Here is a 132,209-nt window from a genome sequence, read left to right on the forward strand (position 1 = left end):
AGCTACATATGGACAGTAACCAAAATAAATGATCTAATGACTCTGCCTCCTAGCAGCAGAATATGCAAAACTGGGAAGGTTGTATCCCCCACATATAATAACATCCTATTGGTTGCAATAATTTTAATTTAAAAGTGTACAGTTTTGAACCTGTTGTCATTTTGCGTGTCAATTCATAAAACCACACGCCATGGAATCAGTACATATCAAATCTGATCCTTTTTCTAGACTTAGTTCCCCAGTGATTTTTACCCGCAGTCTGCTACCGTTTTATTTTCTTCATGTGATCGCATAACCTTTCAACATTATTCACATGAGATTTCTTGCCCTGCATTTTTTTGTATTATGTACATATCTGACACACATGATTACATTGTGCATTTATACAGTCATTATTATTCAACGTGTACTCACCTGGGATTTGATCTCACAACATCTTGAATCACAGCACCCAGACCTCTATGTCTGTTCCAATGACTGATTGCACCTGTATTCCTACACTTTGGGATTCACAGTAAATCTCAGCTCTGTTTAAAATACACTCAAGAAAAACAATTATATTTTTTAGCATATTGATTAACATTAAGCCAGATTAATATGTCCCACCGATATTAGACAACTATGAACTAATGAATTTGTGGGGGAATTTCTTTGTGGCAAAGCAGAAAGATCAAATCCAGAAGTTGCTAATTCCAACCCCAGGTTGTCAGGTGCGTGAATGAGGACCCAAAAGCGAATTAACAAAACAGAGTTTCTTTAATGACGAAACACACGTAGGCTCAGATGGACAGGCAGATTCCGACAGGACAGGACAAGGTTAGGTGAACAGGCAGATTCCGACAGGACAGGACAAGGTTGCAGCAAACACGACGATAGTCTGGTTCAGGCATGAGTAACACAAACGAGAATCCGACAAAGACAGAAGCAGAAACAGGGAGAGATATAGAGACCTAATCAGAGGGAAAAAGGGAACAGGTGGGAAAAGGGGTGAACGAGGTAGTTAGAGAAGACAAGGAACAGCTGGGGGAAAGAGGGGAAGAAAAGGTAACCTAATACGACCAGCAGAGGGAGACAGGGTGAAGAGAAAGAACAGGAACAGGACACAACATGACAATACATGACAGTACCCCCCCACTCACCGAGCGCCTCCTGGCGCACTCGAGGAGGAAACCTGGCGGCAACGGAGGAAATCATCGATCAGCGAACGGTCCAGCAAGTCCCGAGAGGGAACCCAACTCCTTTCCTCAGGACCGTACCCCTCCCAATCCACTAGGTACTGGTGACCACGGCCCCGAGGACGCATGTCCAAAATCTTACGGACCCTGTAGATAGGTGCGCCCTCGACAAGGATGGGGGGGGGGGGGGGGGAAGACGAGCGGGGGCGCGAAGAACGGGCTTAACACAGGAGACATGGAAGACCGGGTGGACGCGACGAAGATATCGCGGAAGAAGAAGTCGCACTGCGACAGGATTAATGATCTGAGAAATACGGAAGGGACCAATGAACCGCGGGGTCAACTTGCGAGAAGCTGTCTTAAGGGGAAGGTTCTGAGTGGAGAGCCAAACTCTCTGACCGCGACAATATCTAGGACTCTTAGTTCTACGCTTATTAGCAGCTCTCACAGTCTGCGCCCTATAACGGCAAAGTGCAGACCTGACCCTCTTCCAGGTGCGCTCGCAACGTTGGACAAAAGCCTGAGCGGAGGGGACGCTGGACTCGGCGAACTGAGATGAGAACAGCGGAGGCTGGTACCCGAGGCTACTCTGAAAAGGAGATAGCCCGGTCGCAGACGAAGGAAGCGAGTTGTGGGCGTATTCTGCCCAGGGGAGCTGTTCTGACCAAGACGCAGGGTTGCGAAAAGAAAGACTGCGTAAGATGCGACCAATAGTCTGATTGGCCCGTTCTGCTTGACCGTTAGACTGGGGGTGAAAGCCGGAAGAGAGACTGACGGAAGCCCCAATCAAACGGCAAAACTCCCTCCAAAATTGAGACGTGAATTGCGGACCTCTGTCCGAAACGACGTCTGACGGAAGGCCATGAATTCTGAAAACATTCTCGATGATGATTTGTGCCGTCTCTTTAGCAGAAGGAAGCTTAGCAAGGGGAATAAAATGAGCCGCCTTAGAGAACCTATCGACAACCGTAAGAATAACAGTCTTCCCCGCTGACGAAGGCAGTCCGGTGACAAAATCTAAGGCGATGTGAGACCACGGTCGAGAGGGAATGGGAAGCGGCCTGAGACGGCCGGCAGGAGGGGAGTTACCGGACTTAGTCTGCGCGCAGACCGAACGGAAGAACCCGGTATTCAAAGTGCCCTAACGGAGTGTTAAACGCCGTCTTCCACTCGTCCCCCTCCCTGATGCGCACGAGATGGTAAGCGTTACGAAGGTCCAACTTAGTGAAAAACCTGGCTCCCTGCAGGATCTCGAAGGCTGAAGACATAAGAGGAAGCGGATAACGATTCTTCACTGTTATGTCATTCAGCCCTCGATAATCTATGCAGGGGCGCAGGGACCCGTCCTTCTTCTAAAACAAAAAAAAACCCCGCTCCGGCGGGAGAGGAGGAGGGGACTATGGTACCGGCGGCAAGAGCTACAGACAAATAATCTTCGAGAGCCTTACGTTCGGGAGCCGACAGAGAGTATAGTCTACCCCGGGGGGGAGTGGTTCCCGGAAGGAGATCAATACTACAATCATACGACCGGTGTGGAGGAAGAGAGGTGGCCCTGGAGCGACTGAACACCGTGCGCAGATCGTGATACTCCTCCGGCACCCCTGTCAAATCACCAGGCTCCTCCTGTGAAGAAGAGACAGAGGAAACAGGAGGGATAGCAGACATTAAACATTTCACATGACAAGAGACGTTCCAGGAGAGGATAGAATTACTAGACCAATTAATAGAAGGATTATGACAAACTAGCCAGGGATGGCCCAAAACAACAGGTGTAAAAGGTGAACGAAAAATTAAAAAAGAAATGGTTTCGCTATGATTACCATAGACAGTGAGGGTTAAAGGTAGCGTCTCACGCTGAATCCTGGGGAGAGGACTAGCATCCAAGGCGAACAAGGCCGTGGGCTCCCTTAACTGTCTGAGAGGAATGTCATGTTCCCGAGCCCAGGTCTCGTCCATAAAACAGCCCTCCGCCCCAGAGTCTATCAAGGCACTGCAGGAAGCTGACGAACTGGTCCAGCGTAGATGGACCGACAAGGTAGTGCAGGATCTTGAAGGAGAGACAGGAGTAGTAGCGCTCACCAGTAGCCCTCCGCTTACTGATGAGCTCTGGCTTTTACTGGACATGAAGAGACAAAATGACCAGCGGAACCGCAACAGAGACAGAGGCGGTTGGTGATTCTCCGTTCCCTCTCTTTAGTCGAGATGCGGATACCTCCCAGCTGCATAGGCTCAGCACCCGAGCCGGCAGAGGAAGATGGTAGTGATGCGGAGAGGGGGGCAACGGAGAACGCGAGCTCCTTTCCACGAGCTCGGTGACGAAGTTCAACCCGTCGCTCAATGCGAATAGCGAGTTCAATCAAGGAATCCACGCTGGAAGGAACCTCCCGGGAGAGAATCTCATCCTTTACCTCTGCGCGGAGACCCTCCAGAAAACGAGCGAGCAAAGCCGGCTCGTTCCAGTCACTGGAGGCAGCAAGCGTGCGAAACTCAATAGAGTAGTCTGTTATGGATCGATTACCTTGACATAGGGAAGACAGGACCCTGGAAGCCTCCTCCCCAAAAACAGATCGATCAAAAACCCGTATCATCTCCTCCTTAAAGTCCTGATACTGGTTAGTACACTCAGCCCTTGCCTCCCAGATTGCCGTGCCCCACTCACGAGCCCGTCCAGTAAGGAGAGATATGACGTAGGCGATACGAGCAGTGCTCCTGGAGTAAGTGTTGGGCTGGAGAGAAAACACAATATCACACTGGGTGAGGAACGAGCGGCATTCAGTGGGCTCCCCAGAGTAACACGGCGGGTTATTGATTCTGGGCTCCGGAGATTCGAAAGCCCTGGAAGTGGCCGGTGGATCGAGGCGGAGATGGTGAACCTGTTCTGTGAGGTTGGAGACTTGGGTGGCCAGGGTCTCAACGGCGTGTCGAGCAGCAGACAATTCCTGCTCGTGTCTGCCTAGCATCGCTCCCTGGATCTCGACGGCTGAGTGGAGAGGATCCGAAGTCGCTGGGTCCATTCTTGGTCGGATTCTTCTGTCAGGTGCGTGAATGAGGACCCAAAAGCGAATTAACAAAACAGAGTTTCTTTAATGACGAAACACACGTAGGCTCAGATGGACAGGCAGATTCCGACAGGACAGGACAAGGTTAGGTGAACAGGCAGATTCCGACAGGACAGGACAAGGTTGCAGCAAACACGACGATAGTCTGGTTCAGGCATGAGTAACACAAACGAGAATCCGACAAAGACAGAAGCAGAAACAGGGAGAGATATAGAGACCTAATCAGAGGGAAAAAGGGAACAGGTGGGAAAAGGGGTGAACGAGGTAGTTAGAGAAGACAAGGAACAGCTGGGGGAAAGAGGGGAAGAAAAGGTAACCTAATACGACCAGCAGAGGGAGACAGGGTGAAGAGAAAGAACAGGAACAGGACACAACATGACAATACATGACACAGGTGGGGTCAAGTCAAAGTGATCATCTCCAGGGTAATCATATTATCATTAATTATAGATTTTAAACTATTTTAGCTAAACAGCGTACCACTTATGTTAATAGCCCCATACCATTTAACTAATTTACTAATTAAAATTGCATTACCACATGTGAAATAGCGTTTTTCACATTTTGAGCTGTAATGTTCCCATGTGAAAACAAAAGAGACACACGAGAGGCGTTCCGCTGTATTACTTTAGAGTTCACATGTTAACGTCACCTGTTCACGTGAGGTGTTCCGCTGTATTACTTTAGAGTTCACATGTTAACGTCACCTGTTCACGTGAGGTGTTCTGCTGTATTACTTTAGAGTTCACATGTTAACGTCACCTGTTCACGTGAGGTGTTCCGCTGTATTACTTTAGAGTTCACATGTTAACGTCACCTGTTCACGTGAGGTGTTCTGCTGTATTACTTTAGAGTTCACATGTTAACGTCACCTGTTCACGTGAGGTGTTCTGCTGTATTACTTTAGAGTTCACATGTTAACGTCACCTGTTCACGTGAGGTGTTCTGCTGTATTACTTTAGAGTTCACATGTTAACGTCACCTGTTCACGTGAGGTGTTCTGCTGTATTACTTTAGAGTTCACATGTTAACGTCACCTGTTCACGTGAGGTGTTCTGCTGTATTACTTTAGAGTTCACATGTTAACGTCACCTGTTCACGTGAGGTGTTCTGCTGTATTACTTTAGAGTTCACATGTTAACGTCACCTGTTCACGTGAGGTGTTCTGCTGTATTACTTTAGAGTTCACATGTTAACGTCACCTGTTCACGTGAGGTGTTCTGCTGTATTACTTTAGAGTTCACATGTTAACGTCACCTGTTCACGTGAGGTGTTCTGCTGAATTACTTTAGAGTTCACATGTTAACGTCACCTGTTCACGTGAGGTGTTCTGCTGAATTACTTTAGAGTTCACATGTTAACGTCACCTGTTCACGTGAGGTGTTCTGCTGTATTACTTTAGAGTTCACATGTTAACGTCACCTGTTCACGTGAGGTGTTCTGCTGTATTACTTTAGAGTTCACATGTTAACGTCACCTGTTCACGTGAGGTGTTCTGCTGTATTACTTTAGAGTTCACATGTTAACGTCACCTGTTCACGTGAGGTGTTCTGCTGTATTACTTTAGAGTTCACATGTTAACGTCACCTGTTCACGTGAGGTGTTCCGCTGTATTACTTTAGAGTTCACATGTTAACGTCACCTGTTCACGTGAGGTGTTCTGCTGTATTACTTTAGAGTTCACATGTTAACGTCACCTGTTCACGAGAGGTGTTCTGCTGAATTACTTTAGAGTTCACATGTTAACGTCACCTGTTCACGTGAGGTGTTCTGCTGTATTACTTTAGAGTTCACATGTTAACGTCACCTGTTCACGTGAGGTGTTCTGCTGTATTACTTTAGAGTTCACATGTTAACGTCACCTGTTCACGTGAGGTGTTCTGCTGTATTACTTTAGAGTTCACATGTTAACGTCACCTGTTCACGTGAGGTGTTCTGCTGTATTACTTTAGAGTTCACATGTTAACGTCACCTGTTCACGTGAGGTGTTCTGCTGTATTACTTTAGAGTTCACATGTTAACGTCACCTGTTCACGTGAGGTGTTCTGCTGTATTACTTTAGAGTTCACATGTTAACGTCACCTGTTCACGTGAGGTGTTCTGCTGTATTACTTTAGAGTTCACATGTTAACGTCACCTGTTCACGTGAGGTGTTCTGCTGTATTACTTTAGAGTTCACATGTTAACGTCACCTGTTCACGTGAGGTGTTCTGCTGTATTACTTTAGAGTTCACATGTTAACGTCACCTGTTCACGTGAGGTGTTCTGCTGTATTACTTTAGAGTTCACATGTTAACGTCACCTGTTCACGTGAGGTGTTCCGCTGTATTACTTTAGAGTTCACATGTTAACGTCACCTGTTCACGTGAGGTGTTCTGCTGTATTACTTTAGAGTTCACATGTTAACGTCACCTGTTCACGTGAGGTGTTCTGCTGTATTACTTTAGAGTTCACATGTTAACGTCACCTGTTCACGTGAGGTGTTCTGCTGTATTACTTTAGAGTTCACATGTTAACGTCACCTGTTCACGTGAGGTGTTCTGCTGTATTACTTTAGAGTTCACATGTTAACGTCACCTGTTCACGTGAGGTGTTCCGCTGTATTACTTTAGAGTTCACATGTTAACGTCACCTGTTCACGTGAGGTGTTCTGCTGTATTACTTTAGAGTTCACATGTTAACGTCACCTGTTCACGTGAGGTGTTCTGCTGTATTACTTTAGAGTTCACATGTTAACGTCACCTGTTCACGTGAGGTGTTCTGCTGTATTACTTTAGAGTTCACATGTTAACGTCACCTGTTCACGTGAGGTGTTCTGCTGTATTACTTTAGAGTTCACATGTTAACGTCACCTGTTCACGTGAGGTGTTCTGCTGTATTACTTTAGAGTTCACATGTTAACGTCACCTGTTCACGTGAGGTGTTCTGCTGTATTACTTTAGAGTTCACATGTTAACGTCACCTGTTCACGTGAGGTGTTCTGCTGTATTACTTTAGAGTTCACATGTTAACGTCACCTGTTCACGTGAGGTGTTCTGCTGTATTACTTTAGAGTTCACATGTTAACGTCACCTGTTCACGTGAGGAGAATAACATGTTTTCAGGTGAATTGCAGAAAACGTGAAAATCAAATATGCACTTTCACTTGTGCAAAACATTGTGATGACTTTAAGAGACACACACACACACACGCGCGCGCACACACACATGCACGCACGCACGCACGCACGCACGCACGCACACACACACACACACACACACACACACACACACACACACACACACACACACACACACACACACACACACACACACACACACACACACACACACACACACACACACACACACACACACACACACCAGCCAGGGATTTTAAGATTGAGGTCGTAATGTGATGTGTCGTAATTTATCCAAGTCCTGAGGGCGTCTGGAAATCCATGGAGGGTATAATCCCACGACTCTGGATTGGAAGGTTGCGTGTTCCATCCCAGTCGTGGACACAGTTTTTACATTTTGGGGGGATTTAACCATATCCCAAACCTTAAACCTTGAAATTGGGGTGCCTAAATTTAACCCCTAAAAATTGACGTTTGGAGCAACTTCAAAACAACGTGGAGGAACGTCTAACTGTGCAGTGAGACTGTGAGAGCTTGTTGTGCACACACACACACTCATACAAACACACACTCACACACACAGTCCCACACCTGCTGGAGGTGTATCCAAGCCCGGACACAGCATGGTCCTCTGCATTGCATTAACAGGCACACGTCAGCACCACGTGGCTCTCTACTGTCACGCCATAGAGAGGCTTTTATTCTCTATTTTGGTTAGGCCAGGGTGTGATTAGGGTGGGCATTCTATGTTCATTTTCTATGTTTTTGTATTTCTTTGTTGTTTGGCCGGGTGTGGTTCTCAATCAGAGGCAGCTGTCTATCGTTGTCTCTGATTGAGAACCATACTTAGGTAGCTTTTTCCCCACATGAGTTTTGTGGGTAGTTGATTTCTGTTTAGTGTTTTTCACCTTTCAGGACTTTTTCGGTTATTTCCCTTTGTTATTTTTGTATTTAGTGTTCATGTAGTGTCAATAAATTAACATAAACACGTACCATGCTGCACCTTGGTTCCCACCTTCTTCCACCAACAGCCGTTACATCTACTGACTGTTACAAACACAGCCAGTAATAACACACACTCTGGGAGTCACGACTTACCACCTGTCTCTATCTCTCTACCTGGAAATAAACGCCTCCCTCCCTCCCTCCCACCTCGTTTCTAACCCTTCTGGCCCCAGTGTCCATGGCCACCAGGAGTAGAAGCACACTATTAACACACACACACACACATATAAACACAGACACACACACACACACGACAACAAACACACATACACACTGACACATACACGTACACACATCTCTAAACCCTGGATCACAGGCTCTCTGTTGTCTCTATCTTTTTTTCTCCTTCCACTCACTGCCGTTTAGAGAACAAGAGACATGCTCGTGTTAAGCCAGGCAGCAAGCAGGTGGCAGGCAGGAGGCGGCAGGCAGGAGGCAGCAGGCAGGAGGCAGCAAGCAAGAGGCAGCAAGCAGGAGGCAGCAGGCGGCAGCAGGCAGGAGGCAGCAGGTGGCAGGCAGGAGGCAGCAGGCAGGAGGCAATAGGCAGGAGGCAGCAGGCAATAGGCAGGAGGCAGCAGGCAATAGGCAGGAGGCAATAGGCAGGAGGCAGCAGGCAGGAGGCAGCAGGCGGCAGGAGGCAGGAGGCAACAGGCAGGAGGCAGCAGGCATGTGGCAGGAGGCAGGAGGCGACAGGCAGCAGGCAGGAGGCAGCAGGCAGGCAGGAGGCAGCAAGCAGAAAGCAGCCAGGAGGCAGCAGTCAGGTTGTTACCCAAGGAGAGGTATCAAGGGCTTAGGACCCTGCTAATGGAGGAGAGGAGAGGAGAGGAGAGGAGAGGAGTAGGAAGGAAGGAAGGAAGGAAGGAAGGAAGGAAGGAAGGAAGGAAGGAAGGAAGGAAGGAAGGAAGGAAGGAAGGAAAAGGAGTGTCTGGTGTTATGAAATTGACTTGCTAGTTTTGACAGCACACCACAGCTCACTACCACTCCCACACTCCAATCCCCCATGGGGCAGCAACAACCTTGTCCAGATGCTGAGCCTGGTTGATAAAGACACAGGGGGGATCCTGGTTGATAAGGAGATAGGTACTGAGCCTGGTTGATAAGGACACAGGTGGTGATCCTGGTTGATAAGGAGACAGGTGGTGATCCTGGTTGATAAGGAGCCGGGTGGTGTTCCTGGTTGATAAGGAGAGAGGGGGGGTCTGGTTGATAAGGAGACAGGGGGTTATCCTGGTTGATAAGGAGACAGGTGGTGATCCTGGTTGGTAAGGAGACAGGTGGCGATCCTGGTTGATAAGGAGACAGAGGGGGATCATGGTTGATAAGGAGAAAGAGGGGGATCCTGGTTGATAAGGAGTCAGGGGATGCCAGTTAGGCTGATGGTCAGTCAGTGTCCCAGCTGGCAGAACCGTTAGGCTGATGGTTGGTTTGGTGGACATGACATCTTTAGTTTGTTTTTAAGCCTTTAGTTTGGGCCTTTGGTAGTTTTCCTTTTTGTACATATTTATTTTTCATCACCATCTGAGCAAATAATAATCTACTTGGACAGACCAACCAAGAGGTCAAGATAGACAGAGCTACACCTGGATCAAGGTAAAGTTGCTGTCTCCCGGGTCAGATATACATTCACCTCGGCTTGTTAACCTCTCTGGTACAAGTGGGTTGATAGCGTCCCACCTCGACAACAGCCAGTGAAATTGAAAATCGCCAAATTCAAAACAACAGAAATCCCATAATTAAAATACCTCAAACATATAAGTATTTGACACCATTTTAAAGATAAACTTGATGTTAATCCCACCACAGTGACCAATTTCAAAAAGGCTTTACGACGAAAGCACATCAAACGATTATGTTAGGTCAGTACCTAGCCACAGAAAAACAGCCAAAGAGAGCAGTCGCAAAAAGCAGAAATAGTGATAAAAATAATCACTAACCTTTGATGATGTTCATCAAATGACACTCATAGAACTTCATGTTACAGAAATACTCATCATAAACATTGATAAACAATACAAGTGTTAATTAAACATACGAAAACAGATAAACTTCTCCTTAATGCAACTGCTGTGTCAGACTTCAAAAAGGCTTTATGGAGAAAGCACACTTTGCGATTATGTTAGGTCTGCACCTAGCCACAGAAACCCATACAGCCATTTTCCAACCAAGGAGAGGTGTCACAAAAGTCAGAAACAGCATTAAAATGAATCACTTACTTTTGATGATCTTCTTCTGGTGGCACTCCCAGGTCTCCATGTTAGACAATAAATGTTTGTTTTGTTCGATAATGTCCCTCTTTATGACCAAATACCTCCTTTTTGTTTTCACGTTCTGTCCAGTAATCCGAATGCTTAAAACTTCTTTGGGATAGGGATGCAGCATTTTCACTTTTGGATGAATAGCATGCCCAGAGTGAACTGCCTCCTACTCAGTCCTAGATGCTAATATATGCATATTATTATTAGTATTGGATAGAAAACACTTTGAAGTTTCTAAAACTGTTTGAATGATGTCTGTGAGAATAACAGAACTCATATGGCAGGTGAAACCCTGAGAAAAATCCATCAGAAAGTGGGAAATCTGAGGTTTGTAGTTTTTGAACTCACTCCTATCGAATACACAGTGGGATATAGGTTATGTTGCACTAGATGTCAACAGTCTTTAGAAACTTGTTTCAGGCTTCTCATGTAAAGGGGGGCCAGATGGGGGCTGTTTGACTAAGGGGTCTGCCTGCAGCCTCATTCTCAGTCACAGTCTTTCACATGAGAGGTATCTCTCGTTCCATTGCTTTTCTACAGACAATGGAATTCTACGGTTGGAACATTATTGAACATTCATGATAAAAACATCCTAAAGATTGATTCTATACTTAGTTTGACAAGTTTCTTCGACCTGTAATATAACTTTTTGAACTTTTCGTCCGACTGGACCTGAACGCGATTTTGGATTTGTTTACCAAACGCCCTAACAAAAGAAGCTATTGGACATAAATGGAAATAAATTATGGATATTATCGAACAAAACAAGTATTTATTGTGGAACTGCGATTCCTGGGAGTGCATTCTGATGAAGATCATCAAAGGTAAGTGAATATTTATAATGCTATTTCTGACTTCTGTTGACTACCCAACATGGTGGATATTTCTCTGGCTGGTTTGGGCTCTGAGCGCCGTTCTCAGATTGTGCTTTTCCGTAAAGCTTATTTGAAATCTGACACAGCGGTTGCATTAAGGAGAAGTTTATCTAAAGTTCCATGCATAACACTTGAATTTTCATCAACATTTATAATGAGCATTTTTGTGAATTCATGTTTTGGAACTACTGAATGTAACACACCAATGTAAAATATGATTTTTGGATATAAATATGAACTTTACCGAACAAAACATACATGTATTGTGTAACATGAAGTCCTATGAGTGTCATCTGATGAAGATCATCAAAGGTTAGCGATTAATTTATCTATATTTCTGCTTTTTGTGACTTCTGTCTTTGACTGGGAAAATGGCTGGGTTTTTCTGTGAGTTGGGGGTGACCTAACATAATCGTTTGTGGAGCTTTCGCAGTAAAGCATTTTTGAAATCAGACACTGTGGCTGGATAAATGCAACCACTGTGTCAGTTTTCAAAAGAGCTTTACGGAAAAAGCACATCATGCAAAATTCTGAGTACAGCGCTCAGGACCCAAAACAAGCCGTAAGGATACCCGCCATGTTGTGGAGTCAACAGAAGTCAGAAATAGCATTATAAATATTAACTTACCTTTGATGATCTTCATTGGAATGCACTCCCATGAATCCCAGTTCCACAATAAATGTTTGTTTTGTTTGATAAGGTCCATAATTTATGTCGTAGAAACAGTTCGTAGAAACATTTCAAACGATATATACAATCAATCTTCAGGATGTTTTTAACCTGTTTACGATATTGGTTCCCAATTGGGAATCAACCCTCCCACGTGCAGCTGAAACGGTGGCGCATGGAACGCAAAAATATTCTTAAAAATATTTAACCCCCACACATTAACAAGTCCAATAGCTCAAATGAAAGATAAACATCTTGTTCATCTAGCCAGCAAGTCAGATTTCTAAAATGTTTTACCACCACCAGACACAGCTCATTTCAACAGCCAAAACATGCAATCAACAAACGCAGGATTAAAAAATAAATCGCTCACTAACCTTTTGAAAATCTTCATCAGATGACAGTAATATGACATATTACACAGTACATATTTTTTTTTTTCAATAATATGCCATTTATATCCATAAATGTCCATTTACAGTGAGTTCACCTTCAGAAATTACTCAAAAATGCCCGCAGGAAATCTATGTAGCGCGGCAAGATAACGTAAATAGACATCATAAACTTTGACTAAATATACATGTTCTACATATAGTTAGAAAGATACACTGCTTCTTTATGCAACCGCTGTGTTAGATTTATTTTTAACGTTACAGAAATCGCACACTATTCCATATTGTGAGACAGCGCTCAGTTCCAGGCTACATTTCCACGTAATGTTGGAGTCAACAGAAACACAGATTTAAGCATAAATATTCCCTTACCTTCGATGGTCTTCGTTCAGAATGTTCTGGAAGGCTTCATACTTACCCAATACATCGTTTGGTTTCAAGTCTTGCGTCTTTGTATTAGCTACTGCTAATAACATCAGCTGAAATGCACCCAAAACGTCCTCTGGTCCGGATAAGTTGCGCATCAAAACTTCAAAATTACACATTATATGTCGACTAAACAGGTCAAACTAAGTGCAGAAGCAAGCTTTATGATGTTTTAGACGTGCAAAACAAACTTCAATTCAATCGGCCATCGTCTGCCCTTCTCTTGAGTGCTGGAAACAAAGGAATGGCTGTGACCAATTCGCGCCCATACGCACAGCCTATTCTCTCGTGGCACGCACTAATTTCACTCCCATAGGGTCAATTCTCGCGCGATTTGAACGGTTTGAAGCTCTAATGAAAGAGGACATCTAGCGGAAGAGATAGAAAGTGTCCCCAGAATCATAGCTGGTTGGGAAGGGTGGGGGCCATGACGTCAAAGTTGCTCCAACTTTCATGGCCACAAAAACTAGTTTGGAAGAATGCCTGCCCTGTGAGTTCTGCTATACTTACAGACATAATTCCAACGGTTTTAGAATCTTTAGAGTGTTTTCTATCCAATAATAATTTTTATTTGCATATATTAACAATTTTTGACAGATTTTTTTTCCAGTTTACTAGGGGTACCCAATCTCTCCAAAGGGGGCGTATGTCTGCCATATCCTTATTAAGATAAATCTACAATAATATTCCAACCGGACAATTCCTTTGTCTTTAGAAATTAAAAGAATGCAGCTAGCTCTTATGGCCGCGCTCATGACTTAGCTCATAGCATTCAACCAGACCCCTGGTTCAAACAGCTCTTATTTGCTCCTCCTTCACAGTAGAAGCCTGAAACAAGGTTCTAAAAACTGTTGACATCTAGTGGAAGCCTTAGGAAGTGCAATCGGACCAAATTATACACTGTATATTGGATAGGCAAAGACTTGAAAACCTACAAACCTCAGATTTCCCACTTCCTGGTGGATTTTTTCTCAGATTTTTACCAGCCATATGAGTTCTGTTATACTCACAGACATCATTCAAACTGTTTTAGAAACTTCAGAGTCTTGTCTATCCAAATCGACTAATATGCATATCTTGTCTTCTGGGCCTGAGTAGCAGGCAGTTTACTCTGGGTACCTTATTCATCCAAGCGACTCAATACTGCCCCCCAGCCATAAGAAGTTTAACCAAGACTCCTGGACATAATTATTAATCTAGCTAGGTCTAAGACCCCTAGTCATAATGATTCATCTAGCTAGGTCTAAGACGCCTAGACATAATGATTCATCTAGCTAGGCCTAAAACTCAGAGACTTAATGATTAATCTAGCTAGGCCTAAAACTCAGAGACTTAATGATTAATCTAGCTAAGCCTAAAACGCCACAGGTGCAGTCAGATCAGTAGGCTAGTTTTTTAAATATTTTTTTTATTTTTTATTAATTATTAATAAAAGTTGATATAATAATACCTTTATTTAACCAGGTAGGCCAGTTGAGAACACCTTTATTTAACCAGGTAGGCTAGTTGAGAACAAGTTCTCATTTACAAATGCGACCTGGCCAAGATAAATTAAAGCAGTTCGACACATACAACAACACAGAGTTATACATGGAGTTATTGTCACGCCCTGACCATAGTTTACTTTGTATTTTCTATGTTTTGATTGGTCAGGGTGTGATCTGAGTGGGCATTCTATGTTTCATGTCTTGTTCGTCTATTTCTATGTTCAGCCTGATATGGTTCTCAGTCAGAGGCAGGTGTTCATCATTGTCTCTGATTGGGAACCATATTTAGGTAGCCTGGGGTTCACTGTGTGTTTGTGGGTGATTGTTCCTGTCTATGTGTTTTCACCAGATAGGCTGTTTAGGTTTTCGTTACGTTTATTGTTTTTGTACTGATTCGTGTTTTACGTTTTTTCATTAAACATGAATCGCAATCGACACGCTGCATTTTGGTCCGACTCTCCTTCTCACGAAGAAAACCGTTACAGAATCACCCACCACCAACGGACCAAGCAGCGTGTCAACAGGCAGGAGCAGCGCGAGGAGACGCGCAATAAGGACTTCTGGACATGGGAGGAAATCCTCGACGGGAGAGGACCCTGGGCTAAACCAGGGGAGTGTAGCCGCCCAAAGGTGCAGCAGGAGAAGCAGGAGCAGCTGCAGTGGGAGAGGCTGCACCACCTGGAGAAATGGACATGGGAGGAAGAACTGGACGGTAAAGGACCCTGGGCTCAGCCTGGAGAATATCGCCGCCCCAAGGAGGAACTGGAGGCGGCGAAAGCTGAGAGGCGCAGATATGAGGAGGCAGCACGACGTAGCGGATGGAAGCCTGAGAGGCAGCCCCAAAAATTTCTTGGGGGGGGGCTAACAGGGAGTATGGCTACGCCAGGTAGGAGACCTGGGCAGACTCCCTGTGCTTACCGGGGGGCTAGAGAGACCGGACAGGCACCGTGTTATGCAGTGGTGCGCACGGTGTCTCCAGTGCGGGTGCATAGCCCGGTGCGGTATATTCCAGCTCCGCGTGTCTGCCGGGCTAGATTGAGCGTCGAGCCTAATGCCATGAAGCCGGCTCTACGCAGCTGGTCCCCAGTGCGTCTCCTTGGGCCGGTTTACATGGCACCAGCCTTGCGCTCGGTTTCTCCGGTTCGCCTGCATAGTCCAGTGCGGGCTATTCCACCTCGCCGCACTGGCAGGGCGACCGTGAGCATTCAACCAGGTAAGGTTGGGCAGGCTCGGTGCTCAAGAGCTCCAGTGCGCCTGCACGGTCCGGTTTTTCCAGTACCACCTCCACACCCCAGCCCTCCGGTAGCAGCTCCCCGCACCAGGCTTCCTGTGCGTGTCCTCGGCCCAGTACCACCAGTGCCAGCACCACGCATCAGGCCTACAGTGCGCCTCGCCTGTCCAGCGCTGCCAGAGCCTCCTTTCTCTTCAGCGCTGTCGGAGTCTCCCGCCTGTTTAGCGCTGTTAGAGCCTGCCTTCTCTACAGCGCTGCCGGAGTCTCCCGCCTGTTCAGAACTGCCAGTTAGCATAGAGCTGCCAGTTAGCATAGAGCTGCCAGTTAGCATAGAGCTGCCAGTTAGCATAGAGCTGCCAGTTAGCATAGAGCTGCCAGTTAGCTTAGAGCTGCCAGTTAGCAAGGAGCTGCCAGTCTGCAAGGAGCTGCCAGTCTGCATAGAGCTGCCAGTCTGCATGGAGCTGCCAGTCTGCAAGGAGCCGCCAGAGCTGCCAGTCTGCAGGATGCCGCCAAAGCTGCCAGTCTGCAAGGAGCCGCCAGAGCTGCCAGTCTGCAAGGAGCCGCCAGAGCTGCCAGTTAGCATGGAGCAGCCAGGGCCGCCAGTCAGCATGGAGCAGCCAGGGCCGCCAGTCAGCATGGAGCAGCCAGGGCCGCCAGTCAGCATGGAGCAGCCAGGGCCGCCAGTCAGCATGGAGCAGCCAGTCAGCATGGAGCAGCCAGTCAGCATGGAGCAGCCAGTCAGCATGGAGCAGCCAGAGCAGCCAGTCAGCATGGAGCAGCCAGAGCTGCCAGTCAGCATGGAGCAGTCAGTCAGCATGGAGCAGCCAGTCAGCATGGAGCAGCCAGAGTTGCCAGTCAGCATGGAGCAGCCAGTCAGCATGGAGCAGCCAGAGCTACCAGTCATCATGGAGCAGCCAGAGCAGTCTGCCAGCATGGAGCAGCCAGAGCTGTCAGTCAGCATGGAGCAGCCAGAGCAGCCAGTCTGTGTCGACCAGTCTCTTCCAGATCTGCCAGTCGTCCAGACTCTTCCAGATCTGCCAGTCGACCAGACTCTTCCAGATCTGCCAGTCGACCAGACTCTTCCAGATCTGCCAGTCGACCAGACTCTTCCAGATCTGCCCGTCGTCCAGACTCTTCCAGATCTGCCCGTCGTCCAGACTCTTCCAGATCTGCCAGTCGTCCAGACTCTTCCAGATCTGCCAGTCGTCCAGACTCTTCCAGATCTGCCAGTCGTCCAGACTCTTCCAGATCTGCCAGTCGTCCAGACTCTTCCAGATCTGCCAGTCGTCCAGACTCTTCCAGATCTGCCAGTCGTCCAGACTCTTCCAGATCTGCCAGTCGTCCAGACTCTTCCAGATCTGCCAGTCGACCAGACTCTTCCAGATCTGCCAGTCGGCCAGATTCTCCCAGATCTGCCAGTCGTCCAGATTCTCCCGGATCCGCCAGTCAGCCAGGATCTTCCAGAACCGCCAGCCAGCCAGGATCTGCCGGATCCAACCACCTGCCTGAGCTTCTTCTCAGTGCTGAGCTTCTTCTCAGTGCTGAGCTTCCTCTCAGGGCTGAGCTACCCATCTGTCCCGAGTTACCTCTGTCCCGAGCTGTCCCTCTGTCCCATGTTATCATTGTGGTGGGTAACCTATTTAGGGACGTTTAGGAGGGGGATTAAAACTGTCATGGAGTGGGGTCCACGTCCAGCGCCAGAGCCGCCACCGCTGACAGATGCCCACCCAGACCCTCCCCTATAGGTTCAGGTTTTGCGGCCGGAGTCCGCACCTTGGGGGGGGGGTACTGTCACGCCCTGACCATAGTTTACTTTGTATTTTCTATGTTTTGATTGGTCAGGGTGTGATCTGAGTGGGCATTCTATGTTTCATGTCTTGTTCGTCTATTTCTATGTTCAGCCTGATATGGTTCTCAGTCAGAGGCAGGTGTTCATCATTGTCTCTGATTGGGAACCATATTTAGGTAGCCTGGGGTTCACTGTGTGTTTGTGGGTGATTGTTCCTGTCTATGTGTTTTCACCAGATAGGCTGTTTAGGTTTTCGTTACGTTTATTGTTTTTGTACTGATTCGTGTTTTACGTTTTTTCATTAAACATGAATCGCAATCGACACGCTGCATTTTGGTCCGACTCTCCTTCTCACGAAGAAAACCGTTACAGTTATACATGGAATAAACAAACATACAGAATAATACAGTAGAAAAAAATAAATATATATATTTACAGTGTGTGCAAATGAGGTAAGATAAGGGAGGTAAAGGCAATAAAATAGGCCATAGTGCCGAGGTAATTACGATATAGCAATTAAACACTGGAGTGATAGATGTGCAGAAGATGAATGTGCAAGTAGATATACTGGGGTGCAAAGGAGCAAAATAAATAAAGAATACAGTATGGGGATGAGGTAGATGGATGGGTTATTTACAGATGGGCTATGTACAGGTGCAATGATCTGTGAGCTGCACTGACAACTGGTGCTTGAAGTTAGTGAGGGAGATAATCGATTTTTGCAGTTCGTTCCAGTTATTGGCAGCAGAGAACTGGAATGAAAGGCGGCCAAAGGAGGAATTGGCTTTGGAGGTTACCAGTGAAATATACCTGCTGGAGCGCGTGCTGTGGTTGGGTGCTGCTATGGTGACCAGTGAACTGAGATAAGGCGGAGCTTTACCTAGCAAAGACTTGTAGATGACCTGGAGCCAGTGGGTTTGGCGACGAGTATGAAGTGAGGGCCAGCCAACAAGAGCGTACAGGTCGCAGTGGTGGGAAGTACATGGGGCTTTGGTGACATAACGGATGGCACTGTGATAGACTGCATCCAATTTGTTGAGTAGAGTTTTGGAGGCTATTTTCTAAAATATATCGCCGAAGTCGATGATTGGTAGGATAGTCAGTTTTACAAGGGTATGTTTGGCAGCATGAGTGAGAGATGCTTTGTTGCGAAATAGGAAGCCCATTCTAGATTTAATTTAGGATTGGAGATGCTTAATGTGGGTCTGGAAGGAGAGTTACAGTCTAACCAGACACCTAGGTATTTGTAGTTGTCCACATATTCTAGGTCATATTCTAGGTCAGAACAGGCAGGTGCGGGAATCGATCGGTTGAAGAGCATGCATTTAGTTTTACTTGCATTTAAGAGCAGTTGGAGGCCACGGAAGGAGAGTTGTATGGCATTGAAACTCGTCTGGAGGTTAGTTAGCACAGTGTACGAAGAAGGGCAGAGTATACAGAATGGTGTCATCTGCGTAGAGGTGGATCAGAGAATCACCAGCAGCAAGAGCGACAACATTGATGTATACAGAAAAGAGAGTCGACCCGATAATTGAACCCTGTGTTACCCCCATAGAGACTACCAAAGGTCTGGACAACAGGCCAGCTGATTTGGTCTGTCTGTCTGTCTGTCCCCGTTTGCCTGTCTGCCTCTGTCTGTCTGTCTGTCTGTCTGTTTGTCTGTCCGCCTGTCTGTCTGTCCGCCTGTCTGTCTCTCTGTCTGCCTCTCTGTCTCCGTTTGCCGGTCTGTCTGTCTGCCGGTCTGTCTGTCTGCCTCAGTCTGTCTGCCTCAGTCTGTCTGTCTGTCTGTCTGTCTCAACGGGTGACTCTATGTTTCTCTGTATGTAGTGTTAGTCATGTTTGTCATGCTGAATCCCATTTACTGGTCAGCGTTTTGTTGCTGGGGCCGTAGAAATATAATAATTCTATTGCTATGTGTAGTGTGTATGTTTGTTTGTGAGTGTGTGTGTGTGTGTGTGTAGTGTGTATGTTTGTTTGTTTGTGTGTGTGTGTGTGTCACAGTTCCAATTACCCAAAGTGTTATGTGCACAATGACCTGTTTATCTTTGACAACACAACATTAACACACTAATTACCTTGGTATGATTCACCACTAAGAAAACACACACACACACTTAATCTAGTCGTACGGTGGCTCTGCTTTTTCTCTGTTAGCTGAATCATCCCAGGATTGGAGAGGGCCAAGTGTCTTGGTATACACACAGCAATTATAAATGCAGACAGCGGGGCTGCGGACAAGGTGTGTGTGTGTGTGTGTATGTATGTGTGTGTGTGTGTGTGTGTGTGTGTGTGTGTGTGTGTGTGTGTGTGTGTGTGTGTGTGTGTGTGTGTGTGTGTGTGTGTGTGTTAAGGGGTTTGGGACGAGGTTTTTCAACCTTTCTCTCCTTCTATATCTGGGGTTGAGACGTCCTGCTACCATGGGAACATACAAATGGACTGTGCTGTTATTTGCAGTCAGTCCCCTCTCTTTCTTTCTCCATGTCCTTGTCCTCCTCTCTCTCTCTCTCTCTCTCTCTCTCTCTCTCTCTCTCTCTCTCTCTCTCTCTGTCTCTGTCTATCTCTCTCTCTCTCTCTGTCTCTCTCTCTCTCGCTGTCTCTCTCTCTCTCTCTCTCTCTCTCTCTCTCTCTCTCTCTGTCTCTCTCTCTCTCTCTCTCTCTCTCTCTCTCTGTCTCTCTCTCTCTCTCTCTCTCTGTCTCTCTCTCTGTCTCTCTCTGTCTCTCTCTCTCTCTCTCTCTTCCTCTCTCTCTTCCTCTCTCTCTCTCTACCTCTCTCTCTTCCTCTCTCTCTCTGTCTCTCTCTCTCTCTCTCTCTCTCTCAATTAAATTCAGTTCAAGGGGCTTTATTAGCATGGGAAACAAATGTTAACATTGCCAAAGCAATCTCTCTCTCCCCATGTCCTTGTCCTCCTCTCTCTCTCTGCTTCTTTTATATTGATCCTGTACTGTTGAGGAAAGAGCTTGCAAGGAAGCATTTCACTATATCGTTTACACCCACAGTGTCCTGTGGAGGTCAGACCTGGGTAGAACATATTAGTGTTTTGTAGTTCATTTCAGCTTTTCAAATGCTCAAGGTAGTTGAATATATATTTTTATTTTTTAGGATCCCCAATGGATGTCAATGGTCTGACACATAACGAAAAATACTTGGCAATTTACATACATTTAAAACATTAACATGTAATGTGTTTGTGCATCTATCAGTTACACATACATGTCAGTACAGACACACAACAAGTAAGTCACATGTCAGTACAGACACACACCAAGCAGGTCATATGTCAGTACAGACACACAACAAGTAGGTCACATGTCAGTACAGACACACAACAAGTAGGTCACATGTCAGTACAGACACACAACCAGTAGGTCACATGTCAGTACAGACACACAACAAGTAGGTCACATGTCAGTACAGACACACAACAAGTAAGTCACATGTCAGTACAGACACACAACCAGTAGGTCACATGTCAGTACAGACACACAACCAGTAGGTCACATGTCAGTACTGACACACAACCAGTAAGTCACATGTCAGTACAGACACACAACCAGTAGGTCACATCTGTCCAACGCTGGTCCGACCAAGCTGACTCCACACTCCAAGACTGCTTCCATCACGTGGACTGGGACATGTTTCGTATTGCGTCAGACAACAACATTGACGAATACGCTGATTCGGTGTGCGAGTTCATTAGAACGTGCGTTGAATATGTCGTTCCCATAGCAACGATTAAAACATTCCCTAACCAGAAACCGTGGATTGATGGCAGCATTCACGTGAAACTGAAAGCGCAAACCACTGCTTTTAATCAGGGCAAGGTGTCTGGTAACATGACCGAATACAAACAGTGCAGCTATTCCCTCCGCAAGGCTATCAAACAAGCTAAGCGTCAGTACAGAGACAAAGTAGAATCTCAATTCAACGGCTCAGACACAAGAGGCATGTGGCAGGGTCTACAGTCAATCACGGACTACAGGAAGAAATCCAGCCCAGTCACGGACCAGGATGTCCTGCTCCCAGGCAGACTAAATAACTTTTTTGCCCGCTTTGAGGACAATACAGTGCCACTGTCACGGGCTGCAACGAAAACATGCGGTCTCTCCTTCACTGCAGCCGAGGTGAGTAAGACATTTAAACGTGTTAACCCTCGCAAGGCTGCAGGCCCAGACGGCATCCCCAGCCGCGCCCTCAGAGCATGCGCAGACCAGCTGGCCGGTGTGTTTACGGACATATTCAATCAATCCCTATACCAGTCTGCTGTTCCCACATGCTTCAAGAGGGCCACCATTGTTCCTGTTCCCAAGAAAGCTAAGGTAACTGAGCTAAACGACTACCGCCCCGTAGCACTCACTTCCGTCATCATGAAGTGCTTTGAGAGACTAGTCAAGGACCATATCACCTCCACCCTACCTGACACCCTAGACCCACTCCAATTTGCTTACCGCCCAAATAGGTCCACAGACGATGCAATCTCAACCACACTGCACACTGCCCTAACCCATCTGGACAAGAGGAATACCTATGTGAGAATGCTGTTAATTGACTACACCATAGTACCCTCCAAGCTCGTCATCAAGCTCGAGACCCTGGGTCTCAACCCGCCCTGTGCAACTGAGTACTGGACTTCCTGACGGGCCGCCCCCAGGTGGTGAGGGTAGGCAACAACATCTCCTCCCCGCTGATCCTCAACACTGGGGCCCCACAAGGGTGCGTTCTGAGCCCTCTCCTGTACTCCCTGTTCACCCACGACTGCGTGGCCACGCACACCTCCAACTCAATCATCAAGTTTGCGGACGACACAACAGTGGTAGGCTTGATTACCAACAACGACGAGACGGCCTACAGGGAGGAGGTGAGGGCCCTCGGAGTGTGGTGTCAGGAAAATAACCTCACACTCAACGTCAACAAAACTAAGGAGATGATTGTGGACTTCAGGAAACAGCAGAGGGAACACCCCCCTATCCACATCGATGGAACAGTAGTGGAGAGGGTAGCAAGTTTTAAGTTCCTCGGCATACACATCACAGACAAACTGAATTGGTCCACTCACACAGACAGCATTGTGAAGAAGGCGCAGCAGCGCCTCTTCAACCTCAGGAGGCTGAAGAAATTCGGCTTGTCACCAAAAGCACTCACAAACTTCTACAGATGCACAATCGAGAGCATCCTGGCGGGCTGTATCACCGCCTGGTACGGCAACTGCTCCGCCCTCAACCGTAAGGCTCTCCAGAGGGTAGTGAGGTCTGCACAACGCATCACCGGGGGCAAACTACCTGCCCTCCAGGACACCTACACCACACGATGTCACAGGAAGGCCATAAAGATCATCAAGGACATCAACCACCCGAGCCACTGCCTGTTCACCCCGCTATCATCCAGAAGGCGAGGTCAGTACAGGTGCATCAAAGCTGGGACCGAGAGACTGAAAAACAGCTTCTATCTCAAGGCCATCAGACTGTTAAACAGCCACCACTAACATTGAGTGGCTGCTGCCAACACACTGACACTGACTCAACTCCAGCCACTTTAATAATGGGAAATTATGTAAATATATCACTAGCCACTTTAACTTACATTATTCATCTCATATGCATACGTATATACTGTACTCTATATCATCGACTGTATCCTTATGTAATACATGTATCACTAGCCACTTTAACTATGCCACTTTGTTTACATACTCATCTCATATGTATATACTGTACTCGATACCATCTACTGTATCTTGCCTATGCTGCTCTGTACCATCACTCATTCATATATCCTTATGTACATATTCTTTATCCCCTCACACTGTGTACAAGACAGTAGTTTTGGAATTGTTAGTTAGATTACTTGTTGGTTATTACTGCATTGTCGGAACTAGAAGCACAAGCATTTCGCTACACTCGCATTAACATCTGCTAACCATGTGTATGTGACAAATAAAATTTGATTTGATTTGATTTGATTTGACATGTCAGTACTGACACACAACCAGTAGGTCACATGTCAGTACAGACACACAACCAGTAGGTCACATGGGGGAGAGGGGTTGTGCCGTGAGGTGTTGCTTTGTTTTGTTTTTTAAACCTGAGTTGCTGTTCTCTTGCGCTATAAGGAAGGGAGTTCCATCCAATCACGGCTCTATATAGTACTGTGCGTTTAATTTGCTCTGGATTTGGGGACTGTGAAAAGACCCCTGGTGGCATGTCTGGTGGGGTAAGTGTGTGTATGTTGACTATGCAAACAATGAGGAATTAAAACAAGAAATGCAGTCAACCTTTCCTCAACTCTTAACCAAGAGAGGCTGGCTTGCGTAGTATTGATATTACCCCTCTGATTACAGTGAAGAGGGAAATGTGCCGCTCTGTTCCAGGCCAGCTGCAGCTTAACTAGGTCTTTCTTAGCAGGACTTGACCATATGACTGGATCCAGATAAGATAAAACTAGAGTCTCCAGGACTTGCTTTGTGGAGTGTGATGTCAAAAAAAAGCAGAGCATCTCTTTATTACGGCCAGACCTCTCCCCATCTTTACAACCATTGAATTAATATGTTTTGATCATGACAGTTTGCAAGCTAAGGTAACGAGAAGTCATTTAGTCTCCTCAACTTGCTCAACAGCCACACCATTCATTACTGAATAAACATGCTGAAAGTCTGTTGTTAATTTGTTGACAGAGAAATCGTATTGTATTTGGTCTAACATAATTTCTTCATACAGTTTGCTAACACCTGGCAGCAAACTGATTGGTCGGCTGTTAAAACCAGTAAAGGCCACTTTACCATTCTTGGGTAGCAGAATGACTTTGGCTTCCCTCCAGGCCTGTGGACAAAGACTTCCCTCTAGGCTCAGATTAAAAATATGACAGATAGGAGTGACTAGAGTCAGCTACCATCCTCAGTAGCTTTCCATCTAAGTTGTCAATGCCAGGTGGTTTGTAATTATTGATTGATAATCATTTTATCACCTTTCCCACACCAAGTTTACAAAATTCAAACAAGCTTTTCTTCCATTATGTTTGTTTATTCATTAATACAATGGCTCATTATTCATTGTTGGCTTTCTTGCCTAAGGTAATCATTTAAATAAATGCCAACAAAATTGTGTTGAATAAACCTTCCGATTTGATGAGGTTGAGTTGAATTCGTCTTTCTGCCCATTATAAAAATAAAGTTAACTCATAGTTTCTTCTTTTTGAGTTTAGTCACAATTTCTCAATTTGCAGTAAGTCAGCGAGTCAGATTTATTAGCCACTCACCCCCCCCATCTCTTTCTTCAATTCCTCAATCCATGGCGCCTTAAGTTCTAACAGTCAGTTTAAGGTGATGACTAATATTTCATTAATCCACTGTTTATGCATATAAGATTGCATCCATTGTTATATGTCTGGCCAGACCAACATTGTAGATGAGGCAAAATGTGTCAAGTAGTTATGTTTCTGAATAACGCCGTCGCTTACCTAGCACAGGTTAGTGACAAGCAATGGTAACAGGAAGTCAAACACACAAAAGGGACAGGTAAAAAAGAACATGAGCTCTGAAAAGTTAGAGAACTTCAGCAGTTGAACTAACCAGAAAAGGTAAATATATATATTTTTTTACACAGTTGTGAACCACATTCCCTTTTACTCAAGACCCACAGTCTGTTCCCAAACAGCAAGCACATGGTAGGCAGAAGAGAACCTAGTTGAAGGACGAGGTATATTGAAAGTCAAATTGTTTATTGAACAAATCATGCAAGAGTAGCAGGAACACCAGGCCAAATCAGAAGTCAATTTTAGTCGTATGGTTATAAAAACAATTCATAACATTGTAGTGTTCACCCCTGTAAACAATTTGCATGACGATGCGCAAGTGAAGGAGATCCTCATTTCAAACAAGCGCATTAGTTGGCATATTTCCCCACCTCAGTTACCTTTTCTTCAAAAGGAGGCAAAGTAACAGGGGAAAGACGATTAAGGAGTTGGGCAAACCAAATTATGATCTCCCTATCTAGCTTGAGGGGTCGGGCCGTCTGTTCAAGGCTTGTCGCTTCTGCTGAGGCGCGGGGGCCGGTGGCTTCTGCTGAGGCGCGGGGGCCGGTGGCTTCTGCTGAGGCGCGGGGGCCTGTCGCTTCTGCTGAGGCGCGGGGGCCTGTCGCTTCTGCTGAGGCGCGGGGGCCTGTCGCTTCTGCTGAGGCGCGGGGGCCTGTTGCTTCTGCCGAGGCATATCGACCCAACGTCACATTTGCCGATCTTCTGCAGGGGCCAGCGGCCGCTTCTGCAGAGGTATGGTTGGCAGTTGCTTTAGCTGTGGCATTTGGACCCTGCGTCACACTTGCCAGGGTATTGTGGCCAGTAGCTTTAGCATTTGGAACAGACACCACACTCGCTTGAGCATGGGCTCCAGTGGAGGCAGGATGCCCATAAGTATTAACTAGTGAACAAAGAGAAAGAAAAAAAACAGTTGTAAAAATCAGCCTTAAGCTATTGGAACTAGACGGATTTGAACAGAAGTAGTGTAAACCAACACACCTTGAAGGGTAAAACACGTTATCCCACCAATTAGCAGGCAACAAATCCAAGAAACACTACAAAACATTCAGACAGTTAAACATCAATAACCAGTGAACACCTTTAGACAAGGTAAACCAACCAGATGAATACATTGAAAAACTAACCTCAAAGAGAGTCCAAAAGTCACAGACATTTTAGTGATCAAAACCACAACAGAATTCAGAAATACAGCTGTTTTGGTTGCACCTCATAAAGTGATCCCATGATCCTTCTAACCTGGCTGGCTAATCTGTCAGTCAATGAACTTCATTTCCATTGGTTCCATTTCCCAATTGCAATTAGGTGCTCCGGATTTCATTCAGCTGGTGTGAACTAGTGTGCTGGAGGAGAGAGTTTGCACATCATGGACCAATCCAACGGTTTTAAAGAGTGAACTCTACCCACCCATTCCAGATTGAGCCAATCGTTTTTCAACAGGAGTCATCGGTTGACGTATGGTGAACAACAGAGATGAATGTTCGACAAAAGAAAAACACCAAATTCAGCAACGTTTTACAGAATAACAGACAATTGATGAATGCATATTCATGTTCATGCATCTGTAGCTGCCAAATTCTGATATTTTTCCCACTAATTGGTCTTTCCACAAATCAGATCATCTATTTTGCCCATAACGTGGGGCAAAGGATCAGAAGTGGGCTGCCTGTGTAAACACAGCCTGTGTGGCTGGGACCAAACAGACTATGATGGAGTTTATCGCTGCTTCCAAACAGACTTCGGCCACTTTCCAAAGCTTAGACGTTGCTGAAGTCTGCCAGATCTTACATCACCTTGATAGGTATTTTAAGTATCAACTAACCACATCATATGTCAGTGGCTGACACAGTTGATGGCGTGGTACGCAACCGTTGGTTGTTGCGTCGCCTCACATTAGCTGTAGAAAGTGGCCTATGGCTGTGTTACACAGGCAGCTCAATTCTGATCTTTAGTATTTGCCTTTTGTCCAATCACATCAGATGTTTTCACGCCAGATCTTTTCACATCAGATCTTTTTCAGAGCTGAATGGTCAAAAGATGAATCAGTGAAAATAATATCAGAATTGGGATGCCTTCGTAAATGCAGCCTTTGAGGGAGTTTTATTAACCTGAGCCACGTTACACCGGTTGGTGAACGGGCAAAAGCAGTGAGGGAGGAGCGCCCTTCTCAAATCGTACAGTCAGTGGTGTAATGGAGGCTTTACGCAGGTGTACCACTTTGTTTTCAATGGACATTTCATATATAATCCCCACTGATGTGTATCAAAGAAGGAAAGTGGAGGTTAACACTGTATCAATTCATAAGATGGAAAGAATGATGGAACGAATCAGAATGTTCACCTTTTAAATGTTGAAAAACTATTATTTCTTCATATTTTAAGTGCATGAATGTGCACATGGTGGTAGGCCTATTCAGAATGGTCCAAAATGCCACACCAGAGGAGGCTGGTGGGAGGAGCTAGAGGAGGACAGGTTGATTGTAATGGCTGGAATGGAATCCATGGAACGGAGTCAAACACATCAAACATATGGAAACTCTGTTCCATCAACTCCATTCAAGGCCATGAAAATAAGCCCATCCTCCTGTAGCTCCTCTGCTGCACCTCACATTTGAACAGTTTTATGGACAGATATTTGGACAGAGATGGTAATATCCATTATAGATCAGACACACCGGTAGGATTGTCTAATGTTTGCCTGCCAATTAGTATTTAGCACCTCCAAACAATGTCAATCTCAGTCAATCTCTCAAAAACATTCAATCTCTTGATTTCCAACCCTCAGAAAACAGATCTTCTAAAGGTGGGGGAGTGGCCATCTTTTCCAAGGATCACCTTCAGTACTCAGTTGTCTCCACCAAATCTGTCCCCAAACAATTTGATTTGCCCAACAGTGTCGGCTGTCAATCTATTTATTAATGTTCACACAGAAAAGATTGTGAAGACGTCAACCATTCATTAAAATGTTCCAATCCAGAAGGTAGCGTTTGTTGGCATTGAATGTCCATGTATGTTGCTTTGTGATCTAGGCAATGTTAGCTAGCCTTTGCTGGTGTTGTAGAAAGCCCTTGTTGATACTAGTCAGATGGCCACAGCTAGATAACTAGCTAGCAAGATGACAAAGAAACAATTTAATCCACTCTCTATAATGGCATACAGCCCAAACAGACATTTTTTTAGCTACCTGGCTAAAGTTAGCTAATTGCTTACCATGATTCGCTAGCTAGCTAGCTGTTGTGCTAGTATCATGCACTCACCACACCATTAGTTTCATATGAAATGTGTGTGACTGCCTTGCTCAGCAAGCAAACGTTAGCTTTCTAGATAGCTAACTAATAAACTAGTGTATATTATCAAACCTAACATAAAATCCTTCTTCAAACACAAAACTCTTAGCTAGACGTAAAATATATTAAGACTTGATATAGAAAAAAAGTTGTATATCGCAGAGTTATTGTTCAAGGTGGAACATTTCTGATGAAAAGCTATTTTTCATTTTTCTATTCGCTGCCCCATGTGGAGGTTCGTGCACTCTGATTGGCTCAAAGTCAAGTTGTCAGCCAAAGTCAGGTTAATTGGTTCTAGCAAGATAAGGAACGGCCTCCTGCCGTGATAAGTACCAAGCCGCACTCTGTCGGCAGTCAGACAATGAATGCTAGACATGGAAGGAACGTTGATTTGAACAACAAAAGAGCACATATGAGTTTAAAAAATATTTCCCTCAACATTTCTATGGTAGTATTTTGGCTTGTCTACTTTGAAGCAAGGGAAGACATGCCTCATAATATGAAGAAAAATAGTTGAGGTTTCAAACAATTAAGGAACAGGAAAAATATAGAGAATATAATGATAGACCTAACTGTCTTCTGGTAGATGGAAAAGCTTTCCCAAAAACCTTCTCTATTAAATGTTAACCAGCTAAAAAGTAGCCTATCAGATTGACCTGTCAGAATGTGGCAGAAGACTACTTGCATCAATCCAGTGGCCCTTTGTTTAGCCACACTCATGTGTGCTACAGAAACACTGCTAACCCAACAACAGTACTAGGTGCCTGTACTACAGAAACACTGCTAACCCAACAACAGTACTAGGTGCCTGTACTACAGAAACAATGCTAACCCAACAACAGTACTAGGTGCCTGTACTACAGAAACACTGCTAACCCAACAACAGTACTAGGTGCCTGTACTACAGAAACACTGCTAACCCAACAACAGTACTAGGTGCCTGTACTACAGAAATACTGCTAACCCAACAACATTGCTCGGTGCCTGCTCACTTGAATTAAAGGGTAATTACACTCAAATCAAATTTTCTCACATATTTGTTTTTTTAAATGTGCACATTGTGGTAGTTGTCTTCAAAGTTGTTTCCGCGGGTCTCAAAATGAACATGACAAGACCTGAATTAAATGTAAAAGCCAATGAAAATCAGAGCTTGTGGTACGCTCAGTGCATCAATGATATCTCACAGAGATACGCTTGTTTTTGTGAGAATTCTTTAAAAAAGAACAGTAATTTCGCATTAATATGAACAGCATATATTAAAATATTTACGTGTCGTTAAATAGTTAACTATCTTACCCCTATACTGTTTTATGTCCTCTGAATTCTAGAAGAAAGATGACCAGTTCAACGGTGAGCCTGTCAGGTAGTCTTCATTCTGACACGGCATCCAGTTTAGCTGACACGATGACATAGGCAAGAGTTTCAGTAGTAGAGGTAATATTTCATTGTGGATATAAACATAGATGTAATACAAAAAAAGAGCCCTACTAACTTCTAATAGACCCTCCCCCATCCCCCAAATCCCTTCCTAACCCAGTCCAACTTCAATGACCCTACACCTCAATATTTCCCTATCTTCAACATACTTACAACAATATAACACATGCTCCACAATTTCAAAGACCCTACACTCCAGACACAAATCATTCACATGCTGCCAACCAGATGGAATGGCTTCCTAATCTGTCACTTTGAATCTTGGCCCAGCGACCTTTCTTTTGGAGTTTATATAAATGCCGGCCCTTGTGCTCAGAGTCCCATCTCTTCTGCCACTCATCTATCAAAATGGCTCTGATCTTACATTTAGCCTCACCTCTACCCAGTGGAACATTAACATCAGTTGTATGTCGTTTCAGAACTCTTTTGGCCTACAATTTCAATCCCTTCCACACCTGTATGTGCTGGGACCCAGCAGAATCTCACTACACCCATTCTCTCAATTCTCCACAATATTATGAATACCTCCAATAGTAGTTCACTCCTATTACATTTACCAGATGATAAACTATTCAATACAGACAGAGAATCTGAGCATACTATAATTCTAACAGGTTGCACGTCCTCCACCAACTGGAGGGCAACTATTATCGGCAACAGTTAAAATGAGTATACTGACAGTTCATCTGTTAGTATTCTACATATCTGCACATCAAATTCAGAAACGTAAACACCTGCTCCTGTGCGACCAATATCTGGGTACTTGGAGCAATCTGTTAAAAGCTGTATAAAAGCATAAAAAAAGTATACCAATTTAATTGTCAACCAGTTTCACTGACTTCTGACCAATATTTCCTTTTCTCTCCCAAGGTTAGAGCAACCACAGGATCTGGGAGAAACCATGGACGAACATCCCCTATTACCAAAGAAGGGCCAACCTCCAACTCCCTCAAACAACTCATCAGCAAGTTTCCCAACTGTCCAACCAAAAGCACTACCTTGACTACTAGTATATACCCAACATTCATCTAGAACCGTAGCATTGGGATGCTCAACCTTTATGGAACAAAAGGAACATTTAATGTGTAACTGGGAGTCTCGTGAGTGTAAACATCCGAAGATCATCAAAGGTAAGCAAATCCTTTTATTGTTTTTCTGACTTGCGTGACCAATCTACTTGGCTGCTAGCTGTTTGTAATGTTTTGTCTGTTGAGAGAGATGTCCTAACATAAACGCTTGGTATGCTTTCGCCGAAAAGCGAAAGCTTTTTAGATTTTTAGATTTTGAAATCTAAAACACCAGGTGGATTACCAACAAGCTAAGCTGTGTTTTGCTATATTGCACTTGTGATTTCATGAAAATTTAAAACTTTTAGTAATTTAATTTGAATTTGGCGCTCTGCAATTCAGCGGATGTTGACGAAAATTATCCCGCTAATGGGATGGGTGCATCAAGAAGTTAACCTCTTGAATCTAGGGGGCACTATTTTCATTTTTGGAAAAATAACATCCCCAAAGTTAACGGCTATTTTGTCAGGACAAGATGCTAGAATATGCATATAATTGACAGCTTAGGATAGAAAACACTCTAAAGTTTCCAAAACTGTAAAAATATTGTCTGTGAGTATAACAGAACTGATATTGCAGGCGAAAGCCTGAGAAAAATCAAATTAGGAAGGTAGTCTTATTTAGAAAGCTCTGCGTCCCTATTGAGCAGTGGATGAGATATCAACCAGATTCCTTTTTCTATTGATTCCCCAATGTGTCTAGTGTCACAATACATATTTTTAGGCTTTTATTTTGAAAAATGAGCCTGAACGTCAACATTGCGTCAGTGGTCAGCTAAAGTCTCTCAGAGTGTTTTGTACATAAAGGACAAATGCGGCCATTGTTTCTCTCTATCCTACTAAGAAGCCACCAGTCCCGATTGATATATTATCGAATAGATATTTGAAAAACACCTTGAGGATTGATTATAAACAACGTTGCCATTCTGACGATATTATGCAGCTAATTTGGAATATTTTTCGGCGTTGTAGTGACCGCAATTTCTGGTCGATTTCTCAGCCAAACGTGAAGAACAAACGGAGCTATTTCGCCTACAAAAATAATATTTTTGGAAAAAAGGAACATTTGCTATCTAACTGGGAGTCTCGAAAGTGAAAATATCCGAAGCTCATCAAAGGTAAACTATTTAATTTGATTGCTTTTCTGATTTCCGTGACCAGGTTGCCTGCTGCTAGCTAGGCATAATGCTATGCTAGGCTATCTATAAACTTACACAAATGCTTGTCTTGCTTTAGCTGTAAAGCATATTTTCAAAATCTGAGATGACATGGTGATTAACAAAAGGCTAAGCTGTTTTTCAATATATTTCACTTGTGATTTCATGAATAGGAATATTTTAGAGTAATATTTATGTCCGTTGCGTTATGCTAATTCGTGTCAGTTGATGATTACGCTGAAGTTCCTGCTTGGCCTTATTCAGAAACACAAACAACTTGACACATTTAGCCTGTTTTACAATGTTGGTATGGCCAGACACATGAACATGGATACAATCGTCTATGCATTCATCACGTTCAGTTGTAACCAGTACTCAACTTGGAGTCGTTCAGATATTCCTTATGTCATCTCTCAATGTGGTCTTCTCCACAATCAATTCTTCCTGACTTGCAGAAGCCCCTGGCAGTAACTTTGATTTAAAAGGTGCACTTTATTAAGCTCTCACGTTGTACTAATTTGTCTAGATACGTTGTGAACATGAACTTTAACTAATTTAATCTGGAGCCATTGGTAAATATGTTCTTAATCCTAAAAGCCTGCCTGGTGACTCACTTCTGCTTTTTTTTGGTATCAAGGCGTGAAATCATTTCCAAAAACCCTTAGCATTGTAGGAATTTTTCAAGGAACTAGTTACTGAGTTCATGGAATGAACGATCAGTGGTGAGCAGAAAGTGGATCCATAGTAAAAGGTTTGATTAAAATATAATGTTCTCTTCTGCCTACCATGTGCTTGCTGTTTGGGAACAGACTGTGGGCCTGGAGTAAAAGGGAATGTGGTTTACAACACTTGTATAAACAGATGTGTTTCTGGTAGTTCAAATTCTAAAGTCCTCTAACTTGTCAGAGCTCCCTCATATGTTCATACTTTACCTGTCCCTTAGTGTAGGCTGTTTGATTTACAGTAATCTGCCTTTTACCACCAATGCCTAAAGAATGTGAATGCAGTTTAACTCATCGTCCCATTACCTGTCACTAACCTGTCCCAGGGACGCTGAAGTTTCTCCTTGGCCTTATTCAGAAACATTAAAACAACTTGACACATTCTGCCTGTTCTACAATGTTGGTCTGGCCAGGCACATGGATGCAATCGTATATGCTTTCAGCTGTGAAAAGTACTCCACTTGGAGTCGTTCAGACATTCCTTATGTCAACTCTCAATGTGGTCTTCTGCACAATCCATTTCTACACTACCATAATGAGGTTGCACTTGCAGAAGCCCCTGGCAGGAACTTCAATAGATTTTAAAAGGTGCACTTAAGCTCTCACTTTGTACAAAATTATCTAGAGATGTAAATATGAATTGGTTCTTAAGCCTGGCTGGTGACTGACAACTTTTGCTTTTTTGGTATCAAGGTGTCCAACAATTTCAAGAAACACTTAGCGTTCTGACATTTTAGGACTGTCAAGCAACTTAGCTCAGGGGGAAAAAACATCCTCTCACTGTCAGCTGTGTAATTTTCAGCAAACTTGATGTTCAAAAATGTGTATGAACATACAGTGCCTTGCGAAAGTATTCGGCCCCCTTGAACTTTGCGACCTTTTGCCACATTTCAGGCTTCAAACATAAAGATTTAAACCTTATTTTTTTGTGAAGAATCAACAACAAGTGGGACACAATCATGAAGTGGAACGACATTGATTGGATATTTCAAACTGAACAAGTTCCACAAACATGTGACTAACAAATGGAATAATGTGTCCCGGAACAAAGGGGGGGGTCAAAAGTAACAGTATCTGTTGTGGACACCAGATGTATTAAGAACTGCAGTGCATCTCATGGACTGCACCAGATTTGCCAGTTCTTGCTGTGAGATATTACCCCACTCGTCCACCAAGGCACCTGCAAGTTCCCGGACATTTCTGGAGGGAATGGCCATCACCCTCCGATCCAACAGGTCCTAGATGTGCTCAATGGGATTGAGTTCCGAGCTCTTTGCTGGCAATGGCAGAACACTGGACATTCCTGTCTTGCAGGAAATCACGCACAGAAAGAACAGTATGGCTGGTGGCATTGTCATGCTGGAGGGTCATGTCAGGTCGAGTCTGCAGGAAGGGTACCACATGAGGGAGGAGGATGTCTTCCCTGTAACGCACAGCATTGAGATTGCATGCATGACAACAAGCTCCGTCCGATGATGATATGACACACCGCCCCAAACCATGACGGACCCTCTACCTCCAAATCGATCCCGCTCCAGAGTACAGGCCTCGGTGTAACGCTCAAACGCGAATCCGACCATCACCCCCGGTGAGACAAAACCGTGACTCGTCAGTGAAGAGCACTTTTTGCCAGTCTTGTCTAGACCAGCGACGGTGGGTTTGTGCCCATAGGCGACGTTGTTGCCTGTGATGTCTGGTGAGGACCTGCCTTACAACAGGCCTACAATCCCTCAGTCCAGCCTCTCTCAGCCCATTGCAGACAGTCTGAGCACTGATGGAGGGATTGTGCGTTCCTGGTGCAACTCGGGCAGTTGTTGCCTTCCTGTACCTGTCCTGCAGGTGTGATGTTCGCATGTACCGATCCTGTGCAGGTGTTGCCACTCCGAGGACGATCAGCCGTCCGTCTTGTCTCAATGTAGCGCTGTCATAGGCGTCTCACAGTACGGACATTGCAATTTATTGCCCTGGCCACATCAGCAGTCCCCTTGCCTCCTTGCAGCATACCTAAGGCACGTTCACGCAGATGAGCAGGGACCCTGGGCATCTTTATTTTGGTGTTTTTTCAGAGTCAGTAGAAAGGCCTCTTTTGTGTCCTAAGTTTTCATAACTTTTACCTTAATTGATTACCGTCTGTAAGCTCTTAGTGTCTTAACGACCGTTCGACAGGTGCACGTTCATTAAATGTTTATGGTTCATTGAACAAGCATGGGAAACAATGTTTAAGCCCTTTACAATGAAGAACTGCTCCGCCCATACCGTAAGGCTCTCCAGAGGGTAGTGAGGACTGCACAACGCATCACCGGGGTAAACTACCTGCCCTCCAAGACACCTACACCACCCGATGTCACAAGAAGGCTAAAAAGATCATCAAGGACAACAACCACCCGAGCCACTGCCTGTTCACCCCGCTATAAACCAGAAGGCGAGGTCAGTACAGGTGCATCAAAGCGGGGACCGAGAGACTGAAAAACAGCTTCTATCTCAAGGCCATCAGACTGTTAAACAGCCATCACTAACATTGAGTGGCTGCTGCCAACATACTGATTCAAATCTTTAGCCACTTTAGTAATGGAAAAATGTATGTAATAAATGTATCACTAGCTACTTTAAACAATGCCACATTATATAATGTTTACATACCCTACATTACTCATCTCATATGTATATACTGTACTCTATACCATCTACTGCATCTTGCCTATGCCGTTCGGCAATCTCTCATTCATATATTTTTATTTACATATTCATTACTGATTCATTCCTTTACACTTGTGTGTATAAGGTAGTTGTTGTGAAATTTTTAGGTTAGATTAGTTGTTAGATATTACTGCATGGTCGGAACTAGAAGAACAATCATTTCGCTACACTCGCATTAACATCTGCTAACCATGTGTATGTGAACAATTCAAATTTTTTATTTGATTTGGGCACAGCCGTTGGTGGGCCTGGCACACTTGAGAGCCAGGCCCTGCCAATCAGAATGAGTTTTCCCCACAAAAGGGCTTTATTACAGACAGAAATACCCCTTAGTGTCATCAGCTGTCCGGATGGCTGGTCCCAGACGATCCCACAGGTAAAGAAGCCTGTTGTGGATGTCATTGGTTGGCGTGGTTACACGTGGTCTGTGGTTGGGAGCCCGGTTGGACGTGTTGCCAAGTTGGAGGCGGCTTATCGTAAAAAAACTGAACATTAAATCCTCTGGCAACAGATCTTTTATTTCAGCTCATGAAACATGAGATCAACTCTTTACAAGTTGTGTTTATTTTTGTTCACTACAGTTTACTCATGTTTCCCTATGAAAGTGTAGAAGTAGTACCTCAACCTGTCCAGTAAATGGCAAGGTGGCAAGGCCTGTTCAAAGCACTCAAACTGGATTCTGTGACATGTGGATCAGATTAATGTCATCAGATTATTTTCAGAACAAAATGTTTATAAACTCAGATCGATCTGATCATGGGTAAATGATCACAGAATCCAAATCATTCAGACCCCCCCCTCTCCCCCCAAACCAAAAAAAAAGTTTCAAAGCAGCGCCAGAGGACATCTCCCTCTGTGACAAATTTAGTGCTTTAATCAAAGATTTTACTAGAGTCCACACTTGCAGCTTTAGATTTAATTCCTCCATGAACAAATTGTCAGAAACAAAAGTCCCGTTTTCAGGAACCTGTCATTCAAAGATAAATTGTAAAAATCCAAATAACTTCACAGATCTTCATTGTATGGGCTTTAACATTGTTTCCCATTTCATGAACATGCACCTGTCGAACAATCGTTAAGACACTAACAGCTTACAGAACGCTAAGTGTTTCTTGAAATTGTTGGACACCTTGATACCAAAAAAAGCAAGTCACCAGCCAGGCTTAAGAACCAATTCATATTTTTGTCTCTAGATAATTTTGTACAAAGTGAGAGCTTAAGTGCACCTTTCAAAATGTATTGAAGTTCCTTCAACATGCAACTGTCGAACGATCGTTAAGACACTAACAGCTTACAGACGGTAAGCAATTAAGGTCACAGTTATGAAAACTTAAAACACAAAAGAGGCCTTTCTACTGACTCTGAAAAAACACCAAAAGAGAGATGCCCAGGGTCCCTGCTCATCTGCGTGAACGTGCCTTAGGTATGCTGCAAGGAGGCATGAGGACTGCTGATGTGGTCAGTGCAATAAATTGCAATGTCCGTACTGTGAGACGCCTATGACAGCGCTACTTTGAGACAAGACGGACAGCTGATCAGGAACTCCAGGAACGCACAATCCCTCCATCAGTGCTCAGACTGTCCGCAATAGGCTGAGAGAGAATGGACTGAGGGCTTGTAGGCCTGTTGTAAGGCAGGTCCTCACCAGACATCACCAGACATCACAGGCAACAACGTCGCCTATGGGCACAAACCCACAGTCGCTGGTCTAGACAGGACTGGCAAAAAGTGTTCTACATTGACGAGGTACGGTTTTGTCTCACCGGGGGTGATGGTCGGATTCACGTTTGAGCGTTACACCGAGGCCTGAACTCTGGAGCGGGATCGATTTGGAGGTGGATGGTCCGTCATGGTCTGGGGCGGTGTGTCACAGCATCATCGGACGGACCTTGTTGTCTTGCAGGCAATCTCAAAGCTGTGCGTTACAGGGAAGACATCCTCCTCCCTCATGTGGTTCCCTTCCTGCAGACATCCTGACATGACCCTCCAGCATGACAATGCCACCAGCCATACAGCTCGTTCTGTGCGTGATTTCCTGCAAGACAGGAATGTCCAGTGTTCTGCCATTGCCAGCAAAGAGCTTGGAACTCAATCCCATTGAGCACGTCTAGGACCTGTTGGATCGGAGGGTGAGGGCCATTCCCCCCAGAAATGTCTGGAAACTTGCAGGTGCCTTGGTGGACGAGTGGGGCAATATCTCACAGCAAGAACTGGCAAATCTGGTGCAGTCCATGAGATGCACTGCAGTTCTTAATACATCTGGTGTCCACAACAGATACTGTTACTTTTGACCCCCCCTTTGTTCCAGAACACATTCCATTTGTTAGTCACATGTTTGTAGAACTTGTTCAGTTTGTTGTTGAATCTTTTATATTCATACACATTTTTGTACATCAAGTTTGCCGCAAATTACACAGCTGACAGTGAGACAATGTTTTTTTTCCCCTGAGTTTAGTTGCTTGACAGTCCTAAAATGTCAGAATGCTAAGTGTTTCTTGAAATTGTTGGACACCTTGATACCAAAAAAAAGAAAGTCACCAGCCAGGCTTAAGAACCAATTCATATTTATGTCTCTAGATAATTTTGTACAAAGTGAGAGCTTAAGTGCATCTTTTAAAATCTATTGAAGTTCATACCAGGGGCTTCTGCAAGTGCAACCTCATTGTGGTCAGGTAGAATTGGATTGTGCAGAAGACCACATTGAGAGTTGACATAAGGAATGTCTGAACGACTCCAAGTGGAGTACTTTTCACAACTGAAAGCAATGAACGCATATATGATTGCAGCCATGTGTCTGGCCAGACCAACATTGGAGAACAGGCAGAATGTATCAAGTTGTTTTAATGTTTCTGAATAAGGCCAAGGAGAAACTTCAGCGTCCCTGGGACAGGTTAGTGACAGGCAATGGGACGATGAGTTTAACCGCATTCACATTCTGTAGGCATTGGTGGTAAAAGGCAGATTACTGTAAAGCAAACAGCCTACACTAAGGGACAGGTAAAGTAAGAACATATGAGGGATCTCTGACAAGTTAGAGAACTTTAGAATTTGAACTACCAGAAACAAATCTGTTTATACAAGTGTTGTGAACCACATTCCCTTTTACTCCAGGCCCACAGTCTGTTCCCAAACAGCAAGCACATGGTAGGCAGAAGAGAACATTATATTTTAAGGACAAGGTTTTTTGAAAGTCAAATGGTTTATTGAGCAAATCATGCAAGAGTAGCAGGAACACCAGGCTAAATCAAAAGCATAACCGTAGAACCTAAAAGTGTGTCAGGAATATCACTACATCAGAAGTCAATTTAGTCGCATGGTTATAAAAACAATTCATAACATTGTATCGTCCAAACCTGTAAACAATTTGCATGACGATCTACAAGTGAAGGAGATCCTCATTTCAAACAAGCACATTAGTTGGCACATTTCTTCACCTCAGTTACCTTAACCCTTTTCTTCAAGAGGCACAGTAACAGGGATAAGACGATTAAGGAGTTGGCCAAACCAAATAATGATCTCCCTAGTTGAGTGGTCAGGCCGTCTGTTCAAGGCTTGTCGCTTCTGCTGAGGCGCCGGGGCCTGACGCTTCTGCTGAGGCGCCGGGGCCTGACGCTTCTGCTGAGGCGCCGGGGCCTGACGCTTCTGCTGAGGCGCCGGGGCCTGACGCTTCTGCTGAGGCGCCGGGGCCTGAAGCTTCTGCTGAGGCGCCGGGGCCGGACGCTTCTGCTGAGGCGCCGGGGCCTGAAGCTTCTGCTGAGGCGCCGGACGCTTCTGCTGAGGCGCCGGACGCTTCTGCTGAGGCGCCGGGGCCTGAAGCTTCTGCTGAGGAGCCGGGGCCTGAAGCTTCTGCTGAGGAGCCGGGGCCTGAAGCTTCTGCTGAGGAGCCGGGGCCTGAAGCTTCTGCTGAGGAGCCGGGGCCTGAAGCTTCTGCTGAGGAGCCGGGGCCTGAAGCTTCTGCTGAGGCGCCGGGGCCTGAAGCTTCTGCTGAGGCGCCGGGGCCTGAAGCTTCTGCTGAGGCGCCGGGGCCTGAAGCTTCTGCTGAGGCGCCGGGGCCTGAAGCTTCTGCTGAGGCGCCGGGGCCTGAAGCTTCTGCTGAGGCGCCGGGGCCTGACGCTTCTGCTGAGGCGCCGGGGCCTGACGCTTCTTCTGACGTGACATTTTGGCCAGTAGCTTCCGTTGACGTGGCATTGTGGCCAGTAACGTCCGCTGAAGTGGCATTGTGGCCAGTAGCTTTAGCATTTGGACCAGACAGCACACTTGCTTGGGCATAGGTTCCAGTTGGTTCAGGTCCAGTGTAGGCAGGATGCCCATGAGCGTTACCTAGGAAACAAAGACAACATTGTGGTAAAATGCCAGCCTTAATTTGGATCGGAACTAGTCCTGTGATTTGACCTTAGTGAAAAGCAAAACGCACCTTTAAGTGTAAAACAACTTATCCCTCCAATTAGCAGGCAACAAATCCAAGAAACACTACAAAACAGTCAGACAGTTAAACATATATAACCAGTGAAGACTTTAAGACAAGGTAAAGAAACAGATGACCGCATCGAAAAACTAACCTCAAAGAGAGTCCAAAAGCCATATTAGTGATCAAAACCACAACAGTATTCAAGAACTAATTCTCGACAGCCTGCCAGAATATCCCTGTTGCTGTGTCAAACAGCTGTTTTGGTTGCACCTCATAAAGGAATCCCAGACCCTTCTCACCTGGCTGGCTAATTATGTACAGCTGTCAGCCAATGACCTTCATTTCCATTGGTTCAATTTCCCAAATGCGATTAGGTGCAGTCATCCGTTGACGTATGGTGAACAACAGAGAGAGAATTGGACGACAAAAGAAAGACCAAATTCAGTTCAGCAATTTACAAAAAAACAGACAATTGATGAACGCATATTCAATTTCATACATGTTCATGCGTCTGTAGCTGCCAAATTCTGATCTTTTTCCCACTAATTGGTATTTTCACCAATCAGGTCAGCCGTTTTGCCAGCAACGCGGGGCAAAGGGTCAGAATTGGGCTGCCTGTGTAAACAAACAGACTATGAGGTAGTTTGTGATTGAGTCCAAACAGACTTCAGCCCTTTCCAAAGCTTAGACGTTGCTGAAGTCTGCCAGATCTTACAGCGCCTTGATAGGTATTTTAAGTATCAACTAACCACATCATATGTCAGTGGATGACACAGTTGATGATGTGGCACGCAACCATTGGTTGTTGCGTCGCCTCACTTTAGCTGTAGAAACTGACCTATTGCTGTGTTACACAGGGAGCCCAATTCTAATCATTTTTCCAAGTATTAGTGTTTTGAGCAATCATATCAGATCTTTTCACATCAGATCTTTTTCAGAGCTGATTGGTCAAAAGACTAATTAGTGAAAAAAAATATCAGAATTTGGATGCCTTTGTAATGCAGCCTATGAGGGAGTTCTACTAACCTGAACTGCAGTGCACCGGTCTACAGAAGGTGATGTGAAAAGGCAAAAGCAGTGAGGGAGGAGCGCCCTTCTCAAATCGTACAGTTAGTGGTGTAATGGAGGATATACGCAGGTGTACCACTTTGTTTTCAATGGACATTTTGTGTACTCAATTCTTAATCCCCACTGATGTGTATCAAAGTAGTATAGTGGAGGTATACGCTGTATCAATTCATAAGGCTGATGGAACAGATCAGAATGTTAGAATCCAAATGTTGAAAAACTATTATTTCTTCACATTTTAAGTGCATGAATGTGCACACGGTGGTAGACCTATTCAGAATGTTCCAAAATGCCACACCAGAGGATGCTGGTGGGAGGAGCTAGAGGAGGACAGGCTGATTGTAATGGCTGGAATGGAATCCATGGAACGGAGTCAAACACATCAAACATATTGGAAACTCTGTTCCATCAATTCCATTCAAGGCCATGAAAATAAGCCCATCCTCCTGTAGCTCCTCTGCTGCACCTCACATTTGAGCAGTGTTATGTACAGATATTTGGACAGATATGGTAATATCCATTATAGCTCAGACACACCGGTAGGATTGTCTAATGTTTGCCTGCCAATTAGTATTTAGCACCTCCGAACAGTGTCAATCTCAGTCAATCTCTCAAAAACAGTCAATCTCTTGATTTCCAACCCTCAGAAAACAGATCTTCTAAAGGTGGGGGAGTGGCCATCTTTTCCAAGGATCACCTTCAGTGCTCAGTTGTCTCCACCACATCTGTCCCCAAACAATTTGATTTGCTTGTTTTAAGCATGAAACTTTCAAATATCTCTTTGTTGACTTTTGCTTGGTGCTATCGTCCTCCATCAACACGGGCCAGTAATCTACCTGCCCTAAACTCTCTCATGGCCCCTTACACTAAGTCGGAATTTGTCCTGCTAGGTGACCTAAACTGGGACATGCTTAAACCACCTGACCAAGTCCTAAATCAATGGGACTCACTACATCTTTCTCAGATTATCAGCAATACCACAAGGTATGACTCCAAACACCCAGAAAAGGCTACTCTCCTTGATGTCACCCTCACAAATAATCCTGATAGGTATCAGTCTGGTGTTTTCTGTAATGACCTTAGTGATCACCGTTTTCGTAATGGCTGCTCTGTGAAACGACCTGTCCAGATTTGTCATAGACGCTTGCTAAAAAACTTTAATGAGCAAGCCTTCCTTCATGAACTGGCCTCTGTAAAATGGTATAGAATCACCCTGTTGAAGACGCTTTTTTGATATTTTCAGTGTTATTGTTAACATAACAAGTGCCGTCAGATCAGTAGGCTAGTTTTTGTTTTTTGTTTTTAATTAAACCTTTATTTAACCAGGTAGGCTAGTTGAGAACAAGATCTCATTTAAAACTGCGACCTGGCCAAGATAAAGCAAAGCAGTTCGACACATACAACACAGAGTTACACATGGAATAAACAAACATACAGAATAATACAGTAGAAAAAAATAAATATATATATACAGTGTGTGCAAATGAGGTAAGATAAGGGAGGTAAGGCAATAAAATAGGCCATAGTGGCGAGGTAATTACGATATAGCAATTAAACACTGGAGTGATAGAGGTGCAGAAGATGAATGTGCAAGTAGAAATACTTGTGTGCAAAGGAGCAAAATAAATAAATGAATACAGTATGGGGATGAGGTAGATGGATGGGTTATTTACAGATGGGCTATGTACAGGTGCAATGATCTGTGAGCTGCTCTGACAGCTGGTGCTTGAAGTTAGTGAGGGAGATTTGAGTCTCCAGCTTCAGTGATTTTTGCAGTTCGTTCCAGCCATTGGCAGCAGAGAACTGGAATGAAAGGCGGCCAAAGGAGGAATTGGCTTTGGGGGTTACCAGTGAAATATACCTGCTGGAGCGCGTGCTGCGATAGTGACCAGTGAACTGAGATAAGGCGGGGCTTTACCTAGCAATGACTTGATGACCTGGAGCCAGTGGGTTTGGCAATGAGTATGAAGCGAGGGCCATCCAACGAGAGAGTACAGTTCGCAGTGGTGCGAAGTATATGGGGCTTTGTTGACAAAACGGATGGCACTGTGATAGACCGCATCCAATTTGTTGAGTTTGAGAGGCTATTTTGTAAATGATATCGCCGAAGTCAACGATTGATGGATAGTCAGTTTTACAAGGGCATGTTTGGCAACATGAGTGAGGGATGCTTTGTTGCAAAATAGGAAGCCCATTCTAGATTTAATTGGAGAAGCTTGCTACCATGGGAACATACAAATGGACTGTGCTATGATTTGCAGTCACTCCCCTCTCTCTATGTCCTTGTCCTCTCTCTGCTTTTACAGTGCCTTGCGAACGTATTCGGCCCCCTTGAACTTTGCGACCTTTTGCCACATTTCAGGCTTCAAACATAAAGATATAAAACTGTATATTTTTGTGAAGAATCAACAACAAGTGGGACACAATCATGAAGTGGAACGACATTTATTGGATATTTCAAACTTTTTTAACAAATCAAAAACTTAAAAATTGGGCGTGCAAAATATTCAGCCCCCTTAAGTTAATACTTTGTAGCGCCACCTTTTGCTGCGATTACAGCTGTAAGTCGCTTGGGGTATGTCTCTATCAGTTTTGCACATGGAGAGAGTGACATTTTTCACAAAACAGCTCGAGCTCAGTGAGGTTGGATGGAGAGCATTTGTGAACAGCAGTTTTCAGTTCTTTCCACAGATTCTCGATTGGATTCAGGTCTGGACTTTGACTTGGCCATTCTAACACCTGGATATGTTTATTTTTGAACCATTCCATTGTAGATTTTGCTTTATGTTTTGGATCATTGTCTTGTTGGAAGACAAATCTCCGTCCCAGTCTTAGGTCTTTTGCAGACTCCATCAGGTTTTCTTCCAGAATGGTCCTGTATTTGGCTCCATCCATCTTCCCATCAATTTTAACCATCTTCCCTGTCCCTGCTGAAGAAAAGCAGGCCCAAACCATGATGCTGCCACCATCATGTTTGACAGTGGGGATGGTGTGTTCAGCTGTGTTGCTTTTACGCCAAACATAACGTTTTGCATTGTTGCCAAAAAGTTCAATTTTGGTTTCATCTGACCAGAGCACCTGACCAGATACTCCTTCCATTTCAATATTATCGCTTGCACAGTGCTCCTTGGGATGTTTAAAGCTTGGGAAATCTTTTTGTATCCAAATCCGGCTTTAAACTTCTTCACAACAGTATCTCGGACCTGCCTGGTGTGTTCCTTGTTCTTCATGATGCTCTCTGCGCTTTTAACGGACCTCTGAGACCATCACAGTGCAGGTGCATTTATACGGAGACTTGATTACACACAGGTAGATTGTATTTATCATTAGTCATTTAGGTCAACATTGGATCATTCAGAGATCCTCACTGAACTTCTGGAGAGAGTTTGCTGCACTGAAAGTAAAGGGGCTGAATAATTTTGCACGCCCAATTTGTCAGTTTTTGATTTGTTAAAAAAGTTTGAAATATCCAATAAATGTCGTTCCACTTCATGATTGTGTCCCACTTGTTGATTCTTCACAAAAAAAAAAACAGTTTTATATCTTTGTTTGAAGCCTGAAATGTGGCAAAAGGTCGCAAAGTTCAAGGGGGTCGAATACTTTCACAAGGCACTGTATATTGATTCTGTACTGTTGAGGAAAGAGCTTGCAAGGAAGCATTTCACACCCAGTGTCCTGTGGAGGTCAGACCTGGGTAGAAAAGTGTTTTGTAGTTTATTTCAGCTTTTCAAATGCTTAAGGTAGTTGAATATATATTTTAGGATCCCCATTAGTGACAGCTAGTCTTACTGGGGTCTGACAAAAAAAAAAACTTGGCAATTTTCATATGTTAATGGGTTAAGTGTATTTGTGCATCTGTTACACAGACACAACCAGTAGGTCACATGGGAGACGCGTTGAGCCGTTTTGTTTTTTTAAACCCGGTTTGCTGTTCTCTTACACAATATGGAAGGGAGATCCAGCCAATCATGGCTCTAGAACACTGCGTTTAATTTGGAGACTGAAAAGACCCCTGGTGGCATGTCTGGTGGGGTAAGTGTTTGTATGTTGACCATGCAAACAATGAGGAATTAAAACAAGAAATGCAGTCAACCTTTTCCTCAACTACCAGAAACAAAGGTAAACAAATCTGTTTCCACAAGTGGTGTGATCCACAATCCCTTTTTCTCCAGACCCAGTCTGTCCCTAATCAGCAAACACATGGTAGGCAGAAGAGAAACCCACATTTAAAAGACACAGCATTTTGGAAGTCAAATGGTTTATTGAACAAATCAGTCAAGAGTAGCAGGAACACCAGGACAAATCAAAATCATAACCGTACAACCTAAGTGTCAGCAATAGTGGCCAAATCAGATTTAAAATTTAGTCGTATGGTTTTGAAAACAATTCATACCATTGTAGTGTTCACCCCTGTAAACAATTTGCATAACGATGCGCAATTGAAGGAGATCCTCATTTCAAACAAGCGCATTAGTTTGGACAATTTCTCACCTCAGTTACCTTTGCCCTTTTCTTCAAATGGAGGCACAGTAACAGGGGAAAGACGATTAAGGAGTTGGGCAAACCAAATTATGATCTCCCTATCTAGCTTGTTGAGGGGTCGGGCCGTCTGTTCAAGGCCGCCTGCCGCTCCTGCAGAGGCGCGGGGACCGGCGGACGCTTCTGCAGAGGTATGGTTGGCAGTTGCTTCAGCTGAGGCGCGGGCTGCTTCTGCAGAGGTATGGTTGGCAGTTGCTTCAGCTGAGGCGCGGGGGCCAGCCGCTTCTGCAGAGACATGGTTGGCAGTTGCTTCAGCTGAGGCGTGGGCCGCTTCTGCAGAGGTATGGTTGGCAGTTGCTTCAGCTGAGGTGCGGGGGCCAGCCGCTTCTGCAGAGACATGGTTGGCAGTTGCTTCAGCTGAGGCACGGGGGCCAGCCGCTTCTGCAGAGGTATTGTTGGCAGTTGCTTCAGCTGAGGCGCGGGCTTCTTCTGCAGAGGTATGGTTGACAGTTGCTTCAGCTGAGGCACGGGGGCCAGCCGCTTCTGCAGGGGTATGGTTGGCAGTTGCTTCAGCTGAGGCGCGGGGGCCAGCCGCTTCTGCAGAGACATGGTTGGCAGTTGCTTCAGCTGAGGCGCAGGCTGCTTCTGCAGAGTTATGGTTGGCAGTTGCTTCAGCTGAGGCACGGTGGCCAGCTGCTTCTGCAGAGACATGGTTGGCAGTTGCTTCAGCATTTGGACCCTGCGTCACACTTGCCAGGGTATTGTAGCCAGTAGCTTTAGCATTTGGACCAGACGCCACACTTGCTTTGGATCCAGTTGGTTCAGGTCCAGTGCAGGAAGGATGCCCATAAGCATCACCTAGGAAACAAAGAAAACATTGTGGTAAAATGCCAGCCTTAAGCCATTGGAACTAGACTGTGATTTGAATTAGTTTGAACCAAAACGCACCTTGAAGGGTAAAACACGTTATCCCTCCAATTAGCAGGCAACAAATCCAAGAAACACTACAAAACAGACAGTTAAACATCAATAACCAGTGAACACTAAGACATGGTAAACCAATCAGATGAATACATTGAAAAACTAACCTCAAAAAGAGTCCAAAAGTCACAGCCATTTTAGTGATCAAAACCACAACCGTATTCAGAACTAATGCTAGACAGACACCCTGCCAGAATATCCCTGTTGCAATGTCTAACAGCTGTTTTGGTTGCACCTCATAAAGGAATCCCAGACCCTTCTTACCTGAATGGCTAATTATGTACAGGTGTCAACCAATGAACCTAATTTCAATTGGTTCAATTTCCCAATTGCGGTTAGGTGCTCTTGATTTCATGCAGCTGGTGTGCACTGGTGTGCTAGAGGGTGGAGTTTACACATCATGGACCAATCCGACAGTTTTAAAGAGTGAACTCTACCCACCCATTCCAGATTGAGCCAATTGCAAAGATTTGTTTTGTACCCTATGGGGGAAGCCAACATACACTGCAAGGGGAAATAGATGTCAGAAATGCAGTGCTTTATCACTGTAAGCTATCTGTCCAGAACCAGATTTGCTTGCAATGCACATGATTGTATTATCAAATCATACAAGTGGACTTCTGGTAAGTATGCTTTAGTGAGCAAGTGTTGGGATCAAGTGCAACTATGTTTAACCTCACCCAAAATGAATGCTGTATTGATGAGTCATTTCCCTCCACGCACTACTTCTCACCTGAATGCATTTTTTTTATTTTAGGGGGTTGGGCAAAAGCTGAAATTGGGGTTGAGAGTTACCCTTTTATATACTGAACAAAACATGCAATAATTTCAAACATTTTACTGGGTTACAGTTCGTTTAAGGAAATCAGTAAATTGAAATCAATTCATTAGGACCTAATCTGTAGATTTCAAATGACTGGGAATTCAAATATCTGTTGATCACATAACTTTTCTTTAAAGGTAGGGGCGTGGATCAGAAAACCAGTCAATATCTGGAGTGAACAACATTTGCTTCATGCAGCACAACACATGTCCTTTGCATAGAGTTAATCAGGCTGTTATTTGTGGCCTGTGGAATGTTGTCCCACTCTTTTTCAATGGCTGGTTAACATTCACATGAGTCCTCTTACATTTGGGATCTTTACAGTCCCATTGATCAAACAACCATGAAACGATAGGCTCTCTCTCCCTCAGTTATGAACATCAACAAGATCAATAACTAATGCTAGCCAGAGCAAATAAGCTAAAAATCGAACGAAGGAACATTAGATTAACCCTCTCAAACGTTTTCAGCTGGCTGTCAGAATTGCACTGATAATCAATGGAGATTTGCAGCCTACTTGTCCTTCTGCACCTTGCCTGACAACCCATGCTTGTCCCAACCAAGCACCCAAGCTAACTGGCTAAAGTTTGCTAGCTTGTTAGCTAGCTTATTCCAGACAGAATCGAGAGAACACCTCACTGACCATTTTACTCAGTGTAGCAGAGCTGGTTAGGCTGTTAACATGTTATCTATAGCGTTCTTGACTAACGATTACTTCTGTTGTTTACTGACACCGGTCATATTCAGCAGGTGTTGCACATTTGTAGATTCATCAGTTGTTCTGCGTTCTGTCACACAGATGAGAGTGCTCTGAAATCGAAGTAGATAGCCAGAGTGAATTTACCAATTCAATCAAATCAAATTTCATTTGTCACATACACATGGTTAGCAGATGTTAATGCGAGTGTAGTGAAATGCTTGTGCTTCTAGTTCAGACAATGCAGTAATAACCAACGAGTAATCTAACCTAACAATTCCCAAACTACTACCATATACAAACAATTGTAAAGGGATAAAGAATATGTACATAAAGATATATGAATGAGTGATGGTACAGAACGGCAGAGGCAAGATGCAGTAGATGGTATCGAGTACAGTATATACATATAAGATGAGTAATGTAGGGTATGTAAACATTATATTAAGTAGCATTGTTTAAAGTGGCTAGTGATATATTTTTACATCAATTTCCATTATTAAAGTGGCTGGAGTTGAGTCAGTATGTTGGCAGCAGCCACTCAATGTTAGTGGTGGCTGTTTAACAGTCTGATGGCCTTGATTGAAAAACAGCTTCTGTCTCTCAGTCCCTGCCTTGATGCACCTGTACTGACCTCGCCTTCTGGATGATAGCGGGGTGAACAGGCAGTGGCTCGGGTGGATGTTGTCCTTGATGATCTTTATGGCCTTCCTGTGACATCGGGTGGTGTAGGTGTCCTGGAGGGCAGGTAGTTTGCCCCCGGTGATGCGTTGTGCAGACCTCACTACCCTCTGGAGAGCCTTACGGTTGTGGGCGGAGCAGTTACCGTACCAGGCGGTGATACAGCCCGACAGCATGCTCTCGATTGTGCATCTGCAGAAGTTTGTGAGTGCTTTTGGTGACAAGCCGAAATTCTTCAGCCTCCTGAGGTTGAAGGGGCGCTGCTGCGCCTTCTTCACCACGCTGTCTGTGTGGGTGGACCAATTCAATTTGTCCGTGATATGTACGCCGAGGAACTTAAAACTTACTACCCTCTCCACTACTGTCCCGTCGATGTGGATAGGGGGGTGCTCCCTCTGTTTCCTGAAATCCACAATCATCTCCTTTGTTTTGTTGACGTTGAGTGTGAGGTTATTTTCCTGACACCACACTCCGAGAGCCCTCACCTCCTCCCTGTAGGCCGTCTCGTCATTGTTGGTAATCAAGCCTACCACTGTAGTGTCGTCCGCAAACTTGATGATTGAGTTGGAGGCGTGCATGGTCACGCAGTCGTGGGGGAACAGGGAGTACAGGGTTAGGTTTAGGGCTCAGAACGCACCCTTGTGGGGCCCCAGTGTTGAGGATCAGCGGGGTGGAGATGTTACCTACCCTCACCACCTGGGGGCGCCCCGTCAGGAAGTCCAGTACCCAGTTGCACAGGGCGGGGTCGAGACCCAGGGTCTCGAGCTTGATGATGAGTTTGGAGGGTACTATGGTGTTAAATGCTGAGCTGTATTCGATGAACAGCATTCAGCATTGCATCGTCCGTGGACCTATTTGGGTCAAATTGGAGTGGGTCTAGGGTGTCAGGTAGGGTGGAGGAGCATGTGGGAACAGCAGACTGGGATCAGGATTGATTGAATATGTCCGTAAACACACCAGCCAGCTGGTCTGCGCATGCTCTGAGGATTTCGGCTGGGGATGCCGTCTGGGCCTGCAGCCTTGCGAGGGTTAACACGTTTAAATGTTTCACTCATGTCGGCTGCAGTGAAGGAGTGTCCGCAGGTTTTGGTTGCGGGCCATGTCAGTGGCACTGTATTGTCCTCAAAGCGGGCAAAAAAGTTATTTAGTCTGTCTGGGAGCAAGACTTCCTGGTCTGCGACGGGGCTGGTTTTCTTTTTGTAATCCGTGATTGACTGTAGACCCTGCCACATACCTCTGTGTCTGAGTCGTTGAATTGCGACTCTACTTTGTCTCTATACTGACGCTTAGCTTGTTTGATTGCCTTGAGGAGGGAATGGCTACACTGTTTGTATTCGGTCATGTTTCCGGTGCCCTTGCCCTGGTTAAAAGCAGTGGTTCGCACTTTCAGTTCCACTCGAATGCTGCCATCAATACACATTTTCTGGTTTGGGAATGTTTTAATAGTTGATATGCATCATCAATGCACTTTCTAATGAACTCGCTCATCGAATCAGCCTATTCGTCAATGTTGTTGTTGGACGCAATGCGGAACATATCCCAATTCACTTGATCGAAGCAGTCTTGAAGCGTGGAATGCAGCCTCAGGATATGTGGTTTCCAGTTTGCATAGAGTCAAATAAAGTTTGTTCAGGGCCATCGATGTGTTTGCTTGGGGGGGGGGGATATATACGGCTGTGATTATAATCAAAGAGAATTCCCTTGGTAGATAATGCGATCAACATTTGATTGTGAGGAATTCTAAGTCAGGTGAACAAAAAGACTTGAGTTCCTGTATGTTGTTATGATCACACCACGTCTCGTTAATCATAAGGCATACCCCCCGCCCTTCTTCTTACCAGAAAGCGGGTTGTTTCTGTTGGCGCGATGCGTGAAGAAACCAATATAGAGGTAAGATAGTTATCGATTTAATGACACACCACGTAAATATTTTTATATATGCTGTTCATATTAATGCAAAATCCGACTTATTGTGTATAATGCTATGCTAAAGAAACACCCCACTGAACGATTTTGAACATGAAGCCTCATATATGTAAAAATATTTAAAAGTACAATTGTATCAGCAAAGTACATTTTCACTCACAATGGGTAGTGAGTGAACACTATACTGCATTGTTAGGCCTACTATTATAATTTTTTTATTTTCATGTTTTTGCTCTCAAAGTCACACTTTCTTAATATAAAAACAACATCATTGGAAGTACACAAAAACGTTTTTAAAGAATCAGGAGACCACCTCTTACTTCTACCCCCTCCTTTTTCGAACATTCTGTTAAAAATCGCGCAACTTTTCAGCGTCCTGCTACTCATGCCAGGAATATAGTATATGCATATGATTAGTATGTGTGGATAGAAAACACTCTGAAGTTTCTAAAACTGGTTAAATCACGGCTGTGACTATAACAGATCGTGTGTTTCATTGAAAAACGCAAGAAAAACTGCTCTCTGAAAGCTAAAAATAATTTCCATAAGTCACTTCCACGAGTTGTTAAAAGAGGACAAAATTTAATAACGACCTGCATGCAATTCATACAAATTCCACACGATGTCGCCATTGTCGTCATTTTCAATTGAATTAATTGTTGGAAAATCCATTTATCTGGCATCCGTTTCTTCCATTCTTCACCCGGATGTTGTTAATGTAGACATTGGCAGCCATTGATTTGCAAACGAGGAGCTATTGAATAGACATCGCCCTGTAATCATTTTGATAGATTATAAACGTTTACTAATACCTAAAGTTGGATTACAAAAGGATTTCGAAGTGTTTTGTGAAAGTTTATCGTCGACTTTTTTAATTTAAAAAAATTACGCAGCGTTTAAAAACGATGTTTTTTTCTGAATGACACAGCTTCCATACAAAGCTATTTTGGGTATATATGGACCAATTTAAACGAAAAAAAGACCCAATAGTGATGTTTATGGGGCATATAGGAGTGCCAAGAAAGAAGCTCGTCAAAGGTAATGAATGTTTTATATTTTATTTCTGCGTTTTGTGCTGCGTCGGATAAGCGGAGTCTCTGTTTACGTCGCATTCAGGCATTTTCAGGTGGTGCATGCTATCAGATAATACCTTCTCATGCTTTCGCCGAAAAGCATTTTAAAAATCTGACTTGCTGGCTAGGTTCACAACGAGTGTAGCTTTAATTCAATACCCTGCTTGTGAATTTTGATCAAGGTTTGAGTTGTAACGAGTACATTTAGCATTTAGCGTAGCGCATTTGCATTTCCAGGTGTCTACTTGAGACATCTGCGTCTCAAGTAGAATCAAGAAGTTAAGGTCTGGGGAAATCTTATGAAAATTAGATTTTTTTTGTGTAGTTACCCTTTAATTTAAGTGAGCAGGCACAGAGTACTGTTGTTGGGTTAACAGTGTTTCTGTTGTACAGGCACCTAGTACTGTTGTTGGGTTAACAGTGTTTCTGTTGTACAGGCACCTAGTACTGTTGTTGGGTTAACAGTGTTTCTGTAGTACAGGCACCTAGTACTGTTGTTGGGTTAACAGTGTTTCTGTAGTACAGGCACCTAGTACTGTTGTTGGGTTAACAGTGTTTCTGTTGTACAGGCACCTAGTACTGTTGTTGGGTTAGCAGTGTTTCTGTAGTACAGGCACCTAGTGCTGTTGTTGGGTTAGCAGTGTTTCTGTTGTACAGGCACCTAGTACTGTTGTTGGGTTAGCTGTATTTCTGTTGTACAGGCACCTAGCACTGTTGTTGGGTTAGCAGTGTTTCTGTAACACACATGAGAACAAAAGGCCACTGGATTGATGATATCATTCTGACAGGTCAATCTGATAGGCTACGTTTTAGCTGGTGAACATATAATAGAGAATGTTTTTGGGAAAGCCTTTCCATCTATCAGAAGACAGTTAGGTCTATCATTACCAAAGATATTATGAGGCATGTCTTCCCTTGCTTCAAAGTAGCCAAGCCAGAATACTACCATAGAAATGTTGAGGGGAATATTTCAGAAACTCATATGTGTTCTCTTGTTGTTCAAATCAACTTTCTTCCAATGTCTAGCATTCATTATCTGAGTGCGGAATGGTGCTTATCACGGTAGAAGGCCGTTGCTTATCTTGCTAGAACAAAATACATACCTGCTGTGTGAGGATGAACCTGACTTTGTCTGACAACTTGACATAGAGCCAATCAGAAAGCACGAACCTCCAAGTGGGGGAGCGACAATAATTACTACTTCAGTTAAAATCACAGTCTAGTTCCAATGGCTTAAGGCTGGCAATTTACCGTAATGCTTTGTTTCCTAGGTGACGATTATGGGCATCCTGCCTGCACTGGAGCTGAACCAACTGGATCCCAAACAAGTGTGGTGTCTGGTCCAAATGCTAAAGCTACTGGCCACAATAGCCTGGCAAGTGTGACGCAGGGTCCAAATGCCACAGCTGAAGCAACTACCAACCATGCCTCTGCAGAAGCGGCTGGCCCCCGCGCCTCAGCTGAAGCAACTGCCAACCATACCTCTGCAGAAGCGGCCCACGGCTCAGCTGAATCAACTGCCAACCATGCCTCGGCAGAAGCCAATGGTCCCCACTCCTCAGCTGAAGCAACTGCCAACCATACCCCTGCAGAAGCGGCCGCCGGCCTTCGCGTCTCTGCAGAAGCGAAGGCCGGCCTTGAACAGAGACGGCCCGACCCCTCGACAAGCTAGATAGGGAGATCATAATTTGGTTAGCCCAACTCCTTAAATCGTCTTTCCCCTGTTACTGTGCCTCCATTTGAAGAAAAGGGCAAAGGTAACTGGAATTGTGCAAACTAATGCACTTGTTTGAAATAAGGATCTCCTTCACTTGTGCATCGTCATGCAAATTGTTTACAGGGGTGAACACTACAATGGTATGCATTGTTTTCAAAACCATACGACTAAAATTGACATCTGATTGGGCCACTATTGCTGACACTAAGGTTGTACGGTTATGATTTTGATTTGTCCTGGTGTTCCTGCTACTCTTGCATGATTTGTTCAATAAACTATTTGACTTCCAGAATGCCTTGTCTTTTAAATGTGGGTTTCTCTTCTGTCTACCATGTGTTTGCTGTTTGGGGACAGACTGGGTCTGGTGAAAAAGGGATTGTGGATCACACCACTTGTGGAAACAGATTTGTTTACCTTTGTTTCTGGTAGTTGAGGAAAGGTTGACTGCATTTCTTGTTTTAATTCCTCATTGTTTGCATAGTCAACATACACACACACTTACCCCACCAGACATGCCACCAGGGGTCTTTTCACAGTCTCCATATCCAGAACAAATTAAACTTACAGTATTATATAGAGCCATGATTGGCTGGAACTCCCTTCCATTCAGCGCAAGAGAACAGCAAACCGGGTTTAAAAAAACAAAACAAAGCCTCTCCCCCATGTGACCTACTGGTTGTGTGTCTGTACTGACATGTGACCTACTCGTTGTGTGGCTGTACTGACATGTAACCTACTGGTTGTGTGTCTGTACTGACATGTGACCTACTGGTTGTGTGTCTGTACTGACATGTGACCTCCTGGTTGTGTGTCTGTACTGGTTGTGTGTCTGTACTGACATGTGACCTACTGGTTGTGTGTCTGTACTGACATGTGACCTACTGGTTGTGTGTCTGTACTGACATGTGACCTACTGGTTGTGTGTCTGTACTGGTTGTGTGTCTACTGACATGTGACCTACTGGTTGTGTGTCTGTACTGACATGTGACCTACTGGTTGTGTGTCTGTACTGACAAGTGACCTACTGGTTGTGTGTCTGTACTGACATGTGACCTACTGGTTGTGTGTCTGTACTGGCATGTGACCTACTGGTTGTGTGTCTGTACTGACATGTGACCTACTGGTTGTGTGTCTGTACTGGTTGTGTGTCTGTACTGACATGTGACCTACTGGTTGTGTGGCTGTACTGACATGACACCTACTGGTTGTGTGGCTGTACTGACATGTGACCTACTGGTTGTGTGGCTGTACTGACATGTGACCTACTGGTTGTGTGTATGTGTAAATGAGATGCACAAACACACACATTTAAAACATGTAAATTGCCAAGCATATTTTTTTTTGTGTCAGACCCCAGTAAGACTAGCTGACATCGGCTAATGGGGATCCTAAAAAAATAAAAATATATATTCAACTACTTTAAAACCTGTTATGGCAAGTAGTTCCCCTCAGGGAACTCCAACCCCCCCATTCAGCTGAAAAGGTGGCGCAGGGAATTAAAAAATATTCTTTAGAAATATTTAACTTTCACACATTAACAAGTCCAATACTTCAAATGAAAGAAACATATTGTTCATCTACCCGTGTCCGATATAAAAATAAATGTTTTACAGGGTAAACACAACATATATTAATGTTAGACCACCACCAAATCAAAGGGAAAACGCAGCCATTTTTTCTAGCCAAAGAGTCACAAAAGCAGGATTAGAAATAAATGAATCACTAACCTTTTGAAAATCTTCATCAGATGACACTCATATAACATGTTACACTATACATTTATGTTTTGTTCGATAATATGCATATTTATATCCACAAATCTCGGTTTACATTGACGCCATGTTCAGAACTGCCTCCAAAATATCCAAAGGAATTATAGAAAGCTACGCCAGATAACAGAAATACTCATCATACACTTTGACTAAAGATACATGTTCTACATATAATTAAAGATACACTGGTTCTTAATGCAACCGCTGTGTCAGATTTTTTAAAAACGTTACGGAAAAAGCTTACCATGTAATAATCTGAGACGGCGCTCAGACGTAAAAGTATTTCTCCGCCATGTTGGAGTCAACAGAAATACGAAATTACAACATAAATATTCCCTTACCTTTGATGATCTTTCATCAGAATGCAGTGCAAGGAGTCCTAGTTCCACAATAAATTGTTGTTTTGTTCCATAATGTCCAATACTAGTGTCCAAGTAGCTGCATTTGCTATCACTTTCAGCTCACGTGCCCAAAAACTGACTGCTGGTCCAGGATAACTCGCACGAAAACTTCCAAAATATATATTCCAGGTCGAATAAACTGGTCAAACTAAGTAGAGAATCAATCTTCAGGATGTTATTATCATATATATCCAATAACGTTCCAACCGGATCATACGTTTTCAGCTTGAGCCAAATGGAACAGCGGTAGCACCAACAGAGAAATGCGCCACAGGAAAATGGCATTCTGTCGGGACACTGACTATTTCCCCTCCCATTCGGTCAAAGTTCACAGCAAATGCTCCATTCCATTTTCTACTGAATGAGTGGAAGGCGTAGGAAGTGCTACCAGAGCCATATCTTGTTGGGAGAGGAGGGGGCGATGATGTCAAAGTTGCCCCACATTCAGAATTTCACTTCTTGTTTGGAAGATTGCCTTCCCTATGAGTTCTGTTATTCTCACATACATAATTCAAACAGTTTTAGAAACTTCAGAGTGTTTTCTATCCAATAGTAATAATAATATGCATATATTAGCAATCTAGGACAGAGTAGGATAAAGTTTACCATGGGCACGCAATTCATCCAAAGTGAAAATACTGCCCCCTATCCTCAACAAGTTTTAAGCATTTGAAAAACTACAACCTTTTCTACCCAGGTCTGACCACCACGGGACACTGGGTGTAAACGATATAGTGAAATGCTTCCTTGCAAGCTCTTTCCTAAACAGTACAGAATCAATATGAAAGAAACCGAAAGAAAGGAAATAGAAAGAGGGGAGTGACTGCAAATCATAGCACAGTCCATTTGTATGTTCCCATGGTAGCAAGCATCTCAAATCCAAAATTACATCTAGAATGGGCTTCCTATTTCGCAACAAAGCATCCCTCACTAATGCTGCCCAACACCCTCGTAAAACTGACTATCCACCAATTGACTTTGGCGATATCATTTACAAAATATCCTCCAACTCTCAAATTGGATACAGTCTATCACTTTTGGAATAACTGTCTTCAAAGTAATGGCTCGGGACGTCGGGTTTGATATGAAAGCTTATTTTAGTAATAATACTTGTTCACGTTACATTTAACAACTTTAGATTCTACAGAGCAATGGAAGTAAGATGCTAGTGAAAGGTCCGCTTAATCACTTCACACCTGCACATAACTGCACATATCTCTCTCATTCCCTGTCGCAAGGCATTCTGGAACTTGCAGTCAACAATTACTTATTACTTACAGTCTTACAATTACATATGTAAATAACTGTAAAGAAATATCTTTCGATACAGCTCAATGAATTAACTTAAACATTAACTCTGTAACACATTAAAGTTACAACAATCACAGTGCCATCTGTTTTGTCACCAAAGCCCCATATACTTCCCACCACTGCGAACTGTACTCTCTCATTGGCTGGCCCTCGCTTCATACTCATCGCCAAACCCTCTGGCTCCAGTTCATCTACAAGTCTTTGCTAGGTAAAGCCCCGCCTTATCTCAGTTCACTGGTCACCATAGCAGCACCCAACTGCAGCACGCGCTCCAGCAGGTATATTTCCCTGGTAACCCCCAAAGCCAATTTCTCCTTTGGCCGCCTTTCATTCCAGTTCTCTGCTGCCAATGACTGGAACGAACTGTAAAAATCACTGAAGCTGGAGAATCTTTATCACATTCACTAACTTCAAGCACCAGCTGTCAGAGCAGCTCACAGATCATTGCACCTGTACATAGCCCATCTGTTAAAAAAATAAATAAATAAAAAAACTAGCCTTCTGATCTGACTGCACTTGTTATGTTAACAATAACAATGAAAATATCAAAAAAGAAGGACCAAGCGTTTTCAACAGGGGGGGATCAAGCTGATTCTATACCATTTTACAGAGGCCAGTTCATGAAGGAAGGCTTGCTCATTAAAGTTTTTTAGCATGCGTCTATGACAAATCTGGACAGGTCGTTTCACAGAGCAGCCATTACGAAAACGGTGATCACTAAGGTCATTACAGAAAACACAAGACTGATACCTATCAGGATTATTTGTGAGGGTGACATCAAGGAGAGTAGCCTTTTCTGGGTGTTTGGAGTCATACCTTGTGGTATTGCTGATAATCTGAGAAAGCTGTGAGTCCCATTGATTTAGGACTTGGTCAGGTGGTTTAAGCATGTCCCAGTTTAGGTCACCTAGCAGGACAAATTCAGACTTAGTGTAAGGGGCCTTGAGAGAGCTTAGGGCAGGTAGATTACTGGCCCGTGTTGATGGAGGACGATAGCAACAAGCAACAGTCAACAAAGAGATATTTGAAAGTTTAATGCTTAAAACAAGCAAATCAAATTGTTTGGGGACAGATTTGGTGGAGACAAATGAGCACTGAAGGTGATCCTTGGAAAAGATGGCCACTCCCCCATCTTTAGAAGATCTGTTTTCTGAGGGTTGGAAATCAAGAGATTGACTGTTTTTGAGAGATTGACTGAGATTGACACTGTTTGGAGGTGCTAAATACTAATTGGCAGGCAAACATTAGACAATCCTACCGGTGTGTCTGAGCTATAATGGATATTACCATCTCTGTCCAAATATCTGTCCATAAAACTGTTCAAATGTGAGGTGCAGCAGAGGAGCTACAGGAGGATGGGCTTATTTTCATGGCCTTGAATGGAGTTGATGGAACAGAGTTTCCAATATGTTTGATATGTTTGACTCCGTTCCATGGATTCCATTCCAGCCATTACAATCAGCCTGTCCTCCTCTAGCTCCTCCCACCAGCCTCCTCTGGTGTGGCATTTTGGAACATTCTGAATAGGCCAACCACCGTGTGCACATTCATGCACTTAAAATGTGAAGAAATAATAGTTGGATCCTAACATTCTGATCTGTTCCATCAGCCTTATGAATTGATACAGCGTATACCTCCACTATACTACTTTGATACACATCAGTGGGGATTAAGAATTGAGTACACAAAATGTCCATTGAAAACAAAGTGGTACACCTGCGTATATCCTCCATTACACCACTAACTGTACGATTTGAGAAGGGCGCTCCTCCCTCACTGCTTTTGCCTTTTCACATCACCTTCCATAGACCGGTGCACTGCAGTTCAGGTTAGTAGAACTCCCTCATAGGCTGCATTACAAAGGCATCCCAATTCTGATATTTTTTTTCACTAATTAGTCTTTTGACCAATCAGCTCTGAAAAAGATCTGATGTGAAAAGATCTGATGTGATTGCTCAAAACATTAATAATTGGAAAACCGATTAGAATTGGGCTCCCTGTGTAACACAGCAATAGGTCAGTCTCTACAGCTAAAGTGAGGCAACGCAACAACCAATGGTTGCGTGCCACATCATCAACTGTGTCATCCACTGACATATGATGTGGTTAGTTGATACTTAAAATACCTATCAAGGCGATGTAAGATCTGGCAGACTTCAGCAACGTTTAAGCTTTGGAAAGGGCTGAAGTCTGTTTGGACACAATCACAAACTACCTCATAGTCTGTTTGTTTACACAGGCAGCCCAATTCTGACCTTTTGCCCCGCGTTGCTGGCAAAACGGCTGACCTGATTGGTGAAAAGACCAATTAGTTGGAAAAAGATCAGAATTTGGCAGCTACAGACGAATGAACATGTATGAAATTGAATATGCGTTCATCAATTGTCTGTTTTTTTGTAAATTGTTGATCTGAATTTGGTCTTTCTTTTGTCGTCCAATTCTCTCTCTGTTGTTCACCATAAGTCAACGGATGACTGCACTAATCGCATTTGGGAAATTGAACCAATGGAAATGAAGGTCATTGGCTGACAGCTGTACATAATTAGTCAGCCAGGTTAGAAGGGTCTGGGATTCCTTTATGAGGTGTAACCAAAACAGCTGTTAGACATAGCAACAGGGATTTTCTGGCAGGCTGTCTAGCATTAGTTCTGAAAACTGTTGTGGTTTTGATCACTAATATGGCTTTTGGACTCTCTTTGAGGTTAGTTTTTCTCAATGTATTCATCTGGTTGGTTTACCATGTCTTAGTGTTCACTGGTTATTTATGTTTAACTGTCTGACTGTTTTGTAGTGTTTCTTGGATTTGTTGCCTGCTAATTGGAGGGATGAAGTGTTTTACACATGAAGGTGCGTTTTGGTTTACACTAATTCAGGTCAAATCACAGGTCTAGTTCCGGTCCAAATTAAGGCTGGCATTTTACCACAATGTTTTCCTTGTTTCCTAGGTAACGCTCATGGGCATCCTGCCTACACTGGACCTAAACCAACTGGATCCTATGCCCAAGCAAGTATGGTGTCTGGTCCAAATGCTAAAGCTACTGGCCACAATGCCACGTCAAGTGTGAAGTCCGGCCACGGCGCCTCAGCAGAAGCTTCAGGCCCCGGCGCCTCAGCAGAAGCGTCAGGCCCCGGCGCCTCAGCAGAAGCGTCAGGCCCCGGCGCCTCAGCAGAAGGGTCCGGCCACGGCGCCTCAGCAGAAGGGTCCGGCCACGGCGCCTCAGCAGAAGGGTCCGGCCACGGCGCCTCAGCAGAAGGGTCCGGCCACGGCGCCTCAGCAGAAGGGTCCGGCGCCTCAGCAGAAGGGTCCGGCGCCTCAGCAGAAGGGTCCGGCGCCTCAGCAGAAGGGTCCGGCGCCTCAGCAGAAGCGACAAGCCTTGAACAGACGGCCCGACCACTCAACTAGGGAGATCATAATTTTGTTTGGCCAACTCCTTAATCGTCTTATCCCTGTTACTGTGCCTCTTGAAGAAAAGGGTAAAGGTAACTGAGGTGGAAATGTGCCAACTAATGCGCTTGTTTGAAATGAGGATCTTCTTCACTTGTACATCATCATGCAAATTGTTTACAAGGGTGAACACAACAATGTTATGAATTGTTTTTATAACCATGTGACTAAATTGACTTCTGATGTAGTGATATTCCTGACACTTAGGTTCTACGGTTATGCTTTTGATTTAGCCTGGTGTTCCTGCTACTCTTGCATGATTTGTTCAATAAACCATTTGACTTTCAAAAAACCTTGTCCTTAAAATATAATGTTCTCTTCTGCCTACCATGTGCTTGCTGTTTGGGAACAGACTGTGGGCCTGGAGTAAAAGGGAATGTGGTTCACAACACTTGTATAAACAGGTTTGTTTCTGGTAGTTCAAATTCTAAAGTTCTCTAACTTGTCAGAGCTCCCTCATATGTTCATACTTTACCTGTCCCTTAGTGTAGGCTGTTTGATTTACAGTAATCTGCCTTTTACCACCAATGCCTACAGAATGTGAATGCAGTTTAACTCATCGTCCCATTGCCTGTCACTAACCTGTCCCAGGGACGCTGAAGTTTCTCCTTGGCCTTATTCAGAAACATTTAAACAACTTGACACATTCTGCCTGTTCTCCAATGTTGGCGCCGACAGAGATGGCCGCCTCGCTTTGCGTTCCTAGGAAACTATGCAGTTTTTTTCACGTGTTATTTCTTACATTAGTACCCCAGGTCATCTTAGGTTTCATTACATACAGTCGAGAAGAACTACTGAATATAAGATTAGCGTCAACTCACCATCAGTACGACCAAGAATATGTTTTTCGCAACGCGGACCCTGTGTTCTGCCTTACAAACAGGACAACGGAGTGGATCCTATGCAGCGACCCAAAAAAACGACTCCGAAAGAGAGGGAAACGTGGCGGTCTTCTGGTCAGACTCCGGAGACGGGCACACCGCGCACCACTCCCTAGCATTCTTCTTGCCAATGTCCAGTCTCTTGACAACAAGGTTGATGAAATCAGAGCAAGGGTAGCATTCCAGAGGGACATCAGAGACTGTAACGTCCTTTGCTTCACTGAAACATGGCTCACTGGAGAGACTCTATCCGAAGCGGTGCAGCCAACGGGTTTCTCCACGCATCGCGCTGACAGAAACAAACATCTTTCTGGTAAGAAGAGGGGCGGGGGCGTATGCCTCATGGCCAACGTGACATGGTGTGATGAAAGAGACATACAGGAACTCAAATCCTTCTGTTCACCTGATTTAGAATTCCTCACAATCAAATGTAGACCACATTATCTACCAAGAGAATTCTCTTCGATTATAATCACAGCCGTATATATCCCCCCCCAAGCAGACACATCGATGGCTCTGAACGAACTTTATTTAACTCTCTGCAAACTGGAAACGATTTATCCGGAGGCTGCATTCATTGTAGCTGTGAATTTTAACAAGGCTAATCTGAAAACAAGACTCCCTAAATTTTATCAGCATATCGATTGCGCAACCAGGGGTGGAAAGACCTTGGATCATTGTTACTCTAACTTCCGCGACGCATATAAGGCCCTGCCCCGCCCCCCTTTCGGAAAAGCTGACCACGACTCCATTTTGTTGATCCCTGCCTACAGACAGAAACTAAAACAAGAGGCTCCCACGCTGAGGTCTGTCCAACGCTGGTCCGACCAAGCTGACTCCACACTCCAAGACTGCTTCCATCACGTGGACTGGGAGATGTTTCGTATTGCGTCAGATAACAACATTGACAAATACGCTGATTCGGTGTGCGAGTTCATTAGAACGTGCGTTGAAGATGTCGTTCCCATAGCAACGATTAAAACATTCCCTAACCAGAAACCGTGGATTGATGGCAGCATTCGTGTGAAACTGAAAGTGCGAACCACTGCTTTTAATCAGGGCAAGGTGTCTGGTAACATGACCGAATACAAACAGTGCAGCTATTCCCTCCGCAAGGCTATCAAACAAGCTAAGCGCCAGTACAGAGACAAAGTAGAATCTCAATTCAACGGCTCAGACACAAGAGAAATGTGGCAGGGTCTACAGTCAATCACAGACTACAGGAAGAAATCCAGCCCAGTCACGGACCAGGATGTCTTGCTCCCAGGCAGACTAAATAACTTTTTTGCCCGCTTTGAGGACAATACAGTGCCACTGTCACGGGCTGCAACGAAAACATGCGGTCTCTCCTTCACTGCAGCCGAGGTGAGTAAGACATTTAAACGTGTTAACCCTCGCAAGGCTGCAGGCCCAGACGGCATCCCCAGCCGCGCCCTCAGAGCATGCGCATTGTTCCTGTTCCCAAGAAAGCTAAGGTAACTGAGCTAAACGACTACCGCCCCGTAGCACTCACATCCGTCATCATGAAGTGCTTTGAGAGACTAGTCAAGGACCATATCACCTCCACCCTACCTGACACCCTAGACCCACTCCAATTTGCTTACCGCCCAAATAGGTCCACAGACGATGCAATCTCAACCACACTGCACACTGCCCTAACCCATCTGGACAAGAGGAATACCTATGTGAGAATGCTGTTCATCGACTACAGCTCGGCATTCAACACCATAGTACCCTCCAAGCTCGTCATCAAGCTCGAGACCCTGGGTCTCGACCCCGCCCTGTGCAACTGGGTACTGGACTTCCTGACGGGCCACCCCCAGGCGGTGAGGGTAGGCAACAACATCTCCTCCCCGCTGATCCTCAACACTGGGGCCACACAAGGGTGCGTTCTGAGCCCTCTCCTGTACTCCCTGTTCACCCACGACTGCGTGGCCACGCACGCCTCCAACTCAATCATCAAGTTTGCGGACGACACAACAGTGGTAGGCTTGATTACCAACAACGACGAGACGGCCTACAGGGAGGAGGTGAGAGCCCTCGGAGTGTGGTGTCAGGAAAATAACCTCACACTCAACGTCAACAAGACTAAGGAGATGATTGTGGACTTCAGGAAACAGCAGAGGGAACACCCCCCTATCCACATCGATGGAACAGTAGTGGAGAGGGTAACAAGTTTTAAGTTCCTCGGCATACACATCACAGACAAACTGAATTGGTCCACTCACACAGACAGCATCGTGAAGAAGGCGCAGCAGCGCCTCTTCAACCTCAGGAGGCTGAAGAAATTCGGCTTGTCACCAAAAGCACTCACAACCTTCTACAGATGCACAATCGAGAGCATCCTGGCGGGCTGTATCACCGCCTGGTATGGCAACTGCACCGCCCTCAACCGTAAGGCTCTCCAGAGGGTAGTGAGGTCTGCACAACGCATCACCGGGGGCAAACTACCTGCCCTCCAGGACACCTACACCACCCGATGTCACAAGAAGGCTAAAAAGATCATCAAGGACATCAACCACCCGAGCCACTGCCTGTTCACCCCGCTATAAACCAGAAGGCGAGGTCAGTACAGGTGCATCAAAGCGGGGACCGAGAGACTGAAAAACAGCTTCTATCTCAAGGCCATCAGACTGTTAAACAGCCACCACTAACATTGAGTGGCTGCTGCCAACATACTGATTCAAATCTTTAGCCACTTTAGTAATGGAAAAATGTATGTAATAAATGTATCACTAGCTACTTTAAACAATGCCACATTATATAATGTTTACATACCCTACATTACTCATCTCATATGTATATACTGTACTCTATACCATCTACTGCATCTTGCCTATGCCGTTCGGCAATCTCTCATTCATATATTTTTATTTACATATTCATTACTGATTCATTCCTTTACACTTGTGTGTATAAGGTAGTTGTTGTGAAATTTTTAGGTTAGATTAGTTGTTAGATATTACTGCATGGTCAGAACTAGAAGCACAATCATTTCGCTACACTCGCATTAACATCTGCTAACCATGTGTATGTGAACAATTCAAATTTTGTATTTGATTTGGGCACAGCCGTTGATGGGCCTGGCACACTTGAGAGCCAGGCCCTGCCAATCAGAATGAGTTTTCCCCACAAAAGGGCTTTATTACAGACAGAAATACCCCTTAGTGTCATCAGCTGTCCGGATGGCTGGTCTCAGACGATCACACAGGTAAAGAAGCCTGTTGTGGATGTCATGCGTGGTTACACGTGGTCTGTGGTTGGGAGCCCGGTTGGACGTGTTGCCAAGTTGGAGGCGGCTTATCGTAAAAAAACTGAACATTAAATCCTCTGGCAACAGATCTTTTATTTCAGCTCATGAAACATGAGATCAACACTTTACAAGTTGTGTTTATTTTTGTTCACTACAGTTTACTCATGTTTCCCTATGAAAGTGTAGAAGTAGTACCTCAACCTGTCCAGTAAATGGCAAGGTGTAGGCCTGTTCAAAGCACTCAAACTGGATTCTGTGACATGTGGATCAGATTAATGTCATCAGATTATTTTCAGAACAAAATGTTTATAAACTCAGATCGATCTGATCATGGGTAAATGATCACAGAATCCAAATCATTCAGACCCCCCCCCCCCCCCCCCCCCCCCCCCCCCCCACCCAAAAAAAAGTTTCAAAGCAGCGCCAGAGGACATCTCCCTCTGTGACAAATTTAGTGCTTTAATCAAACATTTTACTAGAGTCCACACTTGCAGCTTTAGATTTAATTCCTCCATGAACAAATTGTCAGAAACAAAAGTCCCGTTTTCAGGACCCTGTCATTCAAAGATAAATTGTAAAAATCAAAATAACTTCACAGATCTTCATTGTATGGGCTTTAACATTGTTTCCCATTTCATGAACATGCACCTGTCGAACGATCGTTAAGACACTAACAGCTTACAGAACGCTAAGTGTTTCTTGAAATTGTTGGACACCTTGATACCAAAAAAAGCAAGTCACCAGCCAGGCTTAAGAACCAATTCATATTTTGTCTCTAGATTAATTTGTACAAAGTGCGAGCTTAAGTGCACCTTTCAAAATCTATTGAAGTTCCTTCAACATGCACCTTTCGAACGATCGTTAAGACACTAACAGCTTACAGACGGTAAGCAATTAAGGTCACAGTTATGAAAACTTAAAACACAAAAGAGGCCTTTTTACTGACTCTGAAAAAACACCAAAAGAGAGATGCCCAGGGTCCCTGCTCATCTGCGTGAACGTGCCTTAGGTATGCTGCAAGGAGGCATGAGGACTGCTGATGTGGCCAGTGCAATAAATTGCAATGTCCGCTACTGTGAGACGCCAATGACAGCGCTACATTGAGACAAGACAGACAGCTGATCAGGAACTCCAGGAACGCACAATCCCTCCATCAGTGCTCAGACTGTCCGCAATAGGCTGAGAGAGGCTGGACTGAGGGCTTGTAGGCCTGTTGTAAGGCAGGTCCTCACCAGACATCACCAGACATCACAGGCAACAACGTCGCCTATGGGCACAAACCCACAGTCGCTGGTCTAGACAGGACTGACAAAAAGTGTTCTACATTGACGAGGTATGGTTTTGTCTCACCGGGGGTGATGGTCGGATTCACATTTGAGCGTTACACCGAGGCCTGAAAATCTGGAGCGGGATCGATTTGGAGGTGGAGGGTCCGTCATGGTCTGGGGCGGTGTGTCACAGCATCATCGGACGGACCTTGTTGTCTTGCAGGCAATCTCAAAGCTGTGCGTTACAGGGAAGACATCCTCCTCCCTCATGTGGTTCCCTTCCTGCAGACATCCTGACATGACCCTCCAGCATGACAATGCCACCAGCCATACAGCTCGTTCTGTGCGTGATTTCCTGCAAGACAGGAATGTCCAGTGTTCTGCCATTGCCAGCAAAGAGCTTGGAACTCAATCCCATTGAGCACGTCTAGGACCTGTTGGATCGGAGGGTGAGGGCCATTCCCCCCAGAAATGTCTGGAAACTTACAGGTGCCTTGGTGGACGAGTGGGGCAATATCTCACAGCAAGAACTGGCAAATCTGGTGCAGTCCATGAGATGCACTGCAGTTCTTAATACATCTGGTGTCCACAACAGATACTGTTACTTTTGACCCCCCCTTTGTTCTGGAACACATTCCATTTGTTAGTCACATGTTTGTGGAACTTGTTCAGTTTGTTGTTGAATCTTTTATATTCATACACATTTTTGTACATCAAGTTTGCCGCAAATTACACAGCTGACAGCGAGACAATGTTTTTTTTCCCCTGAGTTTAGTTGCTTGACAGTCCTAAAATGTCAGAATGCTAAGTGTTTCTTGAAATTGTTGGACACCTTGATACCAAAAAAAAGAAAGTCACCAGCCAGGCTTAAGAACCAATTCATATTTATGTCTCTAGATAATTTTGTACAAAGTGAGAGCTTAAGTGCACCTTTTAAAATCTATTGAAGTTCCTACCAGGGGCTTCTGCAAGTGCAACCTCATTGTGGTCAGGTAGAATTGGATTGTGCAGAAGACCACATTGAGAGTTGGCATAAGGAATGTCTGAACGACTCCAAGTGGAGTACTTTTCACAACTGAAAGCAATGAACGCATATATGATTGCAGCCATGTGTCTGGCCAGACCAACATTGTAGAACAGGCAGAATGTATCAAGTTGTTTTAATGTTTCTGAATAAGGCCAAGGAGAAACTTCAGCGTCCCTGGGACAGGTTAGTGACAGGTAATGGGACGATGAGTTTAACCGCATTCACATTCTGTAGGCATTGGTGGTAAAAGGCAGATTACTGTAAAGCAAACAGCCTACACTAAGGGACAGGTAAAGTAAGAACATATGAGGGATCTCTGACAAGTTAGAGAACTTTAGAATTTGAACTACCAGAAACAAATCTGTTTATACAAGTGTTGTGAACCACATTCCCTTTTACTCCAGGCCCACAGTCTGTTCCCAAACAGCAAGCACATGGTAGGCAGAAGAGAACATTATATTTTAAGGACAAGGTTTTTTGAAAGTCAAATGGTTTATTGAGCAAATCATGCAAGAGTAGCAGGAACACCAGGCTAAATCAAAAGCATAACCGTAGAACCTAAAAGTGTGTCAGGAATATCACTACATCAGAAGTCAATTTAGTCGCATGGTTATAAAAACAATTCATAACATTGTATCGTCCAAACCTGTAAACAATTTGCATGACGATGTACAAGTGAATGAGATCCTCATTTCAAACAAGCACATTAGTTTGCACATTTCCCCACCTCAGTTACCTTAACCCTTTTCTGCAATAGGCACAGTAACAGGGATAAGACGATTAAGGAGTTGGCCAAACCAAATAATGATCTCCCTAGTTGAGTGGTCGGGCCGTCTGTTCAAGGCTTGTTGCTTCTGCTGAGGCGCCGGGGCCTGAAGCTTCTGCTGAGGCGCCGGGGCCTGACGCTTCTGCTGAGGCGCCGGGGCCTGACGCTTCTGCTGAGGCGCCGGGGCCTGACGCTTCTGCTGAGGCGCCGGGGCCTGAAGCTTCTGCTGAGGCGCCGGGGCCTGAAGCTTCTGCTGAGGCGCCGGGGCCTGAAGCTTCTGCTGAGGCGCCGGGGCCTGAAGCTTCTGCTGAGGCGCCGGGGCCTGAAGCTTCTGCTGAGGCGCCGGACGCTTCTGCTGAGGCGCCGGGGCCTGAAGCTTCTGCTGAGGAGCCGGGGCCTGAAGCTTCTGCTGAGGCGCCGGGGCCTGAAGCTTCTGCTGAGGCGCCGGGGCCTGAAGCTTCTGCTGAGGCGCCGGGGCCTGAAGCTTCTGCTGAGGCGCCGGGGCCTGAAGCTTCTGCTGAGGCGCCGGGAGCTTCTGCTGAGGCGCCGGGGCCGGACGCTTCTGCTGAGGCGCCGGACGCTTCTGCTGAGGCGCCGGGGCCTGACGCTTCTGCTGACGTGACATTGTGGCCAGTAGCGTCTGCTGACGTGGCATTGTGGCCAGTAGCGTCTGCTGACGTGGCATCGTGGCCAGTAGCTTTAGCATTTGGACCAGACACCACACTTGCTTGGGCATATGATCCAGTTGGTTCAGGTCCAGTGTAGGCAGGATGCCCATGAGCGTTACCTAGGAAACAAAGACAACATTGTGGTAAAATGCCAGCCTTAATTTGCATCGGAACTAGACCTGTGATTTGACCTGAATTAGTGTAAAGCAAAACGCACCTTTAAGTGTAAAACACTTTATCCCTCCAATTAGCAGGCAACAAATCCAAGAAACACTACAAAACAGTCAGACAGTTAAACATAAATAACCAGTGAACACTAAGACATGGTAAACCAACCAGATGAATACATTGAGAAAAACTAACCTCAAAGAGAGTCCAAAAGTCAGAGCCATATTAGTGATCAAAACCACAACAGTATTCAATAACTAATTCTCGACAGCCTGCCAGAATATCCCTGTTGCTATGTCTAACAGCTGTTTTGGTTGCACCTCATAAAGGCATCCCAGACCCTTCTACCCTGGCTGGCTAATTATGTACAGCTGTCAGCCAATGACCTTCATTTCCATTGGTTCAATTTCCCAAATGCGATTAGGTGCAGTCATCCGTTGACGTATGGTGAACAACAGAGAGAGAATTGGACGACAAAAGAAAGACCAAATTCAGTTCAACAACTTACAAAAAAACAGACAATTGATGAACGCTATTCAATTTCATACATGTTCATTCGTCTGTAGCTGCCAAATTCTGATCTTTTTACCACTAATTGGTCTTTTCACCAATCAGATAAGCCGTTTTGCCAGCAAAGGATCAGAATTGGGCTCCCTGTGTAAACTCATCCTGTGTGGCTGGGACCAGGTAGTTTGTCATTGTGTCCAAACAGACTTCAGCCACTTTCCAAAGCTTAGACGTTGCTGAAGTCTGCCAGATCTTACATCGCCTTGATAGGTATTTTAAGTATCAACTAACCACATCATATGTCAGTGGATGACACAGTTGATGATGTGGCACGCGACCATTGGTTGTTGCGTTGCCTCACTTTAGCTGTAGAAACTGACCTATTGCTGTGTTACACAGGGAGCCCAATTCTAATCGTTTTTCCAAGTATTTGTGTTTTGAGCAATCACATCAGATCTTTTCACATCAGATCTTTTTCAGAGCTGATTGGTCAAAAGACTAATTAGTGGGAAAAAAAATCAGAATTGGGATGCCTTTGTAATGCAGCCTATGAGGGAGTTCTACTAACCTGAACTGCAGTGCACCGGTCTACAGAAGGTGATGTGAAAAGGCAAAAGCAGTGAGGGAGGAGCGCCCTTCTCAAATCGTACAGTTAGTGGTGTAATGGAGGATATACGCAGGTGTACCACTTTGTTTTCAATGGACATTTTGTGTACTCAATTCTTAATCCCCACTGATGTGTATCAAAGTAGTATAGTGGAGGTATACGCTGTATCAATTCATAAGGCTGATGGAACAGATCAGAATGTTAGGATCCAACTATTATTTCTTCACATTTTAAGTGCATGAATGTGCACACGGTGGTAGGCCTATTCAGAATGTTCCAAAATGCCACACCAGAGGAGGCTGGTGGGAGGAGCTAGAGGAGGACAGGCTGATTGTAATGGCTGGAATGGAATCCATGGAACGGAGTCAAACACATCAAACATATTGGAAACTCTGTTCCATCAACTCCATTCAAGGCCATGAAAATAAGCCCATCCTCCTGTAGCTCCTCTGCTGCACCTCACATTTGAAAAGTTTTATGTACAGATATTTGGACAGAGATGGTAATATCCATTATAGATCAGACACACCTGGTAGGATTGTCTAATGTTTGCCTGCCAATTAGTATTTAGCACCTCCGAACAGTATCGGCAGTCAATCTCTGAGGGTCGGCAGTCAATCTCTTGATTGCCAACCCTCAGAAAACAGATCTTCTAAAGGTGGGGGAGTGGCAATCTTTTCCATGGATCACCTTCAGTGCTCATTTGTCTCCACCAAATCTGTCCCCAAACAATTTGATTTGCTTGTTCTAAGCATTAAACTTTCAAATATCTCTTTGTTGACTGTTGCTTGGTGCTATCGTCCTCCATCAACACGGGCCAGTAATCTACCTGCCCTAAGCTCTCTCATGGCCCCTTACACTAAGTCTGAATTTGTCCTGTTAGGTGACCTAAACTGGGACATGCTTAAACCACCTGACCAAGTCCTAAATCAATGGGACTCCCTACAGCTTTCTCAGATTATCAGCAATACCACAAGTTATGACTCCAAACACCCAGAAAAGGCTACTCTCCTTGATGTCACCCTCACAAATAATCCTGATAGGTATCAGTCTGGTGTTTTCTGTAATGACCTTAGTGATCACCGTTTTCGTAATGGCTGCTTTGTGAAACAAACTGTCCTGATTTGTCATAGACGCTTGCTAAAAAACTTTAATGAGCAAGCCTTCCTTCATGAACTGGCCTCTGTAAAATGGTATAGAATCACCCTGTTGAAGACGCTTGGTCCTTCTTTTTTGATATTTTCAGTGTTATTGTTAACATAACAAGTGCCGTCAGATCAGTAGGCTAGTTTTTGTTTTTTGTTTTTAATTAAACCTTTATTTAACCAGGTAGGCTAGTTGAGAACAAGATCTCATTTAACACTGCAAAGCAGTTTGACACATACAACAACACAGAGGTACACATGGAATAAACAAACATACAGAACAAATAAATATATATATATACAGTGTGTGCAAATGAGGTAAGATAAGGGAGGTAAGGCAACAAATTAGGCCATAGTGGCGAGGTAATTACAATATAGCAATTGAACACTGGAGTGATAGATGTGCAGAAGATGAATGTGCAAGTAGAGATACTGGGGTGCAAAGGAGCAAAATAAATAAATGAATACAGTATGGGGATGAGGTAGATGGATGGGTTATTTACAGATGGGCTATGTACAGGTGCAATGATCTGTGAGCTGCTCTGACAGCTGGTGCTTGAAGTTAGTGAGGGAGATATGTCTCCAGCTTCAGTGATTTTTGCAGTTCGTTCCAGCCATTGGCAGCAGAGAACTGGAATGAAACGCAGCCAAAGGAGGAATTGGCTTTGGGGGTTACCAGTGAAATATACCTGCTGGAGCACGTGCTGCGGTTGGGTGCTGCTATGGTGACCAGTGAACTGAGATAAGGCGGGGCTTTACCTAGCAAAGACTTGTAGATGAACTGGAGCCAGTGGGTTTGGCGACGAGTATGAAGCGAGGGCCAGCCAACGAGAGAGTACAGTTCGCAGTGGTAGGAAGTATATGGGGCTTTGGTGACAAAACGGATGGCACTGTGATAAACGCTCAACAAATTGGATGCTGTCTGAGGCTATTTTGTAAATAATATCACAGAAGTCGATGATTGGTGGATAGTCAGTTTTTCAAGGCTGTTTGGCAGCTTGAGTGAGGGAGGCTTTGTTGCAAAATAGGAAGCACATTCTAGATTTAATTTTGGAGTGGAGATGCTTCCTACCATGGGAACATACAAATGGACTGTGCTATGATTTGCAGTCACTGCCCTCTTTCTGTCCTTGTCCTCCTCTCTCTGCTTCTTTTATATTGATTCTGTACTGTTGAGGAAAGAGCTTGCAAGGAAGCATTTCACACCCAGTGTCCTGTGGAGGTCAGACCTGGGTAGTAAAGTGTTTTGTAGTTTATTTCAGCTTTTCAAATGGTAGGTAGTTGAATATATATTTTAGGATCCCCATTAGCGACAGCTAGTCTTACTGGGGCCTGTCAATGATTATTTTTTTTTTAAATACTTGGAAATTATCATGTTAATGGTTAAAGTGTATTTGTGCATCTGTTACACACAACCACTAGGTCACATGGGGGAGAGGCGTTGTGCCGTTGCTTTGTTTTTTAAAACCCGGTTTGCTGTTCTCTTGCACTATATGGAAGGGAGATCCAGCCAATCATGGCTCTATATAATATTGTGCGTTTGTTCTGGACTTGGGGACTGTGAAAAGACCCCTGGTGGCATTTCTGGTGGGGTAAGTGTGTGCATGTTGACTATGCAAACAATGAGGAATTAAAACAAGAAATCCAGTCAACCTTTCCTCAACTACCAGAAACAAAGGTAAACAAATCTGTTTCCACAAGTGGTGTGATCCACAATCCCTCTTTCTCCAGACCCAGTCTGGCCCTAAATCAGCAAAGACATGGTTGGCAGTTGCTTCAGCTGAGGCGCGGGCTGCTTCTGCAGAGGTATGGTTGGCAGTTGCTTCAGCTGAGGCGCGGGGGCCAGCTGCTTCTGCAGAGACATGGTTGGCAGTTGCTTCAGCTGAGGCGCGGGCCGCTTCTGCAGAGGTATGGCTGGCGGTTGCTTCAGCATTTGGACCCTGCGTCACACTTGCCAGGGTATTGTAGCCAGTAGCTTTAGCAGTTGGAACAGACACCACACTTGCTTGGGATCCAGTTGGTTCAGGTCCAGTTCAGGCAAGATGCCCATAAGCATCACCTAGGAAACAAAGAAAACATTGTGGTAAAATGCCAGCCTTAAGCCATTGGAACTAGACTGTGATTTGAATTAGTTTGAACCAAAACGCACCTTGAAGGGTAAAACACGTTATCCCTCCAATTAGCAGGCAACAAATCCAAGAAACACTGCAAAACATTCAGACAGGTAAACATCAATAACCAGTGAAGACTTTAAGACAAGGTAAACCAACCAGATGAATACATTGAAAAACTAACCTCAATGAGAGTCCAAAAATCACAGCCATTTTAGTGATCAAAACCACAACCGTATTCAGAACTAATGCTAGACAGACGCCCTGCCAGAATATCCCTGTTGCAATGTTTAACAGCTGTTATCGGTTCACCTCATAAAGGAATCCCAGACCCTTCTTACCTGAATGGCTAATTATGTACAGGTGTTAACCAATTAACCTAATTTCAATTGGTTCAATTTCCCAATTGAGATTAGGTGCTCTTGATTTCATGCAGCTGGTGTGCACTGGTGTGCTGGAGGGTGGAGTTTACACATCATGGACCAATCCGACAGTTTTAAAGAGTGAACTCTACCCACCCATTCCAGATTGAGCCAATTGCAAAGATTTGTTTTGTACGGGACAGAACGGCATAGGCAAGATGCAGTAGATGGTATCGAGTACAGTATATTCATATGAGATGAGTAATGTAGGTTATGTAAACGAAGTGGCATAGTTTAAAGTGGCTAGTGATACATGTATTACATGAAGATGCAGTAGATGATATGGAGTACAGTATATACATATGAGATGAGTAATGTAGGGTATGTAAACATTATATTAAGTAGCATTGTTTAAAGTGGCTAGTGATATATTTTTACATCAATTTCCATTATTAAAGTTGCTGGAGTTGAGTCAGTATGTTGGCAGCAGCCACTCAATGTTAGTGGTGGCTGTTTAACAGTCTGATGGCCTTGAGATTGAAAAACAGCTTCTGTCTCTCAGTCCCTGCCTTGATGCACCTGTACTGACCTCGCCTTCTGGATGATAGCGGGGTGAACAGAAAGTGGCTCGGGTGGATGTTGTCCTTGATGATCTTTATGGCCTTCCTGTGACATCGGGTGGTGTAGGTGTCCTGGAGGGCAGGTAGTTTGCCCCCGGTGATGCGTTTTGCAGACCTCACTACCCTCTGGAGAGCCTTACGGTTGTGGGCGGAGCAGTTACCGTACCAGGCGGTGATACAGCCCGACAGGATGCTCTCGATTGTGCATCTGTAGAAGTTTGTGAGTGCTTTTGGTGACAAGCCGAATTTCTTCAGCCTCCTGAGGTTGAAGAGGCTCTGCTGCGCCTTCTTCACCACGCTGTCTGTGTGGGTGGACCAATTCAATTTGTCCGTGATATGTACGCCGAGGAACTTAAAACTTGCTACCCTCTCCACTACTGTCCTGTCGATGTGGATAGGGGGGTGCTCCCTCTGTTTCCTGAAATCCACAATCATCTCCTTTGTTTTGTTGACGTTGAGTGTGAGGTTATTTTCCTGACACCACACTCCGAGGGCCCTCACCTCCTCCCTGTAGGCCGTCTCGTCATTGTTGGTAATCAAGTCTACCACTGTAGTGTCGTCCGCAAACTTGATGATTGAGTTGGAAGCGTGCATGGTCACGCAGTCGTGGGGGAACATGGAGTACAGGGTTAGGTTTAGGGCTCAGAACGCACCCTTGTGGGGCCCCAGTGTTGAGGATCAGCGGGGTGGAGATGTTACCTACCCTCACCACCTGGGGGCGCCCCGTCAGGAAGTCCAGTGCCCAGTTGCACAGGGCGGGGTCGAGACCCAGGTTCTCGAGCTTGATGACGAGTTTGGAGGGTACTATGGTGTTAAATGCTGAGCTGTAGTTAATGAACAGCATTCTCACATAGGTATTCCTCTTGTCCAGAACGGTTAAGGCAGTGTGCAGTGTGGTTGCGATTCCATCGTCCGTGGACCTATTTGGGCGGTAAGCAAATTGGAGTGGGTCTAGGGTGTCAGGTAGGGTGGAGGAGCATGTGGGAACAGCAGACTGGGATCAGGATTGATTGAATATGTCCGTAAACACACCAGCCAGCTGGTCTGCGCATGCTCTGAGGATTTCGGCTGGGGATGCCGTCTGGGCCTGCAGCCTTGCGAGGGTTAACACGTTTAAATGTTTTACTCACTTCGGCTGCAGTGAAGGAGAGTCCGCAGGTTTTGGTTCCGGGCCGTGTCAGTGGCACTGTATTGTCCTCAAAGCGGGCAAAAAAGTTATTTAGCCTGTCTGGGAGCAAGACATCCTGGTCCTCGACGGGGTTGGTTTTCTTTTTGTAATCCGTGATTGACTGTAAACGCTGCTACATACCTCTTGTGTCTGAGCCGTTGAATTGCAACTCTACTTTGTCTCTATACTGACGCTTAGCTTGTTTGATAGCCTTGCGGAGGGAATAGCTCCACTGTTTGTATTCGGTCATGTTTCCGGTCACCTTGCCCTGGTTAAAAGCAGTGGTTCGCACTTTCAGTTCCACTCGAATGCTCGAATGTTTTAATCGTTGATATGCATCATCAATGCACTTTCTAATGAACTCGCTCATCGAATCAGCCTATTCGTCAATGTTGTTGTTGGACGCAATGCGGAACATATCCCAATTCACTTGATCGAAGCAGTCTTGAAGCGTGGAATCAGATTGGTCGGACCAGTGTTGAACAGACCTGAGCGCGGGAGCTTCTTGTTTTAGTTTCTGTCTGTAGGCTGGGAGCAACAAAATGGAGTCGTTGTCAGCTTTTCCCAAAAGGAGGGTGGGGGAGGGCCTTATATGCGTCGCAGAAGTTAGAATAACAATGATCCAGGGTTTTACCAGCCCTGGTTGCGCAATCGATATGCTGATACAATTTAGGGAGTCTTGTTTTCAGATTAGCCTTGTTAAATTCCCCAGCTACAATGAATGCAGCCTCAGGATATGTGGTTTCCAGTTTGCATAGAGTCAAATAAAGTTTGTTCAGGGCCATCGATGTGTTTGCTTGGGGGGGATATATACGGCTGTGATTATAATCAAAGAGAATTCCCTTGGTAGATAATGCGATCGACAATTGATTGTGAGGAATTCTAAGTCCGGTGAACAAAAGGACTTGAGTTCCTGTATGTTGTTATGATCACACCACGTCTCGTTAATCATAAGGCATACCCCCCCGCCCTTCTTCTTACCAGAAAGAGGGTTGTTTCTGTTGGCGCGATGCGTGAAGAAACCAATATAGAGGTAAGATAGTTATCGATTTAATTACACACCACGTAAATATTTTAATACATGCTGTTCATATTAATGCAATATTGCTTTTTTTTTTTTTTTAAATGTCACAAAAACAAGCGTATCTGTGAAGTGTCAATGGAGCACTGAGCGTAGCACAAGCTTTTTATTTTCAAGGCATTTTACAGTTAATTCAGGTCTTGTCATGTTCATTTAGCTTTTTAAGACCCGTGGAAGCAACTTTGAAGACGATCACCACAACGTGTCAAACAAAACAAAAATGGTTAGAGAAAGCTGCACGGCTGTCAACAGAAGGTGATAAAATCCAACTTATTGTGTATAATGATATGCTAAAGAAACACCCCACTGAACGATTTTGAACATGAAGCCTCATATCTGTAAAAATATTTAAAAGTACAATTGTATCACCAAAGTACATTTTCACTCACAATGGGTAATGAGCGAACAATCTATACTGTATTGGTAGGCCTACTATTATAATATTTATAATATAATATTTTCATGTTTTTACTCTCAGTCACACTTTCTTAACATAAAAACAACATCATTGGAAGTGCACAAACGTTTTTAAAAAATCAGGAGACCACCTTTAAGGTCTGGGGAAATCCTATAAAAATTAGATGTATTTTGTGTAGTTACCCTTTAATTCAAGTGAGCAGGCACAGAGTACTGTTGTTGGGTTAACAATGTTTCTGTAGTACAGGCACCTAGTACTGTTGTTGGGTTAGCAGTGTTTCTGTAGTACAGGCACCTAGTACTGTTGTTGGGTTAGCTGTATTTCTGTTGTACAGGCACCTAGCACTGTTGTTGGGTTAGCAGTGTTTCTGTAACACACATGAGAACAAAAGGCCACTGGATTGATGATATCATTCTGACAGGTCAATCTGATAGGCTACTTTTTAGCTGGTGAACATATAATAGAGAATATTTTTGGGAAAGCCTTTCCATCTATCAGAAGACAGTTAGGTCTATCATTACCAAAGATATATTGTTTGAAACCTAGACCATTTTTTTTCTTGATATTATGAGGCATGTCTTACCTTGCTTCAAAGTAGCCAAGCCAGAATACTACCATAGAAATGTTGAGGGGAATATTGTTCTCTTGTTGTTCAAATCAACGTTCTTTCAATGTCTAGCATTCATTATCTGAGTGCGGAATGGTGCTTATCACGGTAGAAGGACGTTGCTTATCTTGCTAGAACAAAATACATACCTGCTGTGTGAGGATGAACCTGACTTTGTCTGACAACTTGACATAGAGCCAATCAGAAAGCACGAACCTCCACGTGGGGGAGCGACAATAATTACTACTTCAGTTAAAATCACAGTCTAGTTCCAATAGCTTAAGGCTGGCATTTTACCGTAATGCTTTGTTTCCTAGGTGACGCTTATGGGCATCCTGCCTGCACTGGAGCTGAACCAACTGGATCCCAAACAGGTGTGGGGTCTGGTCCAAATGCTGAAGCTACTGGCCACAATACCCTGGCAAGTGTGACGCAGGGTCCAAATGCCACAGCTGAAGCAACTACCAACCATGCCTCTGCAGAAGCGGCTGGCCCCCGCGCCTCAGCTGAAGCAACTGCCAACCATACCTCTGCAGAAGCGGCCCACGGCTCTCCTGAAGCAACTGCCAACCATGCCTAGGCAGAAGCCAATGGTCCCCACTCCTCAGCTGAAGCAACTGCCAACCATACCCCTGCAGAAGCGGCCCACGGCTCAGCTGAATCAACTGCCAACCATGCCTCGGCAGAAGCCAATGGTCCCCACTCCTCAGCTGAAGCAACTGCCAACCATACCCCTGCAGAAGCAGCCGCCGGCCTTCGCGTCTCTGCAGAAGCGAAGGCCGGCCTTGAACAGAGACGGCCCGACCCCTCGACAAGCTAGATAGGGAGATCATAATTTTGTTTGCCCAACTCCTTAATCGTCTTTCCACTGTTACTGTGCCTCCATTTGAAGAAAAAGGCAAAGGTAACTGGAATTGTGCAAACTAATGCGCTTGTTTGAAATTAGGATCTCCTTCACTTGTGCATCGTCATGCAAATTGTTTACAGGGGTGAACACTACAATGGTATGCATTGTTTTCAAAACCATACGACTAAAATTGACATCTGATTTGGCCACTATTGTTGACACTTAGGTTGTACGGTTACGATTTAGATTTTTCCTGGTGTTCCTGCTACTCTTGCATGATTTGTTCAATAAACAATTTGACTTCCAGAATGCCTTTTCTTTTAAATGTGGGTTTCTCTTCTGTCTACCATGTGTTTGCTGATTGGGGACAGACTGGGTCTGGAGGAAAAAGGATTGTGGATCAAACCACTTGTGGAAACAGATTTGTTTACCTTTGATTCTGGAGGTTGAGTGAACGGTTGACTGCATTTCTTGTTTTAATTCCTCATTGTTTGCATAGTCAACATACACACACACTTACCCCACCAGACATGCCACCAGGGGTCTTTTCACAGTCTCCAAATCCAGAACAAATTAAACGCACAGTATTATATAGAGCCATGATTGGCTGGAACTCCCTTCCTCAGCGCAAGAGAACAGCAAACCGGGTTTAAAAAACAAAGCCTCTCCCCCATGTGACCTACTGGTTGTGTTTCTGTACTGACATGTGACCTACTGGTTGTGTGTCTGTACTGACATGTGACCTACTGGTTGTGTGTCTGTACTGACATGTGACCTACTGGTTGTGTGGCTGTACTGACATGTGACCTACTGGTTGTGTGGCTGTACTGACATGCGACCTACTGGTTGTGTGGCTGTACTGACATGTGACCTACTGGTTGTGTGTATGTGTAAATGAGGTGCACAAACACACACATTTAAAACATGTAAATTGCCAAATATATATTTTTTGTGTCAGACCCCAGTAAGACTAGCTGACATCGGCTAATGGGGATCCTAAAAAAATAAAAATATATATTCAACTATTTTTAAACCTGTTATGGCAAGTAGTTCCCCTCAGGGAACTCCAACCCCCCCCATTCAGCTGAAAAGGTGGCGCAGGGAATTAAAAAATATTCTTTAGAAATATTTAACTTTCACGCATTAACAAGTCCAATATGTCAAATGAAAGAAACATCTTGTTCATCTACCCATGTCCGATAAAAAAAAATAAAAAAAAAATGTTTTACAGGGTAAACACAACATATATTAATGTTAGACCACCACCAAATCAAAGGGAAAACGCAGCCATTTTTGTTCCAGCCAAAGAGAGTCACAAAAGCAGGATTAGAGATAAAAATGAATAACTAACCTTTTGAAAATCTTCATCAGATGACACTCATATAACATGTTACACTATACATTTATGTTTTGTTCGATAATATGCATATTTATATCCACAAATCTCGGTTTACATTGACGCCATGTTCAGAACTGCCTCCAAAATATCCAAAGGAATTATAGAAAGCTACGCCAGATAACAGAAATACTCATCATACACTTTGACTAAAGATACATGTTCTACATATAATTAAAGATACACTGGTTCTTAATGCAACCGCTGTGTCAGATTTTTTAAAAACGTTACCGAAAAAGCTTACCATGTAATAATCTGAGACGGCGCTCAGACGTAAAAGTATTTCTCCGCCATGTTGGAGTCAACAGAAATACGAAATTACAGCATAAATATTCCCTTACCTTTGATGATCTTTCATCAGAATGCAGTGCAAGGAGTCCTAGTTCCACAATAAATTGTTGTTTTGTTCCACAATGTCCTATACTAGTGTCCAAGTAGCTGCATTTGCTATCACTTTCAGCTCACGTGCCCAAAAACTGACTGCTGGTCGAAGATAACTCGCACGAAAACTTCCAAAATATATATTCCAGGTCGAATAAACTGGTCAAACTAAGTAGAGAATCAATCTTCAGGATGTTATTATCATATATATCCAATAACGTTCCAACCGGATCATATGTTTTCAGCTTGAGCCAAATGGAACAGCGGTAGCATCAACAGAGAAATGCGCCACAGAAAAATGGCGTTCTGTCGGGACACTGACTATTTCCCCTCCCATTCGGTCAAAGGTCACAGCAAATGCTCCATTCCACATTCTACTGAATGAGGACATCTAGTGGAAGGTGTAGGAAGTGCTACCAGAGCCATATCTTGTTGGGAAAGGTGGGGGCGATGATGTCAAAGTTGACCCACATTCAGAATTTCACTTCTTGTTTGGAAGATTGCCTGCCCTATGAGTTCTGTTATACTCACAGACATAATTCAAACAGGTTTAGAAACTTCAGAGTGTTTTCTATCCAATAGTAATAATAATATGCATATATTAGCAATCTAGGACAGAGTAGGATAAAGTTTACTATGGGCACGCAATTCATCCAAAGTGAAAATACTGCCCCCTATCCTCAACAAGTTTTAAGCATTTGAAAAACTACAACCTTTTCTACCCAGGTCTGACCACCACAGGACACTGGGTGTAAACGATATAGTGAAATGCTTCCTTGCAAGCTCTTTCCTCAACAGTACAGAATCAATATGAAAGAAACATAAAGAAAGGAAATAGAAAGAGGGGAGTGACTGCAAATCATAGCACAGTCCATGTGTATGTTCCCATGGTAGAAACATCTCCAATCCAAAATTAAATCTAGAATGGGCTTCCTATTTCGCAACAAAGCATCCCTCACTCATGCTGCCAAACACCCTCGTAAAACTGACTATCCACCAATTGACTTTGGCGATATAATTTACAAAATAGCCTCCAACTCTCAAATTGGATACAGTCTATCACTTTTGGAATAACTGTCTTCAAAGTAATGGCTCGGGACGTCAGGTTTGATATGAAAGCTTATTTTAGTAATAATACTTGTTCACGTTACATTTAACAACTTTAGATTCTACAGAGCAATGGAAGTAAGATGCTAGTGAAAGGTCAGCTTAATCACTTCACACCTGCACATAACTGCACATATCTCTCTCATTCCCTGTCGCAAGGCATTCTGGAACTTGCAGTCAAAAGCGTATTTCAATACTAACCAATACAATTACATATGTAAATAACTGTAAAGAAATATCTTTCGATACAGCTCAATGAATTAACTTAAACAGAATTGGGCTCCCTGTGTAACACAGCAATAGGTCAGTTTCTACAGCTAAAGTGAGGCAACGCAACAACCAATGGTTGCGTGCCACATCATCAACTGTGTCATCCACTGACATATGATGTGGTTAGTTGATACTTAAAATACCTATCAAGGCGATGTAAGATCTGGCAGACTTCAGCAACGTCTAAGCTTTGGAAAGTGGGCGAAGTCTGTTTGGACACAATCACAAACTACCTCATAGTCTGTTTGTTTACACAGGCAGCCCAAATCTGACCTTTTGCCCCGCATTGCTGGCAAAACGGCTGACCTGATTAGTGAAAAGACCAATTAGTGGGAAAAATATCAGAATTTGGCAGCTACAGACTAATGAACATGTATGAAATTTAATATGCGTTCATCAATTGTCTGTTTTTTTGTAAATTGTTGATCTGAATTTGGTCTTTCTTTTGTCGTCCAATTCTCTCTCTGTTGTTCACCATACGTCAACGGATGACTGCACCTAATCGCATTTGGGAAATTGAACCATCGGCTAACAGCTGTACATAATTAGCCAGCCAGGTGAGAAGGGTCTGGGATGCCTTTATGAGGTGCAACCAAAACAGCTGTTAGACATAGCAACAGGAATATTCTGGCAGGCTGTCGAGAATTAGTTCTTGAATACTGTTGTGGTTTTGATCACTAATATGGCTGTGACTTTTGGACTCTCTTTGAGGTTAGTGTTTCAATGTATTCATCTGGTTGGTTTACCATGTCTTAAAGTGTTCACTGGTTATTTATGTTTAACTGTCTGACTGTTTTGTAGTGTTTCTTGGATTTGTTGCCTGCTAATTGGAGGGATAACTTGTTTTACACTTAAAGGTGCGTTTTGCTTTTCACTAAGGTCAAATCACAGGACTAGTTCCGATCCAAATTTAGGCTGGCATTTTATCACAATGTTTTCTTTGTTTCCTAGGTAACGCTCATGGGCATCCTGCCTACACTGGACCTGAACCAACTGGAACCTATGCCCAAGCAAGTGTGGTGTCTGGTCCAAATGCTAAAGCTACTGGTCACAATGCCACGTCAACGGAAGCTACTGGCCACAATGCTACGTCAACGGAAGCTACTGGCCAAAATGTCACGTCAGCAGAAGCTTCAGGCCCCGGCGCGTCAGCAGAAGATTCAGGCCCCGGCGCCTCAGCAGAAGCTTCAGGCCCCGGCGCCTCAGCAGAAGCTTCAGGCCCCGGCGCCTCAGCAGAAGCTTCAGGCCCCGGCGCCTCAGCAGAAGCTTCAGGCCCCGGCGCCTCAGCAGAAGCTTCAGGCCCCGGCGCCTCAGCAGAAGCTTCAGGCCCCGGCTCCTCAGCAGAAGCTTCAGGCCCCGGCGCCTCAGCAGAAGCGTCCGGCGCCTCAGCAGAAGCTTCAGGCCCCGGCGCCTCAGCAGAAGCGTCCGGCGCCTCAGCAGAAGCTTCAGGCCCCGGCGCCTCAGCAGAAGCTTCAGGCCCCGGCGCCTCAGCAGAAGCTTCAGGCCCCGGCGCCTCAGCAGAAGCTTCAGGCCCCGGCGCCTCAGCAGAAGCTTCAGGCCCCGGCGCCTCAGCAGAAGCTTCAGGCCCCGGCGCCTCAGCAGAAGCTTCAGGCCCCGGCGCCTCAGCAGAAGCGTCAGGCCCCGGCGCCTCAGCAGAAGTGACAAGCCTTGAACAGACGGCCCGACCACTCAACTAGGGAGATCATTATTTGGTTTGGCCAACTCCTTGTCTTACCCCTGTTACTGTGCCTCTTGAAGAAAACGGTTAAGGTAACTGAGGTGGAAATGTGCTTGTTTGAAATGAGGATCTCATTCACTTGTACATCGTCATGCAAATTGTTTACAGGTTTGGACGATACAATGTTATGAATTGTTTTTATAACCATGCGACTAAACTGACTTCTGATGTAGCGATATTCCTGACACTTTTAGGTTCTACGGTTATGCTTTTGATTTAGCCTGGTGTTCCTGCTACTCTTGCATGATTTGCTCAATAAACCATTTGACTTTCAAAAAACCTTGTCCTTAAAATATAATGTTCTCTTCTGCCTACCATGTGCTTGTTGTTTGGGAACAGACTGTGGGCCTGGAGTAAAAGGGAATGTGGTTCACAACACTGGTATAAACAGATTTGTTTCTGGTAGTTCAAATTCTAAAGTTCTCTAACTTGTCAGAGATCCCTCATATGTTCATACTTTACCTGTCCCTTAGTGTAGGCTGTTTGCTTTACAGTAATCTGCCTTTTACCACCAATGCCTACAGAATGTGAATGCGGTTAAACTCATCGTCACTAACCTGTCCCAGGGACGCTGAAGTTTCTCCTTAGCCTTATTCAGAAACATTTTAACAACTTGACACATTCTGCCTGTTCTCCAATGTTGGTCTGGCTAGACACATGGCTGCAATCGTATATGCGTTCATTGCTTTCAGTTGTGAAAAGTACTCCACTTGGAGTCGTTCAGACATTCCTTATGCCAACTCTCAATGTGGTCTTCTGCACAATCCAATTCTACCTGACCACAATGAGGTTGCACTTGCAGAAGCCCCTGGTAGGAACTTCAATAGATTTTAAAAGGTGCACTTAAGCTCTCACTTTGTACAAAATTATCTAGAGACATAAATATGAATTGGTTCTTAAGCCTGGCTGGTGACTTGCTTTTTTTGGTATCAAGGTGTCCAACAATTTCAAGAAACACTTCGCGTTCTGACATTTTAGGACTGTCAGCAACTATACTCAGGGGATAAAAAACATCTCAATGTCAGCTGTGTAATTTTCAGTAAACTTGATGTACAAAAATGTGTATGAACATAAGATTCAACAACAAACTGAACAAGTTCCACACGTGACTAACAAATGGAATAATGTGTCCCGGAACAAGGGGGGGTCAAAGGTAACAGTATCTGTCGTGGACACCAGATGTATTAAGAACTGCAGTGCATCTCATGGACTGCACCAGATTTGCCAGTTCTTGCTGTGAGATATTACCCCACTCGTCCACCAAGGCAACTGCAAGTTCCCAGACATTTCTGGGGGGAATGGCCCTCACCCTCTGATCCAACAGGTCCTAGACGTGCTCAATGGGATTGAGTTCCGAGCTCTTTGCTGGCAATGGCAGAACACTGACATTCCTGTCTTGCAGGAAATCACGCACAGAACGAGCAGTATGGCTGGTGGCATTGTCATGCTGGAGGGTCATGTCAGGATGAGTCTGCAGGAAGGGAACCACATGAGGGAGGAGGATGTCTTCCCTTTACCGTACAGCGTTGAGATTGCCTGCAAGACAACAATGATGATGCTGTGACACACCGCCCCAGACCATGACGGACCCTCCACCTCCAAATCGATCCCGCTCCAGAGTTCAGGCCTCGGTGTAACGCTCAAACGTGAATCCGACCATCACCCCCGGTGAGACAAAACCGTACCTCGTCAATGTAGAACACTTTTTGCCAGTCCTGTCTAGACCAGCGACGGTGGGTTTGTGCCCATAGGCGACGTTGTTGCCTGTGATGTCTGGTGAGGACCTGCCTTACAACAGGCCTACAAGCCCTCAGTCCAGCCTCTCTCAGCCTATTGCGGACAGCCTGAGCACTGATGGAGGGATTGTGCGTTCCTGGTGCAACTCGGGCTGTTGTTGCCTTCCTGTACCTGTCCTGCAGGTGTGATGTTCTCATGTACCGATCCTGTGCAGGTGTTTTCACACGTGATCTACCACTCCGAGGACGATCAGCTGTCCGTCCTGTCTCAATGTAGCGCTGTCATAGGCGTCTCACAGTACGGACATTGCAATTTATTGCCCTGGCCACATCAGCAATCCTCATGCCTCCTTGCAGCATACCGAAGGCGAGTTCATGCAGATGAGCAGGGACCCTGGGCATCTCTCTTTTGGTGTTTTTTCGGAGTGAGTAGAAAGGCCTCTTTTGTGTTTTAAGTTTTCATGACTGTGACCTTAATTGCCTACCGCCTGTCTGTAAGCTGTTAGTGTCTTAACGATTGTTCGACAGGTGCATGTTCATTAAATGTTTATGGTTTATTAAACATGCATTGGAAACAATGTTAAATCCCTTACAATGAAGATCTGTGAAGTTATTTGGATTTTTACAATTTATCTTTGAATGACAGGGTCCTGAAAACTAACTTTTAGTTACTGACAATTTGTTCATGGAGGAATTAAATCTAAAGCTGCGAGTGTGGACTCTAGTCAAATGTTTGAATAAAGCACTAAATTTGTCACAGAGGGAGACGTCCTCTGGCGCTGCTTTGAAACTTTTTTTTTGAATGATTTGGATTCTGTGATCATTTACCCATGATCAGAAGCCAGTTTGAGTGCCTTGAACAGGCCTGACCTACCTTGCCATTTACTGGACAGGTTGAGGTACTACTTCTACACTTTCATAGGGAAACATGAGTAAACTGTAGTGAACAAAAACAAACACAACTTGTTAAGTGATGATCCCATGTTTCATGAGCTGAAATAAAATATCTGTTGCCAGAGGATTTAATGTTCAGTTTTTTTACGATAAGCCGCCTCCAACTTGGCAACACGTCCAACCGGCCTCGCAACCACAGACCACGTGTAACCACGCCAACCGATGACATCCACAACAGGCTTCTTTACCTGTGGGATCGTCTGAGACCAGCCATCCGGACAGCTGATGACACTAAGGGGTATTTCTGTCTGTAATAAAGCCCTTTTGTGGGGAAAACTCATTCTGATTGGCATGGCCTGGCTCTCAAGTGTGCCAGGCCCACCCACGGCTGTGCCCAAATCAAATCAAATTTGAATTGTTCACATACACATGGTTAGCAGATGTTAATGCGAGTGTAGCGAAATGATTGTGCTTCTAGTTCCGACCATGCAGTAATATCTAACAACTAATCTAACCTAAAAATTTCACAACAACTACCTTATACACACAAGTGTAAAGGAATGAATCAGTAATGAATATGTAAATACAAATATATGAATGAAAGATTGCCGAACGGCATAGGCAAGATGCAGTAGATGGTATAGAGTACAGTATATACATATGAGATGAGTAATGTAGGGTATGTAAACATATAATCGGAGGGTGAGGGCTATTCCCCCCAGAAATGTCCAGGAACTTGCAGTTGCTTTGGAGGAGAGGGGGGAATATCTCACAGCAAGAACTGGCAAATCTGGTGCAGTCCATGAGATGCACTGCAGTTCTAAATACATCTGGTGTCCACAGCAGATACTTTTAACCCCCCCCTCCCCTCCACTAGAATTTGAACTACCAGAAACAAATCTGTTTATACAAGTGTTGTGAACCACATTCCCTTTTACTCCAGGCCCACAGTCTGTTCCCAAACAGCAAGCACATGGTAGGCAGAAGAGAACATTATATTTTAACGACAAGGTTTTTTGAAAGTCAAATGGTTTATTGAGCAAATCATGCAAGAGTAGCAGGAACACCAGGCTAAATCAAAAGCATAACCGTAGAACCTAAAAGTGTGTCAGGAATATCGCTACATCAGAAGTCAATTTTAGTCATATGGTTATAAAAACAATTCATAACATTGTATCGTCCACCCCTGTAAACAATTTGCATGATGATGTACAAGTGAAGGAGATACTCATTTCAAACAAGCACATTAGTTGGCACATTTCCCCACCTCAGTTACCTTTACCCTTTTCTGCAATAGGCACAGTAACAGGGGTAAGACAAGGAGTTGGCCAAACCAAATTACGATCTCCCTAGTTGAGTGGTCGGGCCGTCTGTTCAAGGCTTGTCGCTTCTGCTGAGGCGCCGGGTCCTGTCGCTTCTGCTGAGGCGCCGGGTCCTGTCGCTTCTGCTGAGGCGCCGGGTCCTGTCGCTTCTGCTGAGGCGCCGGGTCCTGTCGCTTCTGCTGAGGCGCCGGGTCCTGTCGCTTCTGCTGAGGCGCCGGGTCCTGTCGCTACTGCTGAGGCGCCGGACGCTACTGCTGAGCCGCCGGGGCTGGACTTCACACTTGACGTGGCATCGTGGCCAGTAGTTTCTGCTGACGTGGCATCGTGGCCAGTAGCTTCTGCTGACGTGGCATCGTGGCCAGTAGCTTCTGCTGACGTGGCATCGTGGCCAGTAGCTTCTGCTGACGTGGCATCGTGGCCAGTAGTTTCTGCTGACATGGCATTGTGGCCAGTAACTTTAGCATTTGGACCAGACACCACACTTGCTTGGGCATAGGATCCAGTTGGTTCAGGTCCAGTGTAGGCAGGATGCCCATGAGCGTTACCTAGGGAACAAAGAAAACATTGTGGTAAAATGCCAGCCTTAATTTGGATCGGAACTAGACCTGTGATTTGACCTTAGTAAAAAGCAAAACGCACCTTTAAGTGTAAAACAACTTATCCCTCCAATTAGCAGGCAACAAATCCAAGAAACACTACAAAACATTCAGACAGTTAAACATAAATAACCAGTGAACACCTTTAGACAAGGTAAACAAACAGATGAATACATTGAAACACTAACCTCAAAGAGAGTCCAAAAGCCATATTAGTGATCAAAACCACTAGAGTATTCAAGAACTAATTCTCGACAGCCTGCCAGAATATCCCTGTTGCTGTGTCAAACAGCTGTTTTGGTTGCACCTCATAAAGGAATCCCAGACCCTTCTCACCTGGCTGGCTAATTATGTACAGCTGTCAGCCAATGACCTTCATTTCCATTGGTTCAATTTCCCAAATGCGATTAGGTGCAGTCATCCGTTGACGTATGGTGAACAACAGAGAGAGAATTGGACGACAAAAGAAAGACCAAATTCAGTTCAACAATTTACAAAAAAACAGACAATTGATGAACGCATATTCAATTTCATACATGTTCATTCATCTGTAGCTGCCAAATTCTGATCTTTTTCCAACTAATTGGTCTTTTCACCAATCAGGTCAGCCGTTTTGCCAGCAACGCGGGGCAAAGGGTCAGAATTGGGCTGCCTGTGTAAACAAACAGACTATGAGGTAGTTTGTGATTGAGTCCAAACAGACTTCAGCCCTTTCCAAAGCTTAGACGTTGCTGAAGTCTGCCAGATCTTACAGCACCTTGATAGGTATTTTAAGTATCAACTAACCACATCATATGTCAGTGGATGACACAGTTGATGATGTGGCACGCAACCATTGGTTGTTGCGTCGCCTCACTTTAGCTGTAGAAACTGACCTATTGCTGTGTTACACAGGGAGCCCAATTCTAATCATTTTTCCAAGTATTAGTGTTTTGAGCAATCATATCAGATCTTTTCACATCAGATCTTTTTCAGAGCTGATTGGTCAAAAGACTAATTAGTGAAAAAAAATATCAGAATTTGGATGCCTTTGTAATGCAGCCTATGAGGGAGTTCTACTAACCTGAACCGCAGTGCACTGGTCTACGGAAGGTGATGTGAAAAGGCAAAAGCAGTGAGGGAGGAGCGCCCTTCTCAAATCCTACAGTTAGTGGTGTAATGGAGGATATACGCAGGTGTACCACTTTGTTTTCAATGGACATTTTGTGTACTCAATTCTTAATCCCCACTGATGTGTATCAAAGTAGTATAGTGGAGGTATACGCTGTATCAATTCATAAGGCTGATGGAACAGATCAGAATGTTAGGATTCAACTATTATTTCTTCACATTTTAAGTGCATGAATGTGCACACGGTGGTAGGCCTATTCAGAATGTTCCAAAATGCCACACCAGAGGAGGCTGGTGGGAGGAGCTAGAGGAGGACAGGCTGATTGTAATGGCTGGAATGGAATCCATGGAACGGAGTCAAACATATCAAACATATTGGAAACTCTGTTCCATCAACTCCATTCAAGGCCATGAAAATAAGCCCATCCTCCTGTAGCTCCTCTGCTGCACCTCACATTTGAACAGTTTTATGTACAGATATTTGGACAGAGATGGTAATATCCATTATAGATCAGACACACCGGTAGGATTGTCTAATGTTTGCCTGCCAATTAGTATTTAGCACCTCCGAACAGTATCGGCATTCAATCTCTGAAGGTCGGCAGTCAATCTCTTGATTGCCAACCCTCAGAAAACAGATCTTCTAAAGGTGGGGGAGTGGCCATGTTTTCCATGGATCACCTTCAGTGCTCATTTGTCTCCACCAAATCTGTCCCCAAACAATTTGATTTGCTTGTTTTAAGCATTAAACTTTCAAATATCTCTTTGTTGACTGTTGCTTGGTGCTATCGTCCTCCATCAACACGGGCCAGTAATCTACCTGCCCTAAGCTCTCTCATGGCCCCTTAAACTAAGTCTGAATTTGTCCTGCTAGGTGACCTAAACTGGGACATGCTTAAACCACCTGACCTAGTCCTAAAGCAATGGGACTCCCTAAATCTTTCTGAGATTATCAGCAATGCCACAAGGTATGACTCCAAACACCCAGAAAAGGCTACTCTCCTTGATGTCACCCTCACAAATAATCCTGATAGGTATCAGTCTGGTGTTTTCTGTAATGACCTTAGTGATCACCGTTTTCGTAATGGCTGCTCTGTGAAACGACCTGTCCAGATTTGTCATAGACGCATGCTAAAAAACTTTAATGAGCAAGCCTTCCTTCATGAACTGGCCTCTGTAAAATGGTATAGAATCAGCTTGATCCCCCCCTGTTGAAAACGCTTGGTCCTTCTTTTTTGATATTTTCATTGTTATTGTTAACATAACAAGTGCAGTCAGATCAGTAGGCTAGTTTTTTTTATTTTTTTTTTACAGATGGGCTATGTACAGGTGCAATGATCTGTGAGCTGCTCTGACAGCTGGTGCTTGAAGTTAGTGAGGGTGATAAAGAGTCTCCAGCTTCAGTGATTTTTACAGTTCGTTCCAGTCATTGGCAGCAGAGAACTGGAATGAAAGGCGGCCAAAGGAGGAATTGGCTTTGGGGGTTACCAGGGAAATATACCTGCTGGAGCGCGTGCTGCGTTTGGGTGCTGCTATGGTGACCAGTGAACTGAGATAAGGCGGGGCTTTACCTAGCAAAGACTTGTAGATGAACTGGAGCCAGAGGGTTTGGCGATGAGTATGAAGCGAGGGCCAGCCAATGAGAGAGTACAGTTCGCAGTGGTAGGAAGTATATGGGGCTTTGGTGACAAAACAGATGGCACTGTGATTGTTGTAACTTTAATGTGTTACAGAGTTAATGTTTAAGTTAATTCATTGAGCTGTATCGAAATATATTTATTTACAGTTATTTACATATGTAATTGTATTGGTTAGTATTGAAATACGCTTTTGACTGCAAGTTCCAGAATGCCTTGCGACAGGGAATGAGAGAGATATGTGCAGTTATGTGCAGGTGTGAAGTGATTAAGCTGACCTTTCACTAGCATCTTACTTCCATTGCTCTGTAGAATCTAAAGTTGTTAAATGTAACGTGAACAAGTATTATTACTAAAATAAGCTTTCATATCAAACCCGACGTCCCGAGCCATTACTTTGAAGACAGTTATTCCAAAAGTGATAGACTGTATCCAATTTGAGAGTTGGAGGCTATTTTGTAAATGATATCGCCAAAGTCAATTGGTGGATAGTCAGTTTTATGAGGGTGTTGGGCAGCATTAGTGAGGGATGCTTTGATGCGAAATAGGAAGCCCATTCTAGATGTAATTTTGGATTGGAGATGCTTGCTACCATGGGAACATACAAATGGACTGTGCTATGATTTGCAGTCACTCCCCTCTTTCTATTTCCTTTCTTTCTGTTTCTTTCATATTGATTCTGTACCGTTGAGGAAAGAGCTTGCAAGGAAGCATTTCACTATATCGTTTACACCCAGTGTCCCGTGGTGGTCAGACCTGGGTAGAAAAGGTTGTAGTTTTTCAAATGCTTAAAACTTGTTGAGGATAGGGGGCAGTATTTTCACTTTGGATGAATTGCGTGCCCATAGTAAACTTTATCCTACTCTGTCCTAGATTGCTAATATATGCATATTATTATTACTATTGGATAGAAAACACTCTGAAGTTTCTAAAACTGTTTGATTTATGTGAGTATAACAGAACTCATAGGGCAGGCAATCTTCCAAACAAGAAGTGAAATTCTGAATGTGGGTCAACTTTGACATCATCGCCCCCTCCTTTCCCAACAAGATATGGATCTGGTAGCACTTCCTACGCCTTCCACTGGATGTCCTCATTCAGTAGAAAGTGGAATGGAGCATTTGCTGTGAACTGTGACCGAATGGGAGGGGAAATAGTCAGTGTCCCGACAGAATGCCATTTTCCTGTGGCGCATTTCTCTGTGGGTGCTACCGCTGTTCCATTTGGCTCCAGCGGAAAACGTATGATCTGATTGGAACGTTATTGGATATATATGATAATAACATCCTGAAGATTGATTCTCTACTTAGTTTGACCAGTTTATTCGACCTGGAATATATATTTTGGAAGTTTTCGTGCAAGTTATCTTGGACCAGCAGGCAGCTACTTGGACACTAGTATTGGACATTATGGAACAAAACAACAATTTATTGTGGAACTAGGACTCCTTGCACTGCATTCTGATGAAAGATCATCAAAGGTAAGGGAATATTTATGTTGTAATTTCGTATTTCTGTTGACTCCAACATGGCGGAGAAATACTTTTACGTCTGAGCGCCATCTCAGATTATTACATGGTAAGCTTTTTCCGTAACGTTTTTAAAAAATCTGACACAGCGGTTGCATTAAGAACCAGTGTATCTTTAATTATATGTAGAACATGTATCTTTAGTCAAAGTGTATGATGAGTATTTCTGTTATCTGGCGTAGCTTTCTATAATTCCTTTGGATATTTTGGAGGCAGTTCTGAACATGGCGTCAATGTAAACCGAGATTTGTGGATATAAAAATGCATATTATCGAACAAAACATAAATGGACTGTGTAACATGTCATGAGTGTCATCTGATGAAGATTTTCAAAAGGTTAGTGATTCATTTTTTATCTCTAATCCTGCTTTTGTGACTCTTTGGCTAGAAAAAATGGCTGTGTTTTCCCTTTGATTTGGTGGTGGTCTAACATAAAAATATGTTGTGTTTACCCTGTAAAACATTTTTTTTTTTAAATCGGACATGGGTAGATGAACAAGATGTTTTTTTCATTTCTAAATAACATTTTTTAATTCCCTGCGCCACCTTTTCAGCTGAATGGGGGGGTTGGAGTTCCCTGAGGGTTTTAAAGTAGTTGAATATATATTTTTATTTTTTTAGGATCCCCATTAGCCGATGTCAGCTAGTCTTACTGGGGTCTGACACAAAAAAATATATACTTGGCAATTTACATGTTTTAAATGTGTGTGTTTGTGCACCTCATTTACACATACACACAACCAGTAGGTCACATGTCAGTACAGCCACACAACCAGTAGGTCACATGTCAGTAGACACACAACCAGTAGGTCACATGTCAGTACAGACACACAACCAGTAGGTCACATGTCAGTACAGACACACAACCAGTAGGTCACATGTCAGTACAGCCACACAACGAGTAGGTCACATGCCAGTACAGACACACAACCAGTAGGTCACATGTCAGTACAGACACACAACCAGTAGGTCACATGTCAGTACAGCCACACAACCAGTAGGTCACATGTCAGTACAGACACACAACCAGTAGGTCACATGTCAGTACAGCCACACAACCAGTAGGTCACATGTCAGTACAGCCACACAACCAGTAGGTCACATGTCAGTACAGCCACACAACCAGTAGGTCACATGTCAGTACAGCCACACAACCAGGTGGTCACATGTCAGTACAGCCACACAACCAGTAGGTCACATGTCAGTACAGCCACATAACCAGTAGGTCACATGTCAGTACAGACACACAACCAGTAGGTCACATGTCAGTACAGACACACAAACAGTAGGTCACATGTCAGTACAGAAACACAACCAGTAGGTCACATGGGGGAGAGGCTTTGTTTTGTTTTTTTAAACCCGGTTTGCTGTTCTCTTGCGCTGAATGGAAGGGAGTTCAGGCCAATCATGGCTCTATATAATACTGTGCGTTTAATTTGTTCTGGATTTGGAGACTGTGAAAAGACCCCTGGTGGCATGTCTGGAGGGGTAAGTGTGTGTGTGTTGACTATGCAAACAATGAGGAATTAAAACAAGAAATGCAGTCAACCTTTTCCTCAACTACCAGAAACAAAGGTAAACAAATCTGTTTCCACAAGTGGTGTGATCCACAATCCCTTTTTCTCCAGACCCAGTCTGTCCCTAATCAGCAAACACATGGTAGACAGAAGAGAAACCCACATTTAAAATACAAGGCATTTTGGAAGTCAAATAGTTTATTGAACAAATCATGCAAGAGTAGCAGGAACACCAGGACAAATCAAAATCATAACCGTACAACCTTAGTGTCAGCAATAGTGGCCAAATCAGATGTCAATTTTAGTCGTATGGTTTTGAAAACAATTCATACCATTGTAGTGTTCACCCCTGTAAACAATTTGCATGACGATGCACAAGTGAAGGAGATCCTCATTTCAAACAAGCGCATTAGTTTGCACAATTCCAGTTACCTTTGCCCTTTTCTTCAAATGAAGGCACAGTAACAGGGGAAAGACGATTAAGGAGTTGGGCAAACCAAATTATGATCTCCTATCTAGCTTGTCGAGGGGTCAGGCCGTCTCTGTTCAAGGCCGGCGGCCGCTTCTGCAGGCGTATGGTTGGCAGTTGCTTCAGCTGAGGCACGGGACGCTTCTGCAGAGGTATGGTTGGCAGTTGCTTCAGCTGAGGCGTGGGGACCATTGGCTTCTGCCTAGGCATGGTTGGCAGTTTCTTAAGCTGAGCCGTGGGCCGCTTCTGCAGAGGTGTGGGCCACTTCTGCAGAGGCATGGTTGGTAGTTGCTTCAGCTGTGGCATTTGGACCCTGCGTCACACTTGTTTGGGATCCAGTTGGTTCAGCTCCAGTGCAGGCAGGATGCCGATAAGCGTCACCTAGGAAACAAAGCATTACGGTAAAATACCAGCCTTAAGCTATTGGAACTAGACTGTGATTTTAACTGAAGTAGTAATTATTGCCGCTCCCCCACGTGGAGGTTCGTGCTTTCTGATTGGCTCTATGTCAAGTTGTCAGACAAAGTCAGGTTCATCCGCACACAGCAGGTATGTATTTTGTTCTAGCAATATAAGCAACGGCCTTCTACCGTGATAAGCACCAATCCGCACTCAGATAATGAATGCTAGACATTGAAAGTACGTTGATTTGAACAACAAGAGAACACATATGAGTTTCTAAAATATTCCCCTCAACATTTCTATGGTAGTATTCTGGCTTGGCTACTTTGAAGCAAGGTAAGACATGCCTCATAATATCAAGAAAAATATCTAGGTTTCAAACAATATATCTTTGGTAATGGTAGACCTAACTGTCTTCTGATAGATGGAAAGGCTTTCCCAAAAACATTCTCTATTATATGTTCACCAGCTAAAAAGTAGCCTATCAGATTGACCTGTCAGAATGATAGCATGAATGATATCATCAATCCAGTGGCCTTTTGTTCTCATGTGTGTTACAGAAACACTGCTATACAAACAACAGTACTCTGTGCCTGCTCACTTGAATTAAAGGGTAACTACACAAAATAAATCTAATTTTCATAGGATATCCCAAGACCTTAAAGGTGGTCTCCTGATTTTTTTAAAAACGTTTGTGTACTTCCAATGATGTTGTTTTTATATTAAGAAAGTGTGACTTTGAGAGTAAAAACATGAAAATAAAAAAATTATAATAGTAGGCCTACCAATGCAGTATAGTGTTCACTCACTACCCATTGTGAGTGAAAATGTACTTTGCTGATACAATTGTACTTTTAAATATTTTTACATATATGAGGCTTCATGTTCAAAATCGTTCAGTGGGGTGTTTCTTTAGCATAGCATTATACACAATAAGTCGGATTTTGCATTAATATGAACAGCATATATAAAAATATTTACGTGGTGTGTCATTAAATCGATAACTATCTTACCTCTATATTGGTTTCTTCACGCATCGCGCCAACAGAAACAACCCGCTTTCTGGTAAGAAGAAGGGCGGGGGGTATGCCTTATGATTAACGAGACGTGGTGTGATCATAACAACATACAGGAACTCAAGTCCTTTTGTTCACCTGACTTAGAATTCCTCACAATCAAATGTCGATCGCATTATCTACCAAGGGAATTCTCTTTGATTATAATCACAGCCGTATATATCCCCCCCAAGCAAACACATCGATGGCCCTGAACAAACTTTATTTGACTCTATGCAAACTGGAAACCACATATCCTGAGGCTGCATTCCACGCTTCAAGACTGCTTCTATCAAGTGAATTGGGATATGTTCCGCATTGCGTCCAACAACAACATTGACGAATAGGCTGATTCGATGAGCGAGTTCATTAGAAATTGCATTGATGATGCATATCAACTATTAAAACATTCCCAAACCAGAAAAAATGTGTATTGATGGCAGCATTCGAGTGGAACTGAAAGTGCGAACCACTGCTTTTAACCAGGGCAAGGTTACCGGAAACATGACCGAATACAAACAGTGTAGCCATTCCCTCCTCAAGGCAATCAAACAAGCTAAGCGTCAGTATAGAGACAAAGTAGAGTCGCAATTCAACGACTCAGACATAAGAGGTATGTGGCAGGGTCTACAGTCAATCACGGATTACAAAAAGAAAACCAGCCCCGTCGCAGACCAGGATGTCTTGCTCCCAGACAGACTAAATAACTTTTTTGCCCGCTTTGAGGACAATACAGTGCCACTGACATGGCCCGCAACCAAAACCTGCGGACACTCCTTCACTGCAGCCGACATGAGTAAAACATTTAAACGTGTTAACCCTCGCAAGGCTGCAGGCCCAGACGGCATCCCCAGCCGAAATCCTCAGAGCATGCGCAGACCAGCTGGCTGGTGTGTTTACGGACATATTCAATTAATCCTGATCCCAGTCTGCTGTTCCCACATGCTCCTCCACCCTACCTGACACCCTAGACCCACTCCAATTTGACCCAAATAGGTCCACGGACGATGCAATCGCAACCACATTGCACACTGCCTTAACCGTTCTGGACAAGAGGAATACCTATGTGAGAATGCTGTTCATCGACTACAGCTCAGCATTTAACAACATAGTACCCTCCAAACTCATCATCAAGCTCGAGACCCTGGGTCTCGACCCCGCCCTGTGCAACTGGGTACTGGACTTCCTGACGGGGCGCCCCCAGGTGGTGAGGGTAGGTAACATCTCCACCCCGCTGATCCTCAACACTGGGGCCCCACAAGGGTGCGTTCTGAGCCCTAAACCTAACCCTGTACTCCCTGTTCCCCCACGACTGCGTGACCATGCACGCCTCCAACTCAATCATCAAGTTTGCGGACGACACTACAGTGGTAGGCTTGATTACCAACAATGACGAGACGGCCTACAGGGAGGAGGTGAGGGCTCTCGGAGTGTGGTGTCAGGAAAATAACCTCACACTCAACGTCAACAAAACAAAGGAGATGATTGTGGATTTCAGGAAACAGAGGGAGCACCCCCCTATCCACATCGACGGGACAGTAGTGGAGAGGGTAGTAAGTTTTAAGTTCCTCGGCGTACATATCACGGACAAATTGAATTGGTCCACCCACACAGACAGCGTGGTGAAGAAGGCGCAGCAGCGCCCCTTCAACCTCAGGAGGCTGAAGAATTTCGGCTTGTCACCAAAAGCACTCACAAACTTCTGCAGATGCACAATCGAGAGCATGCTGTCGGGCTGTATCACCGCCTGGTACGGTAACTGCTCCGCCCACAACCGTAAGGCTCTCCAGAGGGTAGTGAGGTCTGCACAACGCATCACCGGGGGCAAACTACCTGCCCTCCAGGACACCTACACCACCCGATGTCACAGGAAGGCCATAAAGATCATCAAGGACAACATCCACCCGAGCCACTGCCTGTTCACCCCGCTATCATCCAGAAGGCGAGGTCAGTACAGGTGCATCAAGGCAGGGACTGAGAGACAGAAGCTGTTTTTCAATCAAGGCCATCAGACTGTTAAACAGCCACCACTAACATTGAGTGGCTGCTGCCAACATACTGACTCAATTCCAGCCACTTTAATAATGGAAATTGATGTAAAAATATATCACTAGCCACTTTAAACAATGCTACTTAATATAATGTTTACATACCCTACATTACTCATCTCATATGTATATACTGTACTCGATACCATCTACTGCATCTTGCCTATGCCGTTCTGTACCATCACTCATTCATATATCTTTATGTACATATTCTTTATCCCTTTACAATTGTTTGTATAAGGTAGTAGTTTGGGAATTGTTAGGTTAGATTACTCGTTGGTTATTACTGCATTGTCTGAACTAGAAGCACAAGCATTTCACTACACTCGCATTAACATCTGCTAACCATGTGTATGTGACAAATGAAATTTGATTGGTAAATTCACTCTGGCTATCTACTCCGATTGCAGAGCACTCTCGTCTGTGTGACAGAACAACTGATGAATTTACAAATGTGCAACACCTGCTGAATATGACCGGTGTCAGTAAACAACAGAAGTAATCGTTAGTCAAGAACGCTATAGATAACATGTTAACAGCCTAACCAGCTCTGCTACACTGAGTAAAATGGTCAGTGAGGTTTCTGTCTGGAATAAGCTAGCTAACAAGCTAGCCAACTTTAGCCAGTTAGCTTGGATGCTTGGTTGGGACAAGCATGGGTTGTCAGGCAAGCTGCAGAAGGACAAGTAGGCTGCAAATCTCCATTGATTATCAGTGCAATTCTGACAGCCAGCTGAAAACGTTTGAGAGGGTTAATCTAATGTTCCTTCGTTCGATTTTTAGCTTATTTGCTCTGGCTAGCATTAGTTATTGATCTTGTTGATGTTCATAACTGAGGGAGAGAGAGCCTATCGTTTCATGGTTGTTTGATCAATGGGACTGTAAAGATCCCAAATGTAAGAGGACTCATGTGAATGTTAACCAGCCATTGAAAAAGAGTGGGACAACATTCCACAGGCCACAAATAACAGCCTGATTAACTCTATGCAAAGGACATGTGTTGTGCTGCATGAAGCAAATGTTGTTCACTCCAGATATTGACTGGTTTTCTGATCCACGCCCCTACCTTTAAAAGAAAAGTTCTGTGATCAACAGATATTTGAATTCCCAGTCATTTGAAATCTACAGATTAGGTCCTAATGAATTGATTTCAATTTACTGATTTCCTTAAACGAACTGTAACCCAGTAAAATGTTTGAAATTATTGCATGTTTTGTTCAGTATATAAAAGGGTAACTCTCGACCCCAATTTCAGCTTTTGCCCAATCCCCTAAAATAAAAAAAATGCATTCAGGTGAGAAGTAGTGCGTGGAGGGAAATGACTCATCAATACAGCATTCATTTTGGGTGAGGTTAAACATAGTTGCACTTGATCCCAACACTTGCTCACTAAAGCATACTTACCAGAAGTCCACTTGTATGATTTGATAATACAATGATGTGCATTGCAAGCAAATCTGGTTCTGGACAGATAGCTTACAGTGATAAAGCACTGCATTTCTGACATCTATTTCCCCTTGCAGTGTATGTTGGAATCCCCCATAGGGTACAAAACAAATCTTTGCAATTGGCTCAATCTGGAATGGGTGGGTAGAGTTCACTCTTTAAAACTGTCGGATTGGTCCATGATGTGTAAACTCCACCCTGTAGCACACCAGTGCACACCAGCTGCATGAAATCAAGATCACCTAACCGCAATTGGGAAATTGAACCAATTGAAATTAGGTTCATTGGTTGACACCTGTACATAATTAGCCATTCAGGTAAGAAGGGTCTGGGATTCCTCTATGAGGTGCAACCAAAACAGCTGTTAGACATTGCAACAGGGATATTCTGGCAGGGTGTCTGTCTAGCATTAGTTCTGAATACGGTTGTGGTTTTGATCACTAAAATGGCTGTGACTTTTGGACTCTCTTTGAGGTTAGTTTTTCAACGTATTCATCTGATTGGTTTACCATGTCTTAGTGTTCACTGGTTATTGATGTTTAACTGTCTGTTTTGTAGTGTTTCTTGGATTTGTTGCCTGCTAATTGGAGGGATAAGTTGTTTTACCCTTCAAGGTGCGTTTTGGTTCAAACTAATTCAAATCACAGTCTAGTTCCAATAGCTTAAGGCTGGCATTTTACCACAATGTTTTCTTTGTTTCCTAGGTGATGCTTATGGGCATCCTTCCAGCACTGGACCTAAACAAACTGGATCCCAAGCAAGTGTGGCGTCTGGTCCAAATGCTAAAGCTACTGGCTACAATACCCTGGCAAGTGTGACGCAGGGTCCAAATGCTGAAGCAACTGCCAGCCATACCTCTGCAGAAGCGGCCGCCGGCCCCCGCGCCTCTGAAGCAACTGCCAACCATGCCTCGGCAGAAGCGGCCCGCTCCTCAGCTGAAGCGAATGCCAACCATACCTCTGCAGAAGTGGCCCACGCCTCAGCTGAAGCAACTGCCAACCATGTCTCTGCAGAAGCGGCTGGCCCCCGCGCCTCAGCTGAAGCAACTGCCAACCATACCCCTGCAGAAGCGGCTGGCCCCTGTGCCTCAGCTGAAGCAACTGTCAACCATACCTCTGCAGAAGAAGCCCGCGCCTCAGCTGAAGCAACTGCCAACCATGTCTCTGCAGAAGCGGCTGGCCCCTGCGCCTCAGCTGAAGCAACTGCCAACCATACCTCTGCAGAAGCGTCCGCCGGCCCCCGCGCCTCAGCTGAAGCAACTGCCAACCATACCCCTGCAGAAGCGTCCGCCGGCTCCCACGCCTCTGCTGAAGCAACTGCCAACCATACTCCTGCAGAAGCGTCCGCCGGCCCCCACGCCTCTGCAGGAGCGGCGGCCGGCCTTGAACAGACGGCCCGACCCCTCAACAAGCTAGATAGGGAGATCATCATTTGGTTTGCCCAACTCCTTAATCGTCTTTCTCCTGTTACTGTGCCTCCATTTGAAGAAAAGGGCAAAGGTAACTGAGGTGAGAAATTGTGCAAACTAATGCTCTTGTTTGAAATGAGGATCTCCTTCACTTGCACATCTTTATGCAAATTGTTTACAGGGGTGAACACTACAATGGTATGAATTGTTTTCAAAACCATATGACAAATTGACATCTGATTTGGCCACTATTGCTGACACTTAGGTTCTACGGTTATGATTTGATGTGTCCTGGTGTTCCTGCTACTCTTGCATGATTTGTTCAATAAACAATTTGACTTCCAAAATGCCTTGTATTTTAAATGTGGGTTTCTCTTCTGCCTACCATGTGTTTGCTGATTAGGGACAGACTGGGTCTGGAGAAAAAGGGATTGTGGATCACACCACTTGTGGAAACAGATTTGTTTACCTTTGTTTCTGGTAGTTGAGGAAAAGGTTGACTGCATTTCTTGTTTTAATTCCTCATTGTTTGCATAGTCAACATACACACACTTATTCCACCAGGGGTCTTTTCACAGTCCCCAAATCCAGAACAAACGCACAATATTATATAGCCATGATTGGCTGGATCTCCCTTCCATATAGTGCAAGAGAACAGCAAACCGGGTTTTAAAAAACAAAACGGCTCAACGAGTCTCCCCCATGTGACCTGGTTGTGTGTAACAGATGCACAAATACACTTTAACCATTAACAAATGTCCAAGTATTAAAATAAATTGTGTCAGACTAGCTGTCGCTAATGGGGATCCTAAAATATATATTCAACTACCTTAAGCATTTGAAAAGCTGAAATAAACTACAAAACACTTTCCTACCCAGGTCTGACCTCCACAGGACACTGGGTGTGAAATGCTTCCTTGCAAGCTCTTTCCTCAACAGTACAGAATCAATATAAAAGAAGCAGAGAGAGGAGGACAAGGACAGAAAGAGGGCAGTGACTGCAAATCATAGCACAGTCCATTTGTATGTTCCCATGGTAGGAAGCATCTCCAATCAAAAATTAAATCTAGAATGGGCTTCCTATTTTGCAACAAAGCATCCCTCACTCAAGCTGCCAAACATGCCCTTGTAAAACTGACTATCCACCAATCATCGACTTCGGTGATATCATTTACAAAATAGCTTTTTAAAATAGAGTTTATCACAGTGCCATCCATTTTGTCACCAAAGCCCGATATACTTCCCACCATTGCGAACTGTACTCTCTCGTTGGATGGCCCTCGCTTCATACTCGTCGCCAAACCCACTGGCTCCAGGTCATCTTCAAGTCTTTGCTAGGTAAAGCCCCGCCTTATCTCAGTTCACTGGTCACCATAGCAGCACCCAACCGCAGCACGCGCTCCAGCAGGTATATTTCACTGGTAACCCCCAAAGCCAATTCATCCTTTGGCTGCCTTTCATTCCAGTTCTCTGCTGCCAATGGCTGGAACTAACAGCAAAAATCACTGAAGCTGGAGACTCATATCTCCCTCACTAACTTCAAGCACCAGCTGTCAGAGCAGCTCACAGATCATTGCACCTGTACATAGCCCATCTGTAAATAACCCATCCATCTACCTCATCCCCATACTGTATTCATTTATTTATTTTGCTCCTTTGCACCCCAATATCTCTACTTGCACATTCATCTTCTGCACATCTATCACTCCAGTGTTTAATTGCTATATCGTAATTACCTCGCCACTATGGCCTAATTTGTTGCCTTACCTCCCTTATCTTACCTCATTTGCACACACTGTATATATATATTTATTTTTTCTACTGTATTATTCTGTATGTTTGTTTATTCCATGTGTAACTCTGTGTTGTATGTGTCGAACTGCTTTGCTTTATCATGGCCAGGTCGCAGTTGTAAATGAGAACTTGTTCTCAACTAGCCTACCTGGTTAAATAAAGGTTTAATTAAAAACAAAAAACAAAATCTAGCCTACTGATATGACGGCACTTGTTATGTTAACAATAACACTGAAAATATCAAAAAAAGAAGGACCAAGCGTCTTCAACAGGGGGGGGATCAAGCTGATTCTATACCATTTTACAGAGGCCAGTTCATGAAGGAAGGCTTGCTCATTAAAGTTTTTTAGCATGTGTCTATGACAAATCAGGACAGGTTGTTTCACAGAGCAGCCATTACGAAAACGGTGATCACTAAGGTCATTACAGAAAACACTAGACTGATACTTATCAGGATTATTTGTGAGGGTGACATCAAGGAGAGTAGCCTTTTCTGGGTGTTTGGAGTCATACCTTGTGGTATTGCTGATAATCTGAGAAAGATGTAGGGAGTCCCATTGATTTAGGACTTGGCCAGGTGGTTTAAGCATGTCCCAGTTTAGGTCACCTAGCAGGACAAATTCAGACTTAGTGTAAGGGGCCATGAGAGAGCTTAGGGCAGGTAGATTACTGGCCCGTGTTGATGGAGGACGATAGCACCAAGCAACAGTCAACAAAGAGATATTTGAAAGTTTAATGCTTAAAACAAGCAAATCAAATTGTTTGGGGACAGATTTGGTGGAGACAACTGAGCACTGAAGGTGATCCTTGGAAAAGATGGCCACTCCCCCACCTTTAGAAGATCTGTTTTCTGAGGGTTGGCAATCAAGAGATTGACTGTTTTTGAGAGATTGACTGAGATTGACACTGTTCGGAGGTGCTAAATACTAATTGGCAGGCAAACATTAGACAATCCTACGGTGTGTCTGATCTATAATGGATATTATCATCTCTGTCCAAATATCTGTACATAAAACTGTTCAAATGTGAGGTGCAGCAGAGGAGCTACAGGAGGATGGGCTTATTTTCATGGCCTTGAATGGAGTTGATGGAACAGAGTTTCCAATATGTGTGATATGTTTGACTCCGTTCCATGGATTCCATTCCAGCCATTACAATCAGCCTGTCCTCCTCTAGCTCCTCCCACCAGCCTCCTCTGGTGTGGCATTTTGGAACATTCTGAATAGGCCTACCACCATGTGCACATTCATGCACTTAAAATGTGAAGAAATAATAGTTGGATCCTAACATTCTGATCTGTTCCATCAGCCTTATGAATTGATACAGCGTATACCTCCACTATACTACTTTGATACACATCAGTGGGGATTAAGAATTGAGTACACAAAATGTCCATTGAAAACAAAGTGGTACACCTGCGTATATCCTCCATTACACCACTAACTGTACGATTTGAGAAGGGCGCTCCTCCCTCACTGCTTTTGCCTTTTCACATCACCTTCCGTAGACCGGTGCACTGCAGTTCAGGTTAGTAGAACTCCCTCATAGGCTGCATTACAAAGGCATCCCAATTCTGATATTTTTTTTCACTAATTAGTCTTTTGACCAATCAGCTCTGAAAAAGATCTGATGTGAAAAGATCTGATGTGATTGCTCAAAACATTAATAATTGGAAAACCGATTAGAATTGGGCTCCCTGTGTAACACAGCAATAGGTCAGTCTCTACAGCTAAAGTGAGGCAACACAACAACCAGTGGTTGCGTGCCACATCATCAACTGTGTCATCCACTGACATATGATGTGGTTAGTTGATACTTAAAATACCTATCAAGGCGATGTAAGATCTGGCAGACTTCAGCAACGTTTAAGCTTTGGAATGTGCTGAAGTCTGTTTGGACACAATCACAAACTACCTCATAGTCTGTTTGTTTACACAGGCAGCCATATTCTGACCCTTTGCCCCGCGTTGCTGGCAAAACGGCTGACCTGATTGGTGAAAAGACCAATTAGTTGGAAAAAGATCAGAATTTGGCAGCTACAGACGAATGAACATGTATGAAATTTAATATGCGTTCATCAATTGTCTGTTTTTTTGTAAATTGTTGATCTGAATTTGGTCTTTCTTTTGTCGTCCAATTCTCTCTCTGTTGTTCACCATACGTCAACGGATGACTGCACCTAATCGCATTTGGGAAATTGAACCAATGGAAATGAAGGTCATTGGCTGACAGCTGTACATAATTAGCCAGCCAGGTGAGAAGGGTCTGGGATTCCTTTATGAGGTGCAACCAAAACAGCTGTTAGACATAGCAACAGGGATATTCTGGCAGGCTGTCGAGAATTAGTTCTTGAATACTTTTGTGGTTTTGATCACTAATATGGCTGTGACTTTTGGACTCTCTTTGAGGTTAGTTTTTCAATGCGTTCATCTGATTGGTTTACCTTGTCTAAAGGTGTTCACTGGTTATTTATGTTTAACTGTCTGTTTTGTAGTGTTTCTTGGATTTGTTGCCTGCTAATTGGAGGGATAACTTGTTTTACACATAAAGGTGTGTTTTGGTTTACACTAATTCAGGTCAAATCACAGGTCTAGTTCCGATCCAAATTAAGGCTGGCATTTTACCACAATGTTTTCCTTGTTTCCTAGGTAACGCTCATGGGCATCCTGCCTACACTGGACCTGAACCAACTGGATCCTATGCCCAAGCAAGTGTGGTGTCTGGTCCAAATGCTAAAGCTACTGGCCACAATGCCACGTCAAGTGTGAATTCCGGCCACGGCGCCTCAGCAGAAGCTTCAGGCCCCGGCGCCTCAGCAGGAGGGTCCGGCCCCGGCGCCTCAGCAGGAGGGTCCGGCCCCGGCGCCTCAGCAGGAGGGTCCGGCCACGGCGCCTCAGCAGAAGGGTCCGGCCACGGCGCCTCAGCAGAAGGGTCCGGCCACGGCGCCTCAGCAGAAGGGTCCGGAAACGGCGCCTCAGCAGAAGGGTCCGGAAACGGCGCCTCAGCAGAAGGGTCCGGCCACGGCGCCTCAGCAGAAGGGTCCGGCGCCTCAGCAGAAGGGTCCGGCGCCTCAGCAGAAGGGTCCGGCGCCTCAGCAGAAGCGACAGGGTCCGGCGCCTCAGCAGAAGCGACAAGCCTTGAACAGACGGCCCGACCACTCAACTAGGGAGATCATAATTTTGTTTGGCCAACTCCTTAATCGTCTTATCCCTGTTACTGTGCCTCCTTTTGAAGAAAAGGGTAAAGGTAACTGAGGTGGAAATGTGCCAACTAATGTGCTTGTTTGAAATGAGGATCTCCTTCACTTGTACATCATCATGCAAATTGTTTACAGGGGTGAACACAACAATGTTATGAATTGTTTTTATAACCATGTGACTAAATTGACTTCTGATGTAGCGATATTCCTGACACACTTTTAGGTTCTACGGTTATGCTTTTGATTTAGCCTGGTGTTCCTGCTACTCTTGCATGATTTGCTCAATAAACCATTTGACTTTCAAAAAACCTTGTCCTTAAAATATAATGTTCTCTTCTGCCTACCATGTGCTTGCTGTTTGGGAACAGACTGTGGGCCTGGAGTAAAAGGGAATGTGGTTCACAACACTGGTATAAACAGATTTGCTTCTGGTAGTTCAAATTCTAAAGTTCTCTAACTTGTCAGAGCTCCCTCATATGTTCATACTTTACCTGTCCCTTAGTGTAGGCTGTTTGATTTACAGTAATCTGCCTTTTACCACCAATGCCTAAAGCATGTGAATGCGGTTAAACTCATCGTCCCATTGCCTGTCACTAACCTGTCCCAGGGACGCTGAAGTTTCTCCTTGGCCTTATTCAGAAACATTAAAACAACTTGATACATTCTGCCTGTTCTACAATGTTGGTCTGGCTAGACACATGGCTGCAATCGTATATGATTTCATTGCTTTCAGTTGTGAAAAGTACTCCACTTGGAGTCGTTCAGACATTCCCTATGTCAACTCTCAATGTGGTCTTCTGCACAATCCATTTCTACACTACCACAATGAGGTTGCACTTGCAGAAGCCCCTGGTAGGAACTTCAATAGATTTTAAAAGGTGCACTTAAGCTCTCACTTTGTACAAAAAGAGACATAAATATGAATTGGTTCTTAAGCCTGGCTGGTGACTTGCTTTTTTTGGTATCAAGGTGTCCAACAATTTCAAGAAACACTTAGCGTTCTGACATTTTAGGACTGTCAAGCAACTAAACTCAGGGGAAAAAAAACATCTCACTGTCAGCTGTGTAATTTTCAGTAAACTTGATGTACAAAAATGTGTATGAACATAAGATTCAACAACAAACTGAACAAGTTCCACACGTGACTAACAAATGGAATAATGTGTCCCGGAACAAGGGGGGGTCAAAGGTAACAGTATCTGTCGTGGACACCAGATGTATTAAGAACTGCAGTGCATCTCATGGACTGCACCAGATTTGCCAGTTCTTGCTGTGAGATATTACCCCACTCGTCCACCAAGGCAACTGCAAGTTCCCAGACATTTCTGGGGGGAATGGCCCTCACCCTCTGATCCAACAGGTCCTAGACGTGCTCAATGGGATTGAGTTCCGAGCTCTTTGCTGGCAATGGCAGAACACTGACATTCCTGTCTTGCAGGAAATCATGCACAGAACGAGCAGTATGGCTGGTGGCATTACAATGAAGATCTGTGAAGTTATTTGGATTTTTACAATTTATCTTTGAATGACAGGGTCCTGAAAACGGGACTTTTAGTTACTGACAATTTGTTCATGGAGGAATAATTAAATCTAAAGCTGCAAGTGTGGACTCTAGTAAAATGTTTGAATAAAGCACTAAATTTGTCACAGAGGGAGACGTCCTCTGGCGCTGCTTTGAAACTTTTTTTTGGTGGTGGTGGGGGGGGGGGGGTTTGAATGATTTGGATTCTGTGATCATTTACCCATGATCAGAATCCAGTTTGAGTGCTTTGAACAGGCCTACACCTTGCCATTTACTGGACAGGTTGAGGTACTATTTCTACACTTTCATAGGGAAACATGAGTAAACTGTAGTGAACAAAAATAAACACAACTTGTAAAGTGTTGGTCCCATGTTTCATGAGCTGAAATAAAATATCTGTTGCCAGAGGATTTAATGTTCAGTTTTTTTACGATAAGCCGCCTCCAACTTGGCAACACGTCCAACCGGCCTCGCAACCACAGACCACGTGTAACCACGCCAACCAATGACATCCACAACAGGCTTCTTTACCTGTGGGATCGTCTGAGACCAGCCATCCGGACAGCTGATGACACTAAGGGGTATTTCTGTCTGTAATAAAGCCCTTTTGTGGGGAAAACTCATTCTGATTGGCATGGCCTGGCTCTCAAGTGTGCCAGGCCCACCCACGGCTGTGCCCAAATCAAATCAAATTTGAATTGTTCACATACACATGGTTAGCAGATGTTAATGCGAGTGTAGCGAAATGATTGTGCTTCTAGTTCCGACCATGAAATAATATCTAACAACTAATCTAACCTAAAAATTTCACAACTACCTTATACACACAAGTGTAAAGGAATGAATCAGTAATGAATATGTAAATACAAATGTATGAATGAAAGATTGCCGAACGGCATAGGCAAGATGCAGTAGATGGTATAGAGTACAGTATATACATATGAGATGAGTAATGTAGGGTATGTAAACATATAATCGGAGGGTGAGGGCTATTCCCCCCAGAAATGTCCAGGAACTTGCAGTTGCTTTGGAGGAGAGGGGGGAATATCTCACAGCAAGAACTGGCAAATCTGGTGCAGTCCATGAGATGCACTGCAGTTCTAAATACATCTGGTGTCCACAGCAGATACTGTTACTTTAACCCCCCCCTCCCCTCCCCTAGAATTTGAACTACCAGAAACAAATCTGTTTATACAAGTGTTGTGAACCACATTCCCTTTTACTCCAGGCCCACAGTCTGTTCCCAAACAGCAAGCACATGGTAGGCAGAAGAGAACATTATATTTTAACGACAAGGTTTTTTGAAAGTCAAATGGTTTATTGAGCAAATCATGCAAGAGTAGCAGGAACACCAGGCTAAATCAAAAGCATAACCGTAGAACCTAAAAGTGTGTCAGGAATATCGCTACATCAGAAATCAATTTTAGTCATATGGTTATAAAAACAATTCATAACATTGTATCGTCCACCCCTGTAAACAATTTGCATGATGATGTACAAGTGAAGGAGATACTCATTTCAAACAAGCACATTAGTTGGCACATTTCCCCACCTCAGTTACCTTTACCCTTTTCTGCAATAGGCACAGTAACAGGGGTAAGACAAGGAGTTGGCCAAACCAAATTACGATCTCCCTAGTTGAGTGGTCGGGCCGTCTGTTCAAGGCTTGTCGCTTCTGCTGAGGCGCCGGGGCCTGTCGCTTCTGCTGAGGCGCCGGGTCCTGTCGCTTCTGCTGAGGCGCCGGGTCCTGTCGCTTCTGCTGAGGCGCCGGGTCCTGTCGCTTCTGCTGAGGCGCCGGGTCCTGTCGCTACTGCTGAGGCGCCGGACGCTACTGCTGAGCCGCCGGGGCTGGACTTCACACTTGACGTGGCATCGTGGCCAGTAGTTTCTGCTGACGTGGCATCGTGGCCAGTAGCTTCTGCTGACGTGGCATCGTGGCCAGTAGCTTCTGCTGACGTGGCATCGTGGCCAGTAGCTTCTGCTGACGTGGCATCGTGGCCAGTAGCTTCTGCTGACGTGGCATCGTGGCCAGTAGCTTCTGCTGACGTGGCATCGTGGCCAGTAGCTTCTGCTGACGTGGCATCGTGGCCAGTAGCTTCTGCTGACGTGGCATCGTGGCCAGTAGCTTCTGCTGACGTGGCATCGTGGCCAGTAGCGTCTGCTGACGTGGCATCGTGGCCAGTAGCTTCTGCTGACGTGGCATCGTGGCCAGTAGCTTCTGCTGACGTGGCATCGTGGCCAGTAGCTTCTGCTGACGTGGCATCGTGGCCAGTAGCTTCTGCTGACGTGGCATCGTGGCCAGTAGCTTCTGCTGACGTGGCATCGTGGCCAGTAGCTTCTGCTGACGTGGCATCGTGGCCAGTAGCTTCTGCTGACGTGGCATCGTGGCCAGTAGCTTCTGCTGACGTGGCATCGTGGCCAGTAGCTTCTGCTGACGTGGCATCGTGGCCAGTAGCTTCTGCTGACGTGGCATCGTGGCCAGTAGCTTCTGCTGACGTGGCATCGTGGCCAGTAGCTTCTGCTGACGTGGCATCGTGGCCAGTAGCTTCTGCTGACGTGGCATCGTGGCCAGTAGCTTCTGCTGACGTGGCATCGTTGCCAGTAGCTTCTGCTGACGTGACATCGTGGCCAGTAGCTTCTGCTGACGTGACATCGTGGCCAGTAGCTTCTGCTGACGTGACATCGTGGCCAGTAGCTTCTGCTGACGTGACATCGTGGCCAGTAGCTTCTGCTGACGTGACATCGTGGCCAGTAGCTTCTGCTGACGTGACATCGTGGCCAGTAGCTTCTGCTGACGTGGCATCGTGGCCAGTAGCTTCTGCTGACGTGGCATCGTTGCCAGTAGCTTCTGCTGACGTGACATCGTGGCCAGTAGCTTCTGCTGACGTGACATCGTGGCCAGTAGCTTCTGCTGACGTGACATCGTGGCCAGTAGCTTCTGCTGACGTGACATCGTGGCCAGTAGCTTCTGCTGACGTGACATCGTGGCCAGTAGCTTCTGCTGACGTGACATCGTGGCCAGTAGCTTCTGCTGACGTGGCATCGTGGCCTGTAGCTTCTGCTGACGTGACATCGTGGCCAGTAGCTTCTGCTGACGTGGCATCGTGGCCAGTAGTTTCTGCTGACATGGCATTGTGGCCAGTAACTTTAGCATTTGGACCAGACACCACACTTGCTTGGGCATAGGATCCAGTTGGTTCAGGTCCAGTGTAGGCAGGATGCCCATGAGCGTTACCTAGGGAACAAAGAAAACATTGTGGTAAAATGCCAGCCTTAATTTGGATCGGAACTAGACCTGTGATTTGACCTTAGTAAAAAGCAAAACGCACCTTTAAGTGTAAAACAAGTTATCCCTCCAATTAGCAGGCAACAAATCCAAGAAACACTACAAAACAGACAGTTAAACATAAATAACCAGTGAACACCTTTAGACAAGGTAAACAAACAGATGAACGCATCGAAAAACTAACCTCAAAGAGAGTCCAAAAGCCATATTAGTGATCAAAACCACTAGAGTATTCAAGAACTAATTCTCGACAGCCTGCCAGAATATCCCTGTTGCTGTGTCAAACAGCTGTTTTGGTTGCACCTCATAAAGGAATCCCAGACCCTTCTCACCTGGCTGGCTAATTATGTACAGCTGTCAGCCAATGACCTTCATTTCCATTGGTTCAATTTCCCAAATGCGATTAGTGCAGTCATCCGTTGACGTATGGTGAACAACAGAGAGAGAATTGGACGACAAAAAAAAGACCAAATTCAGATCAACAATTTACAAAAAAACTGACAATTGATGAACGCATATTCAATTTCATACATGTTCATTCGTCTGTAGCTAACAAATTCTGATCTTTTTCCAACTAATTGTTCTTTTCACCAATCAGGTCAGCCGTTTTGCCAGCAACGCGGGGCAAAGGGTCAGAATTGGGCTGCCTGTGTAAACAAACAGACTATGAGGTAGTTTGTGATTGAGTCCAAACAGACTTCAGCCCTTTCCAAAGCTTAAACGTTGCTGAAGTCTGCCAGATATTACAGCGCCTTGATAGGTATTTTAAGTATCAACTAACCACATCATATGTCAGTGGATGACACAGTTGATGATGTGGCACGCAACCATTGGTTGTTGCGTTGCCTCACTTTAGCTGTAGAAACTGACCTATTGCTGTGTTACACAGGGAGCCCAATTCTAATCATTTTTCCAAGTATTAGTGTTTTGAGCAATCATATCAGATCTTTTCACATCAGATCTTTTTCAGAGCTGATTGGTCAAAAGACTAATTAGTGAAAAAAAATATCAGAATTTGGATGCCTTTGTAATGCAGCCTATGAGGGAGTTCTACTAACCTGAACTGCAGTGCACCGGTCTACGGAAGGTGATGTGAAAAGGCAAAAGCAGTGAGGGAGGAGCGCCCTTCTCAAATCGTACAGTTAGTGGTGTAATGGAGGATATACGCAGGTGTACCACTTTGTTTTCAATGGACATTTTGTGTACTCAATTCTTAATCCCCACTGATGTGTATCAAAGTAGTATAGTGGAGGTATACGCTGTATCAATTCATAAGGCTGATGGAACAGATCAGAATGTTAGAATCCAAATGTTGAAAAACTACTATTTCTTCACATTTTAAGTGCATGAATGTGCACACGGTGGTAGACCTATTCAGAATGTTCCAAAATGCCACACCAGAGGATGCTGGTGGGAGGAGCTAGAGGAGGACAGGCTGATTGTAATGGCTGGAATGGAATCCATGGAACGGAGTCAAACACATCAAACATATTGGAAACTCTGTTCCATCAATTCCATTCAAGGCCATGAAAATAAGCCCATCCTCCTGTAGCTCCTCTGCTGCACCTCACATTTGAGCAGTGTTATGTACAGATATTTGGACAGATATGGTAATATCCATTATAGCTCAGACACACCGGTAGGATTGTCTAATGTTTGCCTGCCAATTAGTATTTAGCACCTCCGAACAGTGTCAATCTCAGTCAATCTCTCAAAAACAGTCAATCTCTTGATTTCCAACCCTCAGAAAACAGATCTTCTAAAGGTGGGGGAGTGGCCATCTTTTCCAAGGATCACCTTCAGTGCTCAGTTGTCTCCACCAAATCTGTCCCCAAACAATTTGATTTGCTTGTTTTAAGCATGAAACTTTCAAATATCTCTTTGTTGACTTTTGCTTGGTGCTATCGTCCTCCATCAACACGGGCCAGTAATCTACCTGCCCTAAACTCTCTCATGGCCCCTTACACTAAGTCGGAATTTGTCCTGCTAGGTGACCTAAACTGGGACATGCTTAAACCACCTGACCAAGTCCTAAATCAATGGGACTCACTACATCTTTCTCAGATTATCAGCAATACCACAAGGTATGACTCCAAACACCCAGAAAAGGCTACTCTCCTTGATGTCACCCTCACAAATAATCCTGATAGGTATCAGTCTGGTGTTTTCTGTAATGACCTTAGTGATCACCGTTTTCGTAATGGCTGCTCTGTGAAACGACCTGTCCAGATTTGTCATAGACGCTTGCTAAAAAACTTTAATGAGCAAGCCTTCCTTCATGAACTGGCCTCTGTAAAATGGTATAGAATCACCCTGTTGAAGACGCTTTTTTGATATTTTCAGTGTTATTGTTAACATAACAAGTGCCGTCAGATCAGTAGGCTAGTTTTTGTTTTTTGTTTTTAATTAAACCTTTATTTAACCAGGTAGGCTAGTTGAGAACAAGATCTCATTTAAAACTGCGACCTGGCCAAGATAAAGCAAAGCAGTTCGACACATACAACACAGAGTTACACATGGAATAAACAAACATACAGAATAATACAGTAGAAAAAAATAAATATATATATACAGTGTGTGCAAATGAGGTAAGATAAGGGAGGTAAGGCAATAAAATAGGCCATAGTGGCGAGGTAATTACGATATAGCAATTAAACACTGGAGTGATAGAGGTGCAGAAGATGAATGTGCAAGTAGAAATACTTGTGTGCAAAGGAGCAAAATAAATAAATGAATACAGTATGGGGATGAGGTAGATGGATGGGTTATTTACAGATGGGCTATGTACAGGTGCAATGATCTGTGAGCTGCTCTGACAGCTGGTGCTTGAAGTTAGTGAGGGAGATATGAGTCTCCAGCTTCAGTGATTTTTGCAGTTCGTTCCAGCCATTGGCAGCAGAGAACTGGAATGAAAGGCGGCCAAAGGAGGAATTGGCTTTGGGGGTTACCAGTGAAATATACCTGCAGGAGCGCGTGCTGCGATAGTGACCAGTGAACTGAGATAAGGCGGGGCTTTACCTAGCAATGACTTGATGACCTGGAGCCAGTGGGTTTGGCAATGAGTATGAAGCGAGGGCCATCCAACGAGAGAGTACAGTTCGCAGTGGTGCGAAGTATATGGGGCTTTGTTGACAAAACGGATGGCACTGTGATAGACCGCATCCAATTTGTTGAGTTTGAGAGGCTATTTTGTAAATGATATCGCCGAAGTCAACGATTGATGGATAGTCAGTTTTACAAGGGCATGTTTGGCAACATGAGTGAGGGATGCTTTGTTGCAAAATAGGAAGCCCATTCTAGATTTAATTGGAGAAGCTTGCTACCATGGGAACATACAAATGGACTGTGCTATGATTTGCAGTCACTCCCCTCTCTCTATGTCCTTGTCCTCTCTCTGCTTTTACAGTGCCTTGCGAACGTATTCGGCCCCCTTGAACTTTGCGACCTTTTGCCACATTTCAGGCTTCAAACATAAAGATATAAAACTGTATATTTTTGTGAAGAATCAACAACAAGTGGGACACAATCATGAAGTGGAACGACATTTATTGGATATTTCAAACTTTTTTAACAAATCAAAAACTTAAAAATTGGGCGTGCAAAATTATTCAGCCCCCTTAAGTTAATACTTTGTAGCGCCACCTTTTGCTGCGATTACAGCTGTAAGTCGCTTGGGGTATGTCTCTATCAGTTTTGCACATGGAGAGAGTGACATTTTTCACAAAACAGCTCGAGCTCAGTGAGGTTGGATGGAGAGCATTTGTGAACAGCAGTTTTCAGTTCTTTCCACAGATTCTCGATTGGATTCAGGTCTGGACTTTGACTTGGCCATTCTAACACCTGGATATGTTTATTTTTGAACCATTCCATTGTAGATTTTGCTTTATGTTTTGGATCATTGTCTTGTTGGAAGACAAATCTCCGTCCCAGTCTTAGGTCTTTTGCAGACTCCATCAGGTTTTCTTCCAGAATGGTCCTGTATTTGGCTCCATCCATCTTCCCATCAATTTTAACCATCTTCCCTGTCCCTGCTGAAGAAAAGCAGGCCCAAACCATGATGCTGCCACCATCATGTTTGACAGTGGGGATGGTGTGTTCAGCTGTGTTGCTTTTACGCCAAACATAACGTTTTGCATTGTTGCCAAAAAGTTCAATTTTGGTTTCATCTGACCAGAGCACCTGACCAGATACTCCTTCCATTTCAATATTATCGCTTGAACAGTGCTCCTTGGGATGTTTAAAGCTTGGGAAATCTTTTTGTATCCAAATCCGGCTTTAAACTTCTTCACAACAGTATCTCGGACCTGCCTGGTGTGTTCCTTGTTCTTCATGATGCTCTCTGCGCTTTTAACGGACCTCTGAGACCATCACAGTGCAGGTGCATTTATACAGAGACTTGATTACACACAGGTAGATTGTATTTATCATTAGTCATTTAGGTCAACATTGGATCATTCAGAGATCCTCACTGAACTTCTGGAGTGAGTTTGCTGCACTGAAAGTAAAGGGGCTGAATAATTTTGCACGCCCAATTTGTCAGTTTTTGATTTGTTAAAAAAGTTTGAAATATCCAATAAATGTCGTTCCACTTCATGATTGTGTCCCACTTGTTGTTGATTCTTCACAACAAAAAGTTTTATATCTTTGTTTGAAGCCTGAAATGTGGCAAAAGGTCGCAAAGTTCAAGGGGGCCGAATACTTTCACAAGGCACTGTATATTGATTCTGTACTGTTGAGGAAAGAGCTTGCAAGGAAGCATTTCACACCCAGTGTCCTGTGGAGGTCAGACCTGGGTAGAAGTGTTTTGTAGTTTATTTCAGCTTTTCAAATGGTAGGTAGTTGAATATATATTTTAGGATCCCCATTAGTGACAGCTAGTCTTACTGGGGTCTGACAAAAAAAAAAAAAAAACTTGGCAATTTTCATATGTTAATGGGTTAAGTGTATTTGTGCATCTGTTACAGACACAACCAGTAGGTCACATGGGAGACGCGTTGAGCCGTTTTGTTTTTTTAAACCCGGTTTGCTGTTCTCTTACACAATATGGAAGGGAGATCCAGCCAATCATGGCTCTAGAACACTGCGTTTAATTTGGAGACTGTGAAAAGACCCTTGGTGGCATTTCTGGAGGGGTAAGTGTGTGTATGTTGACTATGCAAACAATGAGGAATTAAAACAAGAAATGCAGTCAACCTTTTCCTCAACTACCAGAAACAAAGGTAAACAAATCTGTTTCCACAAGTGGTGTGAGCCACAAGCCCTTTTTCTCCAGACCCAGTCTGTCCCTAATCAGCAAACACATGGTAGACAGAAGAGAAACCCACATTTAAAAGACACAGCATTTTGGAAGTCAAATGGTTTATTGAACAAATCAGTCAAGAGTAGCAGGAACACCAGGACAAATCAAAATCATAACCGTACAACCTAAGTGTCAGCAATAGTGGCCCAATCAGATGTCACTTTTAGTCGTATGGTTTTGAAAACAATTCATACCATTGTAGTGTTCACCCCTGTAAACAATTTGCATAACGATGCGCAATTGAAGGAGATCCTCATTTCAAACAAGCGCATTAGTTTGCACAATTCCTCACCTCAGTTACCTTTGCCCTTTTCTTCAAATGGAGGCACAGTAACAGGGGAAAGACGATTAAGGAGTTGGGCAAACCAAATTATGATCTCCCTATCTAGCTTGTTGAGGGGTCGGGCCGTCTGTTCAAGGCCGCCTGCCGCTCCTGCAGAGGCACGGGGACCGGCGGACGCTTCTGCAGAGGTATGGTTGGCAGTTGCTTCAGCTGAGGCGCGGGGGCCAGCCGCTTCTGCAGAGGCATGGTGTGCAGTTGCTTCAGCTGAGGCGCGGGGGCCAGCCGCTTCTGCAGAGACATGGTTGGCAGTTGCTTCAGCTGAGGCCGCTTCTGCAGTGGCGCGGGGGCCGGCGGACGCTTCTGCAGAGGCATGGTTGGCAGTTGCTTCAGCTGAGGCGTGGGCCGCTTCTGCAGAGGCACGGGGGCCGGCGGCCGCTTCTGCAGAGGTACGGTTGGCAGTTGCTTCTGCTGAGTTGCGGGCCGCTTCTGCCGAGGCATGGTTGGCAGTTGGACCCTGCGTCACACTTGCCAGGGTATTGTGGCCAGTAGCTTTAGCATTTGGACCAGACACCACACTTGCTTGGGATCCAGTTTGTTCAGGTCCAGTGCAGGCAGGATGCCCATGAGCGTCACCTAGGAAACAAAGAAAACATTGTGGTAAAATGCCAGCCTTAAGCCATTGGAAGTAGACTGATTTAAATTAGTTTGAACCAAAACGCACCTTGAAGGGTAAAACACGTTATCCCTCCAATTAGCAGGCAACAAATCCAAGAAACACTACAAAACAGACAGTTAAACATCAATAACCAGTGAACACTAAGACATGGTAAACCAATCAGATGAATACATTGAAAAACTAACCTCAAAGAGAGTCCAAAAGTCACAGCCATTTTAGTGATCAAAACCACAACCGTATTCAGAACTAATGCTAGACAGACACCCTGCCAGAATATCCCTGTTGCAATGTCTAACAGCTGTTTTGGTTGCACCTCATAAAGGAATCCCAGACCCTTCTTACCTGAATGGCTAATTATGTACAGGTGTCAACCAATGAACCTAATTTCAATTGGTTCAATTTCCCAATTGCGATTAGGTGCTCTTGATTTCATGCAACTGGTGTGCTGGAGGGTGGAGTTTACACATCATGGACCAATCCGACAGTTTTAAATAGTGAACTCTACCCACCCATTTCAGATTGAGCCAATTGCAAAGATTTGTTTTGTACCCTATGGGGGAAGCCAACATACACTGCAAGGGGAAATAGATGTCAGAAATGCAGTGCTTTATCACTGTAAGCTATCTGTCCAGAACCATATTTGCTTGCAATGCACATCATTGTATTAACAAATCATGCCAGTGGACTTCTGGTAAGTATGCTTTAGTGAGCAAGTGTTGGGATCAAGTGCAACTATGTTTATCCTCACCCAAAATGAATGCTGTATTGATGAGTCATTTCCCTCCACGCACTACTTCTCACCTGAATGCATTTTTTTTATTTTAGGGGGTTGGGCAAAAGCTGAAATTGGGGTTGAGAGTTACCCTTTTATATACTGAACAAAACATGCAATAATTTCAAACATTTTACTGGGTTACAGTTCGTTTAAGGAAATCAGTAAATTGAAATCAATTCATTAGGACCTAATCTGTAGATTTCAAATGACTGGGAATTCAAATATCTGTTGATCACAGAACTTTTCTTTAAAGGTAGGGGCGTGGATCAGAAAACCAGTCAATATCTGGAGTGAACAACATTTGCTTCATGCAGCACAACACATGTCCTTTGCATAGAGTTAATCAGGCTGTTATTTGTGGCCTGTGGAATGTTGTCCCACTCTTTTTCAATGGCTGGTTAACATTCACATGAGTCCTCATCAAATCAAATCAAATGTATTTATATAGCCCTTCGTACATCAGCTGATATCTCAAAGTGCTGTACAGAAACCCAGCCTAAAACCCCAAACAGCAAGCAATGCAGGTGTAGAAGCACGGTGGCTAGGAAAAACTCCCTAGAAAGGCCAAAACCTAGGAAGAAACCTAGAGAGGAACCAGGCTATGTGGGGTGGCCAGTCCTCTTCTGGCTGTGCCGGGTGGAGATTATAACAGAACATGGTCAAGATGTTCAAATGTTCATAAATGACCAGCATGGTCGAATAATAATAAGGCAGAACAGTTGAAACGAGCAGCAGCACAGTCCGGTGGACTGGGGACAGCAAGGAGTCATCATGTCAGGTATTCCTGGGGCATGGTCCTAGGGCTCATGTCCTCTGAGAGAGAGAAAGAAAGAGAGAATTAGAGAGAGCATATGTGGGATGGCCAGTCCTCTTCTGGCTGTGCCGGGTGGAGATTATAACAGAACATGGCCAAGATGTTCAAATGTTCATAAATTACCAGCATGGTCGAATAATAAGGCAGAACAGTTGAAACTGGAGCAGTGGGAAATGTCCGGGAACTTGCAGGTGCCTTGGTGGACGAGTGAGGTAATATCTCACAGCAAGAACTGGCAAATCTGGTGCAGTCCATGAGATGCACTGCACTTCTTAATACATCTGGTGTCCACAACAGATACTGTTACTTTTGATCCCCCCTTTGTTCCGGGACACGTTTCTCCATTTGTTAGTCACATGTTTGTGGAACTTGTTCAATCTTATGTTCATACACATTTTTGAACATCAAGTTTGCTGCAAATTACACAGCTGACAGTGAGAGGATGTTTTTTCCCCCTGAGTTTAGTTGCTTGACAGTCCTAAAATGTCAGAACACTAAGTGTTTCTTGAAATTTTTGGACACCTTGATACCAAAAAAAGCAAGTCACCAACCAACCAATTCATATATGTCTCTAGATAATTTTATACAAAGTGAGAGCTTAAGTGCACCTTTTAAAATCTATTGAAGTTCCTGCCAGGGGCTTCTGCAAGTGCAACCTCATGGTGGTCAGGTAGAAATGGATTGTGCAGAAGACCACATTGAGTTGACATAAGGAATGTCTGAACGACTCCAAGTGGAGTACTTTTCACAGCTGAAAGCGATGAACGCATATATGATTGCAGCCATGTGTCTGGCCAGACCAACATTGTAGAACAGGCAGAATGTATCAAGTTGTTTTAATGTTTCTGAATAAGGCCAAGGAGAAACTTCAGCGTCCCTGGGACAGGTTAATGACAGGCAATGGGACGATGAGTTTAACTGCATTCACATTCTGTAGGCATTGGTGGTAAAAGGCAGATTACTGTAAATCAAACAGCCTACACTAAGGGACAGGTAAAGTATGAACATATGAGGGAGCTCTGACAAGTTAGAGAACTTTAGAATTTGAGCTACCAGAAACAAATCTGTTTATACAAGTGTTGTGAACCACATTCCCTTTTACTCCAGGCCCACAGTCTGTTCCCAAACAGCAAGCACATGGTAGGCAGAAGAGAACATTATATTTTAACGACAAGGTTTTTTGAAAGTCAAATGGTTTATTGAACAAATCATGCAAGAGTAGCAGGAACACCAGGCTAAATCAAAAGCATAACCGTAGAACCTAAAAGTGTCAGGAATATCACTACATCAGAAGTCAATTTAGTCACATGGTTATAAAAACAATTCATAACATTGTATCGTCCAAACCTGTAAACAATTTGCATGATGATGTACAAGTGAAGGAGATCCTCATTTCAAACAAGCGCATTAGTTCACCCATTTCCCCACCTCAGTTACCTTTACCCTTTTCTGCAAGAGGCACAGTAACAGGGGTAAGACAAGGAGTTGGCCAAACCAAATTATGATCTCCCTAGTTGAGTGGTCGGGCCGTCTGTTCAAGGCTTGTCGCTTCTGCTGAGGCGCCGGGACCTGCCGCTTCTGCTGAGGCGCCGGGGCCTGACGCTACTGCTGAGGCGCCGGGGCCTGACGCTACTGCTGAGGCGCCGGGGCCTGACGCTACTGCTGAGGCGCCGGGGCCTGTCGCTTCTGCTGAGGCGCCGGGGCCTGTCGCTTCTGCTGAGGCGCCGGGGCCTGTCGCTTCTGCTGAGGCGCCGGGGCCTGTCGCTTCTGCTGAGGCGCCGGGGCCTGTCGCTTCTGCTGAGGCGCCGGGGCCTGTCGCTTCTGCTGAGGCGCCGGGGCCTGTCGCTTCTGCTGAGGTTCCGGGGCCGGACTTCACACTTGACGTGGCATTGTGGCCAGTAGCGTCTGCTGACGTGGTATTGTGGCCAGTAGCTTCTGCTGACGTGGCATTGTGGCCAGTAGCTTCTGCTGACGTGGCATTGTGGCCAGTAGCTTCTGCTGACGTGGCATTGTGGCCAGTAGCGTCTGCTGACGTGGTATTGTGGCCAGTAGCTTCTGCTGACGTGGCATTGTGGCCAGTAGCTTCTGCTGACGTGGCATTGTGGCCAGTAGCTTCTGCTGACGTGGCATTGTGGCCAGTAGCTTCCGCTGACGTGGCATTGTGGCCAGTAGCGTCTGCTGACGTGGCATTGTGGCCTGTAGCTTTAGCATTTGGACCAGACACCACACTTGCTTGGGCATAGGATCCAGTTGGTTCAGGTCCAGTGTAGGCAGGATGCCCATGAGCGTTACCTAGGAAACAAGGAAAACATTGTGGTAAAATGCCAGTCTTAATTTGGATCGGAACTAGACCTGTGATTTGACCTGAATTAGTGTAAACCAAAACACACCTTTAAGTGTAAAACACTTTATCCCTCCAATTAGCAGGCAACAAATCCAAGAAACACTACAAAACATTCAGACAGTTAAACATATAACGAGTGAAGACTTTAAGACATGGTAAACCAACCAGATGAACGCATCGAAAAACTAACCTCAAAGAGAGTACAAAAGCCATATTAGTGATCAAAACCACAACAGTTTTCAGAACTAATGCTAGACAGCCTGCCAGAATATCCCTGTTGCTATTTCTAACAGCTGTTTTGGTTGCACCTCATAAAGGCATCCCAGAACCTTCTCACCTGGTTGGCTAATTATGTACAGCTGTCAGCCAATGAACTTCATTTCCATTGGTTCATTTTCCCAAATGCTGTTAGGTGCAGTCATCCGTTGACGTATGGTGAACAACAGAGAGAGAATTGTACGACAAAAGAAAGTTCAACAACTTACAAAAAAACAGACAATTGATGAACGCATATTAAATTTCATACATGTTCATGCGTCTGTAGCTGCCAAATTCTGATCTTTTTCCCACTAATTGGTCTTTTCACCAAACAGGTCAGCCGTTTTGCCAGCAACGCGGGGCAAAAGGTCAGAATTGGGCTGCCTGTGTAAACAAACAGACTATGAGGTAGTTTGTGATTGAGTCCAAACAGACTTCAGCCCTTTCCAAAGCTTAGACGTTGCTGAAGTCTGCCAGATCTTACATCGCCTTGATAGGTATTTTAAGTATCAACTAACCACATCATATGTCAGTGGATGACACACTTGATGATGTGGCACGCAACCATTGGTTGTTGCGTTGCCTCACTTTAGCTGTAGAAACTGACCTATTGCTGTGTTACAAAGGGAGCCCAATTCTAATCATTTTTCCAAGTATTAGTGTTTTGAGCAATCACATCAGATCTTTTCACATCAGATCTTTTTCTGAGCTGATTGGTCAAAAGACTAATTAGTGAAAAAAAATATCAGAATTGGGATGCCTTTGTAATGCAGCCTATGAGGGAGTTCTACTAACCTGAACTGCAGTGCACCGGTCTACAGAAGGTGATGTGAAAAGGCAAAAGCAGTGAGGGAGGAGCGCCCTTCTCAAATCGTACAGTTAGTGGTGTAATGAAGGATATACGCAGGTGTACCACTTTGTTTTCAATGGACATTTTGTGTACTCAATTCTTAATCCCCACTGATGTGTATCAAAGTAGTATAGTGGAGGTATACGCTGTATCAATTCATAAGGCTGATGGAACAGATCAGAATGTTAGGATTCAACTATTATTTCTTCACATTTTAAGTGCATGAATGTGCACATGGTGGTAGGCCTATTCAGAATGTTCCAAAATGCCACACCAGAGGAGGCTGGTGGGAGGAGCTAGAGGAGGACAGGCTGATTGTAATGGCTGGAATGGAATCCATGGAACGGAGTCAAACACATCAAACATATTGGAAACTCTGTTCCATCAATTCCATTCAAGGCCATGAAAATAAGCCCATCCTCCTGTAGCTCCTCTGCTGCACCTCACATTTGAGCAGTGTTATGTACAGATATTTGGACAGATATGGTAATATCCATTATAGCTCAGACACACCGGTAGGATTGTCTAATGTTTGCCTGCCAATTAGTATTTAGCACCTCCGAACAGTGTCAATCTCAGTCAATCTCTCAAAAACAGTCAATCTCTTGATTTCCAACCCTCAGAAAACAGATCTTCTAAAGGTGGGGGAGTGGCCATCTTTTCCAAGGATCACCTTCAGTGCTCAGTTGTCTCCACCAAATCTGTCCCCAAACAATTTGATTTGCTTGTTTTAAGCATTAAACTTTCAAATATCTCTTTGTTGACTGTTGCTTGTTGCTATCGTCCTCCATCAACACGGGCCAGTAATCTACCTGCCCTAAGCTCTCTCAAGGCCCCTTACACTAAGTCTGAATTTGTCCTGCTAGGTGACCTAAACTGGGACATGCTTAAACCACCTGACCAAGTCCTAAATCAATGGGACTCACAGCTTTCTCAGATTATCAGCAATACCACAAGGTATGACTCCAAACACCCAGAAAAGGCTACTCTCCTTGATGTCACCCTCACAAATAATCCTGATAGGTATCAGTCTGGTGTTTTCTGTAATGACCTTAGTGATCACCGTTTTCGTAATGGCTGCTTTGTGAAACAACCTGTCCTGATTTGTCATAGACGCTTGCTAAAAAACTTTAATGAGCAAGCCTTCCTTCATGAACTGGCCTCTGTAAAATGGTATAGAATCACCCTGTTGAAGACGCTTGGTCCTTCTTTTTTGATATTTTCAGTGTTATTGTTAACATAACAAGTGCCGTCAGATCAGTAGGCTAGTTTTTGTTTTTTGTTTTTAATTAAACCTTTATTTAACCAGGTAGGCTAGTTGAGAACAAGATCTCATTTAACACTGCAAAGCAGTTTGACACATACAACAACACAGAGGTACACATGGAATAAACAAACATACAGAACAAATAAATATATATATATACAGTGTGTGCAAATGAGGTAAGATAAGGGAGGTAAGGCAACAAATTAGGCCATAGTGGCGAGGTAATTACAATATAGCAATTGAACACTGGAGTGATAGATGTGCAGAAGATGAATGTGCAAGTAGAGATACTGGGGTGCAAAGGAGCAAAATAAATAAATGAATACAGTATGGGGATGAGGTAGATGGATGGGTTATTTACAGATGGGCTATGTACAGGTGCAATGATCTGTGAGCTGCTCTGACAGCTGGTGCTTGAAGTTAGTGAGGGAGATATGTCTCCAGCTTCAGTGATTTTTGCAGTTCGTTCCAGCCATTGGCAGCAGAGAACTGGAATGAAACGCGGCCAAAGGAGGAATTGGCTTTGGGGGTTACCAGTGAAATATACCTGCTGGAGCGCGTGCTGCGGTTGGGTGCTGCTATGGTGACCAGTGAACTGAGATAAGGCGGGGCTTTACCTAGCAAAGACTTGTAGATGAACTGGAGCCAGTGGGTTTGGCGACGAGTATGAAGCGAGGGCCAGCCAACGAGAGAGTACAGTTAGCAGTGGTAGGAAGTATATGGGGCTTTGGTGACAAAACGGATGGCACTGTGATAAACGCTCAACAAATTGGATGCTGTCTGAGGCTATTTTGTAAATAATATCACAGAAGTCGATGATTGGTGGATAGTCAGTTTTTCAAGGCTGTTTGGCAGCTTGAGTGAGGGAGGCTTTGTTGCAAAATAGGAAGCACATTCTAGATTTAATTTTGGAGTGGAGATGCTTCCTACCATGGGAACATACAAATGGACTGTGCTATGATTTGCAGTCACTGCCCTCTTTCTGTCCTTGTCCTCCTCTCTCTGCTTCTTTTATATTGATTCTGTACTGTTGAGGAAAGAGCTTGCAAGGAAGCATTTCACACCCAGTGTCCTGTGGAGGTCAGCCCTGGGTAGTAAAGTGTTTGGTAGTTTATTTCAGCTTTTCAAATGGTAGGTAATTGAATATATATTTTAGGATCCCCATTAGCGACAGCTAGTCTTACTGGGGCCTGACTATCTTTTTTTAAAGACTTGGAAATTCTCATGTTAATGGTTAAAGTGTATTTGTGCATCTGTTACACACAACAAGTAGGTCACATGGGAGAGACTCGTTGAGCCGTTGCTTTGTTTTTTAAAACACGGTTTGCTGTTCTCTTGCACTATATGGAAGGGAGATCCAGCCAATCATGGCTCTATATAATATTGTGCGTTTGTTCTGGATTTGGGGACTGTGAAAAGACCCCTGGTGGCATGTCTGGAGGGGTAAGTGTGTGTGTGTATGTTGACTATGCAAACAATGAGGAATTAAAACAAGAAATGCAGTCAACCTTTTCCTCAAATACCAGAAACAAAGGTAAACAAATCTGTTTCCACAAGTGGTGTGAGCCACAATCCCTTTTTCTCCAGACCCAGTCTGTCCCTAATCAGCAAACACATGGTAGACAGAAGAGAAACCCACATTTAAAATACAAGGCATTTTGCAAGTCAAATTGTTTATTGAACAAATCATGCAAGAGTAGCAGGAACCCCAGGACAAATCAAAATCGTAACCGTACAACCTAAGTGTCAGCAATAGTGGCCAAATCAGATGTAAAATTTAGTCGTATGGTTTTGAAAACAATTCATACCATTGTAGTGTTCGCCCCTGTAAACAATTTGCATAAAGAAGCGCAAGTGAAGGAGATCCTCATTTCAAACAAGCGCATTAGTTTGCACAATTCCTCACCTCAGTTACCTTTGCCCTTTTTTTCAAATGGAGGCACAGTAACAGGAGAAAGACGATTAAGGAGTTGGGCAAACCAAATTATGATCTCCCTATCTAGCTTGTTGAGGGGTCGGGCCGTCTGTTCAAGGCCGGCCGCCGCTCCTGCAGAGGCGTGGGGGCCGGCGGACGCTTCTGAAGGGGTATGGTTGGCAGTTGCTTCAGCTGAGGCGCGGGGGCCGGCGGACGCTTCTGCAGGGGTATGGTTGGCAGTTGCTTCAGCTGAGGCGCGGGCTGCTTCTGCAGAGGTATGGTTAGCAGTTGCTTCAGCTGAGGCGCGGGGGCCAGCTGCTTCTGCAGAGACATGGTTGGCAGTTGCTTCAGCTGAGGCGCGGGCTGCTTCTGCAGAGGTATGGTTGGCAGTTGCTTCAGCTGAGGCGCGGGGGCCGGCGGACGCTTCTGCAGGGGTATGGTTGGCAGTTGCTTCAGCTGAGGCGCGGGGGCCGGCGGACGCTTCTGCAGGGGTATGGTTGGCAGTTGCTTCAGCTGAGGCGCGGGCTGCTTCTGCAGAGGTATGGTTAGCAGTTGCTTCAGCTGAGGCGCGGGGGCCAGCTGCTTCTGCAGAGACATGGTTGGCAGTTGCTTCAGCTGAGGCGCGGGCTGCTTCTGCAGAGGTATGGTGAGCAGTTGCTTCAGCTGAGGCGCGGGGGCCAGCTGCTTCTGCAGAGACATGGTTGGCAGTTGCTTCAGCAGAGGTATGGCTGGCGGTTGCTTCAGCATTTGGACCCTGCGTCACACTTGCCAGGGTATTGTAGCCAGTAGCTTTAGCATTTGGACCAGACGCCACACTTGCTTGGGATCCAGTTGGTTCAGGTCCAGTGCAGGAAGGATGCCCATAAGCATCACCTAGGAAACAAAGAAAACATTGTGGTAAAATGCCAGCCTTAAGCCATTGGAACTAGACTGTGATTTGAATTAGTTTGAACCAAAACGCACCTTGAAGGGTAAAACACGTTATCCCTCCAATTAGCAGGCAACAAATCCAAGAAACACTACAAAACAGACAGTTAAACATCAATAACCAGTGAACACTAAGACATGGTAAACCAATCAGATGAATACATTGAAAAACTAACCTCAAAGAGAGTCCAAAAGTCACAGCCATTTTAGTGATCAAAACCACAACTGTATTCAGAACTAATGCTAGACAGACACCCTGCCAGAATATCCCTGTTGCAATGTTTAACAGCTGTTTTGGTTGCACCTCATAAAGGAATCCCAGACCCTTCTTACCTGAATGGCTAATTATGTACAGGTGTCAACCAATTAACCTAATTTCAATTGGTTCAATTTCCCAATTGCGATTAGGTGCTCTTGATTTCATGCAACTGGTGTGCTGGAGGGTGGGGTTTACACATCATGGACCAATCCGACAGTTTTAAATAGTGAACTCTACCCACCCATTTCAGATTGAGCCAATTGCAAAGATTTGTTTTGTACCCTATGGGGGAAGCCAACATACACTGCAAGGGGAAATAGATGTCAGAAATGCAGTGCTTTATCACTGTAAGCTATCTGTCCAGAACCATATTTGCTTGCAATGCACATCATTGTATTAACAAATCATGCCAGTGGACTTCTGGTAAGTATGCTTTAGTGAGCAAGTGTTGGGATCAAGTGCAACTATCTTTATCCTCACCCAAAATGAATGCTGTATTGATGAGTCATTTCCCTCCACGCACTACTTCTCACCTGAATGCATTTTTTTTATTTTAGGGGGTTGGGCAAAAGCTGAAATTGGGGTTGAGAGTTACCCTTTTATATACTGAACAAAACATGCAATAATTTCAAACATTTTACTGGGTTACAGTTCGTTTAAGGAAATCAGTAAATTGAAATCAATTCATTAGGACCTAATCTGTAGATTTCAAATGACTGGGAATTCAAATATCTGTTGATCACAGAACTTTTCTTTAAAGGTAGGGGCGTGGATCAGAAAACCAGTCAATATCTGGAGTGAACAACATTTGCTTCATGCAGCACAACACATGTCCTTTGCATAGAGTTAATCAGGCTGTTATTTGTGGCCTGTGGAATGTTGTCCCACTCTTTTTCAATGGCTGGTTAACATTCACATGAGTCCTCTTACATTTGGGATCTTTACAGTCCCATTGATCAAACAACCATGAAACGATAGGCTCTCTCTCCCTCAGTTATGAACATCAACAAGATCAATAACTAATGCTAGCCAGAGCAAGATAAGCTAAAAATCGAACGAAGGAACATTAGATTAACCCTCTCAAATGTTTTCAGCTGGCTGTCAGAATTGCACTGATAATCAATTTGAGATTTGCAGTCTACTTGTCCTTCTGCAGATTGCCTGACAATCCATGCTTGTCCCAACCAAGTACCCAAGCTAACTGGCTAAAGTTGGCTAGCTTGTTATCTAGCTTATTCCAGACAGAAACGAGAGAACACCTCACTGACCATTTTACTCAGTGTAGCAGAGCTGGTTAGGCTGTTAACATGTTATCTATAGCGTTCTTGACTAACGATTACTTCTGTTGTTTACTGACACCGGTCATATTCAGCAGGTGTTGCACATTTGTAAATTAATCAGTTGTTCTGCGTTCTGTCACACAGATGAGAGTGCTCTGAAATCGGAGTAGATAGCCAGAGTGAATTTACCAACACTATCAAATCAAATGTTATTTGTCACATACACATGGTTAATGCGAGTGTAGCAAAATGCTTGTGCTTCTAGTTAGGACAATGCAGTAATAACCAACGAGTAATCTAACCTAACAATTCCAAAACTACTACTTTATACACACAAGTGTAAAGGGATAAAGAATATGTACATAAAGATATACAGTGGGGCAAAAAAGTATTTAGTCAGCCACCAATTGTGCAAGTTCTCCCACTTAAAAAGATGAGAGGCCTGTAATTTTCATCATAGGTACACTTCAACTATGACAGACAAAATGAGAAGAAAAATCCAGAAAATCACATTGTAGGGTTTTTTATTAATTTATTTGCAAATTCATTATATTAAGTAGCATTGTTTAAAGTGGCTAGTGATATATTTTTACATCAATTTCCATTATTAAAGTGGCTGGAGTTGAGTCAGTGTGTTGGCAGCAGCCACTCAATGTTAGTGGTGGCTGTAACAGTCTGATGGCCTTGAGATAGAAGCTGTTTTTCAGTCTCTCGGTCCCTGCCTTGATGCACCTGCACTGACCTCGCCTTCTGGATGATAGCGGGGTGAAAAGGCAGTAGCTCGGGTGGTTGTTGTCCTTGAAGATCTTTATGGCCTTCCTGTGACATCGGGTGCTGTAGGTGTCCTGGAGGGCAGGTAGTTTGCCCCCGGTGATGCGTTGTGCAGACCTCACTACCCTCTGGAGAACCTTACGGTTGTGGGCGGAGCAGTTGCCGTACCAGGCGTTGATACAGCCCGACAGGATGCTCTCGATTGTGCAGCTGTAGAAGTTTGTGAGTGCTTTTGGTGACAAGCCGAATTCCTTCATACTAACTGTTTAACAGTCATTCAAATTCTTGCTAGCCAAATGACACCTGCATCTATAACTGTGAACAGTCAACAAAAACAATATATGGGGGAAAGTCACTCACCCTATTCTCCAGTGGAATGGTATGACATCCTCCTAGCAGCTAGCTAGCTAACGTTAGGCTCCGTGTTTTTAGCTTGCTATATAAATAGATACGCTAGTCTATTATCCACATTATGACTGACTTGTGACTGAATGAATGCTCATAATCTGAGTTTTTTTTTTTTTTTAACTCCGCTGGTCTGGGGAAGAAATTACGAGTCCTCACTGTCCGAAACAGAGTACAAATGCATCTGACACCGAGACTGAGACACTGAATATGTGGTTTCGAGACCTGACTCGAGACAGAGACCGGTCTCAAGAACCTACAATACTGGTACAAAAGGTAAAATAAATAAACATAAATGTGAGTTGCATTTACAATGGTGTTTGTTCTTCACTGGTTGCCCTTTTCTTGTGACAACAGGTCACAAATCTTCTTGCTGTGATGTCACACTGTGGTATTTCACCCAATCGTTATGGGAGTTCATCAAAGTCAGGTTTGTTTTTTTCTAATTCTTTGTGAGTCTGTGTAATCTGAGGGAATCAGTTGTCTCTAATATGGTCATACATTGGGCAGGAGGTTAGGGCATGAAGCTCAGTTTCCACCTCATTTTGTGGGCAGTGTGCACATAGGCAGACCTGGCTCTCAAGAGAAGACAGACTATGGCAGCCTTTCTCAATAGCAAGGCTATGCTCACTCAGTCTGTACATAGTCAAAGCTTTCCTTAATTTTGGTCAGTTACATTGGTCAGGTATTCTCTGTTTAGGGCCAAATAGCTTTCTAGTTTGCTTACTTTTTGTTGATTGTTTCAAGAAATTGTCTTGTAATTTTCTCATGATTTGGTTCCCCTCTAGGGTGAACACTGACTCACTGAGTGTTGCTCATTTGAAACTGCAGTTGAAAAGGGGAAGATGCATTACATCACTCTGTAAAACCATTTCTACACAACATTATCTCATCACCAATAGTTTGCTAGTTGCACAAACAACAACATAGAAAATACATTTCTGAAATATTCAAGGAACTTTTTAACTCATTTTAAACTTGCCAAACATTTACACATTGGAGCGCTGTGAATATCGCTACCTCTCCTCAGTAAACACCACAAAGAGAAAGAGTGAGAGCTCAGCGCAGGTGAAAAAGGAAAGAGAAAATAAATCATAAAATTAGTCGCACAGTGCTCCCTGAATAAAACTTTGCACAGCAAAGGTATTTCGTTTCACATGAGACCAAATTGGTCACACTTTAGAGCCCAGTTTAAGGCACATTGAAGTCATAAGTCAATGGTGCCACCTGACAATGATTTTCGTAGGCAGGATACACACACTCACACAGTACCTAATAATGTCTAAACCACCTGCTATAGACCTACTCAGGGCATACGTGATTCCCCTATCCAAGAGTCTACTGTCGAGGCATCAGAACATCACACCTTCTCTCCTAGTGTGTTGTGTTAACTTATAAAACACACACACACACCTTCTCTCCTAGTGTGTTGTAGTAACTTATAAAACACACACACACACACACAGCTTCTCTCCTAGTGTGATGTGGTAACTTAACACTCAGATCTAGCTCTAACTCTGAGGAAGTTAGACAGATAACTAACTTCAAGGAGAAAGAGAGAACAGAACAACTAGCTTCTAGAACTCTGTCCCCCAAACACACAGAATGCCAAATGTGCCGGGAGCACTAGAGGGATTTAGATTTGAGATTCCTCTCTCCGTGTCTGTGTAAGAGATACGACTGATGGGATTGGAAGTGACAAGGCTATAATTCAGTTTGGTCATGGAGCAGTCCCTTGCAGGATCCTTCCCCTCTTCTCTCCTCTCTCCCTTCGTCATTCCCTTTCCTCTCTCCCTTCGTCATTCCCTCTCCTCTCTCCCTTCCACTCTCCCTTCATCCTTCCACTCTCCTCTCGTCCTTACCCTCCCCTCTCTCCCTTCCCCTCTCCATTCGTCCTTCCACTCCTCTCGTCCTTCTACTCTCCTCTCGTCCTTCCCATCTCCACTCTCCCTTCATCCTTCCATTCTCCTCTCGTCCTTCCCCTCCCCTCTCTCCCTTCCCTTCCCGTCTCCTCTCCTCTCGTCCTTCTCCTCTCTCCCTTCCTCCTTTGTCCTTCCCCTACCCACTCACCTTTCATCCTTCCCCTCTCCTCTCTCCCTTCCTCTCTCCCTTCGTCCTTCCCCTCTCCCTTCCTCCTTTGTCCTTCCCCTCTTCTCTCTCCCTTCCCCTCTCTCCCTTTGTCCTTCCTCTCCTTTCACCTGTTCCGTCTCTCCTTCCCTTCTTCCTCCATAGGAACTGTGTGATGGACAGTGAAACCATGTCAAGGCCTCTATCAAATAGCTGTGTGATGAGCCATGGTCCTGGGTGACTCAATAGACTTTACCCTCTGTTTCATCCCTCTATCCTGCCATCTCCACTCTCTCCAACTCCCATCCTCTATACCTTTCCTTCACTTCTCATCTCTCCTTTCCTCAGTCTCCATCCTCTCTAACTCTCCCCCACTTCTCATCTCTCCTTTCCTCAGTCTCCATCCTCTCTAACTCTCCCCCACTTCTCATCTCTCCTTTCCTCAGTCTCCATCCTCTCTAAATCTCCCCCACTTCTCATCTCTCCTTTCCTCAGTCTCCATCCTCTCTAAATCTTCCCCACTTCTCATCTCTCCTTTCCTCAGTCTTCATCCCCTCTAACTCTCCCCCACTTCTCATCTCTCCTTTCCTCAGTCTCCATCCTCTCTAACTCTCCCCCACTTCTCATCTCTCCTTTCCTCACTCACCCTTAACATAGTCAACTTCAAGGACAGTGTGTGTGTGTGTGTGTGTGTGTGTGTGTGTGTGTGTGTGTGTGTGTGTGTGTGTGTTTGATGGGGGGGGGGTTAAGACCTGTATGGCCTTCAGGAGCATATAGGAGTTGGATTGTATTCTCTCTGTAAAGGCTGTGATTACAGAGTCTCTGCTGTTAGACTACACTGTCAAAGTCACTAATAGTATATACTTTGACCATACGGTCTACAGTCCTCCATTGGACTATATATGCATTTAGTCATTTAGCAGAAGCTCTTACGCAGAGACACTTACAGTCAGACTAGTAATGGGATATTCTAATTTGCAGTATTTCCCGCATTAGGGCGTTAACAATAGTTCATTAATGAATGGACCTCTGAAATGAGATCAATTTAATCTCTTCTTTAGACAGGTTTTTCACACGCAAATCACATGACATTTTTCATCATGCACATGCTTGAAGAACAGCAAAAAACAATCATATTATTATATTATGTCAATGTTTACAGTACCCTTTTACGGGCAATTAGGCATGTGTGATATAATCAGAAAGATATTATCAAATTTAATAAGCCCCCCCCCCCACTGTGCAAGCATTTTCCCCTACAGAAGTAACCCTGAAGCTAACTTGTCATTGGATAGGTGGACTATAAAATGGAGGACCCTGCCTGAGGCACCTGGAGAAGGCTTTAATCCTAAAAACTGTACGCAATCCATTTTCTATCAAGAGCGGCTGAATAGTGAGCACTCAGTGTAGTGTACAGTAATGCTTGTTTTACCATTATATTACACCAGGCAGGACCGCAAGGCAGAAGAAATCTCTAGCATGTCTAGGAAATCCAGGAGAGCTGGAGACCTTATCTAGGTCAAATGAAGAGGTGGATAGGGAGATACACTCTGGAGAGATACACTCTGGAGAGATACACTCTGGAGAGATACACTCTGGAGAGATACACTCTGGAGAGATACATGGATACACTCTGGAGAGATACAGGGATACATTCTGGAGAGATACAGGGATACACTCTGGAGAGATACAGGGATACACTCTGGAGAGATACAGGGATACACTATGGAAAGATACATGGATACACTCTGGAGAGATACATGGATACACTCTGGAGAGATACAGGGATACACTATGGAGGGATACAGGGATACACTATGGAGAGATACAGGGATACACTATGGAGGGATACAGGCATACACTATATGGAGAGATACAGGGATACACTGGATACACTATGAGAGATACAGGGATACACTCTGGAGGCATACAGGGATACATAAGAAAGGGTCATGTGTGTAACCTTTATTTAATGAGGCAAGTCAGTTAAGAACAAATTCTTATTTACAATGACAGCCTACCTTGGGAACAGTGGGTTAACAGTCTTGTTCAGGGTCAGAATGACAGATTTTTACCTTGTCAGCTCAGGGATTCAATCCAGCAACCTTTTGGCTACTGGTCAACACTCTAACCACTAGGCTACCTGCCATCCCTACACTCTAACCACTAGGCTACCTGCCGTCCCTACACTCTAACCACTAGGCTACCTGCCACCCCTCCACTCTAATCACTAGGCTACCTGCCACCCCTACACTCTAACCACTAGGCTACCTGCCACCCCTACACTCTAACCACTAGGCTACCTGCCGTCCCTACACTCTAACCACTAGAATACCTGCCACCCCTCCACTCTAATCACTAGGCTACCTGCCACCCCTACACTCTAACCACTAGGCTACCTGCTGTCCCTACACTCTAACAACTAGGCTACCTGCCGTCCCTACACTCTAACCACTAGGCTACCTGCCGTCCCTACACTCTAACCACTAGGCTACCTGCCAC

General features: G+C 44.4%; 6 protein-coding genes and 1 long non-coding RNA gene across 39 annotated transcripts; 2 read left to right on the forward strand and 5 right to left on the reverse strand.

The window, feature by feature from the left end:
- Window positions 1–25,173: 25,173 nt before the first annotated feature.
- Window positions 25,174–46,545, reverse strand: LOC110522605 (skin secretory protein xP2-like). Of its 5 annotated transcripts, none has more exons than XM_036976274.1 (4): window positions 46,414–46,545; window positions 39,785–39,840; window positions 38,876–39,690; window positions 25,174–25,446 (listed from the first exon to the last, which is right to left on the reverse strand). In XM_036976274.1, exons 3-4 carry the CDS (start codon window positions 39,679–39,681, stop codon window positions 25,359–25,361), a joined length of 894 nt encoding a protein of 297 aa, XP_036832169.1. In that variant the 5' UTR covers window positions 39,682–39,690; window positions 39,785–39,840; window positions 46,414–46,545; the 3' UTR covers window positions 25,174–25,358. The 5 variants fall into 5 exon arrangements, with proteins under 5 accessions (XP_036832169.1, XP_036832170.1, XP_036832168.1 ...); XM_036976275.1 differs by lacking the exon at window positions 46,414–46,545 and adding an exon at window positions 40,078–40,440; XM_036976273.1 differs by lacking the exon at window positions 46,414–46,545 and adding an exon at window positions 39,930–40,071.
- Window positions 45,088–87,842, reverse strand: LOC110522598 (polysialoglycoprotein-like). 11 transcript variants are annotated; one of them, XM_036976299.1, is made up of 5 exons: window positions 68,773–68,992; window positions 68,379–68,554; window positions 68,233–68,288; window positions 67,999–68,134; window positions 67,055–67,968 (listed from the first exon to the last, which is right to left on the reverse strand). In XM_036976299.1, the coding sequence occupies exons 4-5, from the start codon at window positions 68,123–68,125 to the stop codon at window positions 67,319–67,321; spliced, it is 777 nt and encodes a 258-aa protein (XP_036832194.1). In that variant the 5' UTR covers window positions 68,126–68,134; window positions 68,233–68,288; window positions 68,379–68,554; window positions 68,773–68,992; the 3' UTR covers window positions 67,055–67,318. The 11 variants fall into 11 exon arrangements, with proteins under 11 accessions (XP_036832196.1, XP_036832195.1, XP_036832197.1 ...); XM_036976301.1 differs by lacking the exons at window positions 67,055–67,968; window positions 67,999–68,134; window positions 68,233–68,288; window positions 68,379–68,554; window positions 68,773–68,992 and adding exons at window positions 45,088–46,034; window positions 72,203–72,501; window positions 72,592–72,647; window positions 87,285–87,412; XM_036976300.1 differs by lacking the exons at window positions 67,055–67,968; window positions 67,999–68,134; window positions 68,233–68,288; window positions 68,379–68,554; window positions 68,773–68,992 and adding exons at window positions 45,088–46,034; window positions 72,203–72,501; window positions 72,592–72,647; window positions 72,738–72,855.
- On the forward strand, window positions 46,743–53,512 carry LOC118936457 (coiled-coil domain-containing protein 8-like). Its single transcript, XM_036976308.1, has 2 exons — window positions 46,743–46,929; window positions 52,778–53,512. Exons 1-2 carry the CDS (start codon window positions 46,827–46,829, stop codon window positions 53,176–53,178), a joined length of 504 nt encoding a protein of 167 aa, XP_036832203.1. The 5' UTR covers window positions 46,743–46,826; the 3' UTR covers window positions 53,179–53,512.
- LOC110522596 (skin secretory protein xP2-like) lies at window positions 58,859–105,017 on the forward strand. 13 transcript variants are annotated; one of them, XM_036976287.1, is made up of 4 exons: window positions 58,860–59,408; window positions 59,499–59,554; window positions 81,762–81,947; window positions 82,002–82,827. In XM_036976287.1, the coding sequence occupies exons 2-4, from the start codon at window positions 59,549–59,551 to the stop codon at window positions 82,470–82,472; spliced, it is 663 nt and encodes a 220-aa protein (XP_036832182.1). In that variant the 5' UTR covers window positions 58,860–59,408; window positions 59,499–59,548; the 3' UTR covers window positions 82,473–82,827. The 13 variants fall into 13 exon arrangements, 12 of the variants coding, with proteins under 12 accessions (XP_036832182.1, XP_036832176.1, XP_036832178.1 ...); XM_036976281.1 differs by having other exon boundaries at window positions 58,874–59,408; window positions 81,762–82,827; XM_036976283.1 differs by lacking the exon at window positions 59,499–59,554 and adding an exon at window positions 81,612–81,667 and having other exon boundaries at window positions 58,878–59,408; window positions 81,762–82,827.
- LOC118964480 lies at window positions 93,069–98,471 on the reverse strand. The gene is made up of 2 exons (XR_005051538.1): window positions 98,267–98,471; window positions 93,069–93,738 (listed from the first exon to the last, which is right to left on the reverse strand). It is a non-coding gene; the product is annotated as an uncharacterized LOC118964480 (long non-coding RNA).
- A 2,511-nt stretch (window positions 105,018–107,528) lies between the features above and the next one.
- On the reverse strand, window positions 107,529–119,936 carry LOC110522609 (mucin-19-like). 5 transcript variants are annotated; one of them, XM_036976267.1, is made up of 3 exons: window positions 119,899–119,936; window positions 115,821–115,876; window positions 107,529–109,466 (listed from the first exon to the last, which is right to left on the reverse strand). In XM_036976267.1, exons 1-3 carry the CDS (start codon window positions 119,919–119,921, stop codon window positions 107,866–107,868), a joined length of 1,680 nt encoding a protein of 559 aa, XP_036832162.1. In that variant the 5' UTR covers window positions 119,922–119,936; the 3' UTR covers window positions 107,529–107,865. The 5 variants fall into 5 exon arrangements, with proteins under 5 accessions (XP_036832162.1, XP_036832164.1, XP_036832167.1 ...); XM_036976269.1 differs by lacking the exons at window positions 115,821–115,876; window positions 119,899–119,936 and adding exons at window positions 109,561–109,616; window positions 115,961–116,024 and having other exon boundaries at window positions 107,723–109,466; XM_036976272.1 differs by lacking the exon at window positions 119,899–119,936 and adding an exon at window positions 115,961–115,975 and having other exon boundaries at window positions 107,723–109,466.
- A 3,801-nt stretch (window positions 119,937–123,737) lies between these two features.
- Window positions 123,738–125,255, reverse strand: LOC110522601 (protein PELPK1-like). 3 transcript variants are annotated; one of them, XM_036976306.1, is made up of 4 exons: window positions 125,102–125,255; window positions 124,962–125,017; window positions 124,696–124,871; window positions 123,738–124,593 (listed from the first exon to the last, which is right to left on the reverse strand). In XM_036976306.1, exons 3-4 carry the CDS (start codon window positions 124,743–124,745, stop codon window positions 124,083–124,085), a joined length of 561 nt encoding a protein of 186 aa, XP_036832201.1. In that variant the 5' UTR covers window positions 124,746–124,871; window positions 124,962–125,017; window positions 125,102–125,255; the 3' UTR covers window positions 123,738–124,082. The 3 variants fall into 3 exon arrangements, with proteins under 3 accessions (XP_036832201.1, XP_036832199.1, XP_036832200.1); XM_036976304.1 differs by having other exon boundaries at window positions 123,738–124,871; XM_036976305.1 differs by lacking the exon at window positions 124,962–125,017 and having other exon boundaries at window positions 123,738–124,871; window positions 125,102–125,246.
- Between the last annotated feature and the right edge of the window lie 6,954 nt (window positions 125,256–132,209).

The sequence above is a fragment of the Oncorhynchus mykiss genome, chromosome 4 (assembly GCF_013265735.2).
Source record: "Oncorhynchus mykiss isolate Arlee chromosome 4, USDA_OmykA_1.1, whole genome shotgun sequence".
Taxonomy (NCBI): domain Eukaryota; kingdom Metazoa; phylum Chordata; class Actinopteri; order Salmoniformes; family Salmonidae; genus Oncorhynchus; species Oncorhynchus mykiss.

Excerpts from the sequence above, each read along its gene's own strand:
- LOC110522605 (XM_036976274.1), bottom strand. The coding sequence starts at position 39,681 with ATGGGCATCCTGCCTACACTGGACCTGAACCAACTGGAACCTATGCCC. Across the intron at positions 25,447-38,875 it reads ACTAGGGAGATCATTATTTG|GTTTGCCCAACTCCTTAATC; the intron begins GTTTGGCCAACT and ends GATCATAATTTG.
- LOC118936457 (XM_036976308.1), top strand. The coding sequence starts at position 46,827 with ATGTCAGAAATGCAGTGCTTTATCACTGTAAGCTATCTGTCCAGAACC. Across the intron at positions 46,930-52,777 it reads ATCATACAAGTGGACTTCTG|GTGACGATTATGGGCATCCT; the intron begins GTAAGTATGCTT and ends TTTGTTTCCTAG.
- LOC110522598 (XM_036976294.1), bottom strand. The coding sequence starts at position 68,125 with ATGGGCATCCTGCCTACACTGGACCTGAACCAACTGGATCATATGCCC.
- LOC110522596 (XM_036976279.1), top strand. The coding sequence starts at position 81,493 with ATGGCTGTGACTTTTGGACTCTCTTTGAG. Across the intron at positions 81,522-98,866 it reads ACTTTTGGACTCTCTTTGAG|TGTTTCTTGGATTTGTTGCC; the intron begins GTTAGTGTTTCA and ends TCTGTTTTGTAG. Across the intron at positions 98,923-99,012 it reads AAGTTGTTTTACCCTTCAAG|GTGATGCTTATGGGCATCCT; the intron begins GTGCGTTTTGGT and ends TTTGTTTCCTAG.
- LOC110522609 (XM_036976267.1), bottom strand. The coding sequence starts at position 119,921 with ATGGCTTTTGTACTCTCTTTGAG. Across the intron at positions 115,877-119,898 it reads GCTTTTGTACTCTCTTTGAG|TGTTTCTTGGATTTGTTGCC; the intron begins GTTAGTTTTTCG and ends TCTGTTTTGTAG. Across the intron at positions 109,467-115,820 it reads AACGTGTTTTACCCTTCAAG|GTAACGCTCATGGGCATCCT; the intron begins GTGCGTTTTGGT and ends TTTGTTCCCTAG.
- LOC110522601 (XM_036976304.1), bottom strand. The coding sequence starts at position 124,745 with ATGCTGAAGCAACCGCCAGCCATACCTCTGCTGAAGCAACTGCCAACC.